Here is a 131,226-nt window from a genome sequence, read left to right as displayed (position 1 = left end):
GGTGGAGGCGCTCAAGAGTATTCCAAAAACGGCAGGTTAAACGCCCTTTTTACGACCCCTAGAAAAACCTTCGATCTTATGCCAATTTTTGGTTTCATGCGAACGGATTCCATTGTTCGAATCAATCGAGGGTACACAATTTCTGACATGGTGACTATGTACGACCATCCCATCTTCATTAAATAATTAGCAAAATCTAAATGAGAGTATGTTTGGTGGAATGATTAAAAAACAATTTTCTGTTTTTAAAAACTATATTTTAAAATTCATCACATTATTGGGTGTTATTCTTTATTTTCAATTTTTTCAGTTAAAAAAAAAAAAAAGTGAAATAGGAAACGATTTTTTGGAGAATAAATAAAAATTGTTTTCACCAATTTTTAAAAATTATAAATAAATAAAAACATTGAGAAATTAAAAAACATAAACTAAATTTAAAATAAAAATGAAAATAATATCAGTTTTCTTCTCTCTCTACAATCTATTATTGATACTGAAAATTTTTAAATATAATTTTCTTTTAAATTATTTGTCTTTTTCTGAAACTTGTGAAATTTTTAATTAAGAAAATAAATTTTAAATCAAACTATACTTTATACCTAAAATTTACTAATTTTCAAAAATAATTTGAAACTCAAAAACAAAATCATGAAACTTAATAACAATAGAAAGTCATAAATTAAAATTTATTTTAAATTATTAAGTTAGTTTTTTCTTTACATATATTATATTTTTACAATTTTTTTTTAGATAAATAAACTCCAAATCAAATAAGAATTAATGGTACGAGACTAGTAATTTTAAAAAATAACTTAAAACTCAAATATGATCTAATTAATACAAAAAAAATTATAAACAAAAATTTGTCTAAAATGACTATATTGTTTTTCTACTACTTAGAATAATATTTTTTTCGATTATTTTTACTAGACAACTAAACTCTAAATTGAATAAGACTTAATGAGTTGGATTAATTAACAAGTTTAGTCATATTTAAAAATAATTTAAAACCCAAATAGTGAACCCATTGATACTAAAAATTCATGGATAAGAATTGGTTCATAATGTCTCTATTATTTCTTTTTTAACATTTTTTTAAAAACAAATTAGAATTCAAAAAATATATCTAATCACTTTAAAAAAAATAATAGACCAAAACCAATATATTATGAATCATGACTTTACTACTTCTTTTAGACACACAACTATATATTTTCTCACTTGAGTAGATAAATTTTAAATTAAGTAAAACATAATTAATAATTTAAATTCTTTCAAGAATCTTTTAATTTTAAAGAATAATTTGGAATTCAAAAACCAATACAATTAATTATAGATTAAATCAAAACATGCCAGAATATTATGTTTGTAATTGAATACTAAATGTGTACATATAATGAAAAAATTGGTTCAACTATATGTTAAAAAAAATTAAACCTAATTTGCTATTCATTTCAAATATAATATTATTAACAATTATTATTTTAAAATTATTATTACTATTATTATTCATTTTTAATAAAAAAAAATCAATTATGTTTTTATGAAGATGTTAGTATCCATATTTTTCTAACATATAATAAAATAATTTTATAAAAAGTATAATTTATTATTTTATTATAATATTACTATTTATGCTTTTATTATAATATTACTAAGTTAATATCTATTTATTTTTTTCTTTATTTTTAATTACAAAAATATTTTCATTTTTATAAGACTTAAATTAAATTTGATTAATATTATATAAATTGAATTTACGTTTTTATAAAATCAAAATAGAAAAATTATTTTTAAAAACACCTTATTAAATATTCTAATTTTTATAAAATACTAAAACAATTGTTCTCCAACTAGAAACAGTTTTTAAAAAGGGATAACTAATTACAAGGGACAAAAATCCCTCAATATTGTAAAACTAACCCCCCACTTTTAATAGCCTCCAAAATGACCTAATCTGGACAAAAAAAATACCCCTCTAGCTACATCAACTCTCTTTTCCCTCCCATTCTAATTTTATTTCCCTTCCTTCACCATTTTTTTATTCTTTTTTCCACTTTCTCCTTATTTTTTTTTCATTTTCTCATGTTATTCTCATTTCTCTCTTTTCAGTACATTTCTTCAAGTTTCACACATAGTTTCTCTTCAAATTTCTTCAACTTAAAACGCTTAAAGTTATGACTGAATAAACAGTATACGTTTATTTTATTTTATTTCCATTTTTTTTTTCATGTTTTATTTATTGAATATTTTTAAACATTTAATGAGATGTAGTAAATATTTAAATAAATTTGAAATTGTTATAATTTTTTTAATATCATTTACAACCATGAAAAAAATGGGTTAAAAGAAGGAAACAATCAGCTTAAAAAGTGTAGTGTGGAGAAGCATTGTCCATTTGGAAAAATCAAATGATGGTAAGAAATAAAACTTATGGAATTTTATGATGGTTTTGGTATTGTTTGTTTATTTGTTCTTTATATAGATGTAATTATACGTGTTAATAGGGTTTTGATATAATATATAAAATTATCTCTTTTAGTTATATACCAAAACCTTACGGATATTAAGTTGAACTTGACATAAGTTAAGATTATATATAGTTATTTTATAGTAACATTATATTATTGTTATTTTATTTAATTATACTCAATTTGAGTTGAATCATTTGCAAATTACTCTTGAAATTAAATGAATTACAACATAACTAATCTTTTAGTAAATAAATATATTTTTATTGTTTAAAATAGTTGAGAGTTACAATATTTAAATTTATTTAATAACTATATAAATTTTATTTCTATAGCATTATTGGTATTATTTGAGGTAGTAAAGATGATTAATAATATTATTTATTTGTTGTTTATTAAAAAAATAAATATGTGTAATGAAATAATATGTATTTAATAATGAATGAGTTTTTAAAAATTGATACCTACTTATTGATGGTAATGCTATGATGTAACTAAAAAATATTCTAATATTGTATGTTGATGTCAATAATTGAATTATTTTGTTATTTCAGTGGTTGATAAAGTAGGAATAATGCTTTTATATGAATGAGAATTGCTACGAGATGAAAATGTTTTCTATTTCGAAGGAAGTAAAGGTAAAGACATTGAGGTCCCGAAAACTATATCATATAAAGAGTTATTAGGGGTTGTCCATCATATTCTGAAGCTAGACCTAACGAATTGTTTTCTTTCAATGAAGTATGTATTCAATGCCAACATACGCACAAGTCCTACACAACTAACTGATGATGGGGATGTGAACTTCTTTATTGGTTTAAATTGTACAAATGGTAAGTTGTCTGTTCCGTTGTGCATCACAGTTGAAAAGAGAATTGATAATCATAGTCAGAAATCAATTTACAATTCTTATTCCGAATATCATATGTCTTCTGAGATTGATAAAGAATTGAAGGATGACTCAATGTTGATACATAAAAAACCAAAATAAGACACTTAGGGTTTCTTCTCATTTCATGGATGAAGGTTCATATGTATAGTTCGAAAAACTGAAATAAAAGAAAGAAACAGTGAAACTTACTTTATGTTTTTTCCTTGTGTTGTGTTGTATTTTTGTTCTTTTGTAATGAACGAAAAAGTCCTTCGTGATTTCTTTCTTGCAGGTTAACAAATGGAACAAATGGGTTTGTAGGGTAAGGAAGGGACACTGCACAGGGGAAAATTGGAGTTGGAGGGAAAATGGACTGAAGAGATAGCTGAGGGGTACTTTTGTCCAAGTTAGGTCATTTTTGAGACTTAAATAATTAGGGGGTTAGTTTTGCAATATTGAGAGAATTTTATCCTTTTTAATCTGTTATCCCTTTTAAAAACATGTATAAAAAAAAAAGGTCAAATAGACCATTAAATACCATAAAATCAATATTTCTTCCAAAGACGATATTTCCATATGAAAGAGTTGGGAAAACTTGACCTACTAATCAAACCAGGAAAAGTGGGTTTGGAGGATTCGAAGTGCATGGGAAAGTGGGGTTCCTCCAACGTCGTTTTACCCATTCGTTGGATTTCTCCAACAAGAGGCCCCATTTTGGAATCCGTCCGTAAGACAACACTGTGCATCCATGAAACCCACATCTGCAGCCCAATACACAGAGGGATGCAGTGGGGTTGTTGACATCCTAAAAGGCCCACACACAACAAGTGGGCTCCCTGCGAAGGCCCCACCCACAAAAAAGGCCCATACCAATCCACAACCCAGCCCACCGACAGCTCACCTGAGTAGAAAGGGGGTTGGAATTCGAAAGGCTGTATGATCAGCGCCACAACAATGACAGTTATAATACTGTTTTTGTCCCGCGAAAAAGCGGTTTCATGGATTAGTTTATATGTGTGCAGAACTGGAAAGGCAAGTGAGGTTCCATCTCTCACGCACCCCCCACTTTTCCTTCTCCTTTTTCTCCTTCTTCTTCTTCTTCTTCTTCCTCTCTCTTTTCATCTCCAAAAGCTACCAAGTTTCAGAGCACAGTGACTAGTCATAGAATGGTGAAAGAAACCGAGTATTACGATGTTCTTGGCGTTAGTCCCACTGCTTCGGAGGAGGAAATTAGGAAGGCTTACTATCTTAAGGTTTGAATTGGATTTTTTCAAACTTTGATTTCCCTCAGTTTGCATAGTTTTTATTGTTTCAGCTTGCTTTTTTTTTTTTTTTGTTTAGTTGAAATATTTGTTAAAGATTTGATTGAGCTTGGTGTTTTTGTTGGGTACATGAAGTTGTATAGATTGGGGCTAGATGTTTGTGGTGGTTAAAGAGGAAGAGAATTGAATTTGGAGTTGATTATCATTTTGCCTAGCAAATTGCAGCTACTATTCTTGCGTTGAATAGGGCAAAAGAAAATAATTTTCCAATGATTTTTTGCTCTCAAAAGCAAGATAACCACTTCTAGGTAGGTTGTAAATAATATCTTATTTTTAGGGTTTTTTTTTTTAAAAAAAAAAAATTGTTAAATCGTGAGTCGTTTTCATGATGGTATATTTATACTTGTACACCTTGTTTGGAGTGTCAGAATGGGTTGAATTCTCTTGATCTGATTCAGTGCTTGGAAATTCATGTAGTGTGCCTTCAATAGTGGATGCACTTTCTCGCTGAGGGCTCAGCAGTGTGTCAGGCAAACACACAATTTTTGCTGCCTGCAGCATAGTGCACAACCTGTTATACAAAACTGTCTTCAATCTCGACATGAGTGAATTAGAGATTCATTTGAACTAAAATATTGTATGGGTTTTCCATTTCTTTTTACCTAATTTTCTTTTGTTGCATTTAATTTCAATGATTATTGTGTTTCTTGAAATTCACATTTGTGAATTTTCTGATATTCTAGTTTGGTGAAGATCATCTAAGTTTACAGTTTAAGAATTTTGCCATTTGGTACTGATCTGTCTGATAATGTTAATTTATGGAGTAATACCATTTTTATGGTTTAGGAAGTTTTTTTATTTCCTGAATATAGGGTTTTAGTTAGTTTCTGCATTATGGTGGGTTTCCTCTCTCTCTGTGCCATTTAATGTTGATTGAAGTAGGACATAGATTGACCCCATGGCCTTGTTTGGTTTACAGAACAATGCATACTCCTTTTTCTTTTACTCAAAGCAGGAATAATACTTTCTCAAAGCTTTTGCTATTATTTGTGCAGGCAAAGCAAGTTCATCCTGATAAAAATCCGAGTGACCCTTTGGCAGCTGAACGATTTCAGGTAAGTTCACTTCTTTGTCATTCGTTCATCATCTTCTTCTTAATACTCTACTCTCCTTCATTCATCCCAAAACCAAGTGGAGGACCAAGTATTCTTTTAAGTAATCATACAAATTTCAGACTGAATAATGAACTTAGAAAGAGTTTCATTTTGTTATCATGCTTTAAACTAGACATTTCAACTCTAGTAAGGTCTGTTTTACCATTTCAAGAAGTGGTAACTTGTCATTAATTTAACTGTCATAAATTGTCATAATCAATCTTAGATTAAGTTAATTTTCCGTATCACATTTCTATTTGTTTCAATCTTCTTAGGGTTTGCAAATAAATTATCCTCAATGCAAGCAGGTACTGGGTGAAGCTTATCAGGTTTTGAGTGATCCAATGCAAAGAGATGCGTATGATCGAAATGGAAAGTACTGCATATCTAAGTAAGCTTTCTACATTTGCATATATATATGTTGCACCATGTGTTCCCTCTTTAAGGTTATTTGCATCAAGTTAATTTCCTTTCTTCCTTACGGTTTTCTAATTTTCAGGGAGACCATGCTTGACCCAACTGCTGTCTTTGCTCTTCTTTTTGGAAGTGAACTTTTTGAGAACTACATAGGGCACCTAGCTGTGGCATCAATGGCTTCCTCTGAATTAGCTGAAGAAAGTGATAATCCTGAAAAATTACATGACAAGTTAAAGGCATGTTCAAATATTCACCATTTGTGTCATTAACTACCTTTGGAAGTGGCTCATCCAATAAAGTAATCCAGAATAACGTATCTGTAGTTACTCACTTACAAGTGAATACTGCAACTACCCTTCTATGCCTCAGCTTCACCAACTGACCAAGATGACGATGTCCATGAAAATTTAAGTTTGTTGTGTGCTCATTTTTCCTGAAGTATATTCACATCACAATTGATCTCATATAGACCTTCTTCCAACCATGTATAAGTTTTTTACTTATTAAATTTTGGGTCGTGCTAAATTTTCAAGGCAAAATAAAGCACTTTTATTAAAGATTTTGGAGACAGTTTGGTGAAAGTTTTAAATTAAATTTATCTCTTTGAATACATTCTTTTTTCCTTTGACTTGCTATATTTTTGTTTGATTGAAAAATCTTTTTACAAATATTTTTCTTGCATGTTTTGCTCTTCTATTTTTATGACTACATATATTCTATGATGCTTTTCCTGCTCATGGTTTTAGTCCACATAATAAATGTTGCAGAATTTATCATGATGTATAAGTTGTACTGCATTACTGCTGTTGTCCTACATTGTATATGCATGTAAACATAGAAATCTGAGAGTTCAGCTGGTACGGTAACCAATTAAATTAGCTTGGCCTAGGCCTTATCACATACAAGTCGGTGCACATCCTGCAAATGATGCTTGTGATCCTTCATCCTTGTGATTGACATAATAGGGATAAAACTCTGAAATTCATTAATTATATTAGTTTCCAAATCTTCCGGAAATTGTGATTATAGTTTAAAAAATTTGCTGTTTGTATAAACTTACTATTATGATTACAGGTTTGTTGGGCTTTTGTGCCCTTACTGTTTGTATAAACTTGCTATTATGCATCAGAGAAGTCCACAGTAGATTGGAGAGAATAATTAATATAAGCTTGTGTCAAAATGATATTCTGTGATGGTCATTTATGGATTTTTCAAAAATAAATTAGTCTTCTTGTATTTCTAATTTACTTAGAAGAGTTGCTTTAGCAAAAGGTTATCCTTTTCTTAAACTATACTCTTGATCATTGAAACCATGAGTGTCTTCTATGTTTCAATTTAATTACTTTCTCTAACCTTTTCCAGTTATTTTGTTATAAACCCGTGTAATGAAGGCTGTCCAGAAAGAAAGAGAAGAGAGGCTTGCTAGATTACTAAAAGATTTCCTTAATCAATATGTTCAAGGTGACAAAAGAGGATTTTTACATTGTGCAGAATCTGAAGCCAAACGGCTTTCTGATGCAGGTTTACTAAGCAGTTACTTCTTATTGATGCTCTTTTTTCCTATTCAAGCAAGCATATAGAATAAATGTTGATAATGACCAGGCTTATATTCTGGCTGTTTCTTATATATTTTGCTTTGAACTGGATAAGGTGTATATGCCCTCAAATGGACGAGGTGATATCTTATTCTTAATGAATTATTTCTTTCTAGTTTTTCATGCTTATACAAATGAGATGTACATCCTCATCCCATATAGTGATTAATTACATAAATGGTGATGCTATAGTATAGAACTTGTGTACATGGGGTGCACCCCCTTTTTTTCTTGGCACTGATCAATACATTCCTATTTGCCTATCATAAAGAAAGAAAAATTATATTCTAGAACTTCATCCACACTCTATGTAGTGATTGCTTTAACCAGAGTATAGAATTGTTATATTTACTCTTGAAATCTGTGCAAAGTAAATAAAAATATAATCTGGATATCTTGAAATTCTCATGGTTAAAAATTATTATCTGTACGTCAACCTTAAGTAGAAGAATAGCATATCTCAGATGCACATTAGTTAACTAGTCCTGTTTCTGATGCCTCATGAGATAATGCACCTCATAAGTTACAGTGGTTTCTATTGCTTGTATTGGGTTTTTTTTTCCCTTCTAATTCTTTGTTATTATGAATATTAGATTTCCTTCTAGCTTTACATGACATGTTTCTTTGGAGTTTATATATACATTATATATGCATGTACTTTAATTGAGAATCAGGGGAGTCTAAATTGCAAAGGGCTCATTATTGTTCCAACTTTGCAAATTTTTCCTGAAATTTGATTATCAAAGGTATTTTTAGCAAAATAACAAAGTATTTAAGTTTGTTTTGAATTTCAAAAAAATAAATAAGCAAGCAAAATTTCTGAAGATATGTCTTATTCCTCATAAATTTTGCCCAACGTCAAACAGGGCAACAACTGTATTTCCCTTCTCTTCACTCTTAATTTTTTTAGCATAACAAAAACAGTATTAAGAGAAGCTATTTAGAGCTACAACTGATAAATATGAAAAACTAATAGCCTAGATTTGCTGCTTATTGTTCTCTCAGAAATCAAAGATCATACTCGATAAGATAAACAGGTGAAGGAAAGATGGAGTACAAATTTACTTTGCTTAAGATGGAAATCCACCAAAAAGACCATAAAAAATTCCCCAACATTTCTTTATCTCTGAGCTAACAAAAAAAGAGGGAAAAAAGGGCAAACTTTTCAATAATCCAACTGTTGACATCCTATCCCCTGCCAGATCATCCACTTGGCTCCTGAGAGGGAGGCATAACCCAAGAGATCAAGAGACTTATATGACATCTAGAAGCTAGAACAGATATACAACTTGAAAGGTCAATAAAGAAGAATTGATTCACAAATTCATCACGGATTTACTTGGGAAGGACCAAGTCTCATAAGTTGCCTTTAGTTTCCCATTTATGTATACATCTGTCCTCGGTACCTTTTGGAATCTCCCTCAACTTCAACTCAGCCACATCTCATAGCCAGTTGTAAGTCCCAAACTTGGAATTCCCAGCATTGAGCATGAAAATTTCTGATGGTAATCACAAGGAAGACACTAGCTTACTTTGCGCCTAAATGCTTAATATGTTTATTTACTTGATCATACCATAATTTGCATGAAATCCATCATATGGAAACTTTATGTGAGTCATTGTATCACCTACCTTTATATGCTGGTTATCTTTCTAAAATATGCTAAATTTACTTATATGTTTGTAAGTGTACAAATTTGCATGTTCTTGTGCACATTTGATGATGCTAAACTATTTTTCTCATGCTGAAAACACAGTGTTTGGAGCTGATATTTTACACACTATTGGATATGTATATGCAAGACAGGCAGCACAAGAGCTTGGAAAAAAAGTCATTTATCTTGGAGTTCCATTTTTGGCTGAGTGGGTTCGTAATAAGGGACATTTCTGGAAGTCACAGATAACTGCAGCAAAAGGTATATATCACTACCCCTGAGCACACTCCCCTATTTCCCTTGGAAGTTTTATCCTTTCTGTGGTAAGTTTACTGAGAAAATAAGTCCAGGTGCTTTTCAGTTACTGCAACTTCAAGAAGACATCCGCCGACAATTTAAAATGGATGGTAGTGGCCCTGAAAATGATGTTGAATCACACATACGGATGAACAAGGACACACTTATGAACTCACTCTGGAAATTAAATGTTGTGGACATTGAAGTAACCCTTATACATGTGTGTCAACTGGTGAATCTCTCTTTCATTAACTGACCTTTGTTCATGAAGCTGGTTTTTTGCTTAACATTTAGTTGGTCTTTGGAGGTGCAATTTCTTATCATCTGCTTGGAAAATAGTCTGTCTGAAGTAGAGACAAATCATGCTCATTATTCTTGAATTGTTTGCAGGTGCTACAAGAAAATAATGTCAAGAAGGAAGAACTTAAAGCTCGTGCTCTCGCTTTGAAATTATTAGGGAAAATATTTCAGGTAAAATATCTGTTATAAGCTGGCAGAGAATCTTATGTTTGTAATTGCCAGCATTTATCAATACAAACCTGGTATTATGTCAAACATGGCATACAAATGTGTGTTCCTGAAATTTTGTTTCATGACCCATGCTAATAACAGACATGAGAGATCTATGGGAAATAGGAGTTTAAGGTAAACATATTCATACATAAACATGGTCGAGAACAATGTGATTTTAACTCTGAAAATTAATAGAGAAGAAAATGAGCTCTAATCGGAGAATGATTCAAATAAATTGTTTTTATATTTCACAGCTAATGCCCTGATGGTGCTTTCTAACTTTCTTTCAGAGGGAAAAGCTTGCCCGGAGTGGTGGAACATCAAAGAGTAGAAATGTTTCTGACATAAATGAAGAGGGAAGCAGTTCTGATAGCAGTGGTGAAGAGGATACACCAAGAGCACTTTCCTATCGAACCCCTCTAATCACTCAGGCATGTTAGAAGATTATCCAGAGTTATATTACATGCATGCACCTTTTTTTATGCGTAAATACCAAAATGCTCGGTTGCAAACATCATGATAGATAAACACATCCACACACAGGGAAAAGGCTTTATGTAACGGTGAATGTGGATAATTTCTTTCTAGGTCCTCAACTGATTCACTAACTGAATTGTTTGCCATTGAGTTTTAATGTCCAGTAATCCTAGATCTCTTACAGTGAACCATTTTGATTGTCCTTGAATATGCATTAAGCTTTCCAAATCGAGGTGGAAATTTGTTGTCACATATTTGGAAAGTATTCCCATCTTTGGACTACTTAGAACTCATTATCTAAATTCCAGATATCTTAGAAGTTTTAGATTCAATAGAGATTTTGAAGAGAAATTGACCCTCCCAAAGTGGGGAGAAATATCATCTTGAAGATGGTAGAGGTTTGGTGTCCCTTTCCACTGCTAGGACCGGGGAAGATTTTGAACATTTGCAAGGGCTCAGCAAGTCCTTTCAAGGGTATGGGACTTGTCTTGGTCTCTTCCACCATCCCTTCAGTCTGCAGGTTTATTTTTCTTGAAAGTTGCCTGCACAAAAAGGGAATGAACTTGAATGGAGAGTTTCTTTTCATCCACATGAACCCCTCGCATGTCATCATCCTCTTTGAATCAAGGAAAATAGGGCCTCCTGCTATTTGACAGTGTAGACTACAAGCAAGTTACTCCAAGTTTTCAAAATTAAGAAGGATAGGGTCCATAAGAATTTTGGTTGTAGAAGACAGCCGGTGGTACATTAGTTGAGATTGATGTCATGAGATCACTTTCACCCATAAGACCATAACCACTTCCTTCTTGTTTGTCCTTTTATCTCCCTTGTTTTCATGATAAAAGTCATGCTGTTGCTAAACAAAAATATAACAAAAGGGAAATCCATATGATTCAAAAGATGCAGAGAAGATAATTTAGAAGTCTAGTTCACTCAAATGTTAATGGGTTGATTAGGTGAGCATATAAAAAAATACATCACTAATGAACTTTGTTTAACTTTCTCCATCAGCAGGGCATTGGGAGACTCTTCAGGTGCCTGTGCAATCCGGCATTTGATGTGGATGATGAAGAAATCGTGTACAAAAGCAAATGACCAGGGGATATGCAATAGCAGAAGTTGTGGAGAGTTGGCAGTACAAATGAGTTTTGTTGGCCATAAATTTGGCTTCTCAATGTCATAATGTACTGAAGACATCTTCATGAGTTGAGCATTCTGCTTTTTAAGGTCAGATAAGGGAGTAAGCCATGAATTCCCATTGTACTTTTCTTTCTTTGTACTTGTGCCATTGCCTCCATATCTTATGAAAAATATTACTCAATAGATTTTCTGTTTTTCTGACCTCCTGCCATTTGGTCCAGCTGATAGCATAAGGCTGGAATTGCTATTTAACAATAATTTGTTCCCAACTTGAAAGTGGCAGAATTTTTACCACTTGCTTAGTCTGACAAAGGAAATCATAAATTAGTTATTAAGAAAAACAAAACACAATTGCCTACATAATTGTCATGGTAATGAAAAGTTTAACCAAAAGGAGATGGTGGTCCAAGGAGGAGTATGCTCCTATTATCACATGCTTTGCCATCTTTACCATTTGGAAGCAACCATGGTGATAAGTCAAGTCAACTCTCCGTATATTATATCCAATCATAGAGAACTTAAAATTTGTTATGTAACCCTTGAAAATTCAGTAACTCAGAAACACAAATTCAGTAGAGATCACAATAACACCTGTATTTTGGGTTCATTCTTAAAATCACTGCAGGAGTAGACATGCATATCACCATTCTTAGATGCAACTAGCAACTTTCACCTGCAATCAATTAAGACCCAGATCCAACCGAATCCACAGGATGCTTTATCACCGTTCATGGATGGCTTAGAATCCCAATAAGTAACTTTAAACAAAAAACTTAATTTTATGCCTCATCCACTTTTTTTCTTCTAGGCATAAAAGAATAAACACAACCATTGAAGCAATTTTGAAGTCCAAGAACCGTGTCATCATTTGAACAAGAGATTGAAAACACAGTTACATAGTATTTTCAGAGTCATAGGTTTATAACAAACACAGCAAGGCTATACACATTCAGCCAAACAGAAATACAGCAGTTTGCAACACAACCATTTTTACAGGGAATTTTTTTTTTTTTTGTCCTTTTCTTTCTTTGGGTCCTATAAACTGATAACAGATAGTTTTACCTTAGTTCTCTGTTTAATGAGCTGGGTGTGAAAGCTGGCTGGCTGTGCGGTGTGCTTGGACACCACAGGCACAATGCACCGATGTTAAGCTCAAACAGCCACTTATGATTAGCGAATGCCTTCCTGGACAAGTGTGAAGTGCAGGAAATGAATCACATACAGCTTGAACAGCAGGAGGTGTGAGGGCTGTGCACTGGCTGATATTGAGATTCATAAGCCCTTCCTCGCTGTACCTGCTCTTCATGGATTCCCACATTTCATGCTTGTTCTTTACACGGCTCTGGGCCAGGGAATACATTGCTTTGTCTGTAATGTTCTGACAGAAGTACAGGCCAAGGGATCTCAGATGAAGGCACCTGTTTGCCAAAGCAATTACGCTCTCATCTGCAATGAAATATCAATTAGTTAATGATCTCAAAATCTAGACATGCCAAACTTGAAATAAAGCAGTTCTCTTTTATAGGAGAAAGCAGTAGCCACCTTAACTACTTATTGACATGGAAAGTCACGAATAGGATCGTGACTCAGTTTGTTGTTGGTTCTCATTCTTCATTACAAATCTCATTTGAGTCTTTTATTAATAAATTTCGCTTCTCATAAAGAAGTTGACATCGACTATTCAGAGATATAACAGTCAATTAGCCATTCAAGGCCTTGGCTTAGGTAGTAAAAGGGTAGGGGGGTGGATCTAGGTTTCTGATGTTCTTGTATGGGTATGCGGGTGTAAGGGCATGCTGTATAATTAGCCTGATAGAAGTCATAAAAAGGAACATCATAGATAACTCAGCAAGATATGTACAAGGCTAATTGTTGTCATTTTAAAATTTCAAACTGCATATGCACTAAGGGAGGACCTTGGGGTGAGGGAAAGGAGGTGTTGAAGATTTGACCTTTACCAAAACCAACTGAAGATTAGCTGCTTTGACTCGTTACAATTTGAAATTCCAATTTTTTCAAAGCATGGGATACCTGTAATATGAACACAACCACACAAGTCAAGCGCCCTGAGATCAGGGCATCCATATGCTAAACTCATCACTCCAGCATCACTCACATCCTCACACCACCCCAGATTCAAAGATTGCAGCTGACTGCAGTTCCGTCCAATAGCCTGCAGATAATTTAGAAGAGTTGAAAGAAAGAACTATTTTTCTTACACATAATCCTACAAAAAATTACAAGCTGTAACGCTTTTATACCTGCAATGCCCTATTAGATGCAGCTTTCCCACATCCACAAAGATTTAAAATTTTTAATCTTCTGCAGAAACTGGTCAGATGTGCAAGAGCAGCATCACTGAATGCCGTACATCCACTGATGTTAAGTTTAGTAAGATTAGGACAACCATGAGCCAAGGCATAAAGGGAGGAATCACTAAGCTTGAAGCTTTTACTGAGATCCAAATCCTGCAGATCATGGCAATAATTTGCAATAATCTCCACAGCTTTATCCTCCAGCTGTGGTTTATCTTGACGCAGTGTTAGAGCCTGCAATTTTGTGAATTTGGGAGCAAGCGATAGAACCAAGTTGTTCATGTTGTTTTTGCACCTAAATAGAGTAAATATAAGGTAGTGAGTAATAAGGATGAAGTGTGACAAGCAGAAACCGTCATCCAACAAGGTGAAAAGTACAGAGTAAATTAAGAGGTAGACAATAAGGTAAACTATACCGTACAAGATATTAAGACGCCTGAACTAAAATGGTTAGATTAGTTGACTTGGGCTTGAACCATAGATCCCTAAGCAAACTCCATAACCCAGAATTGGCCATAAAATTGTATGCATATACAAAAACCATAACACATCCAACTGCCCCAAACCATAATTAACCAAATACTAACCAATACCACATGCTTAATAACACACACCCTTCATAATAGGCAATTTAAACCATAAAGTTTACCATAGTCCCACTTATAGCTAAATCATTAACAACTGATGCCTTGTTTGCTTGGTAAGATATCACAACAAAAAAGATGACAGAATCGAACATCCACTTCAATCTCAAGATGTTACCAGATCCCAATTTTTCCTTTCCCTTACTATTTCTCAGCCAAACAGAATTTTAAGGAATGCATATCGTGTTCCAATAATTTGAAACTTCGAACAACAGAGACATGTGATCACAGAAAAGATGGATCATGAAAATGGGATGTGGTAGTGAAAGCTCAAATTTTTCCAATTAAAATAAAAATAGATAGTGAAAAAATAGAGGAGGATCCTTTGGTTCACTTTCCACTTAAAAATAAGGAAACAATTGGCACCCAAAAGCCACCTTCATGGGGCTCCATAAACATTCGATATATGCAGAACTTGGAGCATCCCTTCAAATCTTAGCAAAACCATACTGGAATCTCCAACCATCCTAAAAAAAATTCTTCTCTTTCCTTCCATTCTTGTTTCTCTTTACCCCTTTTTCTGATTCCATTCTATTCTTTTCAAATTTGCATAAGCCCTACCCTTGCGATCCCATAATAAAAAAGTAGAACCAAATACAAAGCCCTTTTTTTTCCCTTTCCTTGGATAGACAAAAAAGCACGCACGCACACGATCATCGTATAGAAAGCTTCTCAAAACACGGATTGAGAAACGGAAAGATAAACAAGTATATGATCATACAGAGAGAAAGAAGGGTAAAAGAAACAATTACCAAGAAAGGGAGAGATGGGTAAGGCCCAAGCAAATAGCATCTCTCCATCCACTGCACACCCCAGAAGCCATAATCACTGTCCGATCATCGACGAGCGCAACAATCCGCAGCAGAAGCTCCATAGGGACATCCTTCCACTCAGTAATGACCCCAACACCGCCTCCGTCCATCCCCCCTCTTCCGTCCCCACCCATCACAAGCCTCTCAAAGCAGAACTCCAGCTCCTCACCTCCTTGTCCCACCATTTCCATCGTCCCAAACACTAAATTGTCCTGTCTATATCCCCAAAAAACAGAAGAAAGAAAGAAAAAAAATAACAGTTCATTCGAAATTCTCAAAGGAATTGAATTCTGAAGCTGGCCACGTGTCAAAACCCCAGCAATCAGCAACAATAAACATAAAAAGGGAAAATTTCAGCATTAGGGTTTTGAGAAGAATACCTTCAAGAAGCAGAGCCGTGAGTCTTCTGCTAAGCAGCTGCCGATGAAGGTGATGATGATGACGATGTATATAGGACCGAGGCGAAGGGCAGAGGAAGCGTACGGGGATGAAATTTGCGACTTCTGTTATGCCACGTGTTGAGATTGGACGGTCTACATATGTGTGGGTCCCAACCTAAAGCACCTCTTTTTCCTTGAGTGGCAGCAGAGCGATATATCTGTTACCGCCACCCTGTTCTTGCTATTTCAGCTATTTTAGAATGGGTATTTGGCCAATTTGGAACTAGTAAGAGGAGTGGAAGAAGAACAAGAATGAAATGACGTAACACACCACTGTGGCAAGAAAAGATGGAAAAAGCCATTGGAAAATTTGGAAATGAGATGTTGGGAGTCTTGAAGATTCCTTTCTGTGTATAATCGAAACCGCACCAGGTGGGGTAATGCCAAATGGACACATTTGATAATCAAAGTAAAAAGACCAAAACGGAAGAAGAAAAAAAAAAAGTTGTTAAACACAACTTTCGTTCATACCATGAACCCATCAAGGATATTTTGGGAAGATGGGTTTTTACTTTTTAAAAAAAAAAAATTATTTATTGTATGAAAATATCACCTTTTATTCCATTTGGATTAATGGTACGTCGATTTTCCATTGACAAGATTTTAGATTTATGGTGCACGAAGAGGAGTCGAGAGAAGAATAGTATAATATTCATTTAAGATAGAATTATGCAATCCTTGCTTATCTAAACTAAGGTCTGATTAACACTAGTGGAGAGATGAAAGTGTTGGTGTGGAATATGGGCCCTAAAAAGACTGCTTCATTCAAAAGACGAGTCCACTTGCAAATTATTTTTGTGAAAAATCTTAAGGGGGGAGAAGACAAAAATCATTGGGATTTATAATTATAAAAAAGAATTTAATAAATAATTTTTTAAACTATTAAATAATATGCCTTTTTTTTTTGTTTTTAGTCCAACAAAGTAAATGTAAATAGTAAAAAAAAAACAAGAAAAAAAGAATTATAAAGTAATAAGAAGAACTCATATTTTGATTCTATTTTGACTCTATATCATAGGAATAGAAATAATTCTTCTTATTATTGTTGTTGTTTTAATAACAAGTATTTTTGTTTTTAAATCAGATAAATTTTTTTATATCTATGATTCATTGGAACAAAAAAGGGTCTGGATAGGTGGCCGTGGGAATAAAATAAAAAGGTCATTTTGAAACCTTCTATTTCTAATAGGCCATGAACCTTCTATTTCTAATAGGTCGTGAACTAGATCAGAATCATTCTCAACGAGTCCATAAGAAGTGATTTTATTTTTTTCATTAGGTCCAGGTAGAGACCAAAGGTCTTGAGCGATCGATCCGATAGAACAACTTAAAAGATAAAAAAATATCGTTAATTTCTTCACGCTCGTTCCAAGTTTAAATTACCATTTGTACAAATAAGAATGGTCAATTAACGAGTTTGGCGATACGATTTTGTATTTAGAAGTTCATTAGTAAAAGTCTAAATAAGTCATTCAGATAAAAGTACCGTGGTAAAATATCTTAATCGACTTAAGAAAAACGATAGAGCCTTAGAGCCTAACAATAATTTCTCTTTTGCTTTCTTCTACATTTGAGGTAACGGCGCAATAATTACTATGGACAAAGGAGACACATAGGCTCTAGTGAGAAGCCACTAACTGCATGCGTAGTGCGGTACCCCACATTTGTTTGGCGTTTATCCTATTTTGTTGCTTTCCAATTTTCTATCATATCTTTGTGCCAATGTCCTTTCTTCCCTCCGAGGAACAAACTTCTTTTGAGCCACCATGGTACTGTTTTCTTCGACTTTTTTTTTCTCTTACGGGAGCTGTGTAATGAATCATGCTTGGTTTCTGATCCGGATCCATTCTTCACAGCCATGATTTGATGGAATGAAATAAAAAATAAAAAATAAAAAGACTTCCCTATTTTGTTAAATCCAATAGGACATGATTGTTCTAATAGTTATCCATGCGACATAGGTTTAACACGGTTATAGTTGGAATGCTCGATTTTTATTATATTAAAGTATGTTTGATAATAATTTTAATTTTAATATTTTTAATTTTTATATGATAAAATTTTTTAAATAGTATAGAGATTAAAAATGTTTTTTAAAATTATTATAAAATAATTTTTAAATATTAAATAGATTAAAAACGTGTGGGAGAAAGGACTTATCATTGAATATATATGCCAAGCTGCTTTGCTTGTTGTATCATGTGTCAAATTAGGTTGCTTGTGATTTGAAGAAGCTTGACATGATTCTTATCAGGATGCTTACTCATCCACCAATTATGTGGAGGTCTCTTGTTAATGGGAATAGTGATTCCGTTGATGCAATGAGTGGTAGTCTAAATGAGACAAACCCATGACATGAAGCCTACTGTGCAAAAATTATTTACTTGGAAAACATGATTCATAGAATAATTCTCAGTGTATCTCATATGCGGGTATCCAAATCACTGAACCCTCTGGTTTTGAATTTTTTTTAAATATTAAAATATTATACGTGATTTTAAATTTAACTTTAAAACCGTAACTTATGAATACGGTTTTAAATGATTATAATTTCAAAAATAAATTTAAAATATGTGAGTTGGCCACATTGGATTTCTCATTAAAAGGGCTGGGTTTCTTGAGAACTGAAGACGCTTCAGAGCTGCCTCGGTTTTCTAACCGGAAGCAAATGTGATCACGTAACTCTCCAGCCAGGGCCATTGCTTAGGTTCAACCACTTTGACCTGTTAGCTTCGCTTGCATGACACACCAGAGCTTAGAGCACATTACCATCCCAGTTGTCACTCATTCTTTGGAAGAAAAATATTACTGGTCCTTTTCCTTTGTTCCTTAAACCACTCCATCTATAAGCATTACTTCTTCTTAAGTTATTCCATATCGAGAGCGTTGCCTACATACCAAGCGAAAAGAAAATTAAAAGAGAAATTAATTGTTGGAACAGCACAACTCACATAAACATTTCATGTTACAAACAGAACTGCTATGCAATTACAGCCTTTGTCTACTTTTGATACTTTTGACACCTTTTATTATTCTATACATTGGGCATAGTCTCAAGTCAAGAACCTTTCGAACAGGCTTCCGAAGAAGAAGCTCGTCTTGGCCCATCCGCTAGCCTCAGGTGTCTTAGCACTGGATGGTTCCTTCTTCACGTTAAGCATCATAGTGTGTCCGATCTCTTTACGAAGCGCTTCTATGGTCTTCATGTCCACTGGTTTTCCAGAAGCATCTCTCACGTAGAAAACATTCATTGCTTGCTCTCCAACTGTTGAGACGCCCGCTCTGGTAACTGACAACCCATGTTCTCGGAGAACCCTTGTCACTTCGGATAACAAGCCTACTCTATCCTTTGCACAGAGCTCCAGGCTTAAACCCTAAACACATTCAAATTTCAATATTATAATTGTACCTAAATTGAACTCCATCAGATAGAACAGCAACAATATTGGAAATGCATATGACAGACAGGATCATAATGTGTTTGGAGTAGGCTAAGGGGAAAAAAACCTGGCATTTTGCTGAATTAGTTGACATGCTTTCTTTTCACTTCTTTTTCCCCTTATTTTCTGTTTATCTTTCATATAATATAATGGTTGGATTAGAAGCAACACTTCAATGCATCTAAACAACACTCACCCCAACCCCACCACCACCCCCCAATGCCCACACATGGTTTTCCAATGGTGTTTTTTCGGAAGCAAAAGAATTTTAGACTTTCACCATTTCAAGGAAATCCTTTCCTAGGAGAGTGACTAAATGTCTCTTCTTCTTTATTTTTTATTTTTTATTTTTTTTTATAACTGAGGAACCTTCCATGACCAAGCCCTTAGGACTCTCCATAGGGACCCAAACCTCAGGGTGCTAACCGCCCTGCAACAACCAGCACCGGGTAAAATTTAGGGTATTAATAGTGGCAGAATTCAAACCCAGTATTATGTGTCACTTACTAGGACCACACTTTCTAGTGTTCACCCTAACCAACTGGACATCATCAGCGACAGGATTCGAACACAGGACTTATTGGAACCACACTTCCCAGTGTTCACCCTGACTAATTAGGCTACCCTAGCGAGTGTAACTAAATGTCTCTTTTAACTCGGAAACATGCTCTATTTTCACAAATAGAGCCATAAATGTCACAATTGAGAGAAAAGGAGACTGGCATTGGTATGCATTCAACAAATTGTTAAATCCTTTGGTCCTAGTATTCCTTAATTCAATGTAAGTAATGCACATAGACTAGCACAACGACAAATAGCTCAACCAACAGTACAGCAGATAATAAATGGAGTTAACATCTACCATGGATAGAATATCATGCTATAACTGTTGATGGCATAAGAATTTCAATGTGCAATAGACATACTGAAACCATATTATCCCACTCATCTTTATTTCATTCCTATTACTAAAAAATGTTAAAATAAGTAACAGTAACAAAATGTGAAATGGCATTGAACCCTTCAACAACTGCTAAGAGGGTCCAACCCCTCTTTTTAAGCTGGACTACGGAAAGACCAGCGAAAGTCTAGGTGTGGAAACTAGCAACGAATTATTTGAGCTATAACATAAGATCTAAACAACAGAAAAAACATTAGGTCGAGTTCTCACTCACCTCGCTTACTCTTCGTCGAATTGCAGCTTCAAGACATTTGATGACCCTTTCCTTCTCTCCTTCATTATCAAGTGTGCAACCATCCATGTGACGAATAAAATACTCCTGCAAGTATAAAAATTCAGCTCAGGTAACGATAACAACTTTTAGGGGCAGCAGAACTTTAATGTAAATGACGACATTTTATTTTGTTACTCATACCATTTGAAGGCACAAATCCATTTTCAACAATTGAGTTAGCACAAAAACATGGACTCATAAGAAAAGTTGAAGTAAACACCCAAAAGCAATGATAAAAATCCAAATGATGCTAATTACTGAAATAGTAGAAATGATTTCATAGATATGACAAAGTAGGGCCACTTCAATTGGCCATGAGCTAATATTCAACTTCGATAGAATGATTTCAGCATTAAATATTAAATAAATGATTCCTTAAAATTCTCTCCACTTGCAAAATGCTGAATAGCCTAAATTTCGTTAGAATCCCATAGAACAGAGTTCACATATCTAATGGAAGACTTTAATGAAGAATGATGTCAAGTATCCGTTATATCACATTTGGCCTTTCAAAAGAACATGTTTATGAGCACTTGCACTGAGTCAACATCATATTTACTTCTGTCAATATTTTTGCTTAACATGGTATGGCAGGCAATTTGAAGTCATTTGAGATCATAAGCAAGGTTTTACTATTACATGGAGAAAATGCATTTTAAGGTAAATAAAACTGAATCTACCTAAAAGTCTGCTTGAACAAACTACTAGATATGGAGGTGCATGTCGGACTGTTTATCAGAGAATAGTCATGCATATACCTGTGATGCATAGGGACCATCGGATGAAATGCTGGCATGGAAAACAACATATTGCATATCTGTGAGTGTGCACACAATGTCAAACATCAGTTTTGGCCGATCTTTACACATGACACTAACCGCTGAGTATCCCTTATCCTCACAACGGTCAATTGTGATTTTTGGTTTGAAGGAGGGAGGATAATCAGCTTCAATTGTTGTTCCACCACCTTCATAATCCCTGTCTGCAAACAACATCTGGTGAAGCCTCCGATCAACATGAGTGAACCCCATGGAGAAACTGGTTCGAGCCACTTTGTCATCATCCTCGCATCCACGTAACACATTCTTGAGTTGCTCCTCCATAACAGATAATCGAGTTGGGTCATCCACAGCACGGCATGTGGCATCATCATTGACATAGACAACACATGCGATTCGTCTGTTGTGTGTCCAAACTTCAGCACCTACCACATTAAAGTGGAGGTCAGCTAAAACAGCAGAGATTTCTGATAAGAGGCCTGGGCGGTCCTTGCCAATGAGCTCAATGGCTGTGTGATCACCAACAGAGTGCACCCCAACTCGTTTTCCTGGCCAAGTCTTGACCCCATCTATGGTGTCTCCCTTTGGTCCTAAAGCCTATTGTAACAAAAATCATGGAAGAAAATGCTCAGTTTATCATATGAAGAAAATATTGATTGACATGACTCATGAGGTTACCAAGGTCAGTCCAGGCACTGAAAGACAATATTATCAATGCACTCACTATGGGTGAAAGAATGAGCATGACCATCCATTTCATACTCAACACATTAGGGAACATAGCAAACTTCTAAATGGGGAACCATAAGGGATCTTTGCCCACATCAATATGTGACATGTGAAATAGCTGATTTTAGAGTAAGGGGGCCTAAATTGATGTGAAAACCCATCCACTTATACATCTGGTTTTTTAATTATATAGGAAGCAATTAGCTTGCAGGTTAGTATGGTTTCCCACTTGCATACTACATTCTGATAGTTGCCACCAACAGAAGGGTATGCTGTGATAAGCTTGATCAATATATGTAAGGAACATGAGGTAGAGCACATCAGGAATGGAACCATAAGAATTCAGTGTGTGTGCATCATGAACTAAAAATAGGGAGTACATTCATCATCAAAGACAGTTTCTAATTGGACATGAACCTTCATATTGGATTTGCACACTGAAAATGCTAGTGACTTGTTCCCATTAGGAAAGGATTGATTGAGGTTGGTACAATGTATCACCTCAGGCTTACATGTTTATTTTGCAGGCTATTGGTTACACAATTTCTGTTAAGGTTCCACTAATATGGGTGAGTCCATGCTCAATCGGTTCAATTGGCCCTCTTATTCTGGTTTTAACCCAAGTACAGAAAAAGCAGTATAGCAGAGAAGAAGAGAGCGCACCTTCTCAATGTAGTCGATGATTTTTCCATCTGTAATTTTGTTTCCTTGTTGATCGGTGACATGAAACACTGTTTATTCAAAGAGAATTGAAATGCTCACCTAATTGTTCACACACATGCAAGAGCTTGCACATGCAGAGTATTTGCTGTGAACTCTCCTTTAATCAGTATGGTATCACGGCTTTTTTAGTACATGTGCTTAGCTGGAATATGGGGTATCATGTATTGCTTCCACCACCAAAATTCCAAGATGAAATACATTAGCATTTTTACATCCCACATGGTCTAAATTTCCACTCTTGAACCTAATATCTAATTGGCCAACCCTGTCTCTTAAACCACCCAAGCATATATGATATAACCAAAGACTCATGCATTTCAGGGCTAATATTAAGTAGCAGGTTTAAATGTAGTTTAGAACATATTGGACTTGTACATAAAAAAGAGAATCTAGATAAGTACTGCTTAAAGGGAGAGTTCATAGCAAGCAAAATGAGGGTGCCTTCTTATGGAAAAACGAAGCTAAATAAACTTAAACAAACGTACCATCCATGAACCATCCGCCATCAGAAGAGATGTAAGCTTTGGTAATTAGGAGGTCAATGTCTGTTAGGATTTGTACCACTTCCAGCAGTATTCCTGGTTTGTTCATGCTGTCAACCTGCAACATCGGATTCCACAATCTGCATCTAGTCATTCATGCAAGTATGGTGTAGTAAAAAGAAGTATCGGGAAGTTTTGTTGTCAAGGCACAAGGTATTGTGCATGAGGGAAAAGAAGCCAGTTGATCTTAACAGGAAGAGGCTTTTACCAGATTCTTATAAAATTCCTTTCACTTTAAATTCAAATTATGACTCCACTCATTGATTCAGTTTTCAGCTGGAAATAGGAGCCAATTTGCCAGTTTGTAATTAGGGGAAATAAATGTAAAATGTGACCTGATCACCCAAAGGTTGAACTCAGGCTGAAGCTTTTAGATGCAAACTTGAGCCTGGGTCAAACCCAATCTAGAATCAGGCTGAGAATTATGGCAACCTGACTGACTTTGAGAAATTGTGTACTAGTTCTTTCTTATTCTTCTTCTTCTTTTTAATGTTTCCAAACAATATTATATTCAACATGATATGGTTTATCTTTCTTCCCTTTCGGAAATAATGAAATTAGGAATGTGAAAGCCTGGATGCCATAATTTTTCTGTACTAACTTACAACAGGGAAATAAAAAGAGCCTAGTTGACATAATCACAACTGACCATGCCATTCATCATTTAGAAAGCACAATTCTTGTGAGTATAGCAATTTACCTTGATCAGAGTACAGTCGCTGCAACTTAAATTGTCTACAGACACCCTGAGAATAGCATTAGAAAGAAAAAAGAGTTAACAACAAAATTTCACTTGCTAAAGTGCTAGAGAATTGATCATATTAAGCAGTCTCAAGGGTTCCATCACTGTAGACCATACAATCAGAATAAAAATGATTGAACCAATAGTGTGCTGATCAACTGCCATTATTCATATATGGTGGCTCATAGGTATTTTAATGATGGGCCACTTGAGGCTATTTAACAATGTAGCAACAACAAATTTTCTTAGAAGAGACAGATAGACGGAAAGAGAACCTTGGAGGATTTATTCTCATGCTCAAGTTCTCATACTCAGGATCAAAGTAAGGCCAACAAACTTTAGCCATTGGATTGCAGCTCACAGCTTCTCCAGTCAATATAGATTTCTCTTCTCTTCCCTGCATCATAGTGAGGTTATGATTAGCAGGTGAAATACTGATCAAGGTGAAATGCCATTTTTTATCAATTAACATTCGTTCTAAGCTTTGGAAATAGAGGAACAATGTTCATGATTAATTTTCCAGTTCCTGGACTTAAAATATGCTTTATACAACCATCCATTATGATGAAACTCCCTTTTAGTTTCAAATAACAAGGACTGGTTCTAAAGTAGCATGCTCAAAAGGTAAACGAGTTTAGCGATGTCTGATTATAGATAATATAATGAAATTATCATTCTCTTCGGGCCTTTTCCAAAAATGTTGCCGAGTTATTTATAAAAATTTTATCTCTATAGAGGCAGCACAAGATAACAGAATCCCAAAGAGTTCTGCCATCTGAGCAATCTAAACAACTTTCACTGGCGCACAGTATGAGATCTAACTGATTCTCTATCCTAACTCCATCCCACCCAAATAATAGAAACAAGAAGAAAAAAAATAAATACCTCCATGCCCTGCAGACATTCAGAAGTTGTCGTCTGGTTATATGGCAGTGGGGGCTGATTTTAGATAGGATAACCACTAATAAATATCTCATGTTAAAGATTCTCATACAAAAACCAAACACAACCCAATTTCATATGTTTATAACGTAAAATAGATTTTCATGAGGCGGTGTGTTTGATGAATCTTAGTGTTTGATGAATCTTAATGTTTAATAGTATTAAATATTTGAATGTTTGTTTTTATAAAAGTTATTTTAATTAAAAGTAAATATGTTATTTTTTTTATTTAAATAAAATTATTTGACTTTTTCAATTTAATAATAAATTTTGAAAACAAATTATTTTAGTAAACAAATTTAAAAAACAAACACCACCGTAACAATTTTCATTTAAGATGATAAAGATACTACCATGTGTAGAAATGATGAGAAAGAGCTCCTTGGGGTTTAGCTAGGCATCAAAGCCACCCTCATTTGGGAAAGATGAGAAAGAGCTTCTTGGGCTTTATCTAGGCATCACAATCACCCCAGTCCCATTTCATACTAATACAAAGGACGCTCACATTATGAGTAGCATATCCTGCAAACATAAGGAGCAAAACTGCTTCACGTATGTAGCTTGCTGTAATACAACTAGACGTCTAGTTTGCAACCCGAGTAGATTGGTTTGGATTGAAGGACGACTCAGGCCCAATTCGGACTATGCTTTGAATGGAGGTATTTGGAGGAAAGGAAATGATTTTCTTAAAAATTCTGGATTTCGTTGTTTCACAGGGATTTGTATATAAGGATGCAATGGAAAAGGTCTGTTGGGACTAACCCAGACCGACCCTGACTAGGTTTGGGGAAAGACTGATTGGGGTAGATTTAGGTTTGGGGTTTTTCTTAGAGCTCGGACCGAGTCTACCAGGTAGGGTTTTCTACCTCCCTAACCGACCCCATCCCCACCCCAACTTAACTAGAATAAATTTAGGGATGATGTGATTGGGGTAGGGTCGGGTTCGGGGTTTCCTTCAGAACCTGGACTGCTAGCAGGGAAGGATTTTAGACTACACCGGTCCATCCCAACCCAGTAGGTTTTAAAACTTAAAATTACACACACTGGAGGCCCAGCAATCCCCTACTATTAACCCAAGAGGAGCATGTTATTGAAATGTGGCATTCGAAGTCCTTTTCTGGTCCCCATTCACGTAGCCTTTGTTCAAATCTGAAATTGCAAGTGGATCATAGATCTTACTTCCTTACAAGACCGGCCCACTTCCTGCCCAGGCCTTAGTCGCCTTCTACCCACTTCGAGCAAAGAGACGTCATGTGCACACCACCCATGTTACCTTTAACCACAAACAAAGTAGCACCCATGATGACCCAGCCACTTTACCTTCAAACCTTTGCTCCAATGGTGGAAATGCCAGTAGTAGACATATTTTGAAACTTTACTGCTAACGTCATCCGAGAAAACTAAATTGCAGAGATCATTCTTCTTTTAATTCATCTTTATTGCCCACTTCTTCCTCTGTTGTTCAATTGATAATTTCTTTATATTTGAACTTTAAAAACTTTCATATGTTTCCATCATACTTTATATTTTTATTGGACTAAGGGTAAAATGTTTCAGTAGAGAATTCATTTTTATTTAATTCTTTCTCATGCCAAATAAGAGGATATCGATATCTTTCCTTTACTTCTCATTGCAATAATTGAATTCCTTTCTATCAGATGTTGAAAATGTTTCCTCAGTTCCTTTTTATTTTCAAAATTTATGTACTTCATCTTTCTTAACGCCTCCATACATGCATAACTTAGAAAAAAAAAAGAAAAAGATAGATAACTAGGGAAAGAGAGTGAACAAATTATCGAAATGACATGAAAGAAAGAAATGGACAAATATATTAGACTGCCACTTATCCTCTTAAAAATTGAAGTTGTTAATGAACGTGCCAACAACTATTAAGCTGACTAACAATTAATATTCCATCTTGATGTTGCCTCCTCTTACTTATGGATTTAATAGATGGGAAGACATAAACAGAGCGGGTTCAACCCAAGATATCTAAGAATCAAAGTTGCTATACTATTTAGTTCATTATTCCCTCATTGGTCAAACCAAATGTGGGAAAAAGTTGTCCCGCATTTATTGACCTAACAAAAGTCATATACAAAGTGGAAATTAAGTTTTAGTTTCATAAAATTTGTAAATCGACTTTACACCTTAAACTTTTGGGATAAGGGGTAGTCTAACAAATTCAAACCACATAACTAATTATAACAACATAAGGAACAAATACTATTGATTGCAATTGTTAATATTTCATAAGTCTTAGATATAAAACTCCACAATTTGATAACCACTAACATTTATCACACATCAATAAAATAGGGATGGCAGAAAATCAGAACAATGTAAAATATTGTTGCTATGTTTTATTAATTTTAATTAACACCTATATATACACGTATGGAAGAAGGTGCAAAAAGAGATGTCAAAAATCTTTTACAACATTTACAATAACTGCAATATCGAGGCCCTAAATATATGGATAGAATCACAACTTCAATAATTTTATTTGAAAAGGATTCGAACTGTCTATCAAGGGAAGAGTTATGGTTGTCTGTCACGAGAAGGATCCAAATTGTCTATCATGCACCCGCAAGATGAAGCCTCCATTAAAGACTCCAATCTTGGAATGAAGTAATTCAAAACAAGTACGAGAAAGTGGCTTAGTGAAAGCATTAACAAAGTTGATCATCACTATTGATATAAGAGACAATTAGTGAACCTTGCTCAATTGTGTCTTATACAAAGTGAAAATCAATAGAAATATGTTTCATGCGGTAGTGGAAAACTAGATTGGCGCAAAGGTAAATAGCACCTACATTGTCACAATGAATAACTGGAGGCTTAGGGATAGAAACTCTAAGTTCACCAAGCAAGGATTGCACCCAAGATAATTTAGCAACAGTGGTGGCCATTGCACGATACTCAACCTTGGTCAATGAATGGGCAACAGATTTTTGTTTGTGAAAGGACCATGAGATAGCATTTCCATCAAGGTAAACAATATAAGTAGTAGTAGACATCCAATCATCGCGATTTATAGCCTAATCCACATCAAAGTATGCACTTAGCATGAGAGGTTGATCAAAGCATAAAAGAAGACCATGATCAATAGTGTGTTTTAGGTACCACAAGAGTTACTTAGCAACGGTCCAATAATCATGATGCATAAATTGAGATAACTTGCTTACATAATAAGCGATATCTGAACAAGTTAGAGAAAGATCCTAAAGAGCACCAACCACATCATGAAAGACTGACATCTGTAGAAGTAGCACTATCATGAAATAAAAACGGTTGAGTGGTGGATAGCGGAGTGTGAACATCTTTTGCACCGTCCATGTGGAATCAAGTGAGAATATCTCATATGAATTTATGATGAGTAAGCAAAAGACATGAGATGTAGTAGTGACTTCAACACCTAAGAAATAATGAAGAGCACCTAAGTCTTTTAGTGAGAATTGGTTTGATAGAGCAATCAAAAAAATGGAAACAAGAGTAGGATCATGGCCAATCACCAATAGATCATCCATATAGACAAGAAAAAAGATAGTGGATAGTGGTAGAAAGCCCATAGGAAACAAATAGAGAAGTGTCAAATCGAGAATTGAAGAATCCATAATCTAAAAAAAACTGTTTAAGTTTCTTGTACTATGCTCTGAAAGTTTGTTTTAAGCAATATATTGCTTTTTTGAGACAACAAACATGAAAGGGATTACCAAAATCAACAAAATCAAGTAGTTGAGACATGAATACCTCTTTAGAGAGTGTGCTTTGCAAGAAGGCATTATTAACATCAAGTTGTCAGATAAGCCGCCCATGAGAAAGTGATAAGAAGATAACGATGCTAATGGTTGTAGGCTTAAAAAGTAGGTTGAAGGTCTCATAATGGTCCACACCAGGGCATTGGTGAAAACCTTTACATATAAGACGAGCCTTATCATGAGCAATGATACCATCTTTTGTTTTATGCTAAAGACCCACTCACAACCAACAACATTTTGACTAGAATTATGGGAAACCAAATCCTAAGTACCTTTACAAACAACAGCATTAATCTCATCAGACATAGCTTGGTGCCATTGTGGATCCTTGATTGCCTAAGACACATAAGTGGACTCCACAAGTTCAGAAAGAGGATGTTTGGTGGTGTGGCTGAACTATTTGGGTTTAAAGATGTTATTTTGAGCACAAGTGGTCATAAGATGAGTGCAAATGAGAGTTTAGAGATAAAACATGAAAGTTAGTTGGGAAAGGGAGCATAAAGGAGGCTTAAATGTCAAGATATGGGTTAGTGGTGCAATAGTGGGTGAATTTAAATCATTGTGCACAAGTCTGAGAGTGCAACAACCGTGACATTATGAAGAAAGCCAATGTTAGATGGTGACAATAGAGGCATGCATGTATGCCCACAATCATGATTGACAACCCTTAATGGAATGGAAAAATGGGTAGGGTACCATCCTGAAGAGCTATTCAATGCAAGAGGAGGACTACTCATAGAGGATCAAGAAAGGAATTCATGCTCAATCAATTGAACATGCTTGAAGTGGAAAATTTTATCTATGGAAGGGTCATAGCATTTGTAGGCGCTTTGAGAGTTAAAAGTATCTAACAAAAATACATGGGTGAGACTTTGGTGCTAGTTTGCGAAAAGAGTAAGGGCGAAGCCAAGGGTAGCAGAAACAACAAAAGGCATGAAGTTTGAGATAATTTAGTGGTTTTTAGAATAGACACTCAAATAGTGATTGAAGATTTAGAAGAAGTGTGGGCAAATGATTAATAAGATATGCAGTTGTTTGAAAAGCAAAGGTCTAGTAAGAGTAAGGAATAGAGGCTTTGTGTAGTAAGGTGAGGCTGGTTTCAACAACATGACAATGAAGACGTTTAGCGAAGCCATTATGCTTTGGAGTGTGGAGAAAATTTTTAAGGTGTTGAATCCCTTATGATTCACAAATAGATTTAAGTTTCTCATATTCCCCATCACCCTTATAATAAATAGAAGGAATTAGTGCTTTAAAAAGAAAAAAAAAATTCCACCACAGCTTTAAATTTGGTAAACTCAATGAACACATCATATTTATGACACAAAGGATAAATTCAAATGTATTTGGTAAAATGGTCCACAAAAATTACATAATACCAAAAAGTATCCATTGACGTAACAAGAGCAAGGCCCCAAACATCAATATATATAAGATATAAGGGACCTCTACTTTGAAGAGAGGAAACATCAAACATCAAACATCAAATTATGACTTTTATTACATCGATAAGAATCACAAAAGAAATATCATGGAAGTTTGGAGGAGAACGGAATGTGACTATTATGGAGGAGGTGATTGAAAATTCTGATGGAAGGGTGTTCAAGACGATTATGTCAATCATGTGTTGAAGTAGGAACACCAACTAAAGCATGTGGAGTCACTATGGTAGAATTCTCAACACTTGGCCACATGTCATGGTTGTTGGGTCCTCGAATTAGTTGTGCCCACATGCCCATGTCTTTCACAACAAAATGAAATGGAAAAAATTCAATGGAAGCATGATTTGATTTGCAAAATTGAGAGAAAAAAAAATAGATCTTTTTCATGGAACGGAAAAATAAAACATTGGATAAGGGAAACTTATTGGAAGGGGTAGAAAGGTTGGTTGAACTTGTGTAAGTAATTTTAAGACCTGTACCATTTCCAATGACAATATCCTTGAGCTCGTCATAATTTTAGTGCAAATTAAGATTGTTAAAATCAACAGTCACATGATGAGAAGCACCCAAGTCCATGATCTAGTTAGTTGAGCTAGCAGTGGTTGTGGTTGTGCAATGTGTCCTAGGTGGTGTTCAGTGTTTGTGTATGCCCTTGTTTTGCACAAATTTGGCATACAACATTCTTCCAATTTTGATTACTGGGATTTTGTCGAGGTTGATTTGAATTGTTGTCAAAGTTTGTGTTTAGAGAGCCACAATTATAATTGGAACTATAGTTGGAGTCCTTTGGCTTCCATCAATGTTCATTGTTGCGGTTATTGGTCTTATGATTTGCAGGTTTGGTGTTATGACAAACAACATTTGATGTAACACGTGAGAGATCAAGTTGGATTCATCACTATTTAGAAAGTTTTCATGCTCTATCAACGTGTCAAAGAGCTCTTCAAAGGTGATGGGGTGCTCTCTTTGACATATTGTAACCACAACTTTCTTAAACTCTTTGCCCAATCCTTGAGGACACCGAATAAACAATATCATCTTCATCTTATAGCACTCTAATAAGAGCAAGTTCATCACAAATACCTTTGAATGTATGTAGGCATTCAAAAACAGGTTTTGTGCCTTGGGTTATTGAGGTAAATTTGTCTTTCAAATACATGATTCTGGAGCGAAAGCAATTGGCAAACCTCTTGTAAAACAGTCCCAAGCATCATGAGCAGTTGTCATAGAAGACAAAAGAAACAACGGACTCAGATAAAGAAACATGAAAAAATAAGTTGATCCTGTCTTTTTTCCAAAGAGTATAAGAGGGATTTAGTATGCTGGTGTTGTTCTCGGTGATAAGAGGTTCAAGACAAGGTGAGGTTCCATTGATATATTCCAATAAAACATAGCTAAATAAGAAATTGTGGAATTAGGCTCTCCAAGAAATGTAGCTTGAGGATGAAAGTTTTAATGGTAATTGAGCAACTGCATTTATAGAAATCAAGTATGGTGTGTTGTTTTGATTGGTAATGTAAGAAGCAAAAATAGAGGTTTGGGTGGTGTTTTCGGAAGCCATTGTTGTTGAATGGATAATGGTCTCGTTAGACAACTTGCTCTAATATCATAAAATAGGGATGGTAGAAAATAAAAAACAATCTAAAATATTGTTGTTGTGTTTTATTGATTTTGATTAACACCTATACACGTATGGAAGAAGGTGCAAGAAGGGAAGTAAAAGATCCTTTACAACATTTACAATAACTGCAATATCTTGGCTTTGATTATATGGAGAGAATCACAACTTCAACAATTGTATTTGGGAAGGATTCAAATTGTCTATCAAGGGAAGAGTTTGGGTTATCTGTCATGAGAAGGATCCAGGTTGTTTACCCAGGTTGTCTACTAGTCAATACAATCTATTACAACTAATACTAGTAAGTAATGTAACTATTACCTTACTTTGGGTTCTTATACCAACTTATGCCCACACCTACTCTAAGGCCTAAATCCAAGTTAGTAGGCATTATCAACCTACTTGAGTTGGTTGTCATGAGTACAATCAACTTATTATTGGACAATCCTGATATAGTTCAACGTACTCATGTTAATTCGTATAAATAGAATCAATTCCTTAGCACTCAATTCACATAAATTAGATAGAGAGATCCCCAAAGTCTTCCATTCGGTCGGAGAAGAGCCATGTGCTTTTACAATGAACTTATTTGAACAACTCAACATCACAAAAACAGCAAAATATAATTATGTTTATTATATATATATATTTTTAAAAGAAGATCCTATGATAATTCATATTCATGATAATATCATAATTCACCCAGAAAAAAGTTAGAGCTGGAAATAAATGGGCATACCATAAATATACCTTTAACCTCATACTTTTAGTGCAATTACATATTTTTTTGCTTATTTGAACACCTGACTAGGCAACTTTGATGTTAAATTTCTAGTTGTGAGCACAACCAACTTACTGAAGGAAAACTCTAGCCTAGTTCACCTTACTCAAGTTGCAACCTCTAGGTTATTGTTTGATCTTAAAAGTCGCACAAACAACAAAATGATAAAATTTACACAATTTCAAAAAGTTTGATCCCATGACAAATCATACCTATGGTATCTTTAAATAGTTCCGAAATAAACTTGTCTAAAAACAGAAGTGCATCTTTAATTCAAACCAAGTTCTTACTGCAGTTTGTGACTATATAACAATCTAATATTGCTGAACAACTGTTGTCTAGTTTAACCTACTCAATTGTAAGTTAAGCTTAATGTTGGAAAGCTCAAGATCACACAAATGACAAATTATAATTATGATGTTATCATATAATTCCAAAGAATCACCCAACGACAAATCATACTTCAGACGTCAGAGCATAATTCCAAAAAACCAGTCTCTCTAAAAATAGAAGTTTGTACAAGGCCCCTTTAATTCAAGCCGAGTTCTTACTGCAGCTTTGTTCTGTGATTATTATATTTTTCACTTAAACACATGAATATTGCAGCTTTGGTGCTAAAAGAAAAAAAAAAAAAATCCTTTCATGACTGGAATCAGCTTATTATTCGACAACTCCCATCTCCTTTGAGTTGAAAGAAAGTTCTTATGGCAAACTGTACCTATGACATAATAGTATGATTCCCGAAAACAGAAGTTTCATATCGTATTCACACATTTGATTCAAACCAAGTCCTTTTTTGCAGCATTTTAGTGTAACTGTATATCTTTTACTTATTCCAGCACATGACTGGTGCAACTTTGGCGTAAAAAGACCTTTTTGTGCCACCAACTCATTGCTAGACAATTGGGAAGTCGTCCCATCTACTAAACATTGCACGCAGAGCTGATTGTTGGACTACTATTTCTAAAACCAACAGAAAACCATGATCACCGTAAAAATAAAGAAGGAAGACGGGTTAATTTCATGGCTATACCTTTTTAACACATGACTGGCAGCTTTGTGTTAAGATATATATATATATATATATATATATATATATATATATATATATATATTTTCTTTTTGGACGGGTAAGGGGAAGTTGATGCTAGACCGCTGGTGTTGCATCCGAAAAAGATCCCGTGTAAGGGACCAAACGCACTAAAGGGCGTGTGTCCACGCCCCCAAAAAAGAAGAGCATGGTTGCACGGGCTACTGTGATTGTGGTCCTTGTGGATGGCATACGAAACGTGAGAAAGAGCACTGACCATGGGAACGCGCTTTTAGGCGCGTGTAACGGGAGTGTGTAAAGAACAAAACAAAGCCTCTTTGAGATGACATAAAGACTTGATTGATTGAAACCCTAACCACCATTATCGTTCATCGCTCACCATCCCGTATCCCTACAGCCATGGCTTCCCAAGAGTACGACTCTTCTTGAGCGTCCATGCCGTGGGGACGCCATCATCGATTTGGCCTTTCGCTAATAACTAATACTAAACTCCGTCCGTGTTTATAATGAACACGGCATATCCCTCTAATCAATAACCCCACCGGCGTGTTTTCGCAATCTCGTACTGTTTGGTTCGATAGAAAATTTTAGCAAGAAATGTTTGCAGAGGACAAATTACTCGGACAGTTTTATCATGTGTGTAGTGAGCTTCGGGAGAAACAGATTACGAAAAAGCTCTTCTCAGTGGAAGTGTTATCTTCAGCGGAAAGTTGCCTCAGGGAAAAATTTTCCACAGAAACAGAGTCCAAACGTTAAAGCAAAAAAAAATGTTACTACTCTGAAAGGGAAGCGGCTTCACGATTTCAAGGAATAAAAACTTATCAGACTGCATTATTCAAAAGAAAGATAAATTGTACAGCAAACAAAAACCGCGAAAATCAACAAGAATTAGCCACAAAGGAAGCAGATTTGGAAAGAAAGCTACTCAGTGACTGCTTCCAGAAAAAAAAGAAATCTCCACGGAATTTGAAGTACAAATCTGAAAAAAAAAAATCTCTGCAAAACGCAACGATTTGTAAAGCACATGAAAACTTACCAAAAACGGGTGAGAATGGAGTGAGGAAAAGCGGCAGAGTCGATAAGCGAACAATTAGTCTTTCTGGGAGCCCTCAAACAGAGCGAGAAGACTTCACTGCGCTTTCGACGTCGGAAGAGCACTTGCAGAGAACATGCTCTCTATCTTTCTCTGTCTCTCTCTCTGTTGAGTGAGTGTGTGGTAGATAGCAAAATTAAAACCATAAAGCGTCTTATGAATTGAAAATGTGATTTTATATTTGGTGATGACGCGGCAATTAAACACCTTCCCTTTTAGCAAATTGTATTATTTCGAGCCACCCCTCCCTCCCACGTGCTCTGCTCCCGCCTTCTTTCACTGTATACAAATTAATTCCATAAATTCTTTTTTTTTTTTTTTACTATAATATGATTAATATTTTTTTTATTCTTCATTTATGAATGAAAGGAAAAGAGAAGAGAATATTAGGATATTAGGGTAGTATTATTTTTTAAATACTAAAAATAGTTTTTTTTTTTTTTGCTTTTTAAGGGAATTTTACTTATTTTCTTCAAACAAACAAATGACAACTCATAGAAATTATTTGACCATTCAGGAGATTTTTATATTAATTATAATAAAAAAAATAGCCATATTAAGATAGAAATATGGGAAATTAATTTGTGACGCAATCACATTTGGATGGACTTTTGCCAACTCACCTCCACTTCATAGTTCATATGATCTTGATTTGACTTTTTCTAACTCATCATCAACCATATAACATGTACATTTGGCATTATTTTTAAAATTATTGCTACAAACTATATTATTATAAATATATAACTTTTATACTATTAAAATTTAAAATAATTATTAAAAGTTAAAAATATATAAATAATTTAAATTTTTTATTTAAATTTATAAATTTGAAATTGTTGTCAGAAAATATATATACCTTAACCTTTATTCACTCAAGCACCAACAATCTCTCCCATTATAACACCCTGAAGGTGACCTCGACTATAATACCACTCATAGAACTTTAAGCGCTATCAATTTTTTTAGAAGTAATTATTATCAAAATATATATATATTCTAATCTTATATTACATTCACTCAAATGTTTATGACATTTGAATATAAGGGAGTAGATGAACACGTTCAAGATATTTATTTCAAAGTTTTTAAATCCTTTTATATAACATTTAAATCCATCGTCTTATTAATATAGATTATTAAATAGTCAAAGATATTTTTAGTTGGCAGGTTGGTCAAAGATATTTAATATAGATTATTAGATATCCGATAGTTGTATCACATCATGACGTGATAGAAAGTTAAAGTCAAATTACTCCGTATGATTATGATATAGTTGAATGTTTAAAGGTTAAAAATAGTGGAAAAAAGAAAATTAGGTTATGTTTGGTTCCAAAAAGTAAAAGAAAAAAATATTAAGAAAAATGATTTTATCATATTTGATTATTCTATAAAATATTTTAAAGAAAATTAAAGATAATTAAAATTAATTAGAAACTTATGCATTTTAAAATTATTTAATCTATATATTAATGAGTTAAAATAAATAAAATGAGTTTGAAATAGTAAATAAAAATAATTTATTATTTTTAACTTTATTTTTTATTTTTCTTCACTTTTTTTTTCTTTTTACTTTTCTTCTCTATTTTATTTCTTTTGTATTTTTCCTCAAATTTTTCAAGAACCAAACATAGCTTTAAAAAAATTTTAAAATAATAAAAATATAATGTGCATAAGATATGACACAATAAATTGTGTTTTTTTTTTTCTTGATATATATGGATTTGATATTGTAGTTAGACCCATGAAAGGAAGGAAAAAATTAAAGTTGAAAGTAATAAAGGTGAGATAAAGTTATGATGTGTGATTTCTCGAAGTAGTGGTAATTAGAAAGAGGGTTGATTTGGTCTGTGGATATGGGGTCTTTTTTCTAAACAAGATGAAGCATAAAAGATGAAGCAATCAATTATGGTGGACTAATAGCAAGAGGAGGTCCTTACGTGGACAACCATTAAACTACATTTGGTCCTCCACTCTATATTCTTAAAATAAGGTGCTAATGATTCAAACTCAGAATCTTGATTTGGGCCCAGAGAAATGGAATCGAATTCCTATTTTAACAGACCATTAAAACTAAACATCATTGGGTTTTTTACAAATTTTTATAGGCCTTTTGGAGTTCCCCTTTATTATCTCTTTGGAAGACCAAGGAATGGGATCACATGCTTTCCAAGTTGTTGATTTATTATTTTAGTGTTGGCCTTTTTCTTATAGGTCATGATTTGGTTGATAAGATGTCATAAACTATGGTTTAAAATATTCAAAAATAAAAAATGATGATTAATATCAAGGGGGTAGAGGGCCAAGAGGTGAATGTAGCACCAAAACCCAAGTTCATTTCTGAAGAGCTCAGGGAGGCAAGTTGGGAGGGCCGACAGTGACTACGCTTGGAGAGAGAAAAAAAGAAAAAGAAAAGGCTAAACTGGAGGTGGGTCTGCAATTCAGGTTTAATTTACACTAGCAGCACCAAAGGGGGTCCACAATCCACATCATGGTGACTAGTATTGAGGTACAATCCGTGAAGCCATGGCTGCAAAACAGAGGGAGCAGATTGCTTGGTGGACAGCCAACATCCCAATAAAGCAAAGGGCCTTTACAATTACAAAAACACAGGCTTCTTAAATATGATAGGGTCGCTAAATCATGAATGAATTCCATGAGGTAATCCGATCATGAATACTGGTATATATGTATTGAGAGCGATGCTAAATCCTCACATGTCATATTCGGGGAAAAAGTGGTGCATATTCTTTGAACACAGGCCTAGCCTTGAATTACATCTTACGCGAAGCCCTTGGCACCTTGAATGCATCTTGGACCCAGTTGTGTTTTTTTGTTTTTAGGAAAATGGATCTCAGACCATCAAAAATTAAGATGTAAAGAGGGAAAGAAAAAGAAGGAAAAGAAAATGATAATAAAGGAGAAGGGGGGCAAGTGGGTGGGGGTGGTGGGGAAGTGATGAAGATGCAAAGTAGTCCAAGCTGGAAGGATTCGGTATCGAGCTTTGATGGGTGAATCTGAGGCGTCCGCCACACATTTACCAAATGCATTTGGGACCACTGGATGTGCTGATATCACCTTCATTTGATTCCAAACTTTCAGCTCTCCTCCCTCTCTAAAACAAAACGTGATAGCATCCATACAAGGGCCCTAGACGCTTGGACCCATACCCATACTCTTATAATTTATTCTCATTATTTCGCTCTCACTTTCCGATTACGACCTCCTCTTTAGTCCTTTCCTTCACCCATCTGTATTCGTGTCTTGTTCTGAATTTATATCTATTATTTTTAACTTTTAGTATGCATATTGGAGGTACCGGGTCTATTCGAGTACCTCGACCCGACACCGACCTGGTACAATTATCTGTCGACAACCTGGCGCCAACCAGTTCGACGGGGCTAGGTGTATCCACCCGAAAATTGATTGTTCAACTTAGGGATGGACCATTAATGTCTATTGAATTTCACGAATTAACTTAATAAACCAATGGTCAGATGTCCCCAGGCCCGCCCCTTAGTGGGAATGTGTGTTAACTCGCATCTTTCTCATCCATGCTACTAGACACTCACCACTATCATTACTAGCCGAGGGCACTAGGGGCAGCCAGCTGCAAACCACTCAATCTGACAAGAAGCACCGATATCCCAGTCAGACTTTGTGTATGGAGAGGATGTGATGCATTGTTCATGTCTTGCGGCACGACGAGTCAGTAATTAGTTCAGGGGCAATCCTTGAAACAAATATGGATTTTAGTTCAATGGTTTACAGTTGTCATTGTTAATGGGCAATAATCGGTCTAGGTTCGATTCCTATTCTTACAAGCTTGTCCCCTTGGGTACTAGTGGACTTTGCTAGTGCATACGACATTGGTTGTTGCATAAACATTGTATGCCAAATCCAAAACACTAGAGCCTTAGCCGTTTGCCCTTCCTGTCCGATGATTTGTGCCACTAATTTAAACAAAATGCTGATCTCTTGCTAGGATGCATTCCATCAATACTAGACATTCCCCGTAACAATATGTTGAGCTTCATCTAATGTAGATATGATTGGATAATGACAAACTCAACGTAACGCCCAACAACTTACCTCTTCTTAACAGGAGGGTTGACAACCCCAAGAGCTAATCATGACACACTAGACAAACAATATACAAGCAAACCTTCTCAACCATAGGACCCTTTTTCATTTTTTATCCTAACTCAATCACACCATGAGCCAAAAAAAAGAAAAATAAGATATTTAATTTTATTTTGTGGAAATGGTTTTTATTTAAAAGTATTGTTCTTTTGTTTATTGAACAGATACCAAGGAAAATATTTTTTAAGTAAAATATTTATATTAATGAAAGTATGACCATTGTTGACGAAGCCCCACTGTCCTCCCAATAGAGCCTAAATGGTCTTGTTTGGGCTAAAACCCTAAAATTGCTAAAGCATCTCATTTAATTCCCCTCAAAATGTCACATGGGCCTTTCAAAAGTTCACTCCTACCACTCCAGCTTTGACAATAGCCAAAGCCAATCCAATCTTTTTAGACGAGCTTTTTTTCTTAAAAAAAAAAAAGGAAAAAAAAAGAACAAGGAAAAAAAGAAAACTCATCATTAAAAGTTAAGTGCTCCATGTAATCACTTTCCCCTTTTCTTTGAGTGACTCCCTTTTTCTTGTTCCCCATATCTCTGGCGTATTCATGGTCACTAGCCATATCCTAATTTCAAAAGTTGTTTAATTGAAAGTTCAAATAAGGGGAGACCCAAGTCGTATACATATAATGTAAGGCCTAGAGGAGAAGTTGACAAAGGAAGAGAGAGAGAGAGCTGAGCTCAGAAACCAAAGATTTGATTATACTACAATGAAGAGATGGTCAACTTGTTGAGAGCTTGAACAATAAACGATTGGTGGGGTTGCTCTTGGTGAGTAGTGCACGGTGGTCCTTTCATGAAATTTATTTGATGTTGTGAGTGAAGGAGAGGGGGAAAAAAAGGCAAAAGTTCAGCCGACACTATAAACGGCTAACCTCATTTGTCTTTCAAAAGATGGCGTCCATCTCTATCTAAGAATCTCTTGCTTTTTTCTTTTTTTTTCCTTTTATTATTCCTTGTGGTGAGAACTGTTGTTGGGTCCAACTTTGAGATTTGGATGTTGTTTGTGCCCGTATATGGAGCTTCCAGTAACCCCAAAATCACGCCCTCACAATTCAAGGGCACTGGGCATCTATAACCATCTTTTCTTGCCCGCAAATGAGAGCATGCCACGGCGGGGATCGTCGGCTAGAAATGACTCTGCAGTCTAATCTTGGTGACATGTCGGGATGTGAATGGAGGGTGAACCTACAATAGAGGAAGTGCCGACATTCTTGATTCCTCCATTGGTTGCCTGACACTTATCCGTATCTAGTTGGGATGTGCTCCTGTTCAATGACTTCCATCGCTTTCACTTGCTGAAGGCATATCTTTCATTGATTCATGAGACTTCAAATCATGTCAGTCTCCATCACCGTCTCCCCCGCTGATTAGAAAGATTGAAAAGGATTTACAAGAACTGTTGTGTTTTTGGATTTTGTTTGCAAGGCCTTGAACCAGTGATTGATTGTGGGTGATTTGGTTCATGAGCAAAGGTTGCCAAGAGGGGTTTGACCATGAAGATTAACAAAAAAACCAGTTCATTGAGCCTACCAGCCACCATTCAGTTCCAATCCAACACAGTTTTTTCTTATCTTCTTGATTTCTCATGGAAAAACAGCAGTATGTTAGTTTATCAAATCAATCAGACCCAAAACTGTCAAATTGAAAAGCCTCAGGTGTTAGGAAAATAAAACCAAAGCACAGACATGAAGATCTTCTTTGTATGTTATAGAGGATTGTCAAGCGGATCCACTTCCAATAGAACTCATCAATCTAATCTTGAGGTCAGCGTGGCCTACCCAATGGGTTGTTGAAGTGGTTTCAGATCAAGCTGTCACTCATAGGGGATACTTATCAACTTATCAACTTATGGTTGGAGACCTGGGACAATTTGAATATAATTGGGGAATCAAACTGTTGGAAGCTCATGCTTATGTAGGCACATATCTTCTGCATTATTGCCATCAGTTACTCTTTTATTTCTAATGCAAACAGTACAATTATGGAGTTCATCATCCTTGTCTCCATGGACCTAAGGTTTGGATTATTGGACTCAGATGGCAGGTGTCAATTGGTCCTAGTTACCCTAACATTTAAACAAACAGAACTGTCTGGTTCAGGTTTCATTCCAACTGTTATACCCTGAAAAACAGCCAAGGTTCTGGTTAGATTAGTTGATCTCCATTGTGACCAACTGGGGATCTAAAAGATATTTGGAAGTGGGCAGAATTCAGAATTCAGGAATTAACTGAAGAAGCATCAAAGGAAAAGGAAATTCCAAGAATGGAATTCAATGAGGGAAAAGCAGTTTATGTCCAAACAACACAAGCTGACAAGATACAGGATAAAAAAAGGGCTGATCATGATTAATGAAGACACTGCATGCCCATTTCAGGACTTTCATATTCCATTACATGATATTAACAAACCACTTGATCTCTTCAAATAGGTATGCAAATAATTTTGCTTGGTGCAATACTTAAACAAGATATATGGCTAATCTAGATGTAGGTATTCCTCCAATATATTTCCAAAATACCACTGTGGGGGGAAAAGATTTGAGTGGCAAATACAGTATGAACTACTGACAACAACCCAACCCTCCCCTCTCATACACACATACACAATGGAGGTATAGCGAGAAGCTATGAACACCACGCGAATAAGAGAGAAAAAGCAGTACCATCTGTAAAATGAAAATAAAAGCATGTCATCCTTGTCATAACTTTGTATAATGAGGAATAAATTGCTCCCCTAAGTGGTGTAAATGCTCATTTTCCCCTTCAAGAAGGCGTGTGACCTGCAGCAAGAACCCATTGATCAGGTATTCGAAGATGAAAAGACAATGGTGTTTCTAGTTATACAACAAAATATTTATTTATTATCTATGAATTATTATTTAGATGTACAGCAGCACTCATAATCATTTTGCAAATTTCAGTGCATGCTGCCACCCGCATAGGCCTCTAGCATATACTGATCTCAATGAAGGATGTAGGAGCACACTGTTTAAAATTTGGTAGCTTGGGAAGGCATCTAATTCACAAAAGTTTGTCTTAACCATAGTTCAAGGTCGTTGAGTTGGCAGTTGACTCAGGAGGTTTGGAGACAGATTGGTTACAACATCTTGGGTCGGTATTGGATGATATGCACAAATGCCAGTTAAAAAGCTAAAAATATTGTAAAAAATAATGAAATTTTTAGACGAATATATACAATTAAATTGACTCAACAAATTAATAGAAAAAAACAATTTCCATATTTAACATTATTTTAATAACTACAAAAGCAGGCATTAAGAATTCAAAATTACACCAAACATTTGATAGAAGCATGCTTTAGGATTGCTCCATTAAAATATCACCCATAACCGTATTCATGCCCATTAAATTATTTCATAAACCCACTTCCCTTTCTATTATAAAACCAAACAAAAGCTGCTGGGGTCTAATCATGGGCTGGGAGAGAAGATGGGTTGCCAAGAGAAAATATGATGCCACAGTGAACTTGTTACTACCGACTTTGAACCATGGTCATGAGGCATTGAGAAGAAGAAGATGGTGATTTTGTGGGTGGAACTGGATTGAAAGGCCATAGTTCTCTTATAGAATCTTTAAGGTTTAGTTTTTTTCTTCAATTAATTTTCTCCTCTTTGTTATCAATTATTTTCCCTTGTCTATACTTCTTTATCATAAAACATTTGGAGATATGTTTTTCTTTTGTTGATTGATGCAAAGATTTTCAAATCATTCACAACATGTCCAAGTCTTTGAACCATGGCTTTAACAAATATAAAGATATGATAAACTATGAAGCTGCAAAAATAAAGCATGCCAATAAATGCAATCATAAGAAGTTCTTGCACTAGAGATTTCCCTAGGAAAGCAAGAATAGAAATTTGAAGCAATGAGGTCCAATTACCTCCCCCATTGAGGGCCGCATTTCAGGGCTGCTTTGCACACATAAGTATGCAGCTCTAGCCATGAGGTACAATTCATACGTGTCATACGAATCTTCAATACGAGGATCAATAAGTTCATGTAACGCAAGCCGCACAATAAGTGGTTCTGCCTGAAGTTGTCACACCAAACAGAATCATTTGGAGTTTACCAATTTCAACTAGAATGTTCATAGCATGCTTTGGGTTGCTGTTGGACATGAAATTAGTAATGTGGCAATCACAAAAAACTGGACTGCTGCATGATGAACTTACCCACTGTCTTAGAGATTGTTGATGCCCTTCTCTTGTTGGATCAATCACCTTGCGCCCTGATATCAGTTGTAAAAGGACCATGCCAAATGCATAGACATCTGTTCGCACAGAAACCATACCATTCTCTGCATACTCTGGTGCAAGGTATCTGCATGGAACCGAGGCCTGCTTGTTATTATCTAAATTGAACTGATAGACAAAGAAGAAAAACAGTAATTCTCAACATTTTGTTATGGAATCTGACCAAAAAAAAAAAAGCTTATATAAACCCTCACCCAAATGTGCCAAGTACCCTTGTGTGAACAGGGTCATCATTTGTTCTCCATTTGGCAAGGCCAAAGTCACCTAGCTGGTAGAAAAAAATTCCAAAAGTATGCCTTCGCTAATCAGGAAATTGATACATAATCTACCAGAACTCTTAGGCTCTTAGCAATGAAATAAATCAAAGTTTATAAAAGAATATTGCTAGTATTAAGGGAAATTAATTAACAGGTAAAAAACTGCTCATACTGCACACATACTTTTGACTTGGGCTATTCCAGAACAACTAATTAAGCAACCTTTCCACTGAGCAATTAGTTGAATCACCATAAGTCTTTTCCATAGGGGTATAATTGGTATTCAACAAAAGCTAAGTCATTATTCAAGTTATTTTCAATAAGCCATCTATCATGAAGGACTTAACTGTAATCCTAGATTAGTTGCATGCATCTCCAATGTTGTCTAATATCTCTTAACTTATCCAAGGGATCCCTAAAAAATTGAGAATACAGTGAAAATGAAAACGCCATTGTGGTTATCTTATATTTTTGTAATAATTCAAAATTTTCTGAATTTGTCACTATGTCTAAAATGAGGTTCCCTAATCAGAAAAGCCCATATTTACACAAGGGGAAGAAATTAGAAAGAGACTGAAAAGCATGCTTCTAAGAAAGTAAGAGAGATAAGGATCACAACCAACTTTGGGCCTGTTTGGCATCCCGTGGAAATGGATCCATCCAATTGCATCTTGCATGGCAATTGGGGATAAAATTGCTAGTCTAATAAGTAGCATCTCCAAGGTCACCAACATAAAACAAAAATGTTTTCAATTAATGAAATCTTGAATTCCCTTGTTCAAAACAGTATTTTAAAAAAAAAATGAACTCATTTAAATGTTATAAACAAACAAAATGGATTGATTTCACATCCGGAGCAAAACACAATGGACTGATTCAAGTGCCATGGGACATCAAATCTCCCTCATAAGGCAACAAAATTAAGACAAAAGAAGAGGATGCATAAATATACCATAGGAACAAAGTCATGTGTTAGCAAGATATTGCTGGGCCGCATGTCCCGATGAATTATAGGACCTCCACGACACTCTTTATGTAGGAAGCGCAATCCTTTTGCAGTTCCTATCGCAATAGCACGTCTTTGGTGCCACTCAAGAACAGTGGCAGTTTTATCTATAAAAATCATTGCAAAAATTAAAAGAAGGCAATTAACGATTAATTTTGGGATAGAGAACAAGTGATTGAATTGGTGAAAGACCTAGAAAAAAATTGAGATGGAATGGATTTGAAACCTGTAGTCTGTACAGTTGCTTACCAAATAAGTGCCATTCAAGAGACTTGTTGCAGATATACTCATACACCAAGATATTAAAGTTCTCCTTGCAACAATAACCCAAGAGCATCACAATGTTCTTGTGGCGCGCAAAACTCAAAACAAAGACTTCAGAATGGAATTCAGCAAATCCTTGCATACTTGCTTCTTTTCGTACCTTTGCTGCAATAATCTGTCCGTCTTTAAGCTCACCTTTATATACGTGACCATATCCACCTTCTCCTAACAAGTTCTCCTTTGAAAAATCATCTGTTGCAAGTTGTAGTTCAGAAAAACTGAATTTCATGGACTCCTTGATATATAATATCGTCTTCATCCCACAAGCAGCACAAAGAACAGGTGCTTCTGAGGATCTCTTTCGGAAGATGCTCTTAAATTGTTTCTGGATTACCTCAGAATCTGCAGAATATTGCTTTTCACCTACAGTGCATATACCTGGAAGATGCAAATTCTCTTTATTAACTACCAAGAAATGGATCCGTTAAAAGACAAGCCAGGAAATTTTTGTCTCAAGGAACTATATATCAATAACAAAGACATCAATGGAGAGGTTTAAATATTAATAGAAGCTAAAAAAAAACTTTCAAAATTGAAAGTAAAATATATGTTTGGTAATCAACATAATCCTTAGTACTGCCCCACTTTGAACCCGAGGGAGACTACAAAATAATATAATTGTGAAAAGAGAGAAAAGGGAGAATTCCTAATTTTTGTTATTAAAAAACTATTAATAATACATTGGACTTGGGTATATATACACATGCTAGTGGGACCCACAATACAATAAGGAAAAAGAAAAGAAAAGTAAATAACTGAAATAACTGTACACTATCTAACACTCCCTCTCAAGCTAGAGCATATATGTTATGTGCATCAAGCTTGTTACAAATGTATTTAATTCTAGGACCTCTGAGAGATTTAGTAAAAATATCTGCTAGTTGATCATTTGAATTGACAAAACTAGTCGCCACACATCCTGATGCGATCTTCTCTCTAATGAAGTGACAGTCAACTTCCATGTGTTTAGTCCTTTCATGGAAGACTGGATTGGATGCAATATGCAAAGCAATTTGGTTGTCACAGATGAGCTTCATCTGTTCATCATTTCCAAATCTCAACTCCCGAAGAAGATGTTTCAGTCATATGAGTTCACATGTTGCCAGAACCATAGCTCGATACTCGGCTTCAGCACTAAATCTGGCCACTACATCTTGTTTCTTACTCCTCCTGGATATTAGGTTACCTCCAATAAAAACACAATACCCGGAAGTGAAACGTCTATCTATGGGTGAGCCAGCCCAATCTGCATCTGTGTAACCAACAACCTGGGTATGACCTTTGTTCTCATACAACACACCTTGGCCTAGTGTGCTTTTGATATATCGAAAAATGCAGATTACAGCATCCCAATGGCTATCACATGGTGACTGTAGGAATTGACTAACAACACTTACAGAAAAAGAAATGTTTGGACGAGTAATGGTGAGGTAGTTCAGTTTACCTACAAGTCGTCGATATCTCCCAGGATCTCTTAAAGGCTCCCCCTGTCCTGGTATAAGTTTGACATTTGGATCCATAGGAGTGTCTACCGGTTTACAGTCTAACATACCGATTTCTTCCAAGATGTCTAAAGCATACTTCCTTTGGGAAAGAACCACACCGGAACTGGATTGAGCTATCTCAATCCCTAAGAAATACTTGAGTTTTCCCAAGTCTTTAGTCTGAAAGTGGGTGAAAAGGTGTTGCTTTAGTTTCTGAATACCATTTTGATCACTGCCTGTAATGACGATGTCGTCCACATAAACTACCAGATAAATACACTGCCCCGAAGAGTTATGATGATAGAAAACGGAATGGTCTGCTAAACTGCGAAACATGCCAAACTCCTTAACAACAGAACTAAAACGGCTAAACCATGCTTGCGGAGATTGTTTCAAGCCATATAGAGAACAACGTAACCTACACACTAAACCAGACTCCCCCTGAGCAACAAAACCAGGTGGTTGCTTTATATAAACTTCCTCAGCAAGATCCCCATGAAGGAAAGCATTTTTAATATTTAACTAATAAAGAGGCCAAGAACGCATAGCAGCCATGGAAAACAATAGACGAACAGAAGCTATCTTGGCAACAAGAGAGAAAGTGTCACCATAATCAAAACCATAAACCTGAGTATAGCCTTTAGCAACTAAGCGGGCCTTAAGGCGATCAACCTGACCATCAGAGCCAACCTTAACTGTGTAGACCCAACGACAACCAACTGTAAATTTACCAGAGGGTAAAACAACAAGATCCCAAGTGTCATTGGAGTGTAAAGCAGTCATTTCATCTACCATTGCCTGTCGCCAGCCTGGATGGGAAAGAGCCTCAGAGGTGCTCTTAGGAAAAGAAATAGAAGATATAGCATAAACAAATGCAAAATAGGGTGAAGATAATCGATGGTAACTCAAAAAATTGTAAATGGGATGAGGATTACGAGTAGATCGATTACCTTTCTGAAGAGCAATGAGTAAGTCAGTAGAAGGAGGCAGAACCAGGGCAGGAGAAGCCGAAGGGATAGGAAATGAGTTAGCAGGTACCTCGGCCAAAGAAGGAGGAACAACAATACGATGACGGCGATGATAAACCTGAAGTGGGCGAGAAGGCACTGCATCAGGTGGGGAGATAATGGGAAGGGGTAAGACTTCAGAAACAGGAAGAGACTCAGAGGTGGAGAAGAATGGTGAGTCCTCAAAGAAGATGACATCAGCGAAGAGAAAGTAGCGATGAGTCTGAATAACAACGATAACCCTTTTGAAGTCTGGAGTATCCCAAGAAGATGCATTTTGTGGCTTTGGTAGAAAGTTTGTCCTGTCCAGGAGTGAGAATATGAACAAAGCAAGTACAACCAAAAACACGAGGAGGAAGAAAATAAAGTGGTTGGTGTTAGGAAATGTCCCAAATTCCTAATTAGTATAAATTCCTTTTTTGTAAAGAATATTATATAGAATATTTCTAAGTTGATATATTATTGTAATATTAGACTTCCTTATAGAATAAGGAAGGTTGTTGGCAATATCTCTATAAATATTCTAGGTCATGAGAGGAAAAAGTTATGAGATGGAGATGAGCCTATAGAGACTATACGAGGTGGATAGAGATGTGAGGAAGAACGGGAGGTATCCGGTGGAGCGAGAGAGCTTGTAGTAAGGTATGGATACAAGGAGTGGGGAAACATGGGATGTTTCGGGAACCCAATAGTTGTATCTAGTTCTGTCATTTGTAATATTCTTTATTATATAGTGGAATCATTCTCTCTCATCCATGGACGTAGGCATGGTTGGCCAAACCACGTTAAAACCTCGTGTATCGTATGTGTGATTGTTTTATCTTTGTGTTCTTGAACTAACATTGTTGGCATCAAAGCTTTCATTGGCATTACAACTGGTATTAGAGCTTGGGTTGAAGATTTCTGGAAGAGTAAAAGATCATAAAGCACACAAGATGAAAACAAAAGGAATTTTCACTGAAGGTGGAGTCGATTGTTCTTTCGTGGTGATATGATACAAAAAGGTTTGTGTCATGGAGAGATTGAAGATTAACTTCATGGAATTTGGTTCAAGGTGGAGATTGTTAGGAAGTGTCCCAAATTCCTAATTAGTATAGATTCTTTTTTTGTAAGGAATATTATATAGAATATTTCTAAGTTGATATATTATTGTAATATTAGACTTCCTTATAAAATAAGGAAGGTTGTTGGAAATATCTCTATAAATATTCTAGGTTATAAGGGGAAAAATTTATGAGATGAAGATGGGCCTATAGAGACTATACGAGATGTGAGGAAGAATGGGAAGTACCCGGTGGAGCGAGAGGGCTCGTAGTACGGTATGGATACAAGGAGTGGGGAAACATGGGATGTTTCGGGAACCTAATAGTTGTATCTGGTTCTGTCCTCTGTAATATTCTCTATTGTATAGTGGAATCATTCTCTCTCATTCGTGGACGTAGGCATGGTTGGTCAAACCATGTTAAAACCTCGTGTACCGTATGTGTGATTGTTTTATCTTTGTGTTCTTAAACTAACATTGTTGGCATCAAAACTTTCGTTGACACTATAGTCGGTCAGGGAAAAGAAGGGAATGAGGAATCCGATCGTGTAATACAGATGAGGGCATATGATTAATCAAATAACATGCTATAAGAACAACATCCCCCCAAAAACGAAAAGGAACATTACTATGGAGAAGAAGAGTACGAGTTGTCTCAACAAGATGTCGATTCTTACATTCAACTACCTCATTTTGTTGAGGAGTATGAGCACAAGAAGACTGATGAAGGATCTCATGTTGGGACATAAATGAAGTAAATGGTGCAGAAAAATATTCTTTGGCATTATCACTACGTAACACACGAATAGAAATATTGAACCGGATTTGGATTTCAGCATAAAATTTCTGGAAAATAGAGAATAACTCAGCTCGATTTTTCATTAAAAATAACCAAGTATATCGAGAATAGTCATCAATGAAAGTGACAAAATACTAAAATCCTAAAGTAGACGCAGTCCGACAAGGACCCCAAACATCAGTGTGGACAAGTTCAAAATGAGACTTTGCCGATTATTCAAACGCTTTGGGAATGAGACACGAGTATGTTTCCCAAGCTGACAGAACTCACACGCAAGCGATGAAAAAGATGAAAAATGAGGGATCATTTTCTAGAACTTAGATAGACTAGGAAGGCCCAGACGACTGTGGATAAAGAGGGGAACATCAGTGGAAATGCAAACTACAGGAGTTGAAGGTGAGGTGAGGTGATAGAGGCCTTGAGACTCACGTCCTATGCCAATCGTCTTCCCCGTACGCCGGTCCTATAAGGTCACAAATTTATCAGAAAAAGTAATAGAACAGTTAAGAGTACGAGTGATTTTGTTGATGGAGATAAAATTAAAGGAACACTCAGGAGTATAAAGGATAGAAGTGAGAGGTAGAGAATGGAGAGGATGTGCCAAACCAATGCCTTTAGCCACAGTTTGAGAACCATTAGCTAAGGTAACAGTAGGTAAGGTAGAGGTAGTAGTAATAGAAAAGAAAATATCCTTATTACCAGATATGTGATCAGAAGCGCCAGAATCTAGAATGTAAGGTCTAAGAGAAGATGTGTGGGTAAGACAAGCAGAAGCATTACCAGTCTGGGCAACAGAAGTAACAGAAGCTGACTTGGTGGCTTGACAATGGAGATAGTCATCATACTCACTGTCAGTAAGGGAAATACCCTGAGATGTGGAGGACCTCGAAGGTTGAGGCGGCTGAGGATCAGATGACTGGGCCACGTGGGCAGTGCGGGGAGGCCGCTCATGTAACTGATAACACCAATCATGAGTGTGGCCAAGCTTATTGCAATAGGTGCAATGAGGACGTTGGCCTCTACCTCGATTACCACTGCGTCCTCCTCGAGAGTTAGTTTGAAAAACTAACACAGAAGAATTTAAAGTGTTATCAGATGGCAAAGTTTAAGTGGAGGAGATACGGAAGAGGCAAGCAAACACATCATCCAAGGATGGAACGGAGGAACTGCCAAGAATCTAATTGCGGATGGTCTCAGAGATCTGGACAGATGCCAATAAGCGTAAGAACCATGAAGAACTTGTCAATCTGTGTTCGTTGATCCCCAACATCAGTAGTAAGAAGCATCACAATCAAGAATTCCTCCTTAAGAGAGGCAATCTGGCCAATATAAGTAGATAAATTCATGTCTTGTTGTTTGACATTGACAATAGAAGAAGCCACCTTATAAAGACGTTGGATATCATTCGTGTATAACCCTTTCGCCTGATTCCAAAATTTAAAGCATGTTTTGTAGGCCCAAAGATGAAGCAGAATCTTAGGATCAACTGATTGCTATAACACACTACGTAACTGTGCATCTAGCTTCCTCCATTGTACTTTGTCAACCTCAGGGATATCTGCCTCTTGCGTAACAAGGTAATCCTCATAACCTTGACCCATAAACCAAAGCTCCATAGAGGCAGACTAGGACAAATAATTTTCATTGTCAACCAATTTCTCCGAAGTAATCATAGGAGATCTAGATATAACAGAGGAAAAAATAGAACTTTTAGTAGCCATATCTACTTATCTAGAGAACGAAATATGTTTGGATCGAAGAGAGCCCTAATACGGCTTCAGATCGCGGCTGAAAGAAGAAAAACGAAGGATCCGTGGCTGTGAGAGACCAAATAGTAAAGAAAAACAAATGTGGCACTACTGGAAAGGTAGAAGAACACTTCCTAAGACACGTGCAGGGCTCGGGGTGACACAAGCACAGATGGAGAGTGGCTAGACGGCGTCAGGCAAGGCTGGAGGTGGAAGCGCGTTGTCGGAAAGTGCTCCATGCGCCCTCATGCGCCGGCGTGTGAGGTTCAGGCCGCCGGAGAAGAAACGTGCGTGGCCAGCGCGTGATTGAGATTCTCTCTCCGGTGTTTTGACAAAACTTGAAGATCTCTTCCTTGCGCACCCGATGATATAGTCGATGTCGGAAAAAGACTTCGTCGGAAAAAGTCGTCGGAAAAGTCGCCGACGGTGAGGATTTTCTGACGGCGATGAGAGTTTTCTGACGGCGATACGGTTGACCGGAAAGCTTTAGGAGATGGGGAAGGTGACCGGAATGAAACACGGTCACTGAAAGGTTTCCCAAAATTGATTCATGGATAAACCGGAAATAATTAGGTTTTTTTTCTCCATAGGCTCTGATACCATGTGAAAAGAGAGAAAATGGAGAATCCTTAATTTTTGTTATTAAAAAACTATTAATAATACACATTCGACTTGGGTATATATATACAAGCTAGTGGGACCCACAATACAATAAAGAAAAAAAGAAAAGAAAAGTAAATAACTGAAATAACTGTACACTATCTAACAATAATCAAGAGAATGAGACTGCAACCTTTGTTTTAAACTCATTGAAACTCATTACTTTTGTATTTGAAATGTATTATTGTTACTATAAAAATTAAAAGATCAGAAATTTAGTATTAAGTAGGCTCTTGTCCCAATTTGATAAAAAAAGATCAAAATATGCATGAAGTATAATCAATTTGTTAATAATACTTTTTCCCAATGTAGACATTTTTTTTCTTGAATTTTTATAATTATAGGATAATTTTAAAAGGAATATAATAATAAAACAAATTTAGCATCTTTGTCCTGCTGGGTAATATAAAATGCATAAATATCAAACATCATTTAGGCACTTACAAATTTATCTCAGCTAATTCATTTATTTTCTTTTGAAAATGTTGCATCCGTCATTTTTTGCATGCATCAAAACCAACACCCATGTTTACTTAAAGTACACTTATGATCTAATATTTGCATGTGTCTAAGTATAGTGTTTCTAATATAACTTTTAAGAGTATCGGATAAAGAACTTTCTATTCATTTACCCTAAAGATGGATATGATGTTTTAGCTTTTCCAATGGGCATATCTGTCATACTCATGAAATGTATTTTGGCTTCTTCAATCCTCAAGAAATTGCATTTCCTGAACTTAACTTTCTTAACCCATTAGATTAGAATATGATTAATCTCAGAAGTCCAATCCATATACATGTATCTAGAGGTACATTTGTATGTACATATGCATAGGTCTTATGCATCTATGTATGTATGCATATACATGGTTAATATTAGAAATCCAGTCCATAAGATTTGCATGTGTGCACATGTGTATGTGTGCTAGGAAGTTTTAATTTCAAACCAATCCAACATAGGACACCACCATTTGTGGAAGTTAGACCAATGACAAGACAGGTTTTGTCAAGGAAAGTTAATCATAGAAACAATTCTTGCATGAATATTATATCACATGGGAAAAACTAAGTATGGAACTTGCAATGAAATCTCACATCGTATTCAATGGACTTGATAGAGCAGGTAGAATAATAGGTACAGGGTGCATTGGAGCTGGAATTGGAATGGGAAGAAAACCATAAAAAGGGTATCCACTTATGTAATGGTGAGTTCTCTGACCTGATTTTTCTTGCTTAGAGGAAGATCCAAAGTCATCATAGAATGAAGAGTTATGCTCCTGTGACCTGTATATGAATGAAGACATCAAGTTGCTCTTAACAACATTGGAACTTTCTGAGGAATTGGCTGGTGTTGGAAAGCTGCTGGAAGAGATATTAGACTGCTCTACAAGCTTACTCAAAGAATAAAACAACTTATTTTCAATAACTTCTGTTCCACTTGTAGTTTGAGACCTTAGAACCTTAACCGACAAGTTATCTTGAATTAATGCAACCTTGCTTGGTATCTGGTTAATGTAGTTCCTCAAATCCCGTCTAAGGTGCCTGTTTCCACAATATCATTGAAGGCAGTGAGTTAATCAAAAGCTGCAACAGAATAACAACAAGACACACACATTTTTACACAATCATGTAGTAAACATAACATAATTAAAATTGGTTTTAGAGCTTTAAGATTATTTTTCATGTTGTAAGGAAAATGATTAACCATGAGCAAAAAGTATACACAAATGTGTACTAAAGAATGAGCAGCAATGTGAACCATGTTAAATCGTGCTATCCTATAATAAATACTTGGAATACATGCATTCTGTGGCCTGACAAATGTGTGCATAGTTAGGGAGATAAAGTGTCTAATATTTTGAAATTGATTGGATGATACAGCTAAATTACATTTGCATCATTAAAAAGAAAAGAACCAAATGTTCATAGATATGATTTAATTGATGTTCTGGGGAAATTATGCTTAATCAATTCCAATTAGTTCTTTAGTGTATTGTAAATTTTTGAACCAAAACAGAGTCCTGAAAATCTCTTCCCTAAAAAATAGATCCTTGCTGATTTGTGTTTCTAAGCATGAATTCTGCACACAAACATACATTCATATATGCATGCATGTGTTTGTAATTATGAATTGAAAAAAACGTGTGCCTTCTAGAAAAATGACTTTGGAGTATTCTTTCAGAATTCCTTCTCCTTACTTAATATTTGATTAGAATAATCTTTCTCTTAAGCTTAAACCTTGACTTGAAATACTACTTTAGGAAGTGAAATTTGACATTTCAAAGCCTATTAAGGTCCCCAAAACCTCTCCTTCTCCCTCTCTCCTTTCCTTTCTGCCTTCTCCCTCCCCTCATGCACGTGCATGCACATTATCCTTTCACACTTCAGAAAAAATAATTAACAACAATAAATGAATGAAATCTGAAAAAATGTTCATTTTGAAGCACAAAGGTGTGATACACACCATTAAGATTCTCCATAAGAAAGTTTTACACAACAAAATATAAAAATACCAACCAACTCAATGCTCATCAATGTAGCAACATGTTATATTCAGGGGTGAAAAATGTTCTTCATGCATCAAATTATCAAAATTGTCATCAAGTATAACATAATTTCAATGCTAATCCATACCCATTATAGAAAGGCTAAGAAAAGGAGGCAAAAGAAACCCACCTATCAAATATAACCCAAGTTGTTTTATAAGCTACAATCTCTTGTAAAATAACCTGCTTGATTGGAGTTCCAGCAGTAACTTTAACTTCAATGTCCACCTGAACTTGAAAAGAGAAAAAAGAGACTAAAGAGAGGAGCAGAAGACGGTAATAAGGAAAAACACCATATCTCCTTCAAGGGAATCTGGAATATAGAAGTAAAAATGCGAATAATATAATTGCATTCCAGTTCTAGTGCATGATGGAGTCTTGTTGAACTTCTTCTTTTCTTTTCCGTTTTGCCCCCTGCCTGAAAGAACATTCTTCCATTTTTTCTAATGTGTAGTACATTCTAGGGATGAACTTTATATATATATATATACTAGACACATTATGGCTCATCCAATCCCACTGGTGGAAGCACTTTACTATGAAATTCCTGATTTACTGAATTTACTTTACCATTGAAGATAAGGTTTAGAGCAAGAGGATTTTTCTTTTAGGTCCTTGAGAAGGCAGTTAGAGAAATTGCAAATCTGAAATTGATACACACTCCATGCTCATCTCAGATTGAAAATGGAAACCACCTAATGAAAAGAAATGAGATGAACTACCTCCAAAGAGAGACACAATGACCAAGACAAGAATGGCCATGAAGACAAACACCTGGACAAAAATGAGAACTCCTTAAAAATCATGTTTCTCCCCTTTTCTTTTTTTGGTTTTCCGGTTCTAACGTAACTGTTACACCAGATTTACCACATGCCTCATTAATTTTTTACTACAAGGCATTTATCATGTAGTACATTACCATTCCAATAAATTTTGGAACAGAGATATGCTTATATATATAAGTCTAGCTCAAACATTTTGGTTTATCAAATCATTAGTTGTGTTGTGTCAAAATATAAGAACTTGAAGGTTAGGAGTTCAATCCCGGATTTTAGGGGTTCACGATACTGCTAACCTCAGATAGATTTATATAATTCTTCTTTGAACTGGTCCATGGATATTAACGTATGCATAAAAAAACAAGAAGATAAACTACACTTTGATATTCCAGATTTCAAATAATAATAATTGGTCCTATTAAAACCATCAATGAAAGAACTAATGATTGTTCAGTAGAGATAATCATGCATCTTCCCCCTAATAAACAGGAAAAAAAAACCCAATATCCATATAAAATATTTAGAGCACATATATTACCCCTTCATCTTCACACTCTTGAGCACTTGGCAGAAGCTTGTTCACATACATATGTACTTTCTTTGAGACTTCTTCTACCATTGCTCGATTGCTTGACACAGGAGCAAGTGCTAAGGTGTGGTAACCCACTATGCAAAAGAAAAGAAAGAAGAAAAAAACAGAAAAGAGAAAGTAAAAGATCAAAGGATGTTGTCAGAGGAGCTCAAAACCAATTAAATTAGAAACAAACTAGTGTATGATGTGTCCTTCAAGATTTCTTGTTGTGGGCACCAATTAGTAGTAGTACATGGCTACATGCATTGATACACTAGCTTTCATTCCTTAATAATTAAATTTTGCACACAGTAGTAGCCTTCTGCTTCATCTCTTTCACTCAGGAACCTGTTCCAGTAAAGATATATCCTTGGTAAACTACATATACAAATCAAATAGGCTTCAGATGAAGAATTTGGATAAATTTTGGAGACGTAGGAAAACTTCTAGTAACCAAGTCCTTCCACTTGCATATTGTCCACTACTTGGCTACACAAGTTGGTGATACAGTCATGAGGTTCTTCAAAGATAAGAGTAGACTTTAGAGCCCCAAAATTCCTACTACACTGTCCTTGTGATTGCTCTTGTAGTTCATTTTTCACTAATTTCAATTCGACATTAGAATATTGATTTCAGTTTTCGTGGAAACACACTCCAATCTCATGAAATGAGTAAAATCCAACCTGACCTATACATAGAAATTGATTCTATTTTAATCAATATTTTAAAAACCGGACCGGACCAACCGGTTGGTTGGTTCAACCGTCGATCGGTCGCATGTCCGGTCCGATTCACTCTATTGAACCGTTTCACGATTGAACCAGTCACGAACCGCCTGAATCAGCGATCCAACCGATGACCCGGTGGACGATTGAACCGGTCACAAACTGCCGGACGGTTCAAAACGAACCAAACGGTTCAAATTAACCTCCTCATTTTGGAAGAATGGAAGAGTTCCACTGGATAAAATGCCTTCAGATGCTAGCAGTGTAAGTGGTTCCTTTGTCTTCATTGAGGATAGCTTTTATAGCCACCTTTGCATCTTTATTCCTCTCCAAATGCAATGTGGGATTGCTAACATTATATCAATGAAAAAAAAGTAATAAAAATCTCCCACCAAGGGGGTTTGAATCTCGAACCTCAAGTTCCTTAATCAAGCTTGGTCACCACTTGGCTACATGCATTTCATTATCTAACATGCCAAATAAAACAATATATATTGGATTTTAAAATTTTTATAATATCAAATAAAAATAATATAATATTTTTAAAAATTATAAAATTAGTTTAAATTTTCATTTTTAATATATTTACATTTAAATATTATACATATTTCATTTAATAAAATTTAAAATATTAATATGATTTAATTTGATAATATCAAAGACATAAAATAATATTATTGATTTTTAATTTATTTATATATATTTTAAATCTTTTATAATTATTTTAAATTTTAATAATATATATATTATATTTATAACGTCACCTGTTTTACCACCGGTTCAACTAGTGAACCATGAATCGGTAACTTTTCCGTTCGATGACCGGTACTGTTCTGAAAACATTGATTTTAATGCGAATATAACAAAATCTACAAAACCCAATTGAGATTTTGACCCACTATACCAGCACAAAACTCAGGAAATCAAGAAAAGATGACTTTGGTGTAAGACAAAATTCAACAAACACTTACTGGGATGTTGGATTTTATGCAAAACCCCAAAAACAACCAGCGTGTCGCCTCGACGAAGAATGTCACCCCTCATTCGCACTTCTTTTATGGTGACCTGAATCTCATCGTTACCCAAATCCTTTGTCGCATCGTACGCAATGAGCACACGGGACGGCAAACTAGGACTATCCATGGAGAATTCTAGAGCAAGCCCCCAACTGGATCTCCAGATTATGGGGTATGAAGAACTGCTACACGAGTGGGTTTAACGTAGAACACGAAGAGAAGGACATGGCGCAGGATTGAGAGGGCCTGGCCAATCAATTGCTGTCCAGAGACCCAGATCATTCTCTCTTTCATTTTCTCTGAGAATTCACAATGAAAGGTAGAGAACATTCGGAGTATATACTTTATATTCTTAGTATATGCGAATACCGAACACATAATCAAAAGGGCGGGAAAATATTGCCGTCCTCAACGGTGACAATGGCAAGATTGCTAGACATTTGAAGACAAGAAGTGGGATCCACCGAAAGTGACCCTCATGGGTTTTGTGATGCTGACGTGTTAATTTGATTTTCAAAAAATTGTTGGATTTCAGATTTTTTTTTTTTTTTCCTTATTCATCTTTGTGTTTGGTTGCTGAGAAAATTGAGGAATATAAGCAACAATGGGTCGATTGCCTTCTTTCTAAAGTTGAAACGAAGGTGATGGCTATCCCAACAATAATTTTGTCCGTACACAACTGCCTAGTCCCGAATTTTGTAAAAAAAAAACCTAGAATCCAATACAACTTTTCCTTCTTTGCTGCATTAAAGAATTTTTTTTCCCCTCCTGATAACAATAACTGCAGCTTCAGGGTTCTGGAAAATAGTTCCCTTGTTGTTTTTGTTTGCCAATGTTCATAATCCAGGGATTATGCTAGAAATGACTTTTTCTTTCATTTTCTTTTTTGTAATCTTACCTGAATGAATATTACAGTGACAGAGATGGCATTCGAAGTCACTTTATACATAACCCACTATCATTTATCATCTCTTGATTTTAGACACCATAATGAATCATAAAACCTTCTCCTCTCTTTTTTTTTTTTTTTGTTTATTTTGATTTCTATGCTTCTCTGTTACATCACAAAGAAATGCCCCAAGATGCCTTATTTCGTTTGCTTCCCATGGCCATTTCTGAAATTTACATCTTTCCAGAGTTAAAATTCGTAGAATTTCATTCACGAGTATGGCCTAAACAGGAACATCAGAGGGATAGTCTTGTGGGTGCCTCTTGATAGTTTCTCTAAGCTGCTGTTCCTGCTCGAAGAGGATCGATGGTGGAACATCATAAACATCACTGAACAAGTCTGCAAGTGGGGGTTTCTCCATTTTTTCTGCAACTTGAATTGCTTGCAGTAGCTGCAGGAAAGTGTAAACCAAGTTAGAATAGTTTGAAGCGGGATGAGAGAGAGATGCATGATTGAACTTCATAGAAGGCAAAGGAACATTAATTTCTGGCTTCCACCTGCTTCCTGATGCTGCTCCGGAGCTGAGACTCATCTTCCTCGCTCCACCACCCATTCCTTTCAACCCATTTTCTGAATCTATTTACAGGGTTTTGACCCATTTCCCAGTGCTTAACCTCATCAACCGGCCGATACTTGGTGGAGTCATCCGATGTAGAGTGGTGTCCTACCCGATATGTAAGGGCCTGAGAGCCGAAACCAAACACCTTAGAAAATCATGACTGGAAATATGCAAATTCAGCTGTGGATCTTACAAGTGATGAACACCGAAGCCAGAAATTTGAAATTTGAAATGCACCTCAACTAGTATAGGCCTCTGTTCGTGAATCGCCATTTGACGAGCCGCACGAACTGCGTTATGAACAGCTAGAGCATCATTCCCATCTACCCTGATGCTTTGGATTCCATACGCCGGACCCTTGACAACAATGCCATCACCTGTCAGAGAAGGGTGCGTAAGAATCAAATAAATCGACACCCACCCATCCCACCATGTGAGTCGAAAATAAATTCGTGAATCCAAGGGGAGTGTGCAGAAGCTATTCTCAATCTAGAAGAGATGGTGAAAGCAAAAACATGGGAATCAATGTCTGATGAAAAGTACTTCGAAACTGTTCTGATGTAGGGGTACTGATGGCCCATCCATTGTTGCGACACAGAAAAATAACAGGAGCTTCCATCACAGCAGCAAAATTTAGACTGGCATGGAAATCACCCTGATCAAACCATTTTCAATGCTAGTGAGCAATCAAACGACCAAACCAAATCAAACCCTTGACAAGAGCGAGGGAAACCCGCAGAGTTACCTCACTGGTGCTACCATCCCCAAAGTATGCCACTACACATGCATCCTTGTTATCCATTTTAAGTGAATAAGCAGCACCCACGGCTTGGGGAAGTTGTGTGCTGACAAGCATAAACACAAGGAAGCTCTTCAGTTTTGATCATCTAATAAGAAGTTTATCAATGGTGTTACATATCTTACGCAAGGGGCGATGACACAGTGAAGTAGTTGAGCTTCTTAGACCCATAATGGATGGGCATCTGCCTGCCTTTGCCACAATCAGCCTTGTTTCCGAAACACTGGTTGGCAAATTCTTGCAGTGTGAAACCACGCCACAGCAGAACTCCAGGCTCCCGGTACTGCATTGCACTGAATCAGAAATCATTCAGATCCTAATATGAGCTATATCTTGAAGCTCACCTGTGCCATGACAATATCATCTGGAGAGAGTGCAGCTGCAGATGCAATGTTGATGGCTTCTTCTCCAACTGATGTGAGATAAAAGGAAATTCTTCCTTGCCTCTGTGCTTCATAGAAGATGGTGTCCATTATTTGAAGGGTGATCATGTCGCTGTACATCTTCACTGCAACTTCCTTGCTTACCTGGTGAGTGTAACACCCAACAAATCATTTGAAACAGAGCTTTGAATGGACCAAGGTCTTCTTAGAGTGTAGAATCTATTCTAAAGTTTATTCCAATTTCCCAAACCAATATTGATCATGGTGGGACTGAAGTTGGAGGTACCTGTTCAAAACTGCTGCACATATTTGTTTGGCCGTCGTTATTCATAAGATGATAACAGTGGACCCTCTGTTGAGGGTAACCTGGGATAAATTGCATTTCAGAAGTAAGCATCACCCTCCCTCCTGGAAAATCTATGGCCTGTTGCAGCAGAAGAAAATGGGTGAAGAAAGTAAAGGCATTAAGACTAAACGTAAGGAGTCATTACCATGGAAAAGTAAATAAGCATTGAGCAACCAGAAAATTTGAGAGATGGTGGTGAATTGGGAATCTGTGTAGTAAAATACAAATTGAAAAAAAAAATAAAAAATGGTTGTGCATATTAGATTAGAATGAATGAGGGGAAAAGGAGTGTTCCCCAGGACACATTTGAAAGAAAAAAAACATAAAATAGGAACGATAATTCAAATTTTATGCATTTTTAAGTCAAAGACGATACCAAGCCATCAAAGTTGCTATCTATCAAAGTCATAGACAACTCCTCGAATGGTCAAAGTAATACTTATATCATTAGAAAGTAACATACAATGAACAAAAAGTATAAAAAATATATGTATAGTTTAAATTTAAAAACTCAAAATTCTATTCATTTTTTTTCAATATTTATGTTATAAATATTGATAAAAAAAAGGAAAAGGGAAAATTACAACTCATATAATTTTATTCTTTTTGTCAACATAGTTTTTATTTTTATATCTTTTTTTTTGGGTTCAAGAATCTAACTTGCATACCCATAAAACTAATGTATAGGTCCCAATAACATGTTTGCTTTTACATTGTTTGATGCTAAATCTATTTACTTTTATATATTATAAAATTTGAAATTGGTATATTATTATAGTTATTTTTATTATATATTAAGGATGTAATTTAGACAGAACCTAACCCGATCTTTAAGTAGATTTGGAGAAATATTTTCAATACTCGAATTAAGTTTAAGTTAAATTTTTTCACCGAACTCAATTTGGATTGAATTTAAGTTAAGATTCAACTAACTCAATTTAATATTGTTATAAAATTTGTGATATATATCATCTTATATAATAATATACATTTTCACTTTTTTTTAAAATATATAAACTCTCTTGTTTTTATTATTATCTTACAAATTTATCTTATTTGTTATTTCAAATTTGATATAAATATATAAAAAAAATATTTTTTTAAAATCATTATGGATGGATTTTAAATTATATAATTTAACCAATTTGAGTTTCATCTTATCAGCCGAATTTAATCTTATCAGCCCCTATTAAAAAATAATAATAATAAGATTTTGGACTTAGGTTTAACACCTTGGTTGAGGCCGGGTTGGCCCTACTTGTACCCCTATTTATATATATATTAAAAAAAATAGTTTAAAGAATTTTTCATATATGATATTTATTATGATACTAACTCACGTGGACACTAGTAAAAAGGATAAGATTTGCATTGAAGGGGATAGGTAGCTTCTTTAATTTTTAATGGCTCAACATTTTTTATAGTAATTATTATATTTTATATAATATTATATTTTTTTTAAATAAAAAAATAAAAAACATATCCAAACAAACACTTAACTTTCGATAAGGAAAAAAATCATTATCATTTGTGATTTTCTTTAAAAAAAAAAGTAATAAATTAAAAGATTAATACTCAAGAAAATTTTTTAAAAAAAAATCATGTTTTTTATTTGAAGAAAAAATTAAAATTAAAAGTAAAATATAAATGGGCGTATGAATTTTAAAAGATATATGAAATTAACTTTTTATTTAAATGAATAAAATAAAATAATTTTTTTTTTTCTCTCAAAAGAAATTGGACTTAGTATGTCTGCATCAAAGAGACAAAAGGAATGAGCGAATTGAATTTATGTTTCTCATAGTCAATTGAATTCCTAGTCGTGTGGAAATGAATAAACAGAGGAGAATCAGAAAAAGCAAGCGCATCTTAGATGTATTACCTGATCATCATCTCGGAGGGGGGCATCATTCTCAGAATCTGAATCAACAAGTTTCTGAGCTCTAGTGGATTCCAAACGCCCAGCCCAGAGCAGGGCGGGGGAGTTTCCGAGGCATGCGGGTGAACGACTCCAAGAAGAGTCGCTCAGAGTCGGAGCTGGTCGGAGGAAGGAGCCCATGTTTCTCTTGACATGGTGGGCAATGTTTCCAGACCTTGTGAACCAGGCCGCCATCCCAAATGAAAAGGGGGACAAACCGAAAACTTACTTGTATACCCAAGAGGAGGAGAAAACGGGGAGATGATATGCAATGAAAGACGGTACTAAGTAAGAGAAGCATCTATCATATATAGTCCAAGTATTCTCCATGATAGGTTGGGGGTGGGGGTGGGGGTGGGAGTCGATGTGGATGTGGATGTGGATGTGACGTGACGTGGGTGTAAGTGTAACGCGTCCGGCTGATTCATTCTAATCCCAGGAATAAGATGAAAACATGTGTCGTGAAAAATCTTCACTCCTATCCTTCCATTATTACTTTCTTTTCTTGTTTGTTTTCTCCGAGTTTCCGACCAAATAGTCTTTTCCTTTTTCTTATTTCTTTATTTTTTTATTTAAAAAAAAAAAAAGTCATCTGAATGAACATATAATAATAAATATTAAGTTGATAATTATTTTGGAAGGAGAGATAATTTTTTTTTTTTTTCAAAAAGACTATTTTGATGTTAAACTGATTTTCTCCATTCCTAACTCTAATCATCTCCCTGGGAGCTTTTTCATATAAAATAATTATAACGAAACTAACGTTAATTCATCACATGTCGTGTTGGATTCCTTATCTTTTATCCAAGGTGGGGTTTGATTTTTTTTATTAATTTATTAAATTGTTTATTTTTTCAATATTCCATTTCCATTAAAAGTACATTGGATAATGATTCTATAAAAAAAAAAACTTTTTACTTAAAAAATATATTTTTAAAAAAATCAGTTGTTAACTAAAATTTTAAAAATCATATCTTATGTTTTTTAGAAAAACATTTTAAAGGTACTTTTTCTTTTAAAATACTTTTAAACTACTTTTAGAATACACTACTTCAATAAGTACATTAATTGAAAGTGTTTTTTTCTATGGTATTTTTGTGAAAAACGTTTTTTTTAAGAATTTAGAAAAATGATTCTAATAATATTTTTAGAATGTATTTGATAATGATTTTAAAAAATATTTTTAATATTTTTAACACTTGAATGATGAAATTCTTTAAACTTTAAAAAAGTTAGAAACATTTTTTAAAATCACTGTCAAATAAACTCTTAATAATATATTATATAAGTATAAAAACGCTTTTAATAATAATAAATTATTACAAATATATATATAGAAACATTTATATTGTTAAAAAACTTAAAAATTTATTTTTGTTAAAGCAAAGTGAAAGATGAAGAGGATACTGAGAGGGGAGCGAAGAGTGAAAGGAAATGAAGGATATCGGAAAATAGTATTTTAGGAAAATAGTATTTTAGGAAAATATGAAAAAATTTATAGTGTTTTTTTTTAGAGGAACACACCTCCCAAATACTTATCTAAAAAACACTTCAAGTGTTTTTTTTTTTAATTTTAAAAGTATTTTTCAAATATTATCAAAGACCTATTTTTTTTTATCTTGAAAACATTTTTAAATGTTTTTACGGCTAAAAACACGAGCTCTTAGTATTAAAAAAAAGTCAAATATTATTCAATCAAAAAATTTAAGAAATAAGAAATAAATTAATAAAATAAAAAAAAGTAATATGAAAATTTAAAAACAAATTGCTTTCAACAAAAGTTAATTATCCAATATCAAGGACTTTTAAATTAATAGGGATGGAAATACATAAATTCGATGGTAATTTTGGTTAAAATATTTTTAGTTAAAAATGAAATATTGTTGATAGGGAAATTGGGTAAAAATCAGTTGCACTTCAATTCATCTTAATTTACTCACTTTTTTGGGAACCAATTGCATTCAGAAGTTGCAGTTACGTGCTCTCCACGGCACTTGCAGTGATGTCATGCCATTAAGCCAAGTGACTCTGCACCAGAGATGGTCGATTCGAAATTGAACTAGCAGTCTTCATTAGATTGGAGGCAGCCAGACCTTCAACCATATTACTCTTACTTACACAGTAGTCATCTGCTTGCTAAGAAATGTATGGCATATGATTCAACCAAAATAACCGCTCAATTTTCTCTTACCTCCACTTGTGGTTTGTCTCCTGCTGCAGAGAACTACAGATGATTCGTACTTTCCCATCAGCAGGTGCCAGGTGACCTTCGTTTGATCTTCAAATCGGAGATCTCTCCATGCCCCTCTATTGTTGCTTTCCACAATGCCCATAACATGTAAACACCACACAACAAAAGTAACCCATCTTGTGGACCACTGCCTGTGTTGCTGTCCAACAAAACAGGGGTCAAAAGACTCAAACCATTAGTTTTATGAATTGGAGCAACGGGTAAAGTTCAAAACTCCAAACTTGTAGTTGACACATGTTGGTCTTATAACATATTGGATAGGGTTCGAATAAATAGTGACACTCAACTCAATGACCATGTATTTGCTTATTTTAATGGCATGACATATCACATGTATTGAACTCCGTATTATGAAGAAAGGGAAAGGAATTCTTGATAAGGATGGCTGATATTAATTTATCAGACAGGCGTGATCATATGCCACGATAGGAAGTATTTCTTAATGTTAAAATATTGGACTCGTGTATGAAATAGGATAAGGGATCAGGTCAGCTGGAACCCAGCAGTCGCATCACAGCCTTATTGTTACTGATAATGAAGAAAAAAATGAGATTAGCTCTAATGGTCTGTCGAGGGGAAAAGGTAAAGCAATTGAACAAAATTCAAGGCTAGAGAAATGACAAACAGACAAAAGACTCAATAGGAAGGCCATACTGCTAGTCCAATTGTTGGTTTGTTAAATACCTACTCATCCGTCGATTTCATCATCTATTATTGCTAATGCTTAGTGAGTGTCAACATCAAACCAGTTGTTAGCACTTCTCTAGATAAAACATCCGCATCATGGGAAGTCTTGATATTCATTACTCCACCCACTCTGTTTCTTCCAACCTAACCATTAATTGAGAAGCGATGAGAACGACGGAAACTGTGAATACAAAAAATTCTATTAAAAACGAATTCTAATGATTCATTGAGTGGGATAGCGGAACAAACCAGGTATCAATTCATTTGTTCTGAAAGATCGTGGGCTAACCTTACAATTGAAATAGATATTGAAAGAGTAAATGTTCACCCGTGAAAGCTTTATTTTACCGAATTGGTTATTTTGTTTTATCTTTATTAATTCTTAGTATCACTTCAACCCCATCTAGTAGGTAAGATGGTCCTGTGAACTGAAGGAACTTTGCCCTGCTATGGAACAACCTAATGCTATATACTAACATAGAGAGGCAACTGGGTGATAAAATTATAACTGCATTAAACACTTAATGAATTACCTTATTTGCTGCCTCCCATTTGACGGTTCAGTTTATATTGCAGTACAGCATGCCAAGAGCTTGATTTATTTATTTTTTATTTTTTGATAGGTAAAAAAAGGCTTGCATTAGAAACGTCTAAAAGTGGCAAAAGCAATACACATGAAGTATACAAATAATGCCCCAAAAAGCGAAGTAGTATCGAGACAACTTCCCTTTACTTTACAAACAACCAATCTATAAAATCAATCATAGATACAGTGTGATCCTCTATATATACCCTAACCAAATTCGTAAATGTATACATGAATAAAGACTTAATTGATTGGTCATACCGCTCAACTTCCATAGAGTCCACATTAAACATAAGCGGGCAGCCCTTCGCGCATTCTTCATTTTTTACCCATAAAAGGACTGTGCCAACCTAATAAATTCCTCCGGAGGAATGCAAAATCCACTGCACGCCGAAAAGGGAGTAGTATGCCACAAGCTTGATATTCCTACTAGTTGAACAAGCCAGTATCTTCTGGTGCAGTCTAGAAGCTTCCTATCCTTACTTTGTGAGTCATAAGTATTTCGCCCTGACCTCAAATAAAGACCTAAACTCGGATCTTGTTCACCATCTGATTGCCAATTAATATGGGAGGCTTTTGACATGATTGGAAGGTTAATCCGTGAAATTACTGCCAACATTTAATCCCGCTGTTCTTCCAGTGAAAGACTCCTTCAACATTGAAACCGACTCCTCTTTCTCTCTTTTCCATTTTTTTTTGGTTTGCAAAGTGAACTTGGGAACCAACTCAACCATCATGATAGGATGCAGAACTCTATAGTTTAAATATTCAACCACGTTGCTTTCTCATTTATCCCAGAAAATGCTCCCAAACTAATGCAATCTTTGTCATCCCCAAAAAGCTCCATCCAGAGTCCATCACTCAAACTTCTCTGTAATATAGCAGCTCCTCCAAAACAAAATGAGCCAGTGAAACTAGTTATCAACCAAAAGAGTTTTATTATCATCGCCACACAATTTACAACATCCTTTCTATTGTATGCTAAGTGACAGAAAATTTAACATTAGTCTACCAGATTGAGCCATGCAACATACTGGGATTGCAATTTTTCCATGCTCAAAAGTAGCAACATCTTCCCAAGCACAGTCACTTTTGAGCATTTGACCAATTCCATTTACAGTCCTTCATCTATGGAGAGGTTTGGAAGTACCAAGATAAACATTAGATAGACAAATTCAACCAAGAAGATGACCATAGCAGAACAGATGATAGGTCAGCATATCAGTTCAAGATAGACACCAGCACAAGTTTAGACGAGCACAGCGATATGCCTAGTCCTGGTATTCCATAATCAGCAGCTTCGCCTTTTTAAGATGAAAATAAACAAGATTTACTGATCATAAATTGACCTTAGCATGATGAACTTTCATCATGGTTCACTTCATCCTACCTCTCCCACAGCCCTCACTTTATCATACTGTTGAGAGGCATACCCGTCATCCTCGATCTCCTGAATCAGTAATCTCAGAATAAAATAGATGTCTTTGCCTCCGATGTGCAATAATTGATTTTCCTTAAAAACAAAAACATGGTTTTTTATCCCAATCCAACTGCATCCAATCACCTTCCTAACACCTTTCTCTTTCATAGCCCTCCTGACTCTAACCAGGCTCTCCCATCTGCCCCTCATCTCATATGCCTGAGCTAAAACCAAATAAGGTAAAGACGACTGTGGTTCCAACTCCATAACCCTCTCTGCAACTCTCTCAGTGAATCTCAAGTCTCCATAAATTTCACAAGCACAAAGTAGTGATCCCCAAATCAAACCACTGGGTTCATGAGGCATTAATTCTACAATATCCATTGCTTCTTTAAGTTTACCACCTCGACTCATCATGTCCACAATGCAAGCATAATGCTCAATTGCTGGTATGACTCCATATTCCTTTTCCATTGAGGAGAATATACTCAGCCCTTCATCAACAAGACCCCCGACATTGCAAGCTAATAAAACCCCAGCTAGGGTAATTTCATCAGGTGGTGGACCTCCTATGAGAAGTTCTTTAAAAATTTCTAGGGCTTTACTCACTCTCCCATTATAAGCTAAGCCCATAATCATGGTATTCCAAGATATCAAATCTCTGGCACCAATCTTGGCAAAGGTTTTCATGGCAGAGTCAATTAACCCAAATTTAGCATACATTTCCACAAGTGAACTTGCAACAATCACATCTGACTCCAAACCAGATTTGACAACCAAAGAATGGATTTGACTCCCCTGATCCACTGGAAGGAGAATGGAAACAGCACTCAGAACAATGCTGAGCGTGAATTCAGTGGGCCTGAGGTTCTCCCTCAAGGTCAGTACAAAAAGTTGCAAAGCATTCTCTCCAAAACCATGCCATGCATAGCTTGAAATCATGGCATTGCAAAGCACTGAATCCCATTGATATATTTCTTCAAAGACCCGGACTGAATCCTCCAATCTGTTGCATTTTGAAAACAGGTCAATACTGGCACTTGAAACAATGCTATTAGAAAGAAATCCCACCCTAATGCAGAGAGCAAAAATTTGTTCACCCTTTTCCAAATCTTGCAAGTTAGAACATACAGTGATCACTGTGGATACTGTAAATTGATCAGGTGAATAACCTACAGACCTCATCAAAACAAACTGTCGTAATGCCAAGTTTTGGTAGCCTGATTTACCACAGCTCCAAATCAAGGAGTTCCAAGAAGTAATATCCAACTCTTCCATTGTTATAAACACGCCAAAAGCATAATCAACAACACCAAACTTTCCATACATGCCAATCAAAGAATTCCCAACCACCACATTTGATAAGTCCACACCATTTCGGATCATGCTTGCATGAATTTGCTTACCACGACAAGCAGATGAGACAAATGACAACAGGGTCGAATATGTGAACCCACTAGGCCTTATGCCAGCCTTTTGCATTTCTGAGAAAAATCTGAACGCATCATCAAATAACCCAAATGAAACATATCCCGAAATCATTGTGTTCCAACTAACAACATCTCGTTTGGGCATTTCGTCGAACACATCACGCGCCCTTTCGAGCTCTCCAAATCTAACAAAAGCTTTTAAGAAAATGTTCCAAGATATTAAATTCTTGTCAATTATGTCCTCAAACACTCGCAAAGAGTCATTACCGGTGCCGAGTTGGGAGTACAGATCGAGGCAGCGATTACCCAGAAAAGTATGGGTATTGAAGCCGACTTTAATCAACTGGGCATGGACGAATTTAGCATAGTCTAAGGATTTCAGCAAGAAACAATGTTCTATGAGGTTAGAATAATAGGAGAGTGAGGTTGCGAGAGGCCCATGAGCTTTCTTGAGAAATGGTTGCATACGAATGCTATGGCAGAGATATACAAGTTTTTCCTCGTATAAAACTCTGATTAATGCATCCATACCATATCGAACTCCAAGAGCGTCCGTCTTGCGGCCATGAACTTCTGGTCTCTCTCATCGCATTCTCTTTTTTTCTCAGCAACCAAACGGAGTACAAGGTTTTGCCGCTGCTTCATCTTTGTTACTTCTTTCGTTTCAGAGCTCAAGCCTTCATACCCTTCTTCCCCTGCTATGTCGAAACTTGTATCCTTCAAACAAGTAAAATTAGGATTTTTTTTTTTTAAGAAAAATAAAATACAGAATTGTAAACAAAAATAAATTCTTATCCTTTTATTATTACAATAAAACAAGAAAAAAAAATTATAATTTTAAAGAAATGAATTTTTTTCTTAAATTTGTTAAACTTAATTCAGTGGGTGTTTGGTACAGGAACTTAATAATTTAAAGTAATTTAATAACTTAATTTAAATTATTAAGTAAATTAAGTATATTTAATAAAATAACTTAATGATATGATTTAAAATTAAAAACAATTTTAAGTAATTAGAAAAAATAATTAATTTATTCTTGAATATACATCATTTTTATTTTTTCATCCTCATTTACCTTAATTACCTCTATAGTCTTTCTATGCTACTTCATAACTTCTACTATTACTCAACCTCATTTGTCCTAATTATAATTCATGAGAATGAATATGTCAATTTATGATTTAGAATAATTTTAAGTTAATTTTATCAATTTTAATATTTAAATTAAGAATTAAGCAATAAGTTTTAAATCAATAAATTAAATATAATTTAACTTAAAATATAATTTAAATCATTTATAATCTTTGGCAATTTGAATCAGAGAAGGCAGCCTTTACTTGCATAGTTTCAGCAAACACCACTTAGTGGTATATTTCCAACTGTATTCTCATTCTCTAGTTCAATTGTACAGAGTCTTTTACATTGAATGTGAAGTTGTCATCATATCTCATCTCTTAATAGCATGAATACATACATCACTGAAATAAGGGCCAGTGTAAACAGTAGCTCTGTCCAACCTTCAACTCTACTGTTCTTCTGACAAACTCCAATTAACCATTAAAAACAATTATCATGAGGACTTTGAGCTGGTGGGCAAGGTCACTGGGCATTTCATCTCCTTCAGGAGCCACAGGACGAGGGATCCAATCAGGTGTTCTTGCAATTCCAGTCCATAAGCATGTGAAGGACCAGTGCGTAATCAAATATGGGGAACAGCATCATCATTGGCACATTATCATGAGGACTTGCGGTAGAAGCTCAGTTGGTCTTCTGATCCTATGTATTGCCCTAATCAACATATAGGTCTGCTGCATAGACATGGATTTTTCCAGAGGATGCTTTAATGGGAATTGTCCATTGTGAGCTTAATGGCTGGTGGCTGGGTTTCTCAGTGATAAAGCAGTGAACCAGATAAAGGTAGATGGCCACAATTGCATGAGCAACTCCTTTGTCGATGGCAATGATTAAATTTCATGGCATGATAAAATACTCCACCCCAAAACATGGCTTCCCGTGATTACCACTTGGAACATTGAGGTATGAGTTTGTTCAAAGTGATCAAATATTGATGCCACCCTGCAAAAATATACTGTTTCCTCCTTTCGGGAATAAAGTATCTCCCTTCAAGAAGACAAGTCAGTCATCACGAAGTTAAACTATCTGCCCAACTGCAACCAGGTACCTTTGGTATTTTCTTATCATACATCAACTTTCTAACCTGTGCTGATCTTCCCCAGTCCTCAAAAGTGGCATATATGCCAGACAGCTGCACATAAGCACCTGAATTCTCAGGGTCAAGGTCAATAATTCGTTTTGCAACTTTCTTACCAAGAATGTTATTCCCATGAGCTACACAGCCCCTCAATACTGATGACCACATGCTTGTGTCTGCCTTTAATGGCATTTGTTCAATAAGATTCATTGCATCCTCAAGCAAACCTGCACGAGCATATAGATCAACCATGCAAGAGTAGTGCTCAATCCCTGGGTTAATATGATAGTCAAGTTTCATTGCATAAAACCATTTTCGACCCTCTTCAACCAGCCCACAATGATCACAGGCAGACAGAACCCCAACAAATGTAATATCAGTGGGTTGTACACCCACACTTCTCATTTGATCAAATACATTCAAGGCTTCAATTCCATGGCCATTTGTAGCATAACCCATCAACATAGAGTTCCATGGGACTTCATCAGATTTCATCATTCTGTCAAACAGTTTTCGCCCATGTTCAACTAAGCCACACTTACAATAGAAATCCACAAGGGAGGTGGAAATGATCTGATCAAATTCAAGTCCGATGATAGTAGCCCTAGCAAAAATCTGTTCACCAAGCTCAAGTGAAGAGATGCTAGCACAGGCACTGATCACACCAGCCAGGCTAAACTTGTCCATCCTCAGGCCCAGTTTATTCATCTCACAGAAAAGGTCTAATGCTTCAATTGGACAAGCATTTTGACTGAAACCCACTATCATTGAATTCCATGAGATCAAGCTTTTACTTGGCATGGTATCAAAGATCTGCCTTGCATCATCAATTCTTCCACAATTGGAATACACGGTTATCATAGAATTGAGCAAGATGGTGTCATAGGCTTGAAGATCACTAAATAATTTGCAAGCATCATCAGGCCTTCTGCACTTAGAATACATGTCAACAAGAGCACTATCGATGATAATATCATTAGTGAACCCAACTTTATAAACATGAGCATGCACTTGTATACCCTGATCAATAATACCTAAGGTACTGCATGCACTCAAAACACTGGCAAAAGTAGAGTAGTCTTCCTGAACTCCTTTTCTTCGCATATTATTAAAGAGCTCTAGTGCTTCTAATGCTTCATTATTGGCTACATATCCAGAAATCATGGAGTTCCACAACACCACACATGCGTTACTTTTCAAACAAAAAATTCTTCTTGCATCATTCATTCTACCACAACTTGCATATCCTGATATCAATGCAGATAAAGAGAATGCATCTGGCTCCTTCATCAAATTCAAAACATGATTTGCACTGTCGATATCCCCACATTTCCCATACAAGTTAACAAGGGAACTCCCCAAGACTGAGTCAAATTCCACTTCATCAACAACAATGCGAGCATGTATTTGCTTCCCACAATCAAGAGCCCCCAAATTGGTACAAGCACCAACAACTGTAGCCAGAACAAACGTATCCCCACAAAACCGTTCCAGCGGATTCAAACTCAAATCCTTAAACAACCCAACAGCTTCTTTTGGGCGACCGTTGCAGGCATAACCATGAATCATCGAATTCCAAGCAATCCCATTCTTCCAAGGCATCTCATTGAACAAACGCCGGGCAACCTCCAAATTACCCTCTTTTGCAAAACCCGAAATGACCACGTTCCATGAAAAAGCATCCTTGTGGGGCATTGAATCAAACAACTCTAGTGACTTCCCTTTGCTCCCTGATTTCAAATACCCTTCAATCATAGTGTTCCAAGAGAAACAATTTCTTTTCGGCATTTCTTCAAACAGTTGCTGCGCCTCCCTCATGCTGTTGCACCTAGAATACATCTGTAGAAGACGGTTTCCAATTGAAAGAACAGAATGGAGAACGCCAGATTTGAGGAAAAGGATGTGAAGCAGTCTTCCTCGGTAGATGGAGCCGTAGTTGTTGCACGATCCCAGTTGGCGGGCCAAGGAATGCAGATCAAGATCCACCATCTCATTGCACACAAAAGGGTGATTTTGGAGTGTTACTTGCTTTGAATTTTTATTTTTTATTTTTTGTCTGCCCCTTTTTGGCGCCACAAATGACGATTAACTGCTCCGAACCGGGAAGCTGTTGCTCTGAACCGGCTTTTGAAACTCGTTTGGAAGTTGCAAAATTTCAAGTAAAAAAACTCAGGTACGGGGTGGTGAAAATAATACAGGCGTTGGATGAAGGCATAACAAAGAATAATACTAAGATATAAATGAATAAAATAACTTTTTAAATGAACTCGTTAGGACTCGCCCCATTGAATAGGGTCAAGCATTGGCCTCACTTCTTCCATTATCAATTTTATTCCATTATTGTTTGAGTTTCAATTCACCAATAGATTTTTCATTACATTTGGGCCCCATCCATATTTCACTGCATTTCATTCTTTTTTTTTAAAAAAAAAAAAAATCATTCAAACCTTCTGATAGGAGTAGACCTCATAAAACCTTAATGCCGTATGGTCTGTGTCACAGGACTAATAAATCATCCTCATCAGATGGAATGGATGCCCTAATCTAAGTTGACGGTAGGTAGGCTTGAACTATTTCCTCAAACTATCATGGTGTCACATCTTGTTCCCAATTGGCTTTTCATTTGAGACTGCCCTTTTATTGAACTAGATAGTTAGGTGGTGTATGTTTTTTTGGCTTTTTGCTAAAAGTAATTTGTTTTCAGAATTTAAATTATTTATTTTTCTACTTTTTCATTACTTATTATAAATATTTTACTAAATAAAAAAAATAACATATTAGTTTTTCTTTTCTTTTTAATACTTAATAAAAATAAAATACTACAAAAACAAACAACCTAATATTTAACACTATTAAGCATTAAAGTTCTATTTAGAATTAAGTAAAAAAACAAACACCATCTTAGTTCTTTTATTTTTCTTTTTCCCATCAAAATAAGACTTACGTGTTTTTGGATAGGCTATTTGAATAAAAGAAATAAAATAATCCTCAATTTTTAATCTAACCCTCAACTTTTTTAAAATATTAAAATGCTTTTTTTATTTTATAAAAATGTCTTCATTTTTCTTAAATTGGAAATATTGAAGGACATTTATAAAAATAAAAAAATAAAATAAAATGGTTAATTTTCAAATTCAAATATGGGAGAGATTAGATTTACAAATTTAAAATTTAATCAATTAATTCTATTTTAATTCAGATGTCCTACGTGCTTGAGCTACCATGTGTCTTTTATTTTTATTTTTTTTTACTTTTATTTTTAGAAAAATTACAGCAATTATTGGAGACGACTGCCTGCCTGTCAAAGGTGATGTTGGTGACCCATTCAACACTTGCTTTAAGGAGTGGGTTCAAATGATCTTACACTACTCCTTTTTCTGTTTTTTTGCCTCCTCTGACTCACTACTGAAGTGATAATGTTGCTGTTATTACTTTGAAGTGCTAGGCCCACATAAATTCACAATAATTGATGTTGAAAATCATCATTTCATAGCCTTTTCTATTCAATGTTATTCCCTCTATGCATCCCTTTTTTGCCTTTCTCATCAACCATCATCTTTTAAAAAGTATCCAAGCGTGGGTGCTTTATTTTTGTAATATATTGGCAAAAGACAAAGGTGTCATAATACCATGCATGTTTCCTTAGCTTGCAAGATTGCATTTCACCCGCTTGAAAGCTAGAACATAATCATTGCTTTCCTTCATCTTTATTTTGTATCCTTTTGGTTCACTCTTTCAATATTCACCAAACCCACTTTGGTATATGGATCAAAATCCAAAATTTTGTGTCTGAACTCCATTCCAGACAGAAACCAAAATCAGGAAAATGGCTGTTTGTTGTTTTGTGGGCAACCTTATCTATGGCAGATTCTCTGTGAAAAGTGCTCTGCTATAATTCAAGTTTCAATCATAGATGGCAGCATCCTGGTGTCAATTATATATATATATATTTCATGGCAGACAATCTTCCATTGGAAGCATCTGCATACTGAAAATGACACTCACATCTCACCAAACAAAGGATGGAAAAAATAATTAGAAAAGAAAGAAAGAAAATTACAATAGTTGAAAACCTTGAAGGCTATAGACAGGACACATTACAAATTTTTCTCTGCTTTGATTATCTCATGTAATCTAGTATTGGAAGGATAGATACAAAATATTTATTGTCTACTCCAGTCCATAGGAGGCAGCTCCATTAGTCCTTTGTTTTCCTTTTCTTGGAGCGCAAGTAGGACCAGCAAACAGTGAATAAGCCACTCAGTTGCCTGCATTTCATTCAAGAACCATGTGTTACAATTAATGATCAGGGAACATCAGATATTGATTGAAACTGGTAATGCAATAATTCAAAATTTTTATGTAGGGCCAAAGAACATATGTTTAATGCACTGCCTGGAAACACCCTGAAGAGCTCATCAATCTTGGTGATTCCATGGGTTTGCTCTACCCATAATTGCCTATTGAGTGTTCCATCTTTAAGTTCTGAATGTTTGTAATAAATCCCGGATTGCACTCAATTTGCTCCCTACTTTGGGCTTGAAAAGACTGCCAGTCATCTGGTGTCTTTGAGCACTGTCAAAAGCACTTCTTTTTCTTTTCCAGGAAAAGAAGAAGACCCACCATCTTGATTGAAGTGTTGCAGAGAATTATCGACTCTTTCAGATACCAGAAGCACTATTTGATATTTCTTATGAACTAGGAAATTCGTTTGTTTATCGCATTTTGGGAGTGGGATTAACTAAGGGGTCGTGAAAATCATGGAGCTAAGTCTATTTCACAGATGCTTGGGCTGTTCCCATCTCATTGTCTACAGGGCATAGTTCCTCTGTCAGTAGATTCCCAAATTGTTTTGTAAAAATGAAATTGGCGAATTTCCTACTGGGATCATTCTTAAGAATCACCTATGCTGAGATCAGGACAATTCAGGACTATTATCATTGCTATTTGATGTTACTAAAAATATATAAATTATGGGGTTTTCAGTTGTAACATACCTGCTGCTTCTGTTGCTGCAAATACTGCTACTGCTGCTGCTACCGCTGCTTCCACTGTTGCTGGTGGTTCCTCCACCATCGCTCTCTCCTGAGACGGTGACTTTTTTCTTCCACCACTCCTTGTCTACACTTTTTGCAGATCCATCCGATGCCAGAGGCTTGGGAGAGACTTTGGAACAAGTGTTTGTTGCTGAATTCTTCTTCTTCTTTAATCTAAAAGAAACAGGAAACACCATCTTGAGAAGAAAGCCTCCGTTGTCAAGACTTCCACTTCTCCCCATCTTTGGCTTAGTATCATTCTTCTTCTTACGATCCTTCACTTTCTTCTTCTCCCTGCTGGTCGCAATTTCATCACCAAAATTCCTCTTTTCAGGAAAAGGGTCCTGTGGGGCTTGTACCACTGGCCGCTCAACAAGATCCTTCAAAGAAAGCTCATAACATGATTCGGGCATGTTGCGGACCATCTCCATAAGCTCCCTCTGGCCTTGAGCAATCGCCTGCATTCTCGACGCTGGAGATAGGCTCCTATAATGATTTTGATGATGGCGGCGATGCAAAGGGGAATTTCCTCCATTAGGACTCCCAGATGGGCTCGTTTTCCACAGAGGCGGAGAGCAAACACCGGACTCGTCTTCCACCTTTGCTTCAGCTCCGAATTGCCAGTCACCACCATTCCAAGCCCCGTAATTTTCATGGTTTCTAGCACTTCTCTGAGGCCTGCCACCAAATCTCATGCTCCCCCAACTTCCATAACTGTCATTGATGCCTGCAACGGCACGATTTGCAGACAGTTCAGTTCTGGGATCAAGCATGGTTCCTTCTTTTTTTTTTTTGGCCCCCTTTTTGGAATATTGTGTGGGGAAATTCAGTGGAGGAGCGGGGGAAGGAAATGGTGAACGTGGCTTGTGTGGTGTGGTGGCAATATCATCACCGCTTCTTTGTTCCCCGTCATTTTCCTCTAACAAAGTTTTAATGGTGCCTTATGCGGGAGGGGGGAGCTGTTAGGCTCATAAAAGTCAAGGCTTTCTAGATGGGTGGACGTAGGCCCGTTTTCCTCATTTTTGTCTCTCTCCTTATTTTCCATGGCAGCAAAAGACCAGCCTGTCCCTTTTCATTCCCCCAATTCTCTTCTTCTAGCTGAAAACGTCTCAAGTCTTCCCCTTCCCCTTCCCCTACACGTGGGTTCACCAAATGACAAACATTACTCAAAAAACTTCCATCAATACCATATTGATAAGTCATAAACATTTAATCATTTAATCAAAGGTGGGTGTTGCTTGATAAGTCACATTTTGTTAGGCCAGCATTCCAGCTTTACTGCCATTGCCCGATGTGGAGACCGGAGGGACAAGGCTCACTAGGCCGCAGAACTTTGATGCCATCATTGAAAGCCAAGTATTAGTACAATTAAAGGCACAATCATGGCTAAGGAGTTGTTATGGCACTTACTGTCACAAACTTGAGAGGACTCGTAACCACTCTCAAGGATGGGGACATGTTGCTTGGAATGGCAAGACACATGGCTTGCTGGCCAAGAATGGTTGTGGTATCATGGAAGCAAAGGCATCCACACCAATTTCCAGGATCCGTGGCTGTGACGAAACGTCGATCTTGGTGAATGGGTATTTAGTATTTACCGTATTTTTACTATGTCCATAAAATTTCAAAGGCGGACAGGCGTCACAGGCCAGACCCTTATTGTTTGGGGTGACGATGAAGCTGAGCATTTGATGCTGGAAAAACAAGAGGTGATGACGAAAACGTTTGACCGTAGAGGCAAAATCAAAATTGGATTAGTTGGAGATTGGAAGCGTAGAGTCAACAAATGATTCATCCAAGCTATGATCTCCCCATAGCTGGGTAGTTCCAAATGAAACGGAAACCATTGACATCCAGGATTTCATAATTCAGTCTTACTACCCTCCCTTGGAGGCAAAGCAATAGCAAACTCTCTGAATCACGGGCTACGTTCTTATCTTTTATTTTAAAGCTAAATACTACAAGTTCTCTCACTAAAAATTATACAAAATCCTAATTATTTTTAAATAAATTTATTATATTTAAATTTTTAAAATTTAGGTTCTTATTTTATGGTTTTTTTTTCCCTATATCTTTCTCTTTTTTGTTCCTTATTTCCTAAAATAAAACATAAATTTTATTCCTATTATGCAATTAATTTATAATGGTCACCCTTTCTTAAATTACCAAAATGGAAATGCTTGATTAAAATGATGGGTAGAAATTTACTTTTTATTTTTTATTTTTCAAAAATGGAAATTTTTATTAAAAAAAGTAAAAAATCTTATATATAAAAAATATATAGATTTACCTTTTATTTTTAAAAACTTTGTTCAAAATTTAAGAAAGTGGAATTTCTTTCATTTTCTTAAGTTTTAAAATATTTAAAAATGTTTTTAAAGATAATTAACTTTCTGATTTGTTTTTACTTTTATTGATAGTTGAAATTGAAATCAAAATCACCTTATATTTTTTAAAATATTTTATTAAAATTAAAAAATATAAAAAAATAAAAATTATAATAATTCACACTCAATTATGTAGATATTATATGTTTGATGTCAATCTCATGGGACTGTGTGATCAAATAGACAAGCACCTAACTATGTAGATATTATTTGCTCGGTGTCTAACCTCAAAGAATTGGAGGGCCAAATAAAGAAACACCTCGTATAGGATCAACCAAATTTACATACCAGAGTTAAGATCATACCATTTGTAACAATTCATAGATATTATTCTCTTTATACCAAAAGGATTTGTCTTAAAACTTCTATATTATTAAAAAAAAAAAACTTATACTTATATAGTATCATAAATTTTATCTTTATATAAAATGGAATATCATGTGTTGCTTTCTTAAATTTAAAATTTTTTTGAACGTGACAACTCTTTTATTCTTATGTAAAAACTTATCACTTTTAAAAATTATTTTAAGAAATTTAAATTTCAAAAAATTTTAAAAAATAAATTTTTAAAATACAAGTCAAGTCCGTACTTTTGATAGAAGTATTATTATACTTTATATAGAAAGTATTAATATTATTATTATTATTATTATTATTTTATGTTTTTAAAAAACAAAAATCAAGGAGACATCAAAACTTGCCCATCGAGTGAAATTTGTAATTTCCATAAATAGAGAAACAACAATTAAAATAGAGGAGCGGACTATCCATAAAAATGACGTCCTAATCATGATATCATATAAGAGTGTTCTAGAATGATGTGTCATTTCTGTATCATAAATATGGATCTTAGTCATCATAAGGTGGCAAACTACCGACACCTGGAAAAGCCAAAGCCAAAGCAGACACGCGTGAGCCCTTTATTTTTGTTCAGCTTTTATTTTTATATATATTTTAACTGCCACAGTAATCTCCAAGCGTGATTTTGTTGATTAGGTCAATGTCCACGTCCTCTTTTTCTTTCCCCTTTTTTTAAATAAAGGTAAAGTAGAGGAGATTTGTACCACTAAAAGATTACTTAGATCATTCATGGGTGGTGATTAATATTCATGTACCCTCTCATTGAACATCTTGCAAAAGCCCTTTTCTTTTAGATTATATATCATTGGTAAGGTACAATTATTGAGGGTAAATTAATTTGCCCAATCAAGTCTTAGTCTCAATAATTAATTATAAATTATTTTTTATTGACTTGAAAGCTTGACTAGGACTGCTATTCATCCATTGCTTCTAGGGTTTTAACTTTCCTAATAAAAATTTGGTCCAACACATGAAAATTATTGGAGAATAAAAAGTTATTTAGACTTTGTTGTGTAACTATTTTTTAAAACAGTTTTTAATAACAGGATTTTAAGGGCAGTTTGGAAATTGCTTATTAAAATAGTTTTTTATTCTCAAAAACAAAAATATAAAAAATTACGATTTGACAACCCAAAATTATTTTAGATAACATCTTTTAGTTATTTTTTATTATTTTCACTTGTTTTTTTAAGGATTGTTTTATTTTAAAAAAAATAATTATATATACATGTAGAATGATTTAAAATATTAAAAACATGTTAAAAATATTTTAGGTTTTCAAACAAACTTTTATTCTACAAAAATCATAAACTAGTTTTAAAAAAATGTTTTCAAAAACTATTTTTTAAAATTATTTTAAAAAAACAGTTATCAAATAGGCTCTTAATAAGCAATCTAAAATATTTTTAATATATTCTTAATTTTTTATGGGTCGATTTAATTTACCTCTCTTAAGGTTTTAAGTAAATACAACTAACTCCATTAATTAAATAATAGAAGCTAAGCATATTTAGCCAAAACCTCAAAGGAGGTACATGAAATTAACCACATTTTAAAATGTGTATTTAAAAATAATTTTTATATCTAATATTTTATTTTAATAATTCTACATGATTGTATAATTAGTTTTTAAAACAGTCTTTAAAATAAGTGAAAACAACTAAAAATTATTTTTTGAAAACATCTTATTTTCTATTCTTAAAAACAAAAAATAATTTTTTAATTATTAAAAGTGTTTTCTTGTCTTTTTTTTTTCTTTCCTTCTTATAACAGAAAACTATGGTCAAAATCAGTTGCCCACTAGGACTTAGTATCATGTTCTAGATGTGTTTTAAAGGCATTTTGTTATTTTAATTATTGGTATTGGCTTCTCCCATATCATAAAAAAAAAAAAAAAAAAAATCAAAGGTATGCCAAAATTTAATATTCATGAATTTGTAATAAAAAAAAAGTTGTCCCCCACCACCCAATATTTTAAGTGTCACATTTTCCATGGATAAATCCAATGAACTCTTAAAAATAAAGAAAAATGTCCTTGTCACTAGTAATTTGTTTCATAATATAATGAGAAATTGACCTAACACTTCATCTTCTAATCACATAATCCAATTGTTAATGATTATTTAATTTTTTCTTACCTTCATCATTAAGACAACTCGGGTAATATACATTTGTTTGATAGCATGTATGTGTTGTTGCCCACAAGTCAAGGCAAAGGTCATAATCTCACACAAAAATCTCTTTTATTTAATTTAACAGCTAAGAAAATAAATAAGAAGGAGATTATTATTATTATTATTATTATTATTAGTTTTAATAAAAAAAACTAGAAGTTTCTATGTTCAAAAGGTTTAAAATATTTGGATATATTACCCACATATCTTTGGTATATTTAATATATGTGGATCCCCATAAAAAATTCATCAATCGATATTTCCAGATATTTTACTGATTTTTCGATTTTTTTTGGGTTTCAATTGATATTCATTGATATTTCAGATATTTGATTGACTTTTTATTTTTCAATTATTAAAATTATTAAGTCTAATTATTTTATTTTTACATTTTGTGAAACCAAGGTTTGGTTAATCTCGATTTTGGTGACAACAAAACAAGGTTTAAAACTAATGATTATATTTCAAGTGTGATTAGGCAAGACGATTTTCAAAGTGGCAATCACAAAGACAAATCAAGTCAATGAGAAATCATGAAGAAAAAGACTACCTCAAAGAGAAGTGTTTTTCAAGACCCAAGCTTCATAAAATCTTTTTGTAAGGTTGTTGGTGCACTAGGATTTTCATGCATTACATTCTTTACTTATGCACCAAAATCATCAACGAGTTATTTTGTTTTAAATATTTTAAAATTGGACGATTTCATGTTTTCAACTAAGACCTTGTGTCAAATGTTTTCAAACTTGTTTAAAATGTTTTAAGTTGAAAAAGTTGGTTGTTAAGCCAAAAATGGCTCAACCGGTTGAACCGGATGAGGAACCGGTCGACCGCCAGCTCAAACGATCGAGGGTTGCAAAAAATCTTCTCTCTCTTCCAGAATGGTTGTTCAACCGGATGAGGAACCGATTGACCCACACCTCAACCGATCAAGGTCTGATCGATGTCTAATGGTTACCTGCTAAGTATTAAATGCTAATAACTAGTCAATCAGTCGAACCCCCAACAGCTAGTTTGACATTTTTCCTCTATAAAAAGACTTCAAATCTTTATTGTTTAAGAGCTCAATCTTCCCAAACCTTTATTGAATATATTTGAGCCTTGAAATAGTGTTTTAAGTGCACCATTGTTTTAAAACTTGCATATCATTAATGCACCTTTCAATCATAGTTTTCTTGTATCATTTGATCTTAAAGTTTTTGTACTAGGATTTTGTGAGATCATTTATTTATAAATCTTTGAGAGGAAGTTTCTCAAGTGTGGAGTATCACTTGAGAAGTTGTTCAAGAGTGAGATATCTCTTGAGGATTGTAAATGGTGCTTACAGCCAAAAGTCCAAGATGGTGGATTGGAATTATAATCCAATTGTATTGCTTGAAGGCTTGATTTAGAAGTCTTGAATTAGTGGAACCTCAAATTTGAAATTGAAGTTAGAGGAGAGTAGATGTAGGCCGGGTTGCGCCAAACCACTATAAAATCTTGTGTTTGCATTCTCTATTTCTTACTCTTTTAGTTTATATGCAATTATCTGTATATTGTTTTATTATATACTTGCATATATTTGTCTCTCACATTCACATAATTTAAATTTGCAAAAAGAGACCATCACTCTATTCATCCTCCCTCTAGGGTGATTAATATATGTTGGATTAGCCTAATTTTTCTAACACATTTGATTTAATTTATTATATAAAAACATATTTTTCTTAATAAGTGTTTTTAATATATTCTATATATTTACTAAATATAAAAAATATATGAATATTTAAAATATATATATTGAATACATTTAAATTAAAATGGATAATAATTTTAATATTAAATATATTTTAAAATTATACATGTTATCATAATATTATTATAAAATAATATATAATACAACTTAATAATAAATGTATATTTATAAAATTTTTATATTTTTTTATTGTCATAGAGGAATTATTATAAATATGACATATTATATATATCAATTTTAAAAAAAAGAAATTTTTAAATGTCTATTTTTTATTTCTTCTATAATATTTTAGAGTTTTTATTTAATATTATTAATTTTTTTTTATTGTGTTAAAATATTTATTAATATATCTTTTATATATCTAATATATTTGTAAAATAAATTATCAATATATTTATAATTATCGATATTTTTATCTTTACGAAATATTTAAGGAATAAACTCAATCATTTATTAATTATAATATTCAGGCTTCAATCGAGCTTCAAAGCCCCGGGCTGGAGCTTACATGAGGGCCCACCAGCCCAAAATAATCATAGACCATACACGTGGCAGAAAAAGCAAAGTAGTATAAAATCCATTGTGTCTTTTCCGTCCAGTATATAACGGTCCAGTGTTTGAATTTTGAAAACATTGGATCTGTTACATTACATGGGTGTGAATGCAGCTTCTGTACTCAATCGACTTCTTCAGCGCAACACCCACAAGCCTAAAGCTCTACCCACCGACTCCAAAGCCTTAACCACAACAACTGTCCTTACTCACCTCAACGCCGGTCGCCTCCGAAAAGCCGTATCCATCCTCTTTGCTTCCCCAGTTCCCTTCCCCTTTTCACTCTATGCTCGCCTTTTCCAGATTTGTTCTTCCAATCTTGCAATCGTTGAGGCCCGTAAAGTGGAATCCCACTTGATTACCTTCTCGCCTGCACCGCCGATCTTTCTTTTGAACCGTGCGATTGAAACCTATGGAAAATGCAGTTGTTTGGATGATGCTAGGGAGCTGTTTGAGGAAATGCCCCAAAGGGATGGTGGTTCGTGGAATGCGATGATCACGGCCTATGCGCAAGGTGGGTGTGCGGAGAAGGCGTTGTGGTTGTTCTCGAGGATGAATAGATTGGGGATTTGGGCTAATGAGATCACGTTTGCTAGTGTTCTTGGATCTTGTGCTACAGTATTGGCACTGTTTCTTTCGAAGCAGATTCATGGGCTTATCGTGAAATATGGTTTTTGCTGGAACGTAATTTTGGGGAGTTCTCTGGTTGATATATATGGGAAATGTCGGGTTATGAGTGATGCACGTAGAATGTTTGATGAAATTGAGAATCCAAATGCCATTTCCTGGAATGTGATTGTCAGGCGGTATCTTGAGATGGGTAATGAAAAGGAAGCAGTTGTTATGTTTTTTAAGATGATCCGAGCAAACATTAGGCCATTGAATTTTACATTCTCCAATGCTCTTATTGCTTGTTCTAGTATATCTGCACTCCAGGAGGGGATTCAGATTCATGGAGTTGCAATTAGGATTGGTTATGACGAGGATGAGGTGGTTTCTAGCTCTCTTATTGATATGTATGCAAAATGTGGGGATTTGGAGAGCGCTTGTAGGATTTTTGAACTGCCCAGTTCAAAAAATTTGATCTCCTGGACTTCAATTGTGTCGGGGTATGCAATGAGTGGGCAAACAAGAGAGGCAAGAGTGCTCTTCGATGAGATGCCAGAAAGGAGTGTAATCTCATGGAATGCAATGTTAGCAGGGTATACACATTTCTGCCAATGGGAAGAGGCTTTGGAATTTGTTTTTCTGATGCGCAAAGCAACTCAAGACATTGACCATGTCACTGTTGGGTTAATCCTAAATGTGTGTGCTGGTCTTTCAGATGTTGAATCGGGAAAACAGGTTCATGGGTTTATCTATAGGCATGGTCTCTATTCCAATCTCTTTGTTGGCAATGCACTTCTTCACATGTATGGGAAATGTGGGAACTTGAGAAGCACAAGACTTTGGTTCTACCAGATGAGTCATTGGCGAGATAGGATTTCTTGGAATGCTCTATTGACTAGCCATGCTCGCCATGGCTTGAGTGAAGAAGCTATGACAATTTTTGGGGAGATGCAATGGGAGACAACGCCATCTAAATTTACGCTTGGTACACTTTTGTCAGCTTGTGCAAATATTTTTGCGCTTGAGCAAGGTAAACAAATCCATGGGTTTATGATTAGAAATGGTTATGAGATAGATGTTGTTGCCAGAGGAGCTTTGGTAGACATGTATTCCAAATGTCGATGTCTTGAATATGCCCTCAAGGTTTTTAAAGAGGCTCCTTCACGGGATTTGATTCTTTGGAACTCCATGATTTTGGGATGTTGTCACAATGGAAGGGGTAGAGATGTACTTGGACTGTTTGGATTGATGGAGGAAGAAGGGGTTAAGCCTGACCACATCACCTTTCAGGGTATTTTGCTTGGTTGTATTTGTGAGGGTCTTGCTGGGTTAGGTACTGAGTATTTTAATTCAATGAGCAACAAGTACTGTATCATACCTCGATTGGAGCATTATGAGTCCATGATTGAACTGTATGGTAGGCATGGGTTCATGGATGAGCTTGAGGATTTCATTAAGAGGATGCCATTTGAGCCCACTGTTGCAATGTTGACAAGAGTCTTCAATGCTTGCAGTGAACATGGTCACTCAAGGTTGGGAAAATGGGCTGCTGAACAACTAAATGAATTGAATCCTTCAACTCCATTTCATTTTCAAATTTTGGACAGAAGCAGAGTGGGCAAGTAGTAATAATCCGAACCACAAATTGGAGGGAATTATATTCACAGCTTCCGACCATGCAAGATGACAGAAGCTTGGGTCAAGCTTTGTATTCTAATGTCATGTGCTGAGCTGCTTGCTGGATGCCAGTGTTGGTAGTTATTCATGACCTCGAGAATGGGAGTCTAGATATTTTACTCTAGAAGCGTCTGTCAATTCATGTTGATCTATACATGGGAGGACATTTTGAGTTTTTGATCTGTACATGAAAGGAGTCATCAGATAGAGCTCCAAAGAAGCATATTGGTTCCTACATCAAATAAGTGCAAGCTAGAGCTCCAACAAAAAAGGAAGATTTTTTGGAAAAACTTTACTGTACTGTCCCCTGTAAGAGTACTTAAACTGCTACTGGAGGAAGTTGGCTTCAGACAGTCATAACCAATCCTACAAAGGTGCCCATCTACAGGTATATTTTATGCACGTGGTGGAGTTAAATTATCTTTTAACTTGTTAGGCAGAGGTCAGATGGACTCTCTGTAGGACTCATTATTTCCGATTACCCTCGCGTTTCCTTCAAATTAATGTACATTTTTGTTGATCGAGAAAGAAGACAAGATGGTTTCATTGACCTTGATTATTCCATATATACAATCGTTTAAGAAGAAAAAGAACACAGAAACATCCTTCCAGTTATCCCCTCATCACTTGCACTGTAGCTGGCCATGGAGAAGATGAAAAAGGAGGAGGAGAGATTAAGCCTGGTGGATGGTGGGGTTTGAATTTGGCGCTCCTGAAATGAAGGTACCAGAAGTTAGATGCCTTTTATTATTCTATAGATTGTGCAAGTAAAAACACCACTATGAATGGCTAAAAAATTATACTAAGGTGTGAAACAAAAAAGCCTAGGACAAAGTAAATTAAAAACAATGGGAAATGAAATTCATAATGTGTTTGATGAATGTTTGAAGTAGAAATAATGAGGTTGAAATCCTATCTATTTTAGTTTGCATTGGGAATTAGTTTGGTAACATTCTACTAAATACTTTGGTGCAATACAGAATCACAATTTGGAGAAGGGGATCAAACAAGAGACAATAATAACAGTAGAAATGAGAACAAAAAACAAAAGGAGGGGTCATTATATCATCACCACCCTTAGACAAAGGCATAGGAGGGATACTACTTGGCATATTCAGGCCCTCCCAATCTTCTCTGACCAAAAGGAAACCCATATCCTTTTATTTCATCCCAGATTTAAGGATCATAGAAATCAATCTCCCAAGTCATTATATTAAACATGCAAGTCCTAATACCATGTCTTTTGACTTGGAACAAAAAGAGTCGCTCATTGATCCCTATAACGTAGTTAGGGTTTAAGTTCATCATTACAACCATTATCAAAACACTAATGGTGCCTGGATTAGAGCAATAAAACAAAGAAGTTGAAGAGGAATAGTATGTAACAATCATTCAACCAACAAGTTACTTTCATTTAGTTTCATCTTTGCTTATAAACCCATGACTAATTTGGTTATTGGAGAGGGCTTGACCTTACCATCATCCTCGCTCAGACCAGCCTCTATCTATATTTTAGAGTGAAATCACCCACATAAGTCCTCCACTTGTTAGTTGTCAAAGGTGTAGAAGAGGGAGCAGCATGTCTCTCTTTCCATTTATTAACTCAAAAATATCTTTTATGCATCCACACAATATTATTAATACTAAACGGATTTTATGCCTCATTTCTCTTTGAAAAAAATGCTTCAAAAAAAAAAAAAGAGAGAAATCTACTTCTTGTAAGTATCGTCCCATATGAGCATTCTGTGGATCCCTTTTTGGACGGCCCGAACTCTAAACCAACCAAATTGTAAAGCTGGGCCACAGAATCGAGGCCCATTTTGAATCGTTCGGTTTCTTCCAGTAGCAGTATAAAGGCAAGTCTGAACACTGAACTCATCGAGACACGAGAGCCCTGGCATAGAATCTTTATCACCGTTGTATACCAATGGAAGATCACAGTGACGCCGTCGAATCAAACAATCCGGGAGGAGGAGGAGGAGAAGAAGAAGAGTTGCAGAGACTGCTGGTACCTGATGTACACAATCTTCCACTCTTTCCCCCTTCTGCTGTTCAATCCAACTTCGTTTCCTATTTCGCTCCAGGTTAGTGTGTTTCATTGCTGAGAAAATGTTGGAAAAACAATCGAAAATATTTGAATTTCAGGTTTTACACCTGTGTGGATTACTTGAGTTCAACGTAGAAAATGATACTTGGATTATTATTATTTTTTTTTCTGCCATTCATTTTCTTGGCAACCAAACAGTGAATAGTTTCGTCTCCGTTCTGATTGTGCTTTTATGGAGTTCATCCAGATTTTATGAAGCCAGGACACGATCAGTACGTTTATCGCCACGCCAATGGGTACAGTTCTGAGCTTTATCTTTGTTCTCGCATAATTCGTTTTTACAAAAATTAGTTGATTTTGGAAGTTTTCTTTGACATGCGATGAGAAGATTGTGCGTAATCGGTTTGGCTCCTTCGCACGTCGCTCTTACGGAGAAAGGAGGAGTTACAGCCGTTGATTTCAATGTTGGGAAGACTGATCGAAGTGGGATTAAGGTTACCGGAAAGCGCAAGAAGGTAATTGCAATTTTACCTGAATGAGAATCTATAATTGATTTTAATAATAATAATGATAATACTGTTAGTGAGCTTCCTTCATCAAGTTTATTATAGTGTTGATAGAGTGGTGGTGAATTTGATCTTACATATTATCAGTTCTAGTTTTGGAATTTTAAGGTTAGAGTTCTTTTAACATTGGGAAGTGAATAATTGTACATTTAGCTGTATTAGTTTGGGACTTAAATTCTCTCTTCTTTTTTTTTCCAGTTGATTCAAAGTCTATGCCAAAACTGATCAAAATCATATAGTACTCTCATAGAAGAACCAAGATTTCTGCTTGGATTTGTGGTTGTAGTTGAATTAGGTTCTGAAATATGAAACTGCCAAAATTATACTCAGGGAATAGGATAATGGGATATGGTTTTGGATTACTGTGATAGGAGCATTTTCATGTATTGATTTTTGAAATTGAACTTTTACCAGTTTTTAATGACATTGCACTCATATGTGTTCAGTGTTAGAGAGTTAGTGTGTTAGTGGGCTTTAGACTAAAGGAGGCAATGTTGCTACTAATGTGTACTGGATTTCCTATCTGTCTAGATTGGCAATGGTTTGGGCTGTGTTCGGACCTGTATATTATTTTAGGTCAATTTGAAACCAATCTGCTGCCCAATTGCATTGGAAAAAGGATTGAAAATCTATAATTGTTAGAAGTGTCAATTGGCTTGGGCTTTTCAGTTTTAGGACTTTGAGCTGCACAAAGATTTTTCTATTTACTGAAGGGCATATCTGAGTTCATTTATTTGAGTGGATTGGTGACTTTGGGGCAGTTTTTCATTTCTTCTTGTTGTGCAGTTTTTTCGTTTCTTGCTGTTGTATTTCACTACATTATGGATCAGTGTATCACATAATCAAATAAGTTATTTGGACTATATTTGTGTTACCAAATGGTGGGAGCTGCAATTATTTTTAGATGTTGAATTGGAGGCTAATCTCTCTCCCTCTCTCTCTCTCTCTCTCTCTCTCTCTCTCTCTCTCTCTCTCATAGACACACACTCATTCACACACATACTTACATTTATACATATAGCAAAGTTGTGCTTATTGAAGTTGGAGATATTCTTATGCAGAATGCACAACACTTTGAATCCAACTCAGCTTTGTGTAAAGTGTGCACCAATGATGCTTCTTATATAGTGAGGTGGAGTTCATTTAGTTCTTCTTTCCATTTTGGGGATATTTTGTTGTTTTTGCTTGTTATTTCTTTTGATGCTAAAAGTTGAGGGGGTCTGTGGCTTCTGACAGATGTTGTGTAAAAGGCAATCTACTGGAAGTGAATGATAGATTAATCAAGCAGCCAGGATTGCTTAATTCATCGGTGAGAAGAACTGAAAGATACTAATTTTGAGTTATATTATGCAGAGATCATCATTTTATAAAAATTGTGTGATTGACTATGATAATTTTACTTAATTGACTTTGCAAGCATTTCATGTTTCCCCCTATTTTGTGCCCATCATATTACTGTAGCTTCCCCTATCAAAGATGATCTATTCTCAAAGAAAATCATGCAGTATAGTCTGTCATGTGCTTTCAACTGCTTCCCACTTCTTTATTGTGAATTATGATCAACTACTAGGGGAATATCTTGGAGCATTGTCTTATACATGTTGCTATACCATTCTTGTTGCACTTCTATTGGCAAATTGTACCCAAAGTTATGGTCCTTTTAATCCAGAAATAACCTAAGATTAACAGCTGAGAGTACAGATAAGTGTTCCAACTTCCACTCCCAATAGTTTCATAAATATGTTCTTAGGAATTCTTCAAGTCTTAACCAAGAAATTTAATTAACAGGAGTTATGAGCAGGGATAAAGTATATCCTCTACTGGTAACATATTCGAGAATTAGATGTACCATCAAATGCCATTTCTCAACTAATATAACAACATTCTTTCTAGTTTCTTCCTCTTTATATGTTCATAATTCTTTGATGCCTATTATTATTAGTTTAGAATATGTATATCATTCTCAAAGGAGTATCAGATATTGAAAAGCAACCACATCCACTGTCCTACTTGATTGTACAAGCTGTGTCTTACTATGATAACCATGCCATCAGAATTTGGTGTATGATCTAAAGTTGTGTCTGCTATCAGAATTATTCTAAACCATAGTGGAAAGGAATCTTGGGTGGAAAATTCTGCGGTTAGTTGGAATGGCAACTTCATGCCTTCATAATAATGACATCTTTCTGGGTTAGGTGGATGAGAATTGGCACTTACTTTTGATGGTGGTGTTAATGATGATATTAGCTGCAACATTGTTGTTGGCATTGATGGTGGTCTGGTTGCAGTGGTAGCAATGGTGATGATGGCCATGATGAAATGGTGACAGCAGCAGTGATGAGGACAATGGAAAAAAAACCCAATAATTTGAATTGAGGACTTAAGATACTGGAAGGAAAGAGAGGATACAGATGCTGGTAGCATCCACTTCCTTTCTATGCCTGCTATCCATCCTATTGAAACACACTCTTAGGACTATTTGTGTAGCACTATTGATGTAATAAAGTTGGTAGCATTTACAACCAGTTTTGTTGCTTTATGTAATTTCTCCATTCAATGTCTTGTGCTGAATATTTTGTATGCTATTCATTGACCCTTTTGTCTCAAGTTGCAGGCTGACAGAGAAGGATACATTGCAATTATCATGCCAAAACCAGCTGATTGGCTCAAGGTCAAGGCTTCACTGATTGACATTGAAGAATACAAGAAACTGAAAGAAGTGTGTTGACCTGATTGCTGGATTTCTTTACCCCTTGAGGAATTCCAGTAAAGGAGAAAATGCCATGACTTTACTTATCCTAGTATTTGCATTGCCACTTCTAGATCCTGTCATTGTTACCTCCTTCGATGCTCCCCTAGTAAGGTACACTCATTGCTGAAGATTTAATCATGTCAGGTTCCAAAATTTTGAAATCTCAGTTGGTAAGATGGCATGCTTGGTGTGCTATTGTTGCATTATTTTTGTAATAATGAAATACCTCGTCCAACTTTTGATATGCAAGCGTGACTGCTAGCCTGATCAACCTATCCCATTGTCTTCCCTCCAAGGAAGAGTATCAGCATTGGGGTCTACCTGGGCTCAGCCCAGAGCAGCTAAGCCCTTCTACTGCTGCTATGCTGTCTAAGCTCAGCCGACTATGTGGAATAAACCTTGGGCTGGGCTCAAACAACCGTCCCCACTTTTAGTTGTATTGCCAAATGGAATAATGTTCGTTGCATCGCCAATTTAACAGCCTTTTTATCACCTTCATAGATGAAAAGGTGGTTATTGGGTGCCAAAAGAGTAAACCCGTTCTTGTAATAAATATGGTGTATGATAAAAGCAAAATGGCAGAAGTCATGATGTGTTTAGCCCCATGTAGCACCATCCTTGTCAAAAGGCTTAGACACAGGGCCAAGACCAACGAGGAAAAGGATTGGTTGGATTTAGTGAATATTTTATTAAATCTGTAATTTGTCAAACGGACCTGAACAAATTAGGGTCGGGCTGCCCTATCCAAACCCAAAGTCGTTTGGATCTAATGAGCCAGTTACCATTTTACCCTTTTATAACAATGGTGAGAGCAAGGACACAGATGTCTTGATTTATGGGCAAAATTCCGTGCATTGGCCACCTTGACACGATAACTATCATGCAAATCTTGAGATTTATCAAATTTTCTCTTTTTTTTATTTATTGATTTAACGATGAAATTCTGATATTACATCGATTTTTCGACAAGTTTTGATTAATTTTATTAAAGAAGATCAATTTATATTCATTGATAGAATCAACTGTGAATGAGCTTAAAAAACCCGTATATTTTTTACTTGATTTTAAGTACATAGAAATTGTATAAAGTATCATTTATTATGCATTCTACTTATTATGTTTTTTCCTTTAAGTTTTTAATTCTTTAGTGATTTTTTGAAAATATATATATTTTTAAAATAAATAAATAAATAAATAAATTTAATCCATAAAATTTGATTTGAAAAGTAACTTTAATTTATTTTTGAAAATTAAAATATTAAATTTATTATTTTTAAATGATTTCACACATGATTTTTTTTTTTTTTTTTGCTTCATATCATAACAATATATATTGTATCAAAATGTAAAATATATGCAAAAATTCTTTTAAAAAAATGGTTAGTCCTCCCTATTAAACATATGGAAATTATATTTTAAAAATGCTACTATTAATATTAATATTTTAATGAAACTTTCATTAATTACTTGTAACAATGTTACTAAAATGTGATATTATTAATAATAATAAAATAAGAAATAAAACTGAAAATGAATTTAAATTATAGAAAATATTAGTTTTTACTTAATTAACTTATTCAATTATATAATATAAAAATGGAATTAAATTAGAAAAAGTTTAAAAATTAAAAAGATATAACTAAAATTCTATTAATAAAAGATAAATGGAAAAAATATTAAAGAGGTGAAACAAAAGTGACACTTGAGATCAAAAGGGAAAGTAAAGGGATAAGATCGGAGAAAGAAAGAATTATATAAAAGTAAAATAAAAAATAAAAATAAAAAGTCAAAAGTATGGGACCCACAAATACATTCACATTCCTTGATTTCAAAAGTAAAGGGGTATTTTTATTTTTCATATTTCATGTTCTTAACATTAATTATGCTCAATATGCAAATTTTAGACCCATTATTTGCTTTAACTAGTTCTAAATCATAATTGTCTCTATTTTTTAATTCCAAAATTTGTTATTGATAAGTTTTAAAATTATATTTATTTCTAAATTTTTTATTAATTTTTGGAATATTTTTAGTAAGTTTTAAAATTGTGATTATTTTTAAAATAGTATTTAATTTTAAAAAGGATATATTTTAGATTAATGTTTTACAAATATAAACAGAGATATTTTATTTAAGAAGTGTGTGGACAACATAACCATTTAGCAAAAACTTATCCTCCAATTCTACTTTCACGTTCTTGAAAATAACTTTTAGTTATAATAAAGGTGAGAAACTTCAATAAAAATTCCTTGAAATCCACTAACAAGCTCTGGGGAATGTTAGATTGTCTAGGAGTTGAGAGACCACTTATGACTTTTACACCTAGTAAGTTACTAAGTGGTTACAAAACCCTAATTCATATAATCAAGAACAAAGAAGGGATTAAGCAAGTGACCAATTCAAATAATCAAGGTACTTAACTTCAAATCAATGTTGAATGTTACAAAACCCTAATTCATCTATCAGAATAACTCAAAATTAGTCGAGATCGATAGTACTCTTACACTAAAATGATGGTTGTTTTTTGATTTAATATTAAATAAAATTTAAAATTAAATAGTACTTAATAGTGTTGAATATTAAGTTGTTTATTTTTTTAATATATTATTTTTATTAAGTTCTAAGAGTAAAAAAATCAACGATTATTTTAGCATTAAGAAAAAATTAAATATTTTGATTTTTCTTAAAATATTTTAAAAATAAATAATAAGTTAACAAAAAATTAAAAAAATAAAAGCCTTAAAGCAATTTGCTTTCAATTAAAAAGTTAAACAAATTATTATATACTTTGAAAATTTATGAACAAATATAATTTTGATGATGAGTTTAAAGACCCGTTCTCTAAATTGGTTGAGCGGGTCAACATCCAGACACTGCTGACAGAAACATAAATGCTGACTACTCTGAGTCCCTTATTTCCTGAATAACAAGCATTCTAGATTTATTTATGGTGAGCAAACACAAGTAGATATGGTCTTCAAGCTCTTCCAGCTGCTCCAGAAAGAAAGAGTCATGGACATGAAATTCCTTCACCACCTCCATCAACATCTCGCTCTTTCCATTTCTAACACACATATCAACAATGGCTTTGCTGTGTTCTACCTCATCGTATAACCTGCTCACCAGTCGACTCATGGTGTCAAAATCGTTGACCAAAATGTAAATCCCCTTTGCTGCAGCATCCAGCTGTTCCCCAAGTCTTTCAAGGAAGCACGTGCCAAGTCCCCTACGAGCAAACACATACCTATTCCTAACTGCACCCACAAAACAACCCATGAGCCCTGGTGCTATCACAATGCCAACTATGCTATGAATCGCCAGCACCACCAGAGCAACCGCCACTGCACTATAAGAGATAATGAGACTAAACCCTGCAACCCTCTTGCACAGCCGGTTAAACTTCGCTCTCCTTCGGGTTTTCTTGCTTTTCGATACGAGTTTAGGGAGCAAAGTCTTGCAGCTTTCATGGATATCATGGAATTGTACAGGGCCAGCGGCCATTAATGGGTTGGTGAGCTTTGAGAACTTAGTTAGCTCTCTGAATATGGTCCCATACTGTTCTGTGGTGTAGTATTCGCCATCATCAAGCCTTTTGGTTAGCTTAATTACCCTTTTGATTATTTGGTAATTAGCGCGTGTTTGATGGATTCTTAGGAGGAGTATTTCACAGATCTTGCATGCTTCTAAGCTGGCTTGGAAGTAGTCAATAAGAAGGTGATGGAGATTTAGGGTTTGGATCATGTTGGCTAGGGTTTCTTGGCATGGCTCGAGGAGGTAGTCGGAGAGATGGATATAGAAAGGAAAAGATGAGGAGGAGGAGGGGAGTTCATTCATGAGCTGACCCTGAACTTTGCTGTGAATTTCTATGTAAGACTTGGTTCTGAAGGCTTCCATGTATTCTTCATTCACGTTTGACTTCGTACACAAGCTATCCACGCCACTCTTTCTAGATCCTCCTGACAACATAAAACAAAACGCGTTGAATCAACATAGAATGCGCATCAAGAAATCAACTCTCCGACTCTTCTTCAGATTTTTTCCATGATCAGAAATTTTGATTAAGAAATCCCAGGAATTAATACTCAAGTATTTCAAACATATGAATCAAAAGCTTCCCAAAAAGCGAAGGCCCCTAGAAAATTTTTGGAAAAAGAAAAAAATCCTCGAACCCTAGAATTTTGGCCCTCGTTTTACAAATTTAATTCTCCAACACATGACTAAAAGTAATTAAATATGGAAAATTTAGAACTTGAGGTAAAAACCCAGAAAACCTAATCTGCATAACACAAACCCCATCAAAGATCTAGCCTTACAAGAAACCAAAAAGAAGATCCATGAAGCTAATAGAATATTTTTCAAAAAAAAAAAAAAAATGGGAGAAAGAAAATTAAAGAAAAGCTTGTAGAAGATGATGATCATCGAACTCACCGGCCCTTGTAAAGTGAGACTTGAACTTCCGCCACATAATATTTTTCATCTGCGCAACGACGTCGACCAGAGAATGAATGAAAAGCCAATGTATTTTGTTTCTCTTTAAATAGAAGAGAAAGAGGCCAAAGCCGAGAGAACGTTTGAGGGGGGTGAGGGCGTTTTGGCTTCAAGAAATTGAAGAAGAAAAGAACAAGAAACCAGTTGGCAGTTAACCCCGCCTCAGTTGATTAGCTTTGGTAGCACGACAGCCACCTCCACACGGTGTGTTGTCCACGTGTAATAACCGGAGCCAAGCCTTATGCCAGTGGTGCAATTACCGCAACATTGCCCCTATAATTGCTGAGTTTCTGGGCTTTCATATTTGGATTTTGTTTATCTTTTCAAGGAAGAAGAAAGCGACTGTTAACGGCTTAAGCTGGTTTGTATGGGTGCCTGGGTTTGAATTGTGGCTGATTTGTCCGCCACGTCAGCAAGTGTTGGAGTTTCTAATATTCACATCACTTCTATTCTACATCACCACCCCCTACTTTTATTGTGGTTTATCCATGGAAGATGTGGCATGCGCTCCTCGATTGAACAGATCATGGGAAGAAGATAATTGTCATGATCAAATGGATTAGAGTTCCAAATTTTATGTTCTACTTTATATTTGATTTGATTTTATGCGAGGTTTGGAGGTCGTTGGTTATCCATGGATGATTAGTGTGCATGATCTTTGGGGTTAAGTTTGGTAGGATATTTCTTCAAAATGATACAAAATATTCGGGATATCATAAATTTTTTATTTTTATAATTATTAAGAACATTTATGTTATACATTTCTAGCATAATTAAAGTTTTTATAATGCATTGTGTTCTTATTAGTAGTAATTTCATTAAAAAATTTTAAAAAAAATTACTTATATAGCTCGGTTTGGACGATCTCTATTCCAAACGTTTTTAAGGAAAATCACTTTATATTTATTTATAAATTAAAAGTGTATTAGAAAACAATTTTAAAAAGTATTTTTAGCTTTTTTTAACGCTTGAAACATAAAAAATTTTAAACATTAAAAATATTGAAAATATTTTCAACAATCACTAGCAAACACATATTAAGAATCTATTTGACAATAATTTTAGAAAGCGCTTTTAATTTATAAAATATTTAAAAAAAATATTAAATGTTTGATAAAATTTAAGAAGTATTTTAAATTTTTTTTTAAAACCACTTATAATATTAAAAAAATCACTTGATAATGATTTACAAATAAACAATAATTTTCTTAAAACTATGAAAGTACTTTCAAACACAACAACTTTGATAGTGTTGGTGATGTATTATATAAAAATAATAATAATAATTAAAAAAAATCAAGTATAAGTAATTTTATAGAAATCATTTAAGTGATACTCTAGATTTTTAAGAAGTGATTTTAAAATTTTGTTAAACACTAAAGTTTTGTAAAATAAAGCTTTCGAATACTAAGAAGAGCTTCTAGTGCTCTCAAAATTAGTTTAATTAATATTTACCTTCTAAAAAATAAAATAAAAATAAAAATCAATAACACAAGCTATATGGTGCTTAGATGGGTACTTTGATTTAGTTAGTATATTTTTATGGTAGTATTTTTTTATCAAAAACATTTTGTGTAAATTAAGTTAGTTTTTAAATATAAATAAAAAATGTTTTTATGGTATTTTACTATTTTTATAATGTATCATATAACAAAAAGTAATTAAAAATGTTATATTGTGAAATCTGAATCGGTTTTATTACATTTATTTTGAAATATCAGGATTAAGTTGTCTAGTCAGCTTATAGAATTCAATGGGGCAGATTTTTATATGATGATTGACGAATTTATCATATTACATGTTTTAACCCTTTTGTTTTACATTGAGAGATTTTTATTCATATTATATATTTCAACTTTTTTGTTTTAGTGAAGGTCGAGAAGTTTTTTAGAACTTTGTCATATTTCTTTTTCTTTTAATTAATAGATTGTCAAGTGTTGGTGCACCATGTAGACATAGGGATAAAATTGATCGCGGAAGCACATTAAAAATTAAAAATATTGTGTTTTTCTTTATTTTCTATTCGTGTATACATGATTTTGTTTTTTAAAAAAAACCTCTAACTAAATTTTAAAAAATTAAATTAAATTTTTTTATTAAAAATATATAATTAAGTATTTGTCAAAGGAAACAGGGTCATGTTGTTGGAAAGTAAACACAAACTCAAATAATGGAATTATTTCTAATAATGTATGTCCAGCCAAGCGACATGAATCATGATTGAAAGAAAGTCCAAACCATATAGACTTGCCATTTAAATACCTAAAACATTATTGCTTGCACTCTTTGACGTCTTGAAATAATGTTGCAATCAAAATTGAAGTCTCACACATGATGAGAAAGCTAGGGAAGTTGTACGAAGGCATGAAGGAACAAACATCCATCATCCACCACAATTTCTAAGTATATTATAAGCTTTTCAACACTCAACCGTGTTCTCTAGACTTGGGAACTTCGGCCGTCTCTACATCCATTCAACGTCAAGGTAGAGGAAGCCTTTCCAAAGATAATTACCATTAAAAATTATTTTAAAACATAATTATTTTTTAAAATTAAAATGTTAAAAAAAAAAATTTGCTATCTCAAATTTTTAAATATTTAATAACTTTTATGGATACAAGATTTACTATCTCTTTATATAGAAATTATTATGATTTTCTATTTTTTTTAAAATGAAATATATTCTCATTCCATAAATATAATTTGACATTTACTTTAACAAAGTTATGGGTTTTTTTTTCTCTCGGAAAAGCTTTTACATATATCACATTTATGCGATATTATTTAATTAATTGAAAATTAGTAACTTAAAAATAACAACCCATTTACTCACCTCTATATTTTAGATTATTGGATTTCATGTTGGAGTGGATTTTCAATTTTTTTAAATCATATATTGGTTTAATTTTTACATTTAAAAGGTGTTTAGTAAAATTTGATATTTGTTATTTAATAACTTAAGTTGATTTTAAGTTAAATTATACTTAAATTATTTATTTAAAATTTATTACTTAATTTTTATTTTAAGCATTAAAGTGTTTTTATAAAATCACTTAAAATTTATTTTAAATCTTTAAATTGACATATTTATTTTTATAAATTATAATTAGGATAAAGGAGATCAAGTAATAATAGAAGTCAAGAAATATATAATAGATTGTGAAGATAGTTAAGATAAATGAAAATAAAATATAAAATAAAGATATGAACTTAAAAACAAGTTAATATTATTTTTACTTATTGCTTAAAAGTTATTTTTAACTTTAAATTATATCACTAAGTTATATTATCAAATATATTTAATAACTTAAATTAAATTATTAAGTTAATTTACCATTCGTAGATTTAGCATGGGTGTACTAAAATAACTAGGAATAAAAAATGATAGATGGGAAACTGAAAAACAAATTGGGCAACTGTTTGGTTTGGTCTCAAATTTAGGCAGGTTCAGCTGCCATAATTGCAACCCATGGGTTGTTGTACAATGACATAAATTAAGGTAAGGCCAAGTGCCGCATATCTCTAAAGATTTGGAGACTGGCCAGCAATATCGATGACGAAACGATACCGAACATCATTGTTTGCAAGGCGCTCGAGGGCTTCATTAATCTGGTCTGGTTTCACCACCTCAATATCACATGTGATGTTGTGCTTTCCACACACATCCATCATCTCCTGCGTCTCGTTCATCCCTCCTGTCATGCTTCCCTTCACCGTTCTCTTCCCGAATATCAGAGGGAAAGACGGCAGCTCCATGGGCTTCTCTGGTGCGCCCACGATCACCATTGTCCCGTTCACCTTCAGCAGTTCCAAGTAGTGCCCCAGGGAGTGGTTCGCAGACACTGTGTCCAGTATGAAGTCCAGGCTCCTCTTCCCTGCCTGTCTCCATTCCCAAATTTAACAAAAACATCACCAATAAATTCTATCTTAATGGTCAATTTTGTAGGTGATAGAGATAGAGTCAGACAAGAGTAAGACCTGCATTTGTTTGGGGTTGGTGCTAACTATGAAATGGTCTGCACCCAGGCGCTCTTTCGCCTCTTTCTCTTTTGAGGGAGAGGTGCTGATGATGGTCACATGGAGGCCAAAAGCCTTTGCAAATTTAACTGCAACATGACCTAGTCCTCCCAAACCGATTATTCCTAGCTTCTTCCCCGGTGACTCTAGCATCTTGGTGTCTTTCATGGGGCTGTACACTGTTATTCCCGCACATAACATTGGAGCCACTGCATCCATTGGCAAATTCTCCGGCACCCGAACCACATACCTTCACGTGATTAATTAATATATCAAATATTAAATTACAAGTATCGGCAATATCAAAGCTGTACGGGAAACACTCAATTCAGTATGTATACTGGGCTACCTGCCATCTTCAATAACAAATTCATTAATCACGTGAAGGTCCAGTCACTCAAAAATAAGGCTAGCTCATCCACATGAGCTGAAGTACTGATAGAAAATGGAGACCACCTTGATTTTTGGCATCTCATGACATTAAAGACTGAACATTTAGTTGATAGATGGTGTCGGCAAGCTAGGTTCTTATTAAATGGTCTTTAGCCGAAAATTGTACCTTTTTTTTTGGACATTCTCTTAACAAATCTGACAATTTGATTTTGCTATCTTGGTTTGAAGTGAAAATATTTATGCAGGAATCAATACTATGAAAATCCCAGAGAGTGATAAGGGAAATAGTAGGAGCAGAGAGTGATGAGGATTACCTCTGATCTGCAACCAACATTCTGGAGTATCCACCATAGGTGATGCTACCATCCCAGAAAATACCATTGTAGGTAAACTGAATCTGATCACAGTAGTTCTCCTGAGAGCTCTTGCAGAACTCACACTCCAAACATGATGCCGCCAAGCATCCTACTCCTACCCTGTCCCCTGTTTTGAACCTTGTCACGTTGGTTCCTACCTTGGTGACAACCCCAGTAATTTCATGCCTGAATGCCACATATTCAATAGTAAAAATCATGAATCCTATGGGTACATTCATGATACATACATATATACAGAGAAAGAGAAGAGAGAGAGAGAGAGTTTTATATGGAGAGCTACCCGGGGACAACCGGATACATGGTGATGCCCCAGTCATTCCGGACATGGTGGAGATCAGTGTGGCATATCCCACAGTACAAGATTTCAATGGTAACATCATTGGGGCCGTTTTCTCTGCCATTGTCATCACAAATCCATCAGTTCACCGGTTACTAATTAACTGTTCTAATTGAATCACAGAGAAAAAGTTTGGAAACCATGCACCTTCTCTTGAAGACGTACGGGGTGATCTTGCCGGAGGAATCATGAGCTGCCCACCCAGAAACAGTCTGTGTGTGATTCGGGGTTGTCTGAGCCATATATCTATGTATGGAAAGAAAGAACAGGGGCTTGAGATGTGGGTTTACCCCTTTCTTTGAGCTTGTGCCATTTTGGGGAAACTTGGATGCCATACTTATATGGGCAGTAATGAAGCTCGGGCCATGTGGTAGGTCAAAATTTTACTCAGCCCTTGTTCTAGCTACCTCCAGTCTGTGATCCGATTGAATAACCACTCCACCTGCCCAATAAATGGAAAGCGCCGCCCCCCTTAATGTTGCTACAATTAAAGCCATCTAGAAAAGGAAGATGCGTCTTCTTCAAGGTGTCTCTAGTTTAGTTCACTCTGAGAACACCGGTTATGGAGCAAAGATAAATAATTAGGAAAAAGAGAAAAGACCAAAACTTCAATTTAGTATTAATTTGAGACAAAACCTACCTCAACGAACACCTACCTCCACTCACTCAAATCCGTATGTGGGGCATGCAGCAGCAGAAGTAATAAAGGCGAGTCTCGGTTTTAAACTTCAGCCTGAGATTGGGCTACTCTGTTTTGAACTTTTAATGGGCCGACGTGGTGTGCTCTCTCGTGTCAGTCAACCCCGGGCCTCCACTTATTGATTTTCCCATGACGCAGAAAAGCGGGTCCAGGGTTTGGGTCCATTCCAGACTATTCAGGCCCAATTGGAAAATGGAAAATGCCCATTTCTCAAATGAAATCTTGGACATTTCCAAAGAAATTCATAGTCATACTACTAATTAGAATAATTTGTGGATTTTAATAGTCGAATTTAGAGGACGTTTTTTTTTAAAGCTTTTTATTGAAAGCAGTTTACTTTCAAACCGTAAGTTATTTGTTTTTCTATTTTTTTCATGACTTATTATAAATTTTTTACTAAATAAAAAAGATAAAATATTTGATTTTTTTTTTAAATAGAAAAAGTAACATACTAGTTTTTCTTTAATTTTTTTATTTAATAGAAATAAAATATTACAAAATCAGACAACCTAATACTTAACACTATTAAACACTATTTAATTTTAAGATCTACTTAAAATTAAGGAAAAAAAAAACCAAACACCAGCTTAGTAACATAACTATGACAAAACTAATCCTCCTCGTTAATTTCAAACCCTCTAACTAATAATCTCATCATATGCAATGGAAAGAAAAAATTTTAAAAATAAGAAAAAGGTAATGTGGAAAATCAAATGAGCACTTTTTTCTTCTATACCTATGAGTGTGTGAGTGAAAGGAAAAAACCTAATAAAATTGATCAAATCCAACCAAAATCAATTTAACTTTCAAAAACTATATGGATTGGTTCAATTTTCAGTTTTTTCATCTTTAGTGTTAAGCAAGTAAAGCCAAGAACTTGGTATGATCATCAATGGATAATAACAAAATATTTAACACTTGTAATTGAAGGAATAAGTGAAGCACCTCAAAGATTTATATGTATTAATGCAAAAGGTCTTATAGGTCGAGATTGAGACAAATTAAAAGGAACTCTATGACTCTTGACAAATTGACTTGAATTATAGAAATTGAAAAAACTAGAATCTCTTGGTTTTTGAATATTACAAATATAAAATAAAATAAAAAAATAAAAAACTTTGTGAAGTAGAGCTAAAGTTGGATGGCCCAAACGTCAATGCCAGATGTTGAAATTTTTGGTTTAAACTAAGAAGGCTTTAGAGCTAGAAAGTGAGATGGAATGGCTTGATGAGGATGGTGGTGAATTGACTTTGTAGACACCACAATCAATGTCCCTGGGATGAGGATATTGAGTGTGTGTCCTAATCCTTCACAAGAAAATAATTAGGGTGAAATTTAACAAGGGTCCTATTGTCTCTATACAATTTAGACACATTGATAAGGTTATTTGAGGTGGCATGTATGTGATATATGTGATTAAGCATAAGAGAATGCGAAGAACTTAATAGTGTAGTATATCTAACATGAGAAATTGAAATTGTTTTACCATCCCCAGCTATGACTTGATCTACCCTATGAATAGTGTTATCGAATCTAGCATGCAGTAGTCTGGTATGAAATGATGGGTTACTCTTGAGTTCATGCACCAACTACTATCAACTATAAAATTTGTAGTAGTTATGTCGCTAGACGTTATGTTGAACATTTGAGGACTAATGGACTTAGTTTGGGGAAAAGGGATGTTGGATTGGTTGATAACTTAAATTTGTCATATGATAACAGATGTTCGTTGTGTGGCAAAGTTTGCCACAGATTTGGCATTGAGGTTTAGGCTTGTTTGGGGTGGATTGAGTGATGGGTGCCCAATAGGATGAAGGGGAATTGCTTAAGGCTTTGCCAAGGAGACCAAGTTAGTTTTGATATTAGGAGAATGGATGACAGTTGTTTGGTGGATATCTATTTTGATTGGGAAAATTGCAAGGACCATAGTATGAAGAATTGGGTTTGAAGGGGTTTTTGTTCAAGTTAAGTTTAGACAAGTTGGTTTGAAGAAAATTCATTTGGTCATATGAGTTTTGTGAATCCAACCTAAATTCATAACTATGCAACACACTATGTATCTCCTCTATGCTTGGTTTATCAGGTCAATTGGTTATAAAGGTAACAAATGAATTATAGGTACAACCAAGACCCCAAACAAGTAAAGAACATGGTTTATGTATGAGACAAACTCACCTATGATAACAAGAGTAGTGTAGAGATGCTTCATTTTTTTAATGTATTTCATAACAGTCATTCCCCCCTTCTTTTAAGTTTTATAGTTTGGTACAAATTTCAGTCAGATGAGCCAAAAATGCAATTAAATAGATTTGGTTGAGAGCATTCCAAGACTTTAAAGTCATTGAATAACCAACAATTTGAGATAGCATTCCTTTGGTAAAAAACGCATAAATCCAACTCATAATAAGTCAATTAAAGCAATGTCAAATAGTGAAGTCAGGATTTACTCTTTGCATTTGGGCATCAAGAAAATGGACTAGAGAAGGTTGAGACCTATCGATGAAATCTTCCATTCCATTTGCAATAATGACATTGAGTAATTGATTTTTCCAAATGAGATAGTTATTCTCATAAAGCTTCACACTAAGAGGTTGATTTAAGGAGGGAAAGGTTGATAACGGAGGAAAAACTAGTTGAGTACCAATGAGTTGGTTTTGGATTTGTTGGGTGGTTTGAGTCTTTGGAGCAGGGTTAGATGAAGAAATGTTATTGGTAGTGAGCTTAGGTGATGCCATAAGTGTTGCCTTGATACCAAGAAAGCTTTTAAGCTTGTACAAAAAAGAAGATTGAAGAAAATAGAAGAAGAAAGAGAAAGAGAGAGAGGTTGTAATGGTCGATTGTATTGGCGATAAAAAATGCTCGGTTAAAAGAATGAGTTATACACGGAGTAATGTACAAAGAATATTGCTAACAACCTGTACACGTGGCTCTATACAATAGCAAGAGTAAAAAATGAATACATCCAAATAATTAAAGCCTAACTAATTTCTAATTCAAGGTTAATTATACTATTACTCTGCTTATCATATCCAAATCAATAAAAATAACTTATATATATATATATATAATGATCAAATTAAAGTAATTCATAATCAAATTAATTTCTAAATATATTTATCATATTTTGGTTAGAAAGTTTAAACGGTATTTTGAACTTGAAACCTAAGTTGTTTTAATTACTTTTAAAAACAAATTGAATGTAAGACCAGAGATAACAATTGGGTGGGTTTGGGATGAGTTGTCTCCATCCTAATCCTACCTTATTTATTTAAAATAATTTTCATTTTTATCCCATTTAAAAAATTAAATATGGCAAGACGAGGTAGGTATGCAAATTTCTCATACCCGTCAGGCTCTATCTTGTTTTTTTTTTTTTTTTTTGAAAATTAAAAAAAAATTAATTACATTAAAATAACTATATTTGATAAATAATTAAAATATTATAATTTTTTTTATTGAAATTTATTTTTATTATATATATATATATATATATATATATATCAAATTAGGGAAATAAAATTATTTTTGAAAATTAATTTTATGTATAATTTGGGTTGGACGAGATAAGCCAATATTCAAGATAAGTTAGAGTTTTTCTAAAAAAAATCTTAAATTTATCTCAAATCCATTTAAATAAATTTCAAATCCGTCCTATCCAGGACAAAGTAAGACAAATACTAAAAAAAACTCACCCCATTATCATTCATATATAACACTTAAAATACTTAAATTAAATATATTTCATCAAACATTTAAATCCAATCAAATTGAGATTAAAGAGGTTTGGCTAAATTCGATCTTTTCATCCCTAAAAAATTAGTTTGATATTTTTATCATCTTTATTCTAACATAAATCAAGTCAATTTAACCAATTCTTCCTTCAAATCAATCCAACCCCCCTGTCTTACGCCCTCGTCCCTACCAATAAGATTCCGAGGAACATGTGAAAAGCCCCCTCACGATAAGGCATACATCGATTGATATAAATAGTGGCTGTTGTCTTAGGGAATATAATGTGATATTTTAGAAGTAGAATTGAAAGGGCAGTATTTTGCTTTATGGCATATGTGTTTCTACAATGGCAATGGGAAATTGGCCTTGTTAACCGCACCCCACTCCCCCTCCTTCCACCAGACTAATTTTCTATCCACCTTCCACCCTAATTATTGACTAAGTTTAAAAGTCAATATTCTTAGTGTCATACCCACATAGTAAAAATTCTGTGTATGGAGAGAAGTTCGTACGTCTCTAAATTTTAAGAAAGTAAATCTACGAATATTTTTATTTTAAAATAAATAAAATTAAAGCACGTGCCCATCCACCTCCTTTTCCCATGACTGTGACTTCCCCCGGCAGTTGCGTCATGGGTTGCGTTTTCATCTCATATTTCCAAATATGCCCTCGGCCTCGCACCCGTAACCCACCCTCACAGGAGTCTTACCAAAAAAAAAATTATTTAAGATATTTAATTTAATTTAATTTATTTTTTCCAAAACAAAATAGTATAGATATTATAAAATTATATTATGGTATGACACGACATATAAAGCATGCTTATAACCGAAGATAGTTGGGCAGCGCAGCGCGTCTATCATGAGGACACCATGCATGGGGTTCAGTGCAGCCCAACACATTGGACCTGCCAGTCACATTTCTAATTCATTTTTTAATAAAGATTCCGAAACTTTTCTTAACAGTTTGTAAAAATTTCAAAATTTTGAACCTCATTTTCCTAATTTTGATTATAATATATATATATATATATGGTTAGATATATAAACACCCCTTATAAAATTAAATAATCTTTTCTATCGGAGTCAAAAAATTTCTGTGAAATGGATTTTAAGATTCTCGATCAAATAAGGAATATACTGACAACTTTAAAACGAGTTCAAACTTATATAATATTAGAAATTTTATTTATTATTTGATGCGAATATCACACATAAATATATGTTAGTTTATTATGCTCCTAATATTTCAAAAAAATATTAATTTTAGTGACATGACGGAGGAGTAAAACACGTAAAAAAAATTGGATAGAGAGAAAAAGATTATTGTTAAATAGTTTTAGTATTTATATATATATATATATATATATATATATATATATAAACAAAGAGAGTTAATTGGAAGTGAAAAAAAATAAATAAATTGATATTTAAAAAGGAAAGGGGGAAATGCTCCAAATTTGTTGATTTGGTAGATCTAATTCGAGGGATGCCTACCAACCCACCTGCCCGATTGAGAATCTCTTATGGTCAGAGTTTGAACATTTTTGTGGAACAGTGGTCAATATTCATATTTTTTATATAGAAAAAATAAATAGAAAAGGTAAAAAAGAAAAAGAAACCATTCCTATACGACATAAACAAAGAATTGAGAGCTTGTGTTGCTGTGAAATCAAACCACGTCGTTAATTTATGCATTATCATCGTTGAAGAATTCTGACTATTCCTGAATTGACCTTTCCACGCTCAACGAGTGCTCGGGACTGAGGGAGGCTGCGAGGGCAGTGTCGTAATTTGGGAAACCAAGGGCATATAAAAGGGAAATAAAGCTTGATGGGGAAATTAAAAAATAAAAAAAACTCAAAGCGGCTTGGGGCTCATTCTTTCACACAAGGAAGAAAGAGAGAGCGAGAGAGAGTGAGGGAGATCGGTGGTTACGGATCGGTTCGTTAGGGTTTCATAGTGATGCATTACTGAAACAGAACCCTAATTTACTCTCCGATCAAATTCTTTTCGTCTTCTTTTTTTTTTTTTTTTTAATTATTTGATTAATTTATTTGTTAACATTTTTTGTTTTTCCGAGTATTGATCAATCTCTCTGCAATTTTTATTTTGTTGTTGTTGTTTTTCTCTTTTTAATCCTTAGAACTCTAATTGTTTTTGAATGGCGACGACGACTGATTCTTCGCCCCGTGGTTCGGGATTTTCCGCTGACGGTGTCCATAGCCCGCTGCGCAGGAGGAATTTATCTTCTCCTTGGGCTCAGATAGTGCGGGGAGAGACGGAATCGATGTCGTCTGTTCCTCATTCACCGACATCATCGTCTCCGGTGACTTCTTGCCCGGAACAAATCTCTTTTTCTGAATGCTCCCCGACCAAGCCTTTGTCACCGTCGCCGTCACGGTCACCGGCACCGGATAATTCTGGGGTTGGGGAGGCTTTGCTGGAGAATAGCGATGGTTGTGGAAGCAATGCGGGTCGTCAAAAGAAGCCGGCTTGGAACAAACCCTCGAACGACGTCGTTGAGGTTGGTCCCGTAATGGGCGCGGTGTCTTGGCCTGCACTTTCTGAGTCTACTAGGGCTTCACCAAGGTCTTCGTCTGATTCTCCGAAGCCTGCTGTGGATGGATCGGCCGCCAGTATTCAGGTTTGGTTCTAAATCCCCCCTAAGATTTTGATTCTGTTTGGCTGCTGAGGAAATTGAGGGTAAAGGAAAGGATATCAATGCTTTATGTGTTCCTTTTAGATGTTGTTTGGTTTCAAATGTTGAAAAATCACCCTAATTCAGCCAAAACAGCTGTAAGCCTGCTGGAAGTTTGGTCTTCTCTTTCCAGCAACTTCTTAAGGACCAAAATATTCTGTTTTGTTATTTATTTTTCTGATTCTAATTATTATTTGTATCTGCATGCATGATATTATTTACATGTCTGTTTGATAGGGACCTGTAATTCCACATTCGCCTCAGAAACAAGTTCCTGCTAATACAAACCCTAATTCTTCACAAAACCATGCATCCCCATTTCGGCAAAGATCGATTAAGAGCGGTGGTGGGTCTTCACAGACTGTCCATGGTCACCTGCCTTCACAGCCGCCTCCACCACCGCCACCTTATCCTCTATTTGAAATGCCTCAAAATAAGTATGCAAAAATGGCGCCTCAAGTGCTGGATTCTTCTACAAGAGAGCCTCCTTACAGGAACAATACTTGGGAAACCAGACCAATTGGAGGATTTGTGCCACAACCACGTGGACTAAGTGATCATCCTTTGCCAAGAAATTCTCGCCGAGGAAACTTTGGACCCCATCCCCGAGGAGATGGCCCACACCACAACAACTATGGGGGTCGACGTGATCAAGATCGTGGGAATTATGAATGGAATTCTCGAAGTTCTAATGTTAGAGATATTCACATGCAGCCTCAAAGAGCTCCTCCTAGAGGCTTTATAAGAGCTGCACCACAATCCAGTTCTCCCCGATTCATGACACCACAGCCTATCCGACCCTTCATGAATCCTGCCGGTTATCCGGGTGAGGTTGCCTTTTCGATGGACATAGATATTCTTACTATGTTGATTTGGAACTAATGACTCTGCCCCTTTCAGATATGCCATCTCAAATGTATTATTTCCCAGCACTGCCTTCAGAGCCCTTCAGGAGTGTGCCATTTGTTGCACATGCGCCACCTCCTCCAATGTTTATCCCTGTTCCGGACCCTCCTCTCCCTACTTTGTTAGTTAATCAGATAGAATATTATTTCAGGTATTTTGATATTGTTGGCTTGTTAATAATTACTTATCTTTTTCGATCCTCTCTAATCTATTTGAAATCAATCGTTCATGCTCCTGTTGTTTGTTTATTGTAGTGATGTTAATTTGATAAAAGACGATTATTTAAGGTCATATATGGATGATCAGGGCTGGGTTCCCATTACTTTGATAGCAGGCTTTCCTCGAGTAAGTTATTTGTGGTTGATTTTTTAGTTTTCTCTATGCTCATAATTATGGATTTGTTTAGTTTTCTATCCTCATTATCATGATCAGGATCTGTGTTCCTTGTTTTAAATTTAATTTGTATAAATTTATATAAGATTATCTTTTTATTGTTGTCAAAATCATATTATATGTTGTATGCATTGCAAATCCATTGTATCAATTAAAAATTTGCAATATCTTGAAAAGAGAAAAAATAACTTTCTTTTTTGTTATTTCAAGATAGGACAACTTGTAAGTGTTGCTTAGTCTTTCTTTCTTTTATGAGACTGAATTTTCTATGACAATTTCCCTCTTTCAAAAGTTGAAATTTCTTTTTGTGAAGCTTGGGGATCCATCTCCTTTTTTTTTTTTCCCCTTTCTGTTTGGTTCACATAAATGTGAAATGGACATATAAGGTACTAGTTTGAAAGTATCTGAAGACTTGTTCTGCTTGGGCTGTATGATATTTATGATCAATCTATTCATTAGAAATCATTTTTTGTAAAGTCAACGTCATTAAAATTTTAGAGTTAATACATGTATTTTGATGGATGCCTATATTTATCTCTTTTAGTTAATGTCTTTTTGTTTCTTATAGTGTTATCAAAGGTGATCACCTAGGTCATTTAGGCCTTCAAACCATGCAGGGTAGATAAAAGTCGTCTTTTGAAGACCTGGACAAGGCAATTTCAAAGAAGCAACGCCTAGGCAATCACCTTGGGATAAGGCACAAGGCATAGAGGCGCCTTTGACCATGAATTAAGATTATACATACTTAGATTATAATTTCATACAATCTAACATTGGATTAAACAAAGTACAAGATAAAATATTATATTATCAATCATAGAGATAATAAAATGGAGGGTTATCAATCTAGTCTTGATAGAAGTAATGACAATTTTAATTTCAATAATGACTATGATGATGATGCCTAAAACTTCTTTAGAATGTTTAACTTCTTATTTTATTTTTTAGATGTTTAAAAAATTAGAATATACATTTAGATAGGATGAATATCTTTAAACAATGATGTTTTTTATAATATGGGGTATAATGTTTAACACTTTCAATAATTATTATTATTTTGTTAATTTTATAAGATATCGTGAGCGATGAAAAATTAATAGTGTTGATCATTGAAGACAACACTTACATTGGTTGAATATCGAATAGGTAAATATATGTATATTTTTTATTGCCTTACTATAGTTAAGTTATCGCCTTGTTTTTCGCCTTTCGCCTTAGTCTAAAAGGAGTCTTATCGCCTTGATATCGCCTTTTGCTTTTGGCAACACTGGTTTCTTACTTCTATTTTTGAAAATGGCAATGTGATTTTCACATGTGTACATGGCTGTAATTACATATATAATATTATGATATTGATTTTAGCCATCTTTCCTGTTTAGTCTCTTCAATGAAATTAGTTATATGCTACTCTATAATGTATCTTACATATATTTACCTTCAATATATATGTGTGTGTACACTTAAAAGGTGCTTTCACTATATATTATTTGATCTTTAATCTATGGTATTCCTCGTGCTTCCTTAGCCATACAATTCATGATTAGGATGTAGCCTGATTGACTTAAATATTGTTAAAAATGGCTTTGTATTGCAAGATGAGGGTGAAAATAATTTGATTTTGAGCTTACTAACTAAGACTCCTTTTGATTTTACCTTTGTAGACTGAACATGGTAGTCCATCTAAAAGCTCAATTTCACTGTTATATGTTAAGATGATGAATGGAATGTTAATTGATAAGCGGAAAGATTGCCAGAATGAGGCTGGTTGAGTTGAGATTATGTGTCTATGACTTTTATTTCATCATCATCTTTCTTGCATTAGGGTCTCATTTTGATCTATATTTTCCTCATACGAGTGTTAGTTTATGTATTTACATATGTTTATTTGAGTTGTTAATGTCTAACTTCAGTTTGCCAACTTAACTTTTTTCTTTATTTAATATTTTAATCACTTCCTTCTAATTACCTTCATTTGATATGCCAATTATAGGACTTTTAGGTGTGATTCTGTTGACTGTCCTTGTCAATTGTTGACTGATCCTAACTTTTGCTTTATATAGTTGTAGTTGATACAGCCTGAAGTACTTGCTATAAGATGCACCCAACTGCATTTCATATGGTCAATAGTAACACTTCTTGGATGATCCAATGTGATCCAGAGCTTTATTAAATAATTACATTATTATATCATTGTCAATTTTTATCTAGTAATAAGATTTTATTACTTGAAGAAATCAGAGACAAAAATTGATAATTGGATTCTTTGAACTGAAAATTATTTTGTTTTTCCCTCGTGTTACCCTCTCATCATGCAATACCCGTTACTTGGTTAAGTCATTAATAAAAATACATAATTTGGTGAAGGTGGTTTGTTAGTTTTTTTCATATATGGCCTGTGTTTCCAGTTACATTCTCATAAAGTGTGTTTCAGTTTATGTTAATAAATTTTACATTATTTATTTTATTTTATTGTGTTTGTGAATTATTTTGTTGTTTTGTTCTATCACAACCCATCAGTTAACATAGTGACTCATTACTGACAATAAAACATAGCGACTCACTACTAATACCGCATCATATTGAGGCCATGACTGATACTAAGAGTTAAAACACCAGGTTGAGACTCCTGGCACAATATGTATGAAATGGAATTGTCTATAGTTCTCCAATTTTGTTGTTTGGGAGCAGCGGGTAAATGCATGTTATCCACAGTATATTCACAGGACAACTTTATGACTTAGCAACTTGGTGTCTTTTTATCAAGTAAGAGGTGATATCTTTATTTTTACAACTTTTAGGCTTCCCATTATAAACCGTATGCAGTTTGAATACAGATTTCCATGTAAATATCCCTCTGTAGCCCGACTTCATGCTAGCACCATCCATCTTTCTATCAACACCCTAAACACTTTCCAGTTTCCTCTGCATTGGCATAAATTACATTTTCAAGGCTGATTCAGAGGATATTTGTTATGCTTGATGTGCATTGTGCACTGAGGAATTAAGATATGCCTTTCTATTCTTTGTTCTTTAGGTGCAACCACAAGTTCTCAAGCTGCTAATACATACCTAATGACAGTAGTTTTTTTAAGTCATCATACATTTTGTGTATTATATATGCCTAGTATTCTGGCAATTGCAATGGCTTCTTTATTTCTTCAACTGACACAGTCCTCACTTCAAGGGGAAGAAGAGTAGTTTTCAAGTCATTATACATCTTGTGTATTATGTGTACATATATTTTCCATATACAGATATAAAGAACACATATATTACTGGGCCAAAAATGAAATTTATCCCCATAGTTCTGTCAAAACATCCATTAGGAGGCTTGTACACCAGAAATTCAAGTTCTAATTTCTAAGTTGAGAAAAGTTAACAAGCAATTCGCAATATATCAAGAAGGAAACCATGAGCCTGAACAAGTTAAACCATATCCTTGCATGATTTTTACGGGTTATAGGTCTTCAAATTTACTGCCACCCTTATTTCTATCAATCTTTGACTATATATTCTTAATACTGGAGACGGGTAGTTAATAGTTTGTATGAACTCTTTAGGAACAAAATAGATTTAACCTTTCTCACTGTCCATTTTCAGTCACTTAAGTGCTGTGCACGTGGGATTATGTATGTGTTCATTAACTTCTCCATTTCTGAATATCAACAAACTATGCATTTCTAAGTTTGTTGATCATTTGGTCAAATCCTCATGCATAAAACTAACAGTTACAGTTTGGGGGAAGAAATTAAGGTTCTTAGCTGAGAAACTATAATCTTTTTCAGGCTCCAAAACCATGAGAAATTAGGGTGCTTGAATGGTTTAGGATTTTTCTTGGGTATTCAACTTCTATGTTTTCTTTATTAGTAAATGTTTGTCCTATTTCAATATAGAAGTTGATGCATGCTTTCTTTGTTGCTATCTTTTTCAGGTACAGAGTTTAACAAATAGTATACCATTGATATTGGATTCCTTGAGAACTTCAACTTCTGTGGAAGTGCAGGTAACAGTTTAAGATTGAAAATTATCCACCATATGTATTACTGATTTAATTGACAGTTTTTAACAAATGATCCTTAAATCTTTACAACAATTTGTGTGATATATGTTACAGTTAACTCATACCTGTTTGGAAAAACTTGCAACAAAGTGGTTTGCTCATTTGCAGGGTGACAAAGTGAGGAGGCGTAATGAATGGATGAAATGGTTACCTAGTTCTGCCAGGTTTCATGCTGACCTGGGCTTACAATCCCCTGGTGGATTGAGCTATGGTACATTGGTATCTTCTTTTCAAAAGGTCACAGTGGAGGAAGGGAGTGCTAACCAAAACAGTTTGAAGGGTAAAACAGAAGCTCACACTGAGACTGTTTTGGGTAGGGCTTCATCGGAGGAGTTTACTGGTGAATCACTGTGCAATGGAAGGGTACAGACTAAGACGCCACCTCAAGCTGGAGCTGATCAATCTGCTATTTAGGCCTCAAGCAGTTGGATCTGATCTCTATTTAGAGAAGAAAAACACACCCAAAAAGATGAAAAAAAAAAAAAAAAACCTGAAAAAAAGAAAAAAAAACTGAAAAAAAGAAAAGAAAAACAAGCTAATTCACCATTTCCTGAAGGTTTGTGGGAATGTAGGGGCTGGCTACTGGTATAGGAGGTGCAGGGGTGGGAACACCTTCAATTTTCTCTGAATGAACCGGGAAACAAAATAATGAATACATATTATCTTAACAGAGAAAAAAAAAAAACGAAACATGAGGCAGAAAGAGTTTAGATTTTGATTGGGCATATGAGATTATTGATTGTATAGTTTAGTTTTGGTGTGGACAAATGATGTTTCTACCATTTACCGGTAATTTTTGGTGCCATGATTTGGGTTCTGCATTGAGCAAAATTGAGTTGATTTTCTTAAAGCTTGGTTTCTCTGGTTACTTGTCCTTATGAACTACACCAGTAGGAGAGAAAATTTTGAATACAGTGACAGCTTGGTTGGCAAAATTGGGTTTAGCCTGACTTTCTCCGACTATTTCTAACTCCCGCAGCTTCATTTCTTTTTGGTGTATTTTATTTCTTATATTTTTTTTTTACCTCCCTCGTGATTTAATTTAATTCTTTTTCCAAATGAAAATGTAGGGTGTTATTACCGGGATTGTACTTGTTCTTCAAGATAATTATTTTGTCTAAGATGGTATGTGATGGGATTTGAAGGTTCAGTTGATTAGTCAGTTTTCATATTTAGAAGAGAAACTGAACGAGATTTTATTCATATTAACTGTTTTTGACTTATTTTAGAGCACGTTGTAGCCTAAGTATTACATATGCAGGTCTTAGTGAAACTTGTCTTTATAATTCTACTCTCTGATTTTTATTTTTTATTTTTTCCTTCTTCGTAATTTCTTTCATAGAGTTAATATCGGAAGTTAGGAATTGGAAGGGAGTAGTGAATTGGATAAATAGGAGAATCAACAAAAGAACGAAGGTGGCGTCGGGGGTATTGACTGGGGCCAAGCGAATATAGGAAAGTGTATGATTTTTGAGAAGATGCATGGGAGCATGGATTCCCATTTGGCATGAGACCAAGTAGGTGGTCCATCACAGTATATTTCTTTTTGCATTTGGTTCCTTTGTTGATGTTATATACCTGGGTTCTATCTTTTCTGTTATGTGATATTTTATAGTTTTTATGGTAGACAGAAAAGCAAGGAATCTCGGACCTCTCTTTAAGATTGTCAAATCCGAGGGTCATTACGGTTTTTTTATAAGTTATGATTTCTGGATGAGGATTTTAGTTAGAAACTAGGTACCGAGTGAGTGAGAATTAGTAGAGATGAGAGCGCAGAGGAGCACGGGAGAGCGGACAGCGGTATCAATTACGAGGCGAGACACTAGGTCGATTCTAATTGCCTTTGGGGAACTTGTGTTTTTTAAAGCACGACATACTTTTATAAATAAAACCCAAACACATCCAGGCTTACACCATTTGTTGATCTATAGGATGGTTATTTTTGTTTAGGCAATCCATATGTGAGAAATAAACTAGAGGGGACGGTAGGGCGATGCCCGGTAGGTAGTTGGTAAGGAGGTGGGAGGCGGTGGCATTTCTTTTTTGAGCCCTCTCCTCTACAAATACTTCTTAAAGGTGCCCAGACGTATGCTTTGCTTTGTTAGAAAGATCATCTCATCTGTGATTTTGTTACTTATTATTCAACATCTTTTTAAAATGTTTGGAATCATGAAATTTTCGTTGATTGAATTGGATTTTGGATCATAGTTTAAAAAATTGATATGCATCCTGGAATCGTATTTTGCTTTGCTCAAACACAGGCCTTTTCTTATGTCTTACATCTAAGTGGTAAGAGACCATGCGTCTTAGATGCATACTTTTAAAACTATACCTTAATAATAATTTTATTCTCCCAATTTTACTTTAATTGATAGTTTTAGTGATTGAGCTTAGACTCTGAAAGTGGGGTTGGGCATAGAATTAGTAATTCGTAATGCAATCGAGGCATTAAAGTTGTCTCCGAGACATTAAAAGAGGATGACGGTGGAGCCTAGTGGTGGTTGTGAGTTGTGACCTACAGTCGATCTCATCATCAACGGCCCCCTAGAGTTCAGATCTCCTTGTTTTGAACTTTGAACCAGGAAAACGTGGCTTATAGTGTCCACTCTGTGCTTTTGTACGAAAAATACACACCCTTTTTCTTGTTCTCTCGCTTTCCTTTTTTTTTTCTTTTTGACATGTCGCCTTCGTCCTACTCCTCATCCATTTACTTAAAATAATTTCTATCCTCGTTACATTTAAAAAATGAAATAGGGCAAGGCGGGTATGGACATATCCGCCCTGTTTAACTTTATTCTAAATTTTTTTTTCAAAATTATTTTATTTTTTTAATTATATTAAAATAAATATATTTTATAAATAATTAAATTATTATAATTTTTTATAACTTATTTTATTTTTATCTATATATTAAAAATAATAAAATAAAAATTAAATTAAACTAATTTTATATTTAATAAGGTGGTATGGGATAAGACAATATTCAAACCTGTTTAAGATTTTTTTTTAAATCTTAAATTCATTTCAAACCCATTAAATTAAATTAATTTTTTTTAAAATTTTAAATTCATTTCAAACCCATTAAATTAAATTTCAAACCCGTCCCATACGGATGAGATGGATACTCACAAAACCCGGCCTAATTGTCATTCCTAAAAGATAAAGATAATGTACTTCTGGTAGTAATGTACTTGTGGTAGTAGGAGTCTTAAAATTCGTAGTGTCTTCATCAGATTACATTCTCTTCTTAGTGTTGACAATGGGTGGCTGCACAAGTAACTTTTATTCTCTCCTATTTTTTATGAAGGGAGATAGTTTTTAGCTAAGATTCCTTGTCCTGGTAATATCCTTTTGTCTTGAAAGTTCATAAAAGGCAATGATCAATTGCAAGACTTGAGATTTGGAACTCTGTCCGAAGAATCTTCACGGTGGGGTACTGCAATTTGGCTATAATTTTATTCCCTGCCCTTTGTGATCTCAGATAGGCGCATGTTGTTATAATCTCCTTTCATTTGACCAATTTTTCCCTATCATCCATCTTTGTTAGAGGCCTTATCCCTTAATCTTTTCATCTAATACTTAAAACCAAGGCTTTTGGAGAGCTGATGATGGTAGGAGAGGTTCTGAGAATTGATACAGAAAAGATCAATGAAGAATATGTAAAACGCCAAGTGGAAAAATTGGAAAAAGGTTAGCTGTGATTTATAAGACCTCCAATCATTCGAATATGCAAGAAGCGATTAGTAACAGGGCGTACACAAAACTTCCGATCATCCGAATAAAGCAAGAGGCAATTACTTAAAGTATGTGGTGCCCAATGCCCATTGCCCACGTACCTTATACCATAGGCGTGGAATAATGGTATAAGGTAGGTACTTCACTTTTCTCTCTTTTTCCTGCTTGGCTCTAGGCAGATTTTAGGCAGTGTTATTTCCTCTTCCGTTTTTTTTTTCCCTCCCTTGGTGCTCATTTTTCTTCTTTGTATCTGGTTAAAGACAAGAGATGGTAAACTTATGCACAGTACAAAACCAGAGGGCACCCAGACTTTTCTCTCCATCCCAGTTTTTCTATTCTCTTCCCTCATATGTTCATTCACCCTCCCCTCCCTTCCACTTTCTCTCTCAATGTTCACCATGTGGTCATCGTTAGTTGACGACGACGACAACGGCAGCAGCAAGAGGGTGTCTTGCTCACCCTCAAAGTCCTCCACATGTTCATCTCATCCTCCTTTCTCACCCTCATCTCCCATCCCTGACTCTTCACCCAAAAAAACCATGGACGAAGTCTGGAAAGATTTGAGCCTCTCTTCTCTTCATCACCACTCCATCAGCACCGTCAACAATGCTACCACCAACACCCACCATGCATTTCGTAGCACCCTCCTTCAGGACTTCTTGGCTCGACCTTCCAATATGGACCCACTTAGAACAGGCACCTCTACTGCTGATCCCTCCTCCGCCGGAGCTGCCACTCCCTTCGCATCTCCCCTTCCTCCTCCGCCCACCCTCTTGAGCTTGAATTCACTCCCTGATTTTCATTGCATTGACGACACTGATCCCATGAAGCCGCACTCTCATTTGCACAATAACGCCACTGCTGCTACGCCCTATCTGTACCCTCCCTTCAATGTTTTGGCTGCTGCTTCTCCCGAATACCCTTCATTCCGCAAGAAAAGGCCCCGAGGAAGTGACGATAATTCTGGCGATCGGCGACATAAACGCCTCATCAAGAACAGAGAGTCAGCTGCACGCTCCAGGGCTAGAAAACAGGTCTCTCTCCCTCTCCCACCCCCACCCACCCAAGCCCATATGAAACTAGCTACAGTCCTCACTCCTCGATCCATGAATGATGTGAATACTGGGTCTTTTTTCTTTCTTTATTTTTTTTTTACCCTTTTAAATGTTTCCTTCCGTAGGCTTACACAAACGAGTTGGAGCTGGAAGTTGCCCACTTGATAGAGGAGAATGCAAGGCTGAAAAGACTGCAACAAAAGGTGAATAAAGTGATGGTTAGAAAGAATAGGCTATTTATACTCCATTAGTTTCCTCATTTAGGATTAAAAAAGTTTGTGTGTTGATGCCCAACATAGAATCTATTACATATACACTATCTTTGTGTATCTGTTTCCGCAGTTCTGCCCAGAAGCTTCTGCTCAGCTTCCAAAAAAGCACACACTCTACAGAACCTCAACTGCCCCATTTTGAGAAGTAAGAATGCATCCCTTTAATTTTGGTCCTTATTTTTGCTCCCGTTTTGACTACTACCTCACCAAATTTCCCCGGGAAAGAAAGACATCATGAAGAATCGGTTTACCGTTTACCATGGGCTTTAGCCTCTTACTAGACACATCTCTATCAAGGGTATCTGTGAAAAGGAACGGAAGAGGAAAAATGAAACAAAATAACCACCAAGAAGGAGAAGATGAAAACTTGTTTAGATCCTGGTCTGCTGGGGGCATTGGTGGGTATTTTGTTCTTTTTAATATCCATATCTTGTGTTTTTGTCTCTGGGCCATGTTCTGCTGCTTTTTTTTTTTTTTTTCCCCTCTCCCGATGGGTAGGAGGGCAGGGGGGTGAAAATAAATGTACTACTGTTCTTGCTTGCCCAGATAAAGAAATTGCAGTACTGAGATGTGACATGTTTGCCTGCTGGTGTCGCCTTCTTTTTCCCAGTCTTATCTTCCCCCCATCCCCCATCCCTTGTATTAGTCGCTTCCTCTGCACCTTTTTTTGTTCCCTTCTTTTCATTACTACAGTTAATTTTTCTTTTATGGGCCCTACTTTTGGCTTGTTTTGGTATTGTCCTTTATTTTGTTCTTTGAATCCGAGCATTGTTGGCCACACCAGGTTTCATGGAATAACCTTTGCCCACATGATGTGAAGAAGCTAATATGCACTTTAGGACTATAATGTCCACGACAGAGACTGATGGAGGGTCTATTCACAATAAAGATAGTGTTCTTCAATATTCTATATATCAAAGAAAAAAAGGGAATTCTCCATTAGCCTACGCCGATGGATTGATGGTACCCATTGGTAGTATCACCTTATCGGGTCCATTTCTTCTTTTTCCAACTCAGCCGATGTGGTTGTTGAATTGGGCGAGCTGTGATGTTGTAGGTGCTGTTGGGACTTGACTTGTTTAAATATGCAGACAGCTCAATGTTCAGGATACAAGTCTGGATAAGAATAATTGCCTTGGAGTAAAAGTGGGCTCATATCGCCTATCAAAATTAGCAAATAAAGCTAAGATGATAGGAAAATAGGAACTTGTCGTAAGCTTTTGAACGACTCAAGTATAAAGTAATAAGAATTAACACCTTTATGATGTTATTTCTTCCATACCGTTCTTGGCTGTCCTCATGGTTATTCTTGTTAATGTTTTACCTCACCAAACAAGCACTTAAAATTACTTACAAATTTGATTGAAAAATAAGTTACAATAAAAACAAACTCTAAAGCTCTGCTAATACAAGCTAATTATCTAGCTCGAGCTGAAACAATTGAATTTGTTGAGTTTTCTTTCACTGCAGAAGACCGAGAAGAAGAAGCTTCCTTCACCTCTACCCTTGGTACAAAGTTTCCATTGCAAGAACCTTTCATCCTTATTGCTCTCACTCCCATCTTCTTCAAGACGAGTATTTAAAGTGACCAACTCTAGAATAACGGAAAGAAGGTTAGACGTCGTCAATTCCTAAAACCAAACTTAATTCCTAAAACCAAACTTTATAACATTTTTAAAAAAATTTGACCTACAAATGATTGATTTCATATTATAAATACTTTTTTTAGTTAAATAATATGATGATAATAATAAATATCAAAATCCTAAAATCTTTCAAATATCCTTTATTAATAATATAATAGAATTGGAAATATTATTCTTTTTATTATAATAATCTAAACTTATTTTGGTGTTGCCGTAGGACCCTTAAGAAAATAACCACAATTTAGAATTATTTTAGATATTTTGACCCCACAATTTAGAATTATTTTAGATATTTTGACCATATATAAGGCCACTTTAGCAGTAACAGCTTTGCCCAGCAGTGTCTTGATGTTAAACATGGGATTATGTGGTGAAACCAGGCCATGATTTCGTATAAATATAATTATATTCCATGTACGGACGTCAAATGAATTTTTTTAAAATGAAAATAGGTGTTTTTTTATAATATATTTTAATTATTTTCATTTATATAAAATGTTTTAAATATATATATATATATAAGAAATATATGAAAAGATAAAATAAAAAGTTAAAAGTATCTCAAACTCTTAAGTAGAATCTTATTTTAAAAAATATGAAAAAATATTCTTAAAAATATTTATTTTAACAATGAAAAAAGTTTTAAAAATACCAAACTTTTTGTTTACACCGCTTGAATATGGTCATATGGTTTGGGTGGGAGACAAATTTGGAGCTTTCTTATTTAAACCTGGGTTCCACTCACCACTTGAACTTTGACCTATCCCCACCATCCAAACACTCATCCTAATGTCGTGGTTTTATTTCAGATTTTCACTTTTTTTTTTTTTTTTTCAAATGCTTTTAGGAATGGAGGAATGAATGGACAAATGGTCAAAGGGACATTGTAGATAAGTTCAATGACTTGGTTTTACTTTATATGCAAGCTAAAGCCACCTAGAATCTTTGCAATTCTAAGCTTTTCAAATAAAATAACATCTAAGGTAGTCACAATTTCGGAAAGCAAATTTAGTCACCTAATAAAGAAAGTGAAAGTCAAGTTTGAAAATATATTTGGATATTTATTTTTTTTATTTTTGGTAAAATTGAGTTCAGGAAAGGCAAAAATTGAAATATTAATTCACTATTTTACACAATTCTAAGAATCTTCTAACTCACATGATAATGCCACTTTTTATGATGAGTTTTAAGTTAAGTGATAATGTCACATCTTATCCTTGCAAAGTGAAAAATAACAATAAGAAAACCCGTGTCACATGATTATTTTTATTTATTCTCTACCAAGCAATTAGGTGCATCACCATCTTACCTGTCTTTTAGTGGTGAATCGATTGTACCACTTTCTTGCTTTTCATTATCAAGCATAAAATGTCAAAATATAAATAATTTAAATGTAACGTATTGAAATACAAGCGACTAAAAGGACAATAAGTCTCTTCCAACACAGTGACACTTTACCAAGCATGGTAACTCTATAAGAATTACCCGAACTACTTAGGAATGCCCCAAATATCATATCTCATGTTATAACCCATTCAAGATCTTATATTAATAGCACAAAAACAATAAGATCATGTTATGATCCAAAATCAAGATCATATTAAATCATTAAGAAAAATAAATCGAAACCATACCTAAATCTATTGTGATGTAGTTAAATGAGGTTTTAGTTTTCCACGTCTAAATTTTTCTTCTCTAAAGAAAAAAACCTTATTTTACCCAACCATGAGATATGAATAAATTCTGTAAAATTTGTTTAAACCGAGATCTCAACCTATTTATATTTATATTATCAATTAGGTAATTCTTACTTAAACCACTTTTTTATTTTATTTTCTGTCTATCATAAAAATAAAATAAAACTAAGTGGTCTCTATACATTAAAGGCCACACTTAATGAGATGTCTACACCCAACCAAAAAAACTTATTTGATCACTTTAATGAGTTAAACAAAAATGATAACTAATAATTTACAATTAACCAACATATGTGGACTCACTTTAATAATTTCCCAACAAACTCATCAGCATGTTGCATGTACAAAGTTCAAAACATCACCATGATGTGTGAGAGAAAAAAAAATGAATTTAATGTTTTGAACAATTTTATTAAGAAAAAATGAAATATTTTTAAAAAATTTTAATATGAAGATTAAAAAAAAAACCACTAACCCCTACAAGAGCTACAATATAACAAAAGAATATGCATGTATTCTAAATCCTTTTTATTTCTTTTAGAAAAAATATAAAAGAAACACAAATTCAATCAAAATTATATATGATGAGGTTGTTTTGCATCAAGTATTTGTTAGGAACCCTAGATTACTTTGTTCTCATGTCTTGGATCATGTAGGGTGCATACAAATCTATCATAGACTCTCTAAATCTATCACAAATAAATAGGTATTCAAAAACAATATGGATATAATATAAAACATAGATATAGAGAATAAAAACATATACCTTTTATTCGAATATTGCCAAATCAATTCCAATTGATGTATATAACTCCAAAGTCATAATGGATCTCATAAGCACTATGAACTTTTGCCCGATGACTCTTCTAAGTCTAGGCACTAAGATGGTGGAAATCTCAAGGGTGGAGGCTAAGTCCACCATGAACTTGAGTCACTCAATCTAGCCCAAAAAGGTTACTAATTGATTAATTAATCAATTAGTCAAGTCTAGAAATACCACTCACTTATCCTTGTACAACTTTGCATAATTACCAAAATGTCTTTATGCACAAAAGTGAACTAAAAACTTTGATTCCACTCACCACTTGAACTTTGACCTATCCCCACCATCCAAACACTCATCCTAATGCCGTGGTTTTATTTCAGATTTTCACTTCTTCTTTTTTTTCAAATGCTTTTAGGAGTGGAGGAATAAATGGACAAATGGTCAAAGGGACATTGTAGATAAGTTCAATGACTTGGTTTTACTTTATATGCAAGCTAAAGCCACCTAGAATCTTTGCAATTCTAAGCTTTTCAAATAAAATAACATATAAGGTAGTCACAAATTGGGAAAGCAAATTTAGTCACCTAATCAAGAAAGTGGAAGTCAAGTTTGAAAATATATTTGGATATTTATTTTTTTATTTTCGGTAAAATTGAGTTCACGAAAGGTAAAAATTGAAATATTAGTTCAATGTTTTGCACAATTCTAAGAATCTTCCAACTCACACGATAATGCCACTTTTTATGATGAGTTTTAAGTTAAGTGATAATGTCACATCTTATCCTTGCAAAGTGAAAAATAACAATAAGAAAACCCGTGTCACATGATTATTTTTATTTATTCTCTACCAAGCAATTAGGTGCATCACCATCTTACTTGTCCTTTAGTGGTGAATCGATTGTACCACTTTCTTGCTTTTCATTGTCAAGCATAAAATGTCAAAATATAAATAATTTAAACGCAACGTATCCAAATACAAGCAACTAAAAGGACAATTAGTCTCTTCCAACACACTAACACTTTACCAAGCATGGTAACTCTATAAAAATTACCCGAACTACTTGTAGGAATGCCCCAAATATCATATCTCATGTTATAACCCATTCAAGATCTTATATTAATAGCACAAAAACAATAAGATCATGTTATGATCCAAAATCAAGATCATGTTAAATCATTAAGAAAAATAAATCGAAACCATACCTAAATCCATTGTGATGTACTTAAATGAGGTTTTAGTCTTCCACGTCTAAATTTTTCTTCTCTAGAGAAAAAAAACCTTATTTTACCCAACCATGAGATATGAGTAAATTCTATAAAATCTGTTTAAACCGAGATCTCAACCATTTATATTTACATTATCAATTAGGTAACTCTTACTTAAACCACTTTTTTATTTTATTTTCTGTCTATCATAAAAATAAAATAAAACTAAGTGGTCTCTATATATTAAAGGGGGCCACAGTTAATGGGATGCCAATGGCCAACCAAAAAAACTTACCTGGTCACTTTAATGAGTTAAACAAAAATGATAACTAATAATTTACAATTAACCAAGATATGTGGACTCACTTTAATAATTTCCCAATAGACTTGTCAACATGTTGCATGTACAAAGTTCAAAACATCATCATATGTGAGAAAAAAAAATGAATTTAATGTTTTGAACAATTTTATTAAGAAAAAATAAAATATTTTTAAAAAATTTTAATATGAAGATAGAAAAAAAAAATCATTAACCCCTCATTATAAGAGCTATAATATAACAAAAGAATATGCATATATTCTAAATCTTTTTTTATTTCTTTTAGAAAAAATATAAAATAAACAGAAATTCAAACAAAATTATATATGATGAGGTTGTTTTGCATCAAGTATTTGTTGAGAACCCTAGATTACTCCATTCTCATACCTTGAATCGTGTAGAGTGCATACAAATCTATCATAGGCTCTCTAAATCTATCACAATAGATAAATAGATATTAAAAAATAATATGGATATCATAAAAAAAACATAGATATAGAGAATCAAGTCATATACCTTTTATTCGGATGTTCCCAAATCAATTCCAATTGATGTATATAACTCCAAAGTCATAATGGATCTTGTAAACACCATGATCTTCTGTCCTATGGCTCTTCCTTGTGTCTAGGTACTGAGATAGTGGAGATCTCAAGGGTGGAGGCTAGGGCTCTCTACTGAAGAGGAGAATGACAAGACTTAGAAACCTAAACCTTTAAAGGGGTATTTATAGGTTTTCTCCTAGGCTTAAGTGATTTAAGCCCACCATGGGCTTGAATCACTCAATCTAGCCCAAAAAGGTTACTAATTGATTAATTAACCATAAAGGCCTAATTAATCAATTAGCTAAGAGTGTGTTTGTCAGTGATTCTAAAAAGTGTTTTTGGCATTTCTAATACTTGAAAAATAAAAAATTTCAAGTGTAAAAAATAGTAGAAATATTTCTTAAAATCACTACCAAACACACTTTAAGTCTAAAGTTACCACTCACTTATCCCTATGCAACATTGTGTAATTACTAAAACGCCCTTATGCAAAAAGTGAACTAAAAACTCATTCAACCCTTGTGTCACAAGGAATATGAGCTTAGAGTAGGAACCATTGGGACCCATAGGTGTACTAGCTCCCTCATAATCAAATTCTGAAATTTACTTATTATCCCACTATAAAGAGTCAACTACACTTCAATGCCCTATGTATATTACAACAAGACATCAAGTGCTCATGTCTGTGACCTACTATCCACCACATGCATACTTCTCATGAACTGGTGTTCGTAATCTAACAAGGTAGTGTTATCGCCTATCAATATTACTTTTCAAATCCTTGAGTTATAGATCTCACTTATTATGTGATCAAATAACATACTCTAACTTAAAGGAGCATATATCAAATTCCACTAAAGGAATTACTATGACCACATATTTCATAATCAATGTCCTTTAGATCACCCAATAGGACACACTCTTTCAATCCCATGAGATATTATGGTGTCTTTATTGAGAATACCTATTACCACCAATCTCCATTAACAGTGATCCAATTCATAGGGATATATGTGATGGGAAAAACCCAAATCTCTCTGTTTCCCAAGCTCGGATCAAGTTAGGAACATGCATAACTATCTTATGGTTTTTTTTAAATCCTTTGCATAGTGGAAAAATAACATTTTTAAACTTTAAAGAAATTCAGAAAGTGTTAATGAAAACCATACCTCATATTTGGATGTTCCCGAATCAAATCCACGTGGTGAATATGAAGAACAAAATCGTAAAAGTCTCGTAAACCCAAAGTCTTCCTCCAGATGACTCAAACCTTAATCTTGACATACTTTTGGTGGGGATAGAAATGATGGTGGAGGCTATGACTCTTTCTCTGTATCTTTGAAAATGGAAGATGTCTCTCTAGAAAAACTATGGGAACCCTAACCCCTAAGAGGGTATTTATAGGGCTTCCTACTGGGTTTTGGTGACTTGTCCTACTAGGCTTCATAAGGGATTAAGTCATTTAATCTAGACCAAAACAATTCCTAATTAATTAATTAATTAACCCAACATGATCTACTAATTAATCAATTAGCCCAATCTAGAGACCTTGTTCACTTACCCTTGTGCAACCTTGCGTAATTACCAAAACACCCTTATGCACAAAAGTGAACCTAGAATCAATTCGGCCATCATAACCCGTGCCAACAAGGTATATGAACTTAGAGCGGGGACCACTAGGACTCATAGGAATACTGGCTCCCACAAAATCCAATTCTAAAGTTGATTCAACATTTCACTAAGGAGAATCAATCGAACTCTAGTATCATTAGTAAGTAACAACGAGATACCAAGTGCTCGGGTACGTGACCTACTATCCATTGTGTTCAGTCTCCCCATGAACTAGTATTCGTAGTTTAACAAAGTAGAAACTATCAACTTTTCAAGACTACCTCTACTATCCTTGAGTTATAGATCCTCCTATTGTGTGTTCAATTAACATATTTTAACTCTCAAAAAACTGATGTCAAGTTTCACTTAAGGAACTACTATGGTCATAGTTTCTATAAATACAACTCCTTAGGATCACCTAAGAGGACACACTGTCTCAATCCCAAGAGATATTATGGTGTCTCTATTGAGCAAGGAAGAAAATGTCGCGATATCGAAGGATATTGACACGATATTTCATGGAGAACGCGGGTCAACGAAAGTCAAACGCACTACAGTGCAGTCAACGTGCTACAGTGCCCTCCCATTTGCTTCATGCCGAGGGGATTTGAACCCAAAACCAAAAGGTTTAGGGTTCACCCGCTTACCACCTGGGCTAACTAGCCATTTGATATATAATATGCAATAAATTTATATATACTTAAACTCATTATATAAAGAAAACATTAAAAGAATATTTTAAAGAGCAAATTAATTATAATTATTTTATAATTAAATGCAAAATCTTTTAATTAATTACCAAAAATATAAAAATTATATAATTTTCTTCATAATGTTTTTAATATCATTAATAATTAATTAAATATTAAAAAATTATATATATATATATATATATATATATATATATATATATATATATATATATATATATCATAATTTATTTTATATTGTTTAATACAATTGAATTAAATGGATCATATTTTAATACTAATATATATTTTTAAATTATACATATTATAATTAAATATCATAATATTAGGTGTAATTTAATAATAAATGTACACTTATAAAATTCATATTTTTATCGATGCATACGATATTATTATCAAATATGATAAATCATGTTATATATATATCAAAATTTTCAATAAAATAACTTTAAATTGTCTATTATACATCTAATTATATTATTATGATGTTTTCCTTGCATTTTCATGAGTTTTTAACAATTTTAAGCTTACAGATATTTTTTTCCAAAATATCCGTCTATATATCTCCGATATATCCGTAAAATCGAAGTACCGATATATCCGTGATTACCGATATTTTCATCCTTGCTATTGAGAATACTTATTACTACCAACTTTCATCAATAGTGACCCAATCTATAAGAACTATATGATCAGCTTACGATCTCACCCGTAGGTCAAAGCCACTACTAACTTCAGCACAAGCTCAATATTCTCTTAAGGTTGAAATACAACACAATGAAGCAGTTTGGTGGAGTCATAACTACTTGATAACCTTAAGTCACAACCCGCCATAGGTCCTGTTCAATATGCAACCATACACACTAGTGCACTCATTATGGGAAACTTATCCCAATAGCCAAGACTAGTCATCCCTCTAATTAGGAGGTGGTGTGCTACAACCTCTAATGGGTTGCTTAGACCCATAAACCGACTGTGAACAAGTTATTTATTTACAAGGAACCCATGACTTAAATCTTCTATACAAATCCTAATGCACCTAATTCATGTACAATGCAAAAGATGTAGACAAGAATTCCCATAAAGTATAATACATGAAATAAGGATAGATAAAAGTGAAATTGAAACATCATTAAATAAATAATGAGTTCCAAATTTATTACCTCATGTCATGTTTTTAAGGGTTTTATCCTAACAATATGATTACTTTAGGGTTTCACCCATAGGTCAAAGTCTCTTATTGATTTTGCCACAAACTCAATATCCTCTCAAGGTTGAGAGTCCATGCAGTATAGTAGCTTAGTGAATCATGACATTTGATAGTCTTGTGTCATGATTCACTATAAGTCCTGTCCAATGTGCACTCACCATGGGAAACTCATCCTGACGGTCAAGACAAGTCATCCCTCCAATTAGGAGGTGGTGCACTATAGTCTTTACTGGATTGTCCAAATTCATGAGCCAATTCTAGACAACTTATCTACTTACAAGAAACTCATGACTTGTATCTTCTGTGCAACTCTTAATGCACCCAAATCATGTACAATGTAAGAGATATAAACTAAATGTTCAAATCAATGCCAATACACCAAAGGAATAGTAAGGGAATAGTTAAGTAACTTAAGTCTAATAGGGACTCAATCACAACAATATTATATTGTATTTATTACATTATGGATTCCCATGAAATGTATATATATTTATATCAATTTTTTTTATGGTAAATAAAAATATTTACATAATCAATTCATTTATCAACTATAAGTAAACTAAGATTTTTTATAATACAATTAAAAAAAAAAAAGAATTTATTGAAATTTGAAGAAGCCTAGGCTCCATTAAAAAATTCCTTAAGTTAACTTATGCCTTGACTTGATGTCATTTGAGTTAAAGCTTGAATTGTTAAGATATGCCTTGGCGCTAATTGGATATTAAAATAGGTTGAAAATGTCTTCTGATACATTTGGACCTAAAACTTTAAAGTCTTGAAAATATAAAGAAGTTGATGGTTATTTGATTAAAAAGGTTATTGGGAACCCGATTTTGAAAATCTAATCTCTCGTCGTTTTTTGTTATCATTTTAATAAAAATATCCTCAATGTTATTTTTTAAATAAAAATAAGTGAAGAGTTAGAGAGATTATTTCATTCATTTTAACTAATTAATTTAAGTAGTTAAAAACTTTTGAAAAAATTCTTGAAAATGTGACCCTCACCAAAGAGTTATGTTTCTTTCCTTCAAAAAAGTTAAGAAAACTTTGAAAAAAAATTTAAACATTCACAAAAAAATTACGCTTCAAGAGCTGAATTTTTTTTCTTTTTTTCTTTTCACAAGAATGGACAATATCAAGTTTGTATAGTTTTTGAAACTTCAAAAGTATTATTTCTTATTTAAATAATTTTTACTCTTTGAAAACTATTCCTTAATAAAACTTATAATTATTTTGAATTAATAAATTCATTATTTTTATTTATTTTAATAATTATAATGTAATTGTTTAATCTATGTTTATTATTATTATTATTATTATTATTATTATGTATCGAGGAGATAATTTATGGATGTTTGATATAAATTCCATATTTATTTTTGGTAAATACAAATTATAACTTTTAATTGATTATAATTTAAGTTAATTATAAATATTAAATTTTTGGATTAGTCTAAGATTAAGTTAATTTTAAGTATAGGAAAAAGTTTAAGGTTATGTTTGGTTCTCAAAAAGCACAAAGGAAAGAAAAAAAATGTTGAAGAAAAATATTATATATATATTTGGTTGTCTTATAGAAAATATCAAAGACAATCAAATTTAATTAAAATTAGTTAAAAATTTATGTATTTTTTAATTATTTAATTTTTATATTGATGAGTTAAAGTAAATAAAATGAGTTTAAAATAATAAATAAAATTAATTTATTTTTATTTTTTCTCCTACTTTTTCTCCCTATTTTCTTCATTTGGCATTTTTTTCTCAAAATTTTCGAAACCAAACATAGCCCATCTTTTTTCATTTATACTTGGATGATAACTTTGATCGAGAAATCATATATCTCTTTCCGAGTATAAATTATGTTCGGTTTTTGCATGCAACAATTTTCACTATTACACAGCAAAGTTAGAGTACTACATCAGTTCTTATTTTTTAAAAAATATATCTTAAGATTTATATGATAAGGAGCGGCTTCCCAATTTCATGTCCCGGTGGTCTCTTGTGTGTTGATGAAGGGTATTAAATTTTAAATGGAAAAAGGTATATATATATATATATATATATTTTTTTTTTTTTTTATGGATTTGACTGCAACTTTGACTACCTAATTTTAGTTGACCATGGCTTAAAAATCAGTACTTATAAAACTATACCGAATCAGTTTTCAAAATTCCGTTGTCGTCCAGCGGTTAGGATATCTGGCTTTCACCCAGGAGACCCGGGTTCGATTCCCGGCAACGGAATTATATTTTTATGGGTTCTTACTAGTTTTATTAAAATTGTTGGGCATGGGCCTTGGTATCCATCCTCAATGGACCTATCCACGTCTAATTCTTTGGGCTTGGAATCTAGTCTTCCAGCTCTGCCCACCCTCAATGAGCCTGCCTTGTGGGTCGTGGCCCGCCCACTTGGTGGACCGAGTCTATGCCACTTTTCTATTCTTTTTCTTGGATTATTATTATTATTTGTGAGAAATTTGGTTAAAAGGGTCATTAAAAGCCTAATTTTGAAAATCTAACCTTTTATTTTTATTTTTTTAATCACATTTTGATAAAAATATTCTTATTCTTTTCTCGTAAAAATAACACTTTCTTTTAAAACCCATGTAAATATTTGAAATAATCAATGATATTTATGTCAAAAATTAGTTACTCTTCAAACAAAAATATGAAAGATGATAAATTCACAAATATGATAATTATTTCACCCATTTTAACCGATTAATTCTAAAATAATTGCATGTATTCTAAAATTAACATATCTTATTTTTAAATTTGAAGAGTAATTCATTTTTAATATAAATATCTTCGAATATTTTGATTATTTACATATTTGTTTAAATAATGGTTGTTTTTGCACAAAAAGAAAAAGAAAAAGAAAAAAAGTGAGGGTAGTTTTGTCCAAAATAGGTAGTTTTTATAGTAAAAAAAAATGAAGGGTTAATGTTACAAATTGGGGATGATTTCATCCCTTTTAATCAAATAACCTTTAAATTAATTAAATTATAATATTGTCATGCAAATATTTCATCTTAAAACACATTACACTTTCAAAATAGAGTTAGAAATCGGTATTAAATATTAAGGATTAATTTCACTCACAATACAATTAGCCTTCATAGATTTGAAAATTTGTTAAATACCTTCCTTACTTTGAATTAGAGGGGAGGCGAGTGAAAATATTACATGAGAAAATATATGAGAATATTTGATAAAATATGAAACCAATGAAAGCTAAGGGAGTGTTTGGTATGTGAGAATGAGAAATGGAAATAAACATTTCATTCATTCTCTCGTTTATTTTCATGTTTAGATAAATTTAATGAAGGTGAGAATGAAATAAAAAACGGATTTGATGGAAGTCAAAATTTTTCTTATAAGTGGAATTTCAATTTACCGTAAGTGTGTAGTATTTTGATTCATCCAATAGTTTAAAATTATTATTTTACCATTGAATTTCATTTATGAAACCCCTCAGACTACCTTTTTAGTCTTATTAGTTAGTAATAAAAAAGTTCTCAATTTTTTTAAATGAAAAAAAAATTATTTTAAACTATATGTAAGGATATTATTGTTAATTTATTTATTTATTATTTTA

At 34.5% G+C, this 131,226-nt stretch overlaps 14 protein-coding genes and 1 non-coding gene across 20 annotated transcripts; 6 read left to right on the top strand and 9 right to left on the bottom strand.

The window, feature by feature from the left end:
* Window positions 1–4,298: 4,298 nt before the first annotated feature.
* LOC100252265 (chaperone protein dnaJ 10) lies at window positions 4,299–12,121 on the top strand. 3 transcript variants are annotated; one of them, XM_010666560.3, is made up of 10 exons: window positions 4,299–4,595; window positions 5,660–5,719; window positions 6,067–6,149; window positions 6,258–6,411; window positions 7,567–7,696; window positions 9,528–9,686; window positions 9,776–9,942; window positions 10,113–10,193; window positions 10,526–10,666; window positions 11,727–12,121. In XM_010666560.3, exons 1-10 carry the CDS (start codon window positions 4,509–4,511, stop codon window positions 11,805–11,807), a joined length of 1,143 nt encoding a protein of 380 aa, XP_010664862.1. In that variant the 5' UTR covers window positions 4,299–4,508; the 3' UTR covers window positions 11,808–12,121. The 3 variants fall into 3 exon arrangements, with proteins under 3 accessions (XP_010664862.1, XP_002279104.1, XP_059590590.1); XM_002279068.4 differs by having other exon boundaries at window positions 9,776–9,954; XM_059734607.1 differs by lacking the exon at window positions 4,299–4,595 and adding an exon at window positions 5,053–5,241 and having other exon boundaries at window positions 9,776–9,954.
* A 571-nt stretch (window positions 12,122–12,692) lies between these two features.
* Window positions 12,693–16,092, bottom strand: LOC100255759 (F-box protein SKP2B). Of its 2 annotated transcripts, none has more exons than XM_019216741.2 (5): window positions 16,004–16,092; window positions 15,564–15,841; window positions 14,114–14,462; window positions 13,884–14,025; window positions 12,693–13,298 (listed from the first exon to the last, which is right to left on the bottom strand). In XM_019216741.2, exons 2-5 carry the CDS (start codon window positions 15,812–15,814, stop codon window positions 12,928–12,930), a joined length of 1,113 nt encoding a protein of 370 aa, XP_019072286.1. In that variant the 5' UTR covers window positions 15,815–15,841; window positions 16,004–16,092; the 3' UTR covers window positions 12,693–12,927. The 2 variants fall into 2 exon arrangements, with proteins under 2 accessions (XP_019072286.1, XP_059590591.1); XM_059734608.1 differs by having other exon boundaries at window positions 15,564–15,919; window positions 16,004–16,040.
* A 2,900-nt stretch (window positions 16,093–18,992) lies between these two features.
* Window positions 18,993–26,279, bottom strand: LOC100250578 (uncharacterized). 2 transcript variants are annotated; one of them, XM_003634347.4, is made up of 8 exons: window positions 25,549–26,279; window positions 24,529–24,650; window positions 24,212–24,257; window positions 23,455–23,569; window positions 22,910–22,977; window positions 21,497–22,114; window positions 20,679–20,783; window positions 18,993–19,437 (listed from the first exon to the last, which is right to left on the bottom strand). In XM_003634347.4, the coding sequence occupies exons 1-8, from the start codon at window positions 25,549–25,551 to the stop codon at window positions 19,117–19,119; spliced, it is 1,398 nt and encodes a 465-aa protein (XP_003634395.1). In that variant the 5' UTR covers window positions 25,552–26,279; the 3' UTR covers window positions 18,993–19,116. The 2 variants fall into 2 exon arrangements, with proteins under 2 accessions (XP_003634395.1, XP_010664860.1); XM_010666558.3 differs by lacking the exon at window positions 25,549–26,279 and adding an exon at window positions 25,139–25,192.
* A 15,053-nt stretch (window positions 26,280–41,332) lies between these two features.
* On the bottom strand, window positions 41,333–57,650 carry LOC100247151 (inactive protein kinase SELMODRAFT_444075). Its single transcript, XM_010666557.3, has 10 exons — window positions 57,281–57,650; window positions 55,552–55,679; window positions 54,365–54,462; window positions 52,908–53,230; window positions 44,874–45,326; window positions 44,571–44,731; window positions 43,556–43,629; window positions 43,281–43,428; window positions 42,989–43,138; window positions 41,333–41,867 (listed from the first exon to the last, which is right to left on the bottom strand). The coding sequence occupies exons 1-10, from the start codon at window positions 57,450–57,452 to the stop codon at window positions 41,787–41,789; spliced, it is 1,788 nt and encodes a 595-aa protein (XP_010664859.1). The 5' UTR covers window positions 57,453–57,650; the 3' UTR covers window positions 41,333–41,786.
* A 615-nt stretch (window positions 57,651–58,265) lies between these two features.
* LOC100245451 (2-oxoisovalerate dehydrogenase subunit alpha 1, mitochondrial) lies at window positions 58,266–62,571 on the bottom strand. Its single transcript, XM_002268824.4, has 9 exons — window positions 62,244–62,571; window positions 60,302–60,439; window positions 59,977–60,159; window positions 59,758–59,915; window positions 59,579–59,678; window positions 59,377–59,488; window positions 59,071–59,210; window positions 58,772–58,957; window positions 58,266–58,665 (listed from the first exon to the last, which is right to left on the bottom strand). The coding sequence occupies exons 1-9, from the start codon at window positions 62,472–62,474 to the stop codon at window positions 58,498–58,500; spliced, it is 1,416 nt and encodes a 471-aa protein (XP_002268860.1). The 5' UTR covers window positions 62,475–62,571; the 3' UTR covers window positions 58,266–58,497.
* A 3,243-nt stretch (window positions 62,572–65,814) lies between these two features.
* Window positions 65,815–69,362, bottom strand: LOC100242007 (pentatricopeptide repeat-containing protein At1g43980, mitochondrial). Its single transcript, XM_002279113.5, has one exon. The coding sequence runs from the start codon at window positions 69,180–69,182 to the stop codon at window positions 67,185–67,187; it is 1,998 nt and encodes a 665-aa protein (XP_002279149.2). The 5' UTR covers window positions 69,183–69,362; the 3' UTR covers window positions 65,815–67,184.
* Window positions 69,363–70,697: 1,335 nt separating this feature from the next.
* Window positions 70,698–73,184, bottom strand: LOC100264292 (putative pentatricopeptide repeat-containing protein At1g77010, mitochondrial). Its single transcript, XM_002279133.4, has one exon. The coding sequence runs from the start codon at window positions 72,852–72,854 to the stop codon at window positions 70,797–70,799; it is 2,058 nt and encodes a 685-aa protein (XP_002279169.1). The 5' UTR covers window positions 72,855–73,184; the 3' UTR covers window positions 70,698–70,796.
* Window positions 73,185–74,790: 1,606 nt separating this feature from the next.
* LOC100259118 (uncharacterized) lies at window positions 74,791–77,046 on the bottom strand. Its single transcript, XM_002269084.5, has 2 exons — window positions 75,863–77,046; window positions 74,791–75,133 (listed from the first exon to the last, which is right to left on the bottom strand). The coding sequence occupies exons 1-2, from the start codon at window positions 76,672–76,674 to the stop codon at window positions 75,064–75,066; spliced, it is 882 nt and encodes a 293-aa protein (XP_002269120.1). The 5' UTR covers window positions 76,675–77,046; the 3' UTR covers window positions 74,791–75,063.
* Window positions 77,047–83,156: 6,110 nt separating this feature from the next.
* Window positions 83,157–85,942, top strand: LOC100253985 (pentatricopeptide repeat-containing protein At3g26540). Its single transcript, XM_019216553.2, has one exon. It carries the CDS (start codon window positions 83,206–83,208, stop codon window positions 85,339–85,341), a length of 2,136 nt encoding a protein of 711 aa, XP_019072098.1. The 5' UTR covers window positions 83,157–83,205; the 3' UTR covers window positions 85,342–85,942.
* Window positions 85,943–85,973: 31 nt separating this feature from the next.
* LOC100267768 (uncharacterized) lies at window positions 85,974–91,001 on the top strand. 2 transcript variants are annotated; one of them, XM_059734277.1, is made up of 7 exons: window positions 85,974–86,115; window positions 87,236–87,476; window positions 87,687–87,735; window positions 87,828–87,954; window positions 89,067–89,137; window positions 89,242–89,314; window positions 90,620–91,001. In XM_059734277.1, exons 2-7 carry the CDS (start codon window positions 87,320–87,322, stop codon window positions 90,731–90,733), a joined length of 591 nt encoding a protein of 196 aa, XP_059590260.1. In that variant the 5' UTR covers window positions 85,974–86,115; window positions 87,236–87,319; the 3' UTR covers window positions 90,734–91,001. The 2 variants fall into 2 exon arrangements, with proteins under 2 accessions (XP_059590260.1, XP_002269229.1); XM_002269193.5 differs by lacking the exon at window positions 85,974–86,115 and having other exon boundaries at window positions 86,977–87,476.
* A 2,509-nt stretch (window positions 91,002–93,510) lies between these two features.
* Window positions 93,511–95,769, bottom strand: LOC100248892 (UPF0496 protein At1g20180). Its single transcript, XM_002279193.4, has 2 exons — window positions 95,186–95,769; window positions 93,511–94,713 (listed from the first exon to the last, which is right to left on the bottom strand). Exons 1-2 carry the CDS (start codon window positions 95,232–95,234, stop codon window positions 93,656–93,658), a joined length of 1,107 nt encoding a protein of 368 aa, XP_002279229.1. The 5' UTR covers window positions 95,235–95,769; the 3' UTR covers window positions 93,511–93,655.
* Window positions 95,770–98,642: 2,873 nt separating this feature from the next.
* Window positions 98,643–100,771, bottom strand: LOC100262607 (probable cinnamyl alcohol dehydrogenase 6). The gene is made up of 5 exons (XM_002269320.4): window positions 100,517–100,771; window positions 100,313–100,426; window positions 99,970–100,197; window positions 99,224–99,512; window positions 98,643–99,124 (listed from the first exon to the last, which is right to left on the bottom strand). The coding sequence occupies exons 1-5, from the start codon at window positions 100,702–100,704 to the stop codon at window positions 98,768–98,770; spliced, it is 1,176 nt and encodes a 391-aa protein (XP_002269356.2). The 5' UTR covers window positions 100,705–100,771; the 3' UTR covers window positions 98,643–98,767.
* Window positions 100,772–106,635: 5,864 nt separating this feature from the next.
* On the top strand, window positions 106,636–113,830 carry LOC100243746 (la-related protein 1C). The gene is made up of 6 exons (XM_002279214.5): window positions 106,636–107,447; window positions 107,739–108,327; window positions 108,402–108,558; window positions 108,662–108,752; window positions 112,732–112,803; window positions 112,969–113,830. Exons 1-6 carry the CDS (start codon window positions 106,965–106,967, stop codon window positions 113,272–113,274), a joined length of 1,698 nt encoding a protein of 565 aa, XP_002279250.2. The 5' UTR covers window positions 106,636–106,964; the 3' UTR covers window positions 113,275–113,830.
* A 2,943-nt stretch (window positions 113,831–116,773) lies between these two features.
* Window positions 116,774–118,502, top strand: LOC100266063 (protein FD). Its single transcript, XM_002279232.4, has 3 exons — window positions 116,774–117,629; window positions 117,776–117,853; window positions 117,993–118,502. The coding sequence occupies exons 1-3, from the start codon at window positions 116,874–116,876 to the stop codon at window positions 118,062–118,064; spliced, it is 906 nt and encodes a 301-aa protein (XP_002279268.2). The 5' UTR covers window positions 116,774–116,873; the 3' UTR covers window positions 118,065–118,502.
* An 11,298-nt stretch (window positions 118,503–129,800) lies between these two features.
* On the top strand, window positions 129,801–129,872 carry TRNAE-UUC (transfer RNA glutamic acid (anticodon UUC)). The gene has a single exon. It is a non-coding gene; the product is annotated as a tRNA-Glu (tRNA).
* Window positions 129,873–131,226: the final 1,354 nt, after the last annotated feature.

This window comes from Vitis vinifera, chromosome 18 (assembly GCF_030704535.1).
Source record: "Vitis vinifera cultivar Pinot Noir 40024 chromosome 18, ASM3070453v1".
In the NCBI taxonomy this organism is placed as follows: Eukaryota; Viridiplantae; Streptophyta; class Magnoliopsida; order Vitales; family Vitaceae; genus Vitis; species Vitis vinifera.
Note: the sequence above shows the minus strand (reverse complement) of the source record. Positions and strands in the feature narration are given on the sequence as shown.

Coding starts and splice junctions, on each gene's coding strand:
- LOC100252265 (XM_002279068.4), top strand. CDS start 4,509: ATGGTGAAAGAAACCGAGTATTACGATGTTCTTGGCGTTAGTCCCACT. Junction 7,697..9,527: donor CAAACGGCTTTCTGATGCAG/GTTTACTAAGCA, acceptor CTGAAAACACAG/TGTTTGGAGCTGATATTTTA. Junction 10,194..10,525: donor TATTAGGGAAAATATTTCAG/GTAAAATATCTG, acceptor ACTTTCTTTCAG/AGGGAAAAGCTTGCCCGGAG.
- LOC100255759 (XM_019216741.2), bottom strand. CDS start 15,814: ATGGAAATGGTGGGACAAGGAGGTGAGGAGCTGGAGTTCTGCTTTGAG. Junction 14,026..14,113: donor CATCTAATAGGGCATTGCAG/GTATAAAAGCGT, acceptor AATTATCTGCAG/GCTATTGGACGGAACTGCAG. Junction 13,299..13,883: donor TGGTTGTGTTCATATTACAG/GTATCCCATGCT, acceptor ATTTCATTGCAG/ATGAGAGCGTAATTGCTTTG.
- LOC100250578 (XM_010666558.3), bottom strand. Junction 24,258..24,528: donor ATGAGAATAAATCCTCCAAG/GTTCTCTTTCCG, acceptor TGCTATTCTCAG/GGTGTCTGTAGACAATTTAA. Junction 22,115..22,909: donor TCATCGACTACATTGAGAAG/GTGCGCTCTCTT, acceptor TTGTTACAATAG/GCTTTAGGACCAAAGGGAGA.
- LOC100247151 (XM_010666557.3), bottom strand. CDS start 57,452: ATGGATAGTCCTAGTTTGCCGTCCCGTGTGCTCATTGCGTACGATGCG. Junction 45,327..52,907: donor CTCTAAGCAAGAAAAATCAG/GTCAGAGAACTC, acceptor TGCATCTTCCAG/GTATATGCACTGTAGGTGAA. Junction 43,630..44,570: donor CACATGACTTTGTTCCTATG/GTATATTTATGC, acceptor TTTTTCTACCAG/CTAGGTGACTTTGGCCTTGC.
- LOC100245451 (XM_002268824.4), bottom strand. CDS start 62,474: ATGGCGGCCTGGTTCACAAGGTCTGGAAACATTGCCCACCATGTCAAG. Junction 60,440..62,243: donor CCCTCCGAGATGATGATCAG/GTAATACATCTA, acceptor CTGCTGCAACAG/GCCATAGATTTTCCAGGAGG. Junction 60,160..60,301: donor TGTGCAGCAGTTTTGAACAG/GTACCTCCAACT, acceptor TACACTCACCAG/GTAAGCAAGGAAGTTGCAGT.
- LOC100242007 (XM_002279113.5), bottom strand. CDS start 69,182: ATGGATGCATTAATCAGAGTTTTATACGAGGAAAAACTTGTATATCTC.
- LOC100264292 (XM_002279133.4), bottom strand. CDS start 72,854: ATGGTGGATCTTGATCTGCATTCCTTGGCCCGCCAACTGGGATCGTGC.
- LOC100259118 (XM_002269084.5), bottom strand. CDS start 76,674: ATGCTTGATCCCAGAACTGAACTGTCTGCAAATCGTGCCGTTGCAGGC. Junction 75,134..75,862: donor TGCAGCAACAGAAGCAGCAG/GTATGTTACAAC, acceptor AATGAAATGCAG/GCAACTGAGTGGCTTATTCA.
- LOC100253985 (XM_019216553.2), top strand. CDS start 83,206: ATGGGTGTGAATGCAGCTTCTGTACTCAATCGACTTCTTCAGCGCAAC.
- LOC100267768 (XM_059734277.1), top strand. CDS start 87,320: ATGGAAGATCACAGTGACGCCGTCGAATCAAACAATCCGGGAGGAGGA. Junction 87,477..87,686: donor CGTTTCCTATTTCGCTCCAG/GTTAGTGTGTTT, acceptor GAGTTCATCCAG/ATTTTATGAAGCCAGGACAC. Junction 89,315..90,619: donor CAGGATTGCTTAATTCATCG/GTGAGAAGAACT, acceptor CTCAAGTTGCAG/GCTGACAGAGAAGGATACAT.
- LOC100248892 (XM_002279193.4), bottom strand. CDS start 95,234: ATGAAAAATATTATGTGGCGGAAGTTCAAGTCTCACTTTACAAGGGCC. Junction 94,714..95,185: donor GTCTCACTTTACAAGGGCCG/GTGAGTTCGATG, acceptor TTATGTTGTCAG/GAGGATCTAGAAAGAGTGGC.
- LOC100262607 (XM_002269320.4), bottom strand. CDS start 100,704: ATGGCATCCAAGTTTCCCCAAAATGGCACAAGCTCAAAGAAAGGGGTA. Junction 100,198..100,312: donor ATGTATCCGGTTGTCCCCGG/GTAGCTCTCCAT, acceptor TGTGGCATTCAG/GCATGAAATTACTGGGGTTG. Junction 99,125..99,223: donor CCAACCCCAAACAAATGCAG/GTCTTACTCTTG, acceptor GAATGGAGACAG/GCAGGGAAGAGGAGCCTGGA.
- LOC100243746 (XM_002279214.5), top strand. CDS start 106,965: ATGGCGACGACGACTGATTCTTCGCCCCGTGGTTCGGGATTTTCCGCT. Junction 108,559..108,661: donor CAGATAGAATATTATTTCAG/GTATTTTGATAT, acceptor TGTTTATTGTAG/TGATGTTAATTTGATAAAAG. Junction 112,804..112,968: donor CAACTTCTGTGGAAGTGCAG/GTAACAGTTTAA, acceptor GCTCATTTGCAG/GGTGACAAAGTGAGGAGGCG.
- LOC100266063 (XM_002279232.4), top strand. CDS start 116,874: ATGCACAGTACAAAACCAGAGGGCACCCAGACTTTTCTCTCCATCCCA. Junction 117,630..117,775: donor GCTCCAGGGCTAGAAAACAG/GTCTCTCTCCCT, acceptor TTCCTTCCGTAG/GCTTACACAAACGAGTTGGA. Junction 117,854..117,992: donor TGAAAAGACTGCAACAAAAG/GTGAATAAAGTG, acceptor CTGTTTCCGCAG/TTCTGCCCAGAAGCTTCTGC.